The sequence below is a fragment of the Gopherus evgoodei genome, chromosome 11 (assembly GCF_007399415.2).
Source record: "Gopherus evgoodei ecotype Sinaloan lineage chromosome 11, rGopEvg1_v1.p, whole genome shotgun sequence".
NCBI classification, from domain to species: Eukaryota; Metazoa; Chordata; order Testudines; family Testudinidae; genus Gopherus; species Gopherus evgoodei.
Genome location: NC_044332.1, coordinates 466,148 through 610,326, shown reverse-complemented (window position 1 = coordinate 610,326; position 144,179 = coordinate 466,148). Strand labels below are relative to the sequence as shown.

General features: G+C 45.4%; 1 protein-coding gene and 1 long non-coding RNA gene across 3 annotated transcripts; one reads left to right on the top strand and one right to left on the bottom strand.

The window, feature by feature from the left end:
- Positions 1 to 65,905: 65,905 nt before the first annotated feature.
- On the bottom strand, positions 65,906 to 131,144 carry NDUFA10 (NADH:ubiquinone oxidoreductase subunit A10). 2 transcript variants are annotated; one of them, XM_030579664.1, is made up of 10 exons: positions 131,042 to 131,144; positions 127,181 to 127,349; positions 126,314 to 126,529; positions 124,238 to 124,324; positions 116,416 to 116,537; positions 112,874 to 112,953; positions 106,906 to 106,960; positions 89,611 to 89,696; positions 81,525 to 81,633; positions 65,906 to 66,350 (listed from the first exon to the last, which is right to left on the bottom strand). In XM_030579664.1, the coding sequence occupies exons 1-10, from the start codon at positions 131,120 to 131,122 to the stop codon at positions 66,282 to 66,284; spliced, it is 1,074 nt and encodes a 357-aa protein (XP_030435524.1). In that variant the 5' UTR covers positions 131,123 to 131,144; the 3' UTR covers positions 65,906 to 66,281. The 2 variants fall into 2 exon arrangements, with proteins under 2 accessions (XP_030435524.1, XP_030435525.1); XM_030579665.1 differs by lacking the exon at positions 89,611 to 89,696 and having other exon boundaries at positions 66,263 to 66,350.
- A 33-nt stretch (positions 131,145 to 131,177) lies between these two features.
- LOC115659488 lies at positions 131,178 to 143,677 on the top strand. Its single transcript, XR_004002566.1, has 3 exons — positions 131,178 to 131,283; positions 142,924 to 143,040; positions 143,166 to 143,677. It is a non-coding gene; the product is annotated as an uncharacterized LOC115659488 (long non-coding RNA).
- The last annotated feature ends 502 nt before the right edge of the window (positions 143,678 to 144,179 follow it).

The following is a 144,179-nucleotide window of genomic DNA, read 5'->3' as shown; positions in this document are numbered from 1 at the left end:
TGAAGATAAGACTCGGAAAAACAGTGAGACGTGTATCCTGGCTGATGTTGCAAACAGCAGCTTTGAAAAAAGGATGCCTCTCAGAAACATGTCATTGCTGGACTAGGGCTGAGCGAATGAGACTAGTGGAATTCAAGCTGCAGCCAAGGCAGTAGTGCTTATATCTCCTGACCTGAAGAGCAACATCAGGTGGGTTCTGCCGTCCTTTTGGACAAATGCAGCATCCCTGTGCTATGACATTGCATTAGAAGATCACTACAATGTTTATCACCTGGATTGCTGGCCAAGAAGAATTCTGCTTTCTCAGAGTCCCCCTTGGGCATGTGGAGAGCTGGAAAGAGATATAGCTATATGATGAAGTCACCAACTTGGGAGTTGGCTATGCTGTGGCAAGAGCTCATCTTTGGAGCACAGAGGGCACAATGAGGGGGTTGGTTTTGGCAGAATGTGAACCCACATTTGCGGGTTTCCCCCACCAACCCTTCTTGCTGCTCCAGAAGGGGATGGACTTAAGGCTAGAAAACACCACCTGATGTAATTTGACATAATGCCATTGACTTCCATGGATCTGTGCTGATTTAGGACAGCTGAACCATACATGTTTAGGGGAAAGCTCATTAAGGTAGCCCTAGAGTTAAGCCCCAAAGAAAGGGGTTATAGAATCATAGATTAGGGTTGGAAGGGACCTCAGGAGATCATCTAGTCTAACCCCCTGCTCAAAGCAGGATCAATCCCCATAAAGGCCCCGTTGAGGACTGAACTCACAACCCTGGATTTAGCAGGTCAGTGCTCAAACCACAAGTCCTGCTAGGGATAGCTAAAGGAAGTGCAGCCACCAAAGCATATGCTAATATTGTTAATGCCTTTTTTTGTCTCTATCTCAAGGAGAGTTTATTTTGGCAGCAGCAAAGTGTATTAAAAAAGCATAACTCTGTTGTATAGATGGCATATTTCACTGGCGCTGACCACAGCTTCCAGAATAAGATGGTGTAGATTTTTTTTGAGGACTGACAACAGGACCAGATCCTCAGCTGGTGCAAATAAACACAGTTCTATGGATTTCAGTGGTGCTACGCCAGTTTACCCTAGATGAGGCTCTGGCCCTGGCCTGTTGTTTGTTTGTTTTTTAGCATCTTTTTTGCGCCTCTCATTTTTAATCAGGAAAATGGTGCATTATTGGACGTAAGAAGAATGTGTAGTGTTCTTGGATTGTGGTTTGGCTCAAGAGCCAAGCAGCAAGTAGGTGGACAATTTACACTAATCCTGCCCCTCTACAGCAAAATCCTGTGTTGTCTAGCTAATGCGTAAAGTGTAGAAGGTGCCACACAAAAATATCTGCATGGTTTGAATGTCAGCCAGGTCAAGTTGGAAAGCAGGAGATCTTTATTTCCAAATGAGCTTTATGAACAGCCATTGTGCATGTGTGTGGGCACACACGTCTGTTTGTCTGTCTATGTTCTTTTATCATTAAAAGGCTCTACCTAGGATGGCTGATCTGAAAATCCTTACCAAGCTAGTTGGTCTAATTTTTGGAGTCCACACCATGCTGCCCCTCTATTCGGCCTATCTGAAGCATTCTGGTACGCCAAGAGCTCGTTTGCTGTGTGTGTCCTCATGCCAAGAATGGAGCAGTCAGGTTGAATGAAGGTTTTGTTCTCAGCACGTGCATTTGAGTCAGATCCCCAGGTCTGTGCTAGGCCCAACTGGTCAGAATGAGTCCCCAAGCCAGCCCCCAGTGTTAGTTGGGGCTTCTCTAAATTAAGAAGGGTAAGCCAGTTGTCTAGGAACTGTGCTGCCAGTGAGGTTCAGCAGAGGGCATAGCCTTATGTGCCTAAATACTGAGGTTTTTTGGATGTCACTGACCTGCTGCTTCTTGGTGTATGGGCAACGAGCTTCAGGTGGCATGTGACCAGAATTTGGTCTGCTAGTTGGATCATTAGCTTCCCTGGGCCGGGGACTGATGCAGAGCACAATGTGAATGCTGATCCATGCCCCCTGCCAATCTACTGATTGATCCAATATAGAATTTATATTCTATGACTTAAACATATACCATACATCACTCTGCTGTATCACTCTTATGCTAGCATAACTCACATTTGGGTTGTGTCTCCCTTTGTGCCTGATCTGCAGAGGCAATGGGTCTGCTCCAGCCCCGACAGGGAGCTCTAGCAATTCATGTTTTTATCTCTGGAGGTCGCTGGTTCAGTACCGCATGTATTGGGCCAAGCTGGTGGCTGTCACGTAAGTGGGTGCTCCTCTGGGATTTGAATTGCTGTAGGCCTTAGACACTCGGAATGAGCTTCCTCTGTCCAGAGGAAGTACGTAACCCACTGGTGAGTCTGTGGCACAGGTTCCCCCTCTGTGCCTGATCCACAGAGTATATAGGAGTCTACTACAGTCCAATCAACAGAGCCTGGCTCTTTAGCTCAATCTGTAGCACCTCATGTTTTTAGCTCTGGAAGTCTCTAGTATATCTCCTAGTGTGCTGGACAAGATGGCAGCCAGCACTTTATTGACGGTATAATGTCAGATTAGGACTAGATAGTCCTGATGTGTGAGTGCAACAGGCTATACGGGAGCCTTCCACACACACCATGGCCCCAGCACATGAGCCAGATTCAGCCATAGTACACGAGGCCCTGGGGCATTCCAATGAGTGTGCTAAAGGAGTGTGCCTTTGGCACCATTGTACTGCCTAGTACACCCCATCTGTGGCCCCACAAAATCATGGGACATTCTCATCAGCTTCTTCCTGGCGCTAGAAAGTGGTGCTAAAGGAGGGGGCACCTGCAGCATCTGGACTCCCTGGGGGAAGTACAGAGCCAAACCTGCACTCTGTAGTGACTAACTAACTGATCCCCAAGTAAAATGCTTACGATCTCTGCTAGCTAGCATCTGCAGCGGCGGGGCTCACGCTACCCTCCTGCCATTTCTAGAACTGAAAAGTTGCTCAGGTAGCTCACTGCCTGATGCTGAATCCTGACCGATCACACAAAGTCAAGCTTCCAATCCGAGGTATTATTTGAACCAGAGGCTTCTTCTGAGGCCCAACTAACCAAACAAAATGCAAAAGATAACTGAGGAGAAAAAACCAAACCAACCCTACAACTGAGTCTCCAGTAAATCATCAGAACTCTGTTAGTGGTGCCTGATCAGTGCTGTGCCCAGGAAATGAGTTTTAAAGGGGCAGACCAGTCTCTGGCTAGGAAGAAATGTTTCAGATAGCGTCGCTGCAGGGCTCCAGGTGCGGGGAACACAGCGCTCGAAATCTTTGCGGTAGAGAGCAGCCTATGTGCATTGGAAAGTGGACAGAAGTAATGTCTTGCTGCCCAATTCCCCAGCCAGCTGCCAGTTCCCTGCCTAACCCATCTCCCACCTTCCTGCTGTTCCCACCCCAGCCCAGCACAATTCCTAGCTACAGAAATAACTCCAACAAAACTAGGGATGGGTGACCCAGTTCAGACAAAGTGAGAGCTTCCAGGAGCCCTGCTCAGGACTCAAAATGGACCAGGCCTACCTTGAGCTTTGAAGAAGTCTGGTTATTTTTTTTTATGTGCTTCAGTATATTCACACTGGAAGGTCGCTCTCCTCTAGATTTTTGACCAGGAGCAGATGGGCTGAATTACCATGAGAAACACTGTTACTCTCAGTACAACTGGGAGCAATACCAGAAGGCAGAGGGTCAGGAGCCCAACTCCAATGGAAAGTGCATGGCATCTGGATGGCGAACTTTCTTGGGCTCCTTTGGAAATTCCAGCCCAAACCTTTTGATCTGACCTCACCCTAATGTAATGAAGTCATGAATCCAGTAAATCAACTGAATGAAGAGCAGTCCCTCTAGGTTTACACTGCTGTAACTTAGAGACCAGATTCACTCTAAAGTCCTGGGCTGGCCCAAACCATCACAGGATGGCTGGCTGACTGCATTGCACAAGCCACTACTCAGCTGCGCAGATCCTAGTGGGAGGAAAAAAATAATTCACAGAAGAGACCGAGTCAATGAGATTTACAAGCTAATTTGGCAGACTCAAGAGGTGTGGCTACTCCAGAGAAGCACGCAAACATAAACGAGCTTCTCCAAGCCTTTTTAGGTTTGCCTCTCCCTGGTTCTCATGCGGGCACACAGGGCATATGTTTACTTTGCTGGTTTTATTAATGAAAATTTCTACCCTGAGCTTTCAGCTTAAAACACTTTGCCATTTGCTTTCCCGCCTTGAAAGCAGCAAAGGGGCTGAAATTATATCCATCGCCGTTGCTGTTGGTTGACTGACTTCTGCTGCCTTCCCCCCAGCCTGTTCCACATTTTTCAAATTTCTGGAGATTGTTTTTCGCCTCCTGATGTTCTCTGGAGCTTGCCCAAGAGAAGCAAACACAGCCTGCCCCTGGCTGGTGGGGCAAGGGGTGGGAGGTTATGCTCTGAGTAAATTTAGCCTCTTACTGACAGATTTATCTCCCTTAATCAGAATTGTGTGGGGATTGTTTTTGTAGACTTAACTTCCCCAAATGCAGCCCCCGATTGCATAAATGCTTTTAGTTAAGAGCTAATTTCCTGGAGCGTGTGCCAGCGCTCTCTCCATGCAAACAAAACAAAGAGGGTGAATACAAAATGTTTCACAACTACAAGGAATTTTGAGCCCATAAATGTCCAGGAATGAGAAGGTGTTAGTGCACCCTTTCTCCACTTTCCCAACACCATTCACATGTGTTACAGTGATGCTTCCAGTTAGCACTGTCCCCTTACACCTGGCCCTTCCGTGGGGACCGGGAGACCCTGACACACATCTATGGAGGGTGTGTCAGGTTGCAGTCCCTTGTCCAGCTCTTCCAGAACCTCTTGGAATCATAAAACTGGAAGGGACTTCAAGAGGTCTAGTCCAGTCCCCTGGACTAAGTATCATCTCTGACAGGTGTTTGTCTAACCTGCTTTTAAAAATCTCCAGTGATGGAGATTCCACAACCTCCCTAGGCCATTTATTCCAGTGCTTAACCACCCTGACAGTTGTGAAGCTTTTCCTAATGTCCAACCTAAACCTCCCGGGCTGCAATTTAAGCCCGTTGCTTCTTATCCTATCCTCAGAGGTTAAGAAGAACAATTTTTCGTCCTTCTCCTTGTAACAACCTTTTATCTACTTGAAACTGTATCATGTCCCCTCTCGGTCTTCTCTTTTCCAGATTAAACAAACCCAATTTTTTTCAATCTTCCCTCACGGGTCATGTTTTCTAGACATTTAATCATTTTTGTTGCTCTTCTCTGGACTTTCTCCAGTTTGTTCACATCTTTCCTGAAATGTAGCGCCCAGAAGCAGACACAATACTCCAGTTGAGGCCTAATCAGCGCAGAGTAGAGAGGAAGAATTACTTCTCATGTCTTGCTTACAACACTCCTGCTAATACATCCTAGAATGAGGTTCGCTTTTTTTGCAACAGTGTTACACTGTTGACTCTTATTTAGCTTGTGGTCCACTATGACCCCCAGACCCTTTTCTGTAGTACTCCTTCCTAGGCAGTCATTTCCCATTTTGTATGTGTACAACTGATTGTTCCTTCCTAAGTGGAGTGCTTTGCATTTGTTCTTATTGAATTTCATCCTGTTCACTTCAGACCATTTCTCCAGTTTGTTCAGATCATTTTCAATTTTAATTCTATCCTACAAAGCACTTGCAACCCCTTCCAGCTTGGTATCATCCACAAACTTTCTAAATGTGCTCTCTATGCCATTATCTAAATAGCTGATGAAGATATTGAACAGAACAGAACCCAGAACCGATCCCTGCAGGATCCCACTCATTATGCCCTTCCAGCCTGACTGTGAACCACTGATAACTACTCTCTGGGAGTGGTTTTCCAACCAGTTTTGCACCCACCTTATAGTAGCTCCATCTAGGTTGTATTTCCCTAGTTTGTTTATGAGACAGTCATGCGAGACAGTATCAAAGTTTTACTAAAGTCAAGATATAGCCTCTTACTGAAGTTCTGGCTGCACTTTTCCTTTCATCGCCTGACGCAAGCACCAGGGTTGATTTAATCTTTTGTGGGTCCCAGTGCCCAGACTGTGGCCCCACTCATCTGGCCTTTTCTCGCCCCCGAATCCCCACCTGTTGCTCACACGGGGGGGGGGGGGGAGAAGGGGGAGGGAAGTGAGTAGAGGATGAGGGGGCAGAGGCCAAGTGGCAGGTGGGACCTCACAGGGGAGTGGGGCCATGGTCTGGGTCCCGGGGTTCCTTCTTAGTGTGGGCCCGGCACCACGGCGCCTTTGGCACCATTGTACTGCCTAGTACACCCCATCTGTGGCCCCACAAAATCATGGGACAGTCTCGTCAGCTTCTTCCTGGCACTGGCCATAACGACCACCCATCACCATGAAAGGATGAAGCCAGTGACTGTGATGCTTATTTCCGATCCCTTGTTGTTTACAACTTCAGGCAGAGTTCCCCTGGGCAGTGTCCATTGAATCCTTAGACTACTTTGAGGAGGAGCGTGGGCTGCCGAGGGTTCTCTGCTTAGTGTCCTCCTCTGGATCCCTGATTTTTAACCTTCACTCCCATCCCAGAATTTTCATTTATTTTCCCAGTATGCAGGCATGGCTTGGCTCCTTTCCCTTGGTTGAGGGGGCGGGCCTTTAGCTTTTGGGCAGGCTTCGCCCCACCATCACCATAAAGGATTCCACTTAGTACTGATGCAGGGAGTCCCTCACGGTGGGCCTTCACTAGAAAATTAGGTTGTTTTGGGACATGACCTTGAGGAAATGTGTTAACTAATGCAACCAGAGAATGACATCATGTCAACTGGCCATGGGAGAATTTGGCTGGTAACATACATTTAAATATGACCAGTTGGTGCCATGTTAAACATGAGTTGGCCCTGGCTACAGAGTCATGTTAGTTAACACAACCTAGGTTTCTAATGAAGACTGGCCCAAAGTTATCTACCACAGCTGAGTCCTCCCAAGGACCTCACAACTTGTGTTTTCTCAAATGATATCTTACACAGTTAAGTCTGGAACTATTCTTTGTTATTAACTAAAACGTCCATCTTTAAACTTTCATGAACTATTCCCAAATTTACAAATTATCCTGACGAAAAAAGCCATGGCAGCGAATGCGCCTGATAACTATCCCATAGCTGAGAGAAATGGACATGTTAAAATGGGAGGCTATTGGAATAAAGGATATGGGCTTGCTGGCTGGACATTCTGTGTGAGAAACCCATGGCTTTGGAATTCACATGATCCCACTTCGTCCAACATAGCCTGAAACTGACGGCATTCTCTTCCCTGCTACATGTGGCTGGGCCCTATGTAGTGCATGTTGAGCCTGCTATAGGAATGAATCTTTTTCACTCAGGCAGTAGAGGCTTATGCCTTTAGAATGCAAGGTGTCGAGTTCAATCCCTGCTGCTGATAACTCACCGAGGGACACAGTGAAATTCAAGTCCTTCCCTCCACAATGCTGGGTTCTGTGCAAGGAACCAGAGGCAGCGGATTTGTATAATTTTTGGTGGTGCCCAGATCGGGTCCAAGTCCCACCCCCCCAGACACACTTGCCTATGGGAGTTTGGGTGGGATGAAGTTTGGGCACAAGGTATGGGCTCTGGGCTGGGGCAGAGGGTTGGGGTGCGGGGGAGGGTGAGGGGTGTGGCCCTTACCTCAGGCAGCTCCTGAAAGCAAACTGCACACTGCTCCGGCAGCGGCTCCTAGGCGGACGGTCTGGGGGCAATGTCTCTGGGCACTGCTGCCTGCAGGCACCGCCCTCTCAGCTCCCACTGGTTGCAGTTCCTGGCCAATGGGAACTACAGAGTCGGTGCTCGGGGTGGGGGCAGCATGTGGAGACAACCTCCCCCTGGGGCTGTAGGGCCATTCCAGCCTCTTCAGGAAGTGGAGCGCAGCAAGGCTGTGCAGGAAGCTACCTTAGCCCCACTGCGCTGCCAGTGGTGGTGGCAGTGACTGGGGCCCCCTGGGCCATTTTAAATTGGCACGAGGGGCGGCAGGCAGGGCCAGGAGATGCTCTGGGGGAGGCGTGTGGGGGTGGCAGGAAGGACAAGGGGATGCTCTGGGGGAGGTGGGGCCAGGGGAGAACATTGGTGGAGCCGGGCCGTCAGGCCCTGAATATTCCTGGAGCATGGGCACCACAGGTCCATATAACTCACTGCCCCTGCAAGGAACAACCCCGGGTGTGAGGGAAGAGTCCATTTCTCCCAGCCCATAGATCAAGCACAGGACTGCAGCACAGCACCTATCCAAGAATAGTGGCCACAGTCCCACAATGCACCTCTGTGAGAGCAGGGGTTTTGGGACACTGGACCTGCCTAAGTACAGATCCCATGGCCTCCTCTGCACTGGTCTATTTAGGGTCAAAACGGACCCCCCACTCCTCTCTGTACCACCTGAGGAGCAACTCTATCCTCATCCATCCCTACAGGGAGCTACCCTGGGAGTCTGACACTCTCCATATTGGGTGAGTAAAGTCTGAGGCCTTTTTCTGCAGCCATATTAGGAAAGCAGTCGCCATGAGCCAAGAAGCAGGAAGTCACATCCTTACATTCCATCTAAATTACACTAAAACAATGTACTGCCTGGCTGCTAAGAAGACGATCCCGTCCTGACAGTACCCACCATCGCCAGGTAAAGAAACAGATCTTGAGCTGCTTAAAGAAAATTTTCTTTGACATTATTCTGTCTGGCAAGGAATCACTTATCAACAGCTGTGGGTGCGAAATCTCAACAAATAGAGGTTATGGATATTACTGTTTCAGGCTCTTTCACTGGCAAAAGACCCTACAAACCTGCAGAGTGTAGGGTTAAGCCCTGAGCCCATGGAAGGGTAAGGATGGGTGCCCTAGACTGTGGAGTTATGCCCTGAGAACTAGGAACAAAGTAAAGGTGGCTGCCCCCCGAGTGTGTGGGGAACAGGTAGATTTCATCCTTTGTAGCGGTGGAGAGGCTAATTCAGTCAAGCATCCAACAGACCCATCCATTTGACTCAGCAGTGTCTCTCTCTCCCTATCTGCCTTAAGGCTTTTTAACTGCTGTCCATCGCTGCAGCATATGAGCATCTTACACGTAAAATCAATAGCAATAACAGTGTCCCCAGTGGACTGCATGGAGTCTCTGGCCCTGCTGCCTTTTGGTGGGGGTATTTTGTTGGTTGCTTGGTTTGTCGTAGCTTTTTATTTCGTTTTTCATTTTTTTGGCGGGTGGCTTTGGGGTAGATTGGGGGCATGAGTGTCATTCTTGCCATGATGGAAAGTGTTTTTAAAAGGAAATCTATGGAGACATTATTAGCAAGAAATAGATTCTTCTTTCTGCCTTTTGCTAAGGGAAACAAACTCAGCAGCTTATGTGTGATTTAATTTTCCATGGATTTAGAACTTGGTACAAATGAGGGGACACGTTATCTGCTAGTGGGAATTTTTGGTTCCCTTTAATTTCAAGTCTGAACCTACTGCATTTATGAGGGCCAAAATACTCCCTATGAGTTCCTACATGTGCTGTCCAAAGACACCCATTTGCCTTATAGTTCAAAGTTATGGAATCCAAGTCCTGTATGGATGCAATTATTACTATTAAGATAATTCTTCTCTTTCTCACTCTGTGTTTCCAACACTTCATGATCTTAATCATCAAAAAATATTTTGCATTTATGGGCAAATCTTGCTTCCCCTTCCCCTAAGGGTGCTGGCTGGAGCACAACTGGGATGGTTCTACCATGATTAGGAACAGTAATCAGGGGCTGGGTGCTCTGCACATCACAAAGCACAGCTCAGCAAGGACTCCTTTCACCTCAGCTTGCACTGGTGGCTTGGGCTGAGGCCAATGAAGGCTGAACTGGCCATTCACTTCAGAAGCACATCAGCTGTGAGGGCTAGCACAGCAATGGTTGCAGAGTGTCTTGGGAGAAAGATTCCCAGTGGAATCCCTCAGTCAACAGTCCTGTTGGCTGGGTTAAAGATTTAGTCCACAGTAAAAATGCTGAGATAACTATTTGTGGAAGGAGCACAACATACTCCATGGTATAAAGTCTGACTGGCACAGTGTGAGCAGAGGTGATAGAGTGACCAGACAGCAAATGTGAAATATCAGGAGGGGGGTGGGGGGTAATAGGAGCCTATATAAGAAAAAGACCCCAAAATTGGGACTGTCCCTATAAAATCAGGACATCTGGTCACTCTAAGCGGTGACTGCACATAGATCTTGGGAAAGTACTTTGCTTGATCTGTGTAGCTCCTTTTTTCCAAATGTTTCCTTGTTCTCGGGGTGTTGCTATTGCATGAGATCTTGCAGAGTGATCAAAACAACACCTGTGAACTTCCACAGCTCTGGACAAAAAAGCATGTAGTTCAGTGTCTGAAGTCTCTGCTTTATGTTTCAGAAGAACTGGAATTGGATTCTAGGGGCAGTTGTATCTTCATTAAAATTCTATTAAGAATTCAGCTATAATTGTACCGTTGGGGGGAAAAGTTATGTTTTCTTTTACTTTAGAAAAAGTAAGATCTGCCCTGAAGTATTACATATTCACGAGGCAATTTAGGTTGGTAAGGAACAGTTCAGCCATGCAAAGATACGGTGGCTGGAAGCCAAAGTTAGAAAAATTATATGAGGAAAAAATATAAGAAACAAAAAATGCAAATTGAAAAGAAGATGCACATTTTGTTACGGAGAAGATAATTAACCTAGGGGGCAGATTATAAAAGGATAAGCTGGATTCTCCATGCTTTGTTGCCTTTCACACTGTAGTCCTACCACCAATTATTGAGCTTGATAGCATTTTAATAGGCCCTGATTTAGGCAAGCAACTGTGGTTAACTCCAGCCCTATTCAGGAAAGCACTTGAGCTTAACTTCAAGCATGGACTTATCTACTTTATTGACTTCAGTGGGACTTAGACACCAGGCTTAAAGTTAAGCACATACATAAGTGCTTTTCTGAATGAGGACCTGTGATGGGATTCCCCGGGATGCAACCTGGGACTGTGGGACCGCTGTGCCCCCTTAACTCGCTAATCTGGGTTGACTCTCACAATGCCTTACTGGTGACAAGGAGCAAACCCCTCCAGGTGCTGTTATCACTCAGTACAACTGCATGTGTGATGCCCACACTCAGGTAGATTGCATGAATGATCCCAGAGCCACTCATGAATCACACAGAGAAAGGCACCAGCCAGATCTCCCCAGCTTCCAGACATGTACATCAGGAATGTACCATTTTGCATTGCTCAAGCGTCTTTCTTGGGCAATGCAAGTTTATTAATTGGTTCACCACTTCATCAATGGAAAGTGGATATACACCAGCCTTTGTAACCTGAGCAGATTTATCAAACACTTCAGTCAAACTCACTGATAAGGATGAATATTAGAATAAGTCTATTGATAACAAAAGACAGATTTTAAGTGATTTTGTGTGATAGGCAAAAAGTCAGAGTAATTACCAAAAGAAAATAAAAGATAAGCACACAGTCTAAATTCTCAACCTTATTAGATTAAGCAATATCTCACCCCACTGGATACTGCAGGTTGGGTACAATCTTTCATACACAGGCTCTCCCTGTTAGCCTGGGGAACCCATCTCCTCAGCTCCAGCTTTCTCATTGCCTTCAGCATAGGTGGGGAAGAGACAGGACAAAAACTGTGCAGCCTCTGCCCCCCATTTTATATCCTCATTCCATATGCTTGGAGAACACAAGCCCAGTCATATCTGGTGGGCATTGCTGAGCACTTCCATTGGTGTGGCCTTGTCCAAGTGAGTCATTGAATTTTAGCTCCCTTGCTGGACAATGGCTGTTGATGGTTGTTTGACACCCACCCGGGTGTTGGTTAGCTCCCTTGTTGTTGTTTCGGGGGGGGGGGGGGGAGGGGGCTGATATCTGGGTGATTCCCCAGCTGACAGCATATTTTAGTGACAACCACACAACACAATCTCTTAACTTCATATGCACTAATGATACACATATTTAGATAGACAAAAGGCTTTCTGCAGATCATAGCCTTTCCCGTGATACCTTACATAGCGTGTTTTATGAAATATCACAACAGTATACAAATGATGAATATGCGGGTTACAGGGCACTCCCCCAAGGTATAGAGTGTCACAGGACCTAATGGCTCAGACATCAACTGCTTTAAGCACCCACGTAAGGAAGTCAGCATGTTTAAGAAGTTCCCTTACTTGCTTATGTGACATCGCTGGTCTGGGCAGGGCGGTAAGGGGGCAGGTGGGTGGGGAGCGGGCAGGCCAAGGCAAGGAAAAGGCAGTGCCTTGGCTCCATCCCCTAGGACAGCCAGTGCAGCTGATATGGAGCAGGACTTAAACTGTGCCAGGTATAGGGGTGGTGCAGACTACTTTCCCTCCTCCCAGCTGACTACAGGGGCACTGGGACTGCATTGTGGCTCTCTGAGACACACTTTGATCTGCTCTTGGGGAGTCCAGTAATGGCCTATTCTTGGCTCAGGGAACATGGATACTCCATGAGGAATCATTGGGTGAGGTTCTTCGGCTGTGGTATGCAGGTTGGAGTAGAAGCATTGTGCCCCCTTCTGGCTTTAAAGCCCATGATTACCTCCTGGTGGGCAGCCGTCCATCGTGAAGGCAAGTCTACTTCCTGGCTTTCAAAAATTCTCCGGGCTGAAATCCATTCAAGCTGGAGAGCAGCTCAGACACAGCCCAACCCCAGCCAGAAGGGATTGCTCTTGCGCCACCCTGGGATCATTTTCTGTCATCTTGGTGCCTGTGGTCCTGCCTTTTACAGTGCAGATGGTTTCTCTCTGCTGCCTAGGTTAGGGGGTGGGATACATCTATCCCCTTGTTTCAGTATTTTGTGTCCATCCTTTCCCCCATTTTTCCCCATCTGACACACTCCAGCTGCGGGGATCCAGCTGGGCTCTCCTCCTCCTGCCCACTCAAGCTTGACGAGGCAGCAGGGTCCCACTTATATTATAGGACGATGTTTAACTACTTCAGTTTTGCAAGTTAAAAGATGCTGCAGCCAGCTAGGGAGTGAGGGCAGCAACTCCCCTTACACAAATCCCTTGCTATCACTAGGAGTTCGAATCTTACAAAAGGCACCAGGCTGCTGTCTAAAATCCTCCCAATACTTGTATCCTTTAATTGATTATAAGTAAGGCTACATTTTACTCACTGGTATTTTTAGTAAAAATCATGGATAGGTAGGTCACAGATAGTAAACAAAAATTCATGGCCCGTGACCTGTCCATGACTGTTACTATATTCCCCTGACTAAAACTTGATGTGTGTGGGGGGGCACAGCTCAGAAGGGCAGCCCTGAGAGCACTGCGGATGCTAGAGGGGAGAGCCTGGGGGGGGCGCCATGTGTGCTAGGGAGGAGTGTGTGGCCCCGGGGGGCTACCTGGGTGCTGAGGAGGGGGCACAGCCTGGGGAGGGCTCTGCAGGTGCTGGAGAGGGTGATGAGGCCTGGGTACTCAATGGGGTGCACCATGGGTGCTCAAGGGTACATCCCTAGGGGGACTCCGTGAGCGCTCGGGGGGGGGGTGTTACAGCCCAGGGGGGTGCTGTGGGTGCTCAGGGGGATGCAGCCTGGGGGGGAAACCACAGGTACTCGGGGGCTGCAGGTGCTCAGGGGTGGGTGGGTGCAGCTGGGGGGGGGACGCTGTGGGTGCTTGGGGAGGTGTGGGGGGGTTGATGGGGATGGAGCAGGGTCCCTACCCAGTTCCTGGGAAGCAGCAACCTCAGCTCTTAGATCCACCTGCTGCCTCTGCTCCATCCCAAGCCCCGGTTCTGCAGCTGCCATTGGCTGGGAGTCGCAGCCAATGGGAGCTGGAGGGCGGTGTCTGCAGGCAGAGGCAGCACGTGGAGCTAGGAGCTGAGGGAGGGGAGTTGCTGTTGCCTTTTCATGGAGCACCCCCAGGCAAGCACCACCCCCAGCCCTGAGTCCCCCCACCCCCGAGGTGGTGGTAGGAAGGGTCAGGGTGGGGGTGAGACTGCCCCAGCAGCAGCCAGTGTGACTGGCCCAGGGGCTGCCTGAGCTGCTTAGCTGGCTCCCTGCCCAGGTGCACCAGCTGCTGCAGGATCCAGGACTTCTGTGACCTCCGTGACAAACATGGAGTCTTAATTATAGGGCCATTGTGATCATCTACTTAGACCTCCTGCGTAACACTAGGCTTCACTGCAGTATCCTTCAATGGCTGGCAGTATACATTCCCTTCCATAGTACATGCAGCCCAGCCTGCAGCCCATTCCAACATGAGACAGGCGCTGTCTTTAATGGCACAAGCTGGAGCCACCTTAAGGATAAATTTCATTCTAATATCTTTATTAAAAAATAAAACCTCCCTGTAGTTCACATGTAAGGCAGGCATGTGTGGGATCCTTTCAAATTCAGTTTATTTTTATATAGCGTCTTTCAGACATTGCATCTCACATGGCTTTAAAGTGAGAGAGAAAATAAGGAGAGCAAGACACAAAAGATGAGAAGTTCCAAGAGGTTGGGAGGATGGGGATGGAGAGACAGGACTCCCTCAGCAAACAGCTGTGGTTTCTCTTCATGAGTCTTGAGGTGACTTAGGGCTTGTCTACATCAGAAAGTTGCAGCGCTGGTGAGGGAGTTACAGCGCTGCAACTTAGGAGGTGTACACATCTGCAGGGCACCACCAGCGCTGCAACTCCCTGTTTGCAGCGCTGGCCGTACTCCCGTTTTGTCTCGGGTGTAGAGGATCCAGCGCTGGTGATCCAGCGCTGGTAATCCAATGTAGACAGTTACCAGCGCTTTTCTTGACCTCCGTGGAAGGAGGAAGCCTCTGGTAATCAAGCTGGTTTCCTTTCCCGGTTTGCTCTCTCGGTCCCGGAGCCACCCAGCAAACCGCAGGGAAGGAGACCTGCTTGCTCGGGGTTCCGGGACCGAGAGAGCAAACCGGGAAAGGAGACCAGCTTCGCCGCGGTTTGCTCTCGCGTTCCCGGAGCCACCCAGCAAACCGCAGGGAAGGAGACCTGCTTGCTCGGGGTTCCGGGACCGAGAGAGCAAACCGGGAACGCCGCGGTTTGCTCTCTCGGTCCCGGAGCCACCCAGCAAACCGCAGGGAAGGAGACCTGCTTGCTCGGGGTTCCGGGACCGAGAGAGCAAACCGGGAAAGGAAACCAGCTTCGCCGCGGTTTGCTCTCTCGGTCCCGGAACCCCGAGCAAGCAGGTCTCCTTCCCTGCGGTTTGCTGGCTGGCTCCGGGACCGAGAGAGCAAACCGCGGCGTTCCCGGTTTGCTCTCTCGGTCCCGGAACCCCGAGCAAGCAGGTCTCCTTCCCTGCGGTTTGCTGGGTGGCTCCGGGACCGAGAGAGCAAACCGCGGCGTTCCCGGTTTGCTCTCTCGGTCCCGGAACCCCGAGCAAGCAGGTCTCCTTCCCTGCGGTTTGCTGGCTGGCTCCGGGACCGAGAGAGCAAACCGCGGGGAAGCTGGTTTCCTTTCCCGGTTTGCTCTCTCGTCCCGGAACCCCCCTTGAAGCCGCCCAACAGCGCTGCAGTGTGGCCACATCTAACACCACTTGCAGCGCTGGTTGCTGTAAGTGTGGCCACTCTGCAGCGCTGGCCCTATACAGCTGTACTAATACAGCTGTAACAACCAGCGCTGCAAAATTTTAGATGTAGACATGGCCTTAGAGGACGGAGTGGCGGTGAAGAGAATACATTTTCAGTTATTAAGGCACAGGATTCTCAAATGAAGGACTGTCTGTGGGAATATCCACTACAAAACTCAGAAGATGTGGATCCTATTTATACTGGTCTAACTTCAACGGAATTACTCCCAGATAACACCAGTGTATGTTAAATTACAATCAGGGCCAACACATGCATGGGCTTTAGAAGATGCTTTTACATGGGCCATTCCCCTTCCTGTTGTTCTACTGCTGGGGGCTAAGGAGGGGAGAGTCAAGCAGGAGTCACTTAGAAGTCGGAAACTGCCCCTTTTCTGCCTTGGCATCGTTTTCTTTAGTGTAAACAGCTGTGAGAAAGACCAAAGGTGATGAAGATACTGGTAGATGTCCCTGTGCCAGAAACCTGGATCCGAACTCCAGAGCTGGAGTCAAACATTGAGTCTCTGTGGTGGGCAGAACAAAAGCCACAGCTCTGAACAATCCTAACGGAGGTGCTTGGAATTAGGATCAGTCACTAATTTGGGCCTTGGGGTTCAGACTCAACTCCTTATAGAGACGTGGATGAGCTGTGAACTTGGATTAGAACCCAGTAGTTGGGTTTCCATTCAGGAGGTTGGCTCATCTCTAGAATATGTCATAAACCAGAAACAGTGTGGTATTGTAGAAGAAGAAAGATGGAATGGACTAAATTTAATAATCTCCTATAATACTTACAATACAACCAGCTATCACAATGTCAGTGGCTTCCAACATGTCTCCATGAGTTATTATTTGGGCCTGCCTTTCTTTCCTAAGCAAAACAATAGCCTCTGGGTCACTGCAGAAGCTGGGGAACCTACACATTACAAGCCATGCTATTTGCAATGACAGCCAGCAGCATGTTCTCCAGTTACCATGGCAATGCTGCCAAGGTTCAGCTAGTTTTCTTCCACCTGGATTTCTGCTGTTTTCATTTGTTGCTTCATTGGCCATGCCAGCACGCGCCAGGTCTCAGTCCTCGCCCATGAGTAGGCTGCGAAAGGGTTAAGATGCCTTGATGAAAGAAGGTTCCATGAGGCTCACGGTCACATTGCATAAAGTCCTTGCTTAGGAATAATAGCATTAGAACTTCTGTCACAACAGAGGTAAAACTGAAATCAGCCAGCAGATACTAAGAAATCCTCAGCTGTCTCTTCTCATTAGTCGTAATCACAGGAAAAAGCCCAAAAGTCCAAAGCCATTTTTGTCAAGCGAGAGGAAGGGAAAAAAATGAGTGTGTGCAGACAGCAATGTGGAAGGCTCCTCGTTAGCACCGTTATTTCTGGTACAGGCTCTCTAGTTTGGGAAGTCAAATTTTATGTCTTCATCCTCAATCCTCTCTTATAGTATTTTACACTGATCCAAGCACTGCCATGCCTCAGCTACGCTGAGATGGACCCTCCAGCTCAGAGGTCAGAAACATTAGCAGGCCACTGTGCAGAGTCATTTTTTTTAATTTATTTTTTCCAGGCACATCCACCAATCACAGGATAGTCTGTTGTTGTTTCTATGAGGAAGCCGGGACATTGAGATGCAATAAAGTTTGAGCCTAACTGGTCATAGTCACGTCTGCATCTGTGTAAATACACCCATGCCATCTTTGTGCTCCCCATGTACCACCTAGGTTACTGGAAGGGCTAGACTGTGTTACTGTTACTCACGTTGAGTGCTGCCGTGGTCCAGGAGTAGTCCCAGTGGGATGATTTGTGGAGGAAGGTGTGAGTCAATGTTAGAGTAAAGCTGTAAAGAAATGTTCCAGAGGGCCTCTTTCATAGGGGTTTGGAAGTATGGTTGCCACTTAAAGTGCTCCATCTTCAGAGGAACTTTGCACTAATATCTCATTCGGATGTCAGAGGGAGCTGCAGATGCTCTGACGTCTCCGAATCAATCAGAAACTATGAGCTGAAATAATCAGTGAAGACAGAATGTAGTAAACAATCTGAAAAAGGCCAAAGGAATTAGTTGTCAGCTAAGATCTTCTCCAAAGTAACATTCATAATCATTAAATGAGGGGACAGTGGCTATCCTAACCAGAAGTATAAGTGGCTTTAAAAAGGGAGGACCATGTCAATGGTAGACCTGACCACCCTGTAGAAACTGATGGAATGGGTGGAGAGCTATGGCTTCTTGATTCTCCAGCACTTTCTGGCCTCTGCAAGCTGCCTTTGAAGCAGCATTAATCTTAGCCCATCCAGAAGGCTACTTAGGCCTGGTCTACACTACAGAGTTAGGTCAACATAGGGCAGCTTACATTGACCTAACTGTGTAGGCATCTACATTAAAATGAAGCTCCCTCCATGTAACTCGTCCCCTACAGTGACTTAATAACTCCACCTCTGTGAGAGGCATAACACTTAGGTTGACATAATTAGGGCAACGCAGTGTCAGTGTAGACACTGCATGGCTTACATTGCTGTTTGCTGCCATTCAGAAACATCCCACACTGGCAGTTAAATCAGTGCAAGTGCTCCAACCTCTTCCCACCCCCACTCCACCCCACTTGGACACTTGCTCTGGCAGTGGCCACAAGCCCTCAGGCTCTAGCTGGCAGGACCCTTCTTCCCAGCATCAGCCCCCCCGTCAGGGTTACAATCCCCCTGTGTGGCCTGCAGGGCCTCTTGGCTGGGGGCTTCTCTCTGTGCTGGGCCTGCTGCCCAGGGCCCCCTTGCTCTTGCCAGCTGCTCACCACACCCAGCTCCGGACTGCTCCAGCCCCAGCTCCAGCTCCACCGCTCTGCCTCAGCATGGCTGCTGCTGCTGCTCTGCCTCCAGCTCCCTGGGCTGCTTCTCTGGCTTTAGTTGAGCCAGCTCTGCTCCCAGCACTGACCTGCTTCCTGGGTGGCTTCTCTGGCCCCTCTGGTTGGCAGGGCTCTGCTCCCCAGCTCAGCTTGTGCCCCTGCTCTCTCCTTAGCTCGGCTCCACTCTGTCTGACCCAGGCCATTCCAGCTCACACTGAGAATGGGACCCCCCCTGGCCTCCTGACTCCCTCATTAACCTGCCCGCCCTGTCTATCAGGCAGACTGCAGCATTGGCCTCTCCCCATTGTTCCTGGGGACTGTCAGTTTCAGGGTCCTGATTTCCCATTGACCTTTCTTTTGGTATTGGGAGCTAGCCAACCGAAACACCCCACTGACTGTTAGTAAGGGGCCAGCAGTTCTGTTACACATACAAGGGCTGCATAAAGGGGAGTGAGGAGCCCTCCAGCCCTGTGCCCAGCCATCAGTATTACTGCCCATGCCTGAGACTGACACACTGACTGCCAAGAGCAACTTGCCCTAAGGGAGAGTCACCTATGGTGAGTAGGTGGGATCACAGCCCGCTTCCCCTTCCCCATGTGCGTGGCTACTGGGGGAAATATGCAGCACTTATTAAAGGGCTGAAGCAAATTACTCCTTGGCTGAGGGGCTGTGGGAGGCATGGAGTCTTAGTGAGGCTGAACACCTTCAGATGCCCCAGTGCAGCAGGGCAGCCCTACATGTGACCCCACAAGGCTGTGGCTGAACAGCACCAGTTAGCCTTAATAGAGCTTGATTTGTCTCAGCTTGGGCCTTTGGGGTCAATCATCGAAACTCACAAGCCGACAAAGCACCCACAGAATTAGGAATCTTCAGGACAGTCCACGCTCAAGATGGATCAGAACTGGAGCTCTTTTCATGAAATCAGCCCAATCACCCCTGAGGCCCAGCCATTGCTAGCTTGGATGAAATGGAACCTGGCTCTGAACCACTCTCACTCTGCTTTGGCAAAACTCAGGCCTGACTTAAAAAACCCAAAAACCTTGTGCCCAGTGGTGTAGTGGTGACAAAAAAAAAGGAGTAAACTAGCCCAAACGAAACTCCATGTCCCCAAGTGGAAAGTGGGTCAACTCCATTTACTCACCTTTATCCTTGATGACACTACTGCTTGTTTCTTCTCTACAGCAGAATAGCCAGAACACCTACCCACCCTCTAACCTGGTCACTAGATTGCCCTGCCCAAGGGTATTGATCAGATTAATTCTGAGCAACAAGAGCTTCAAAACCTCCCTTTGAAAGATATCTCATAGATGTACTGTTCTCACTATTAGGATATTTTTCCTAAGGTTTAACACAAACTTCCCTTTTTATAATTTCTTCTTATTCCTGATAGTAATTTCTCCTTTAAGAATCCTACACACTTGTTCCTCTGCTGCTAGAGTAGACAGTTATCTCGCCTCTTAGTCATCCCTTTGCCAAGCAATTGTTAAACTATAATAGCTTTGTATGTTGTAAAAAAGGATTAGACAGTGGTGGGTGGGTAGAACTCTGACTGAAGTGTGTGGCTCTGACACAGAGGGTCTGATTTTTTAAGAGCTTCTTGCCCCGACAACCATGTGGGCACAATGGTGTCACACGTATCTACTGGCCTGATTGTGACAAGTCAGGCAGGTCGGTGCGTAAGAGCAAGTGACAGCATTTATCTGTGCTTGCAAAAACACACTGGCAAAATGGGAGACTGTTTCTGAAAGTTAGCCCCCGCGGATTGCTGAGAGCTCTGAATTTGCACATGCGCCTGTTTGCACATCCAGTTACTGGAGCTGTGCACAGACAATCCAGGCCACAACCCAATCTATGTGTGCGCATAAGCGGATTTAAACTGATGACTGACATTTTGCATTTATGTAAACAGGAAACCCTTTAAAAACATGACCAATGATTTTCATTGCCGTTGAAGTACCTTAGTTTGCCTGTATGCCCTACTTAGGGTATGTCTACATCTACAATTTTGCAGCGCTGGTTGTTACAGCTGTATTAGTACAGCTGTATAGGGCCAGCGCTGCAGAGTGGCCACACTTACAGCAACCAGCGCTGCAAGTGGTGTTAGATGTGGCCACACTGCAGCGCTGTTGGGCGGCTTCAAGGGGGGTTCGGGGAACGCGAGAGCAAACTGGGGAAGGAGACCAGCTTCGCCGCGGTTTGCTCTCGCGTTCCCCGAAACCCCCTGCAAACCGCAGGGAAGGAGACCTGCTTGCACGGGGATTCGGGGAACGCGAGAGCAAACCGGGGAAGGAGACCAGCTTCCCCGCGGTTTGCTCTCGCGTTCCCCGAACCCCCCTGCAAACCGCAGGGAAGGAGACCTGCTTGCTCGGGGATTCGGGGAACGCGAGAGCAAACTGCAGGGAAGGAGACCTGCTTGCTCGGGGGTTCGGGGAACGCGAGAGCAAACCGGGGAAGGAGACCTGCTTGATTACCAGAGGGTTCCTCAGGTATGCTGGGATACCTGCTTATTCCACGGAGGTCAAGAAAAGCGCTGGTAAGTGTCTACACTTGATTACCAGCGCTGGATCACCAGCGCTGGATCCTCTACACCCGAGACAAAACGGGAGTACGGCCAGCGCTGCAAACAGGGAGTTGCAGCGCTGGTGATGCCCTGCAGATGTGTACACCTCCTAAGTTGCAGCGCTATAACTCCCTCACCAGCGCTGCAACTTTGTGGTGTAGACAAGGCCTTAGTGTGCAGCCAAGTTTAACTATAACCCAATGTTTACTAGCCTTAGTTAAGACACAATTGGACAGACACTCAAAGGCATCAGAAAGGAAGAGGGTTGCCAGTTTTGGTTGGATGTATTCCTGGAAGTTCCATCACAGGACATAATCTTTAATGAAAGATGAATCTTTAATTCCTGGAGACTGCAGGACAATCCTTGAGGGCTGGCAACCCTAATTTCCCAGAGGGTTGCCAACAGAGGGTTACCACACAATTGTATGCACTGCATGGTGAGGCCGTGGCTTATGCGGGGAGAGAAAGGAGCCTGACTAGGGGGAAGAAGGCCTTCCTATTCTATCCTCTCCTGAGGGTCTCTAGCCTTTCCCCAGGAAAAAGGGTTAACTATTTCCCTGGTGGAGTCTGCGCAGCTTGTCAGGGAAGTATGAGGATTTATAGGCATTTCACGGGAATATTGGAAGCCAAAAAAAAATAAAGTAAAGCGACTAATTAGGAGTCAGTTGTTGGTCTCACATTGTATCACAAGCTGTTAGTGACTGACGAGCTGCTAAATTCTTTTTTTCTCACTGCTAAATGAGATTAACCTCTAGTTACCTATGGATAGGAACCAATTTTGCTGGAGCACCAACAGAAAAAAATTAGTGGGTGCTTAGCGCCTACCAGCAGCCAAGCACCCACCATCCCCAGCCCCCAGCGCCTCTCACTTGCCCTTGGCCTTGCTGATGAGCTCCTCCTCCTCCCTCCTAGCACCTCCTGCCTGCGGTGATCAGCTTTTCCTCACCAGGCAGGAGGCGCTGGGAGGGGCAGGGATGGGGCGCTTGGGGGGGGAGAAGAGGTGGGGAAGAGGTGAGGCGGGGATGGAGCGGGGGAGGGAGGAGGTGGTGGTGGGGCCTTGGGGAAGGGACAGAGCAGAGGAAGGTGTGGAGCAGGTCAGGAAGAGGCAGGGGGGTGGAGCAGGGGCAGGAAGAGGCATGGGGTGGAAGTTTGAGGGAAGGGGTGGAGGGGAGGTTGAGGGGGAATTGAGCACCCCTCAGGTAGAGAGGAAGTCAGTGCCTGTGCTCTCCAGGACACCCAGAGGAGAGCCAATACAACAAACACAACCCAAAGGAGTTGCTGAAACACTAGGAAAAGTCAAAGGCCTAGGCTGGGGCACTCCCTCTGCTCTGCTAATATACTGGTGCTGGAATTACGTTGCCTGAGCTTTTCCACCAATTGTCCTCAATGCCTATAAGAGCCACAACCCAGCAATGCTGAGACAAACAGCGCTCTGATGCGAGGTTGATTCAGTGGAGTATTTGGGCAGGGCTTCCTGGGAGGAGGCAAAAGAGCCAGCTTGAGAGGGTCCCCCAATCGAGTGGCATTGGGACCTGGCACATGGGGTCCACTCAGGTTTGGCCTGGCTGCCATGACAGAAGAGAGGCCAGGCCAGGCTTGAGGGGTGCTACGAGGCCTGGAACTGGGAGCTGGGCCCAGCCCCACAGGATGGGAGCTGTCCCTGCAGGGTGAGTGTGGGGTGAGCCTGCTCTGCAGCTCACTTCCCACCACCCATATTTTCCCTAATTTTTTGGGAAGAGTAAGGGGACCGCTGAACATCTCTGTGTGGCCCTGGATCCAGGATAGATCCAGAGACACTCTTGGGATTGGATGTGACTGGCAGCAAAGCTTTCTGCTCGCGTAGGTATTTGTAATCTCATTCCAGTGGAAACAAGTCAGAATTCAGGACTGGTTTTCAAATGCATCTGATCAAAGGTCAACTGCGCTTTAGGATCTGTCTACACTGCAATCAGGAGATGTGACTGCAGCACAAGTACACACACCCTAACTAGCCTTGATCTAGCCAGCCTGCTAAAACTAGTAGCAAACCTACGGCAGCTTGATCTTAGGAGCTTGTGTGTTCAGGAGCTTAGCAGGAGCATGCAGAAGAGGGAGCAGGAGCATGCCCCCCCCCAATCAGTGGGGGCACAGAACTCCTCTGGGGCTGAGGCAGAGAGAGCGAGCTCCACTGGCCATGGGGACGCAGTGGGGACAACCAGCTCCTTCAGCTGCAGGGGATGGAGGGAGGAGAGCCAGCTCCTTTGGCCATAGGGAGGGGGAAGGAAGGACAGCCAGCTCTTCGGGGCGTGGAGAAGAGCCAGGTCCTCTGGCTGCAGGGAGCACAGAAAGTCCTCCTCCAAAAGTGGCCAAATTTGTATGCCTGTGCATGCCCCTGTTGGTTAGCCCGTGCAGTTGCAGCCACACTGCTATTTTTAGAAAGTTAAATGGATCTAAGCTGGCTCCAGTTTTCCTACACGTGCTGCAATCACACCTCCCGATTGCTCCGCAGACATATCTCAGTCTGCTGGCATGACCTGTGTTTCCTCTCCCCGGAGGTGGGTTGCACATGCCCAGATGCTCCGCTAGTGATTTGCACTCTGAAACTCTCTGGGCTGGAAGGGTCAGAACACAGTGCTTGCATGGAGTGTCCTGCAGAAAAGTTCCGGCTGTGCAGTTCTCCAGCCTTAGCCCCTGCAGTGGAGTGCGTACGCGGTCCTCAAGAACTTGCAAGGAACCAAGGCTAACCACCCAACTCTAAGGGGTCCCTTGGGAGGGGGGGGTAACCCTAGATTTCTGGTAGGCTAAAGCTAACGTTGTATAGCTGCTACACCTGTGCTTGGTTCTGCTGGCCCCATCCCTGCAGTGGCTATTTATCTTATCTTTGTCTCACCATAGCACCTAGGAGCTGTAGACCAGGGCCCTATTTTGCTGGGTGCTATGCAGACACGGAACAAAAATCTGGCCCTGCCCCAAAGAGCTGAGCATTGATGTACGAGGAAAAGACAACAGGTGGTGACAGACAGGCATGGGAGGACAAGGACATGATGAGACAAGCCTGGGCAGCATGATGGGTGGTGGTGTCAGTACTGGATTCTCTCTCAGGAGGCGGAGGCTGCCTGGGAGGAGGCTGCGGCCTCTCCTCAGGCTGATGGATGGCTAAATTAACCATACAGACAGATGTACTCCTACGCCAGGTGGCAGTTGCTCGCTCCACCGCTCATGCACATAGCTAAGCTAAGCACATCCCCTCTGACATATGAATGGGCTACCCACAGTCAGTGTGCAAAGCCGTCAAAGCCACATCTGGCACACAGCAATGTGCTGCTAGCCATTGCACCAGTGGGCTAGCTACCAGAGCTCTTCCTTGCCAGCCAGTTACCCCTCCACTGAGTCCAAGTGCATTCAGGGGAAATAGAGGTCTGTGCTGAACATCTACCCACTAGCACAAGAACACTTGTTTAAATTATCTTCCCCTCCGTGTATATTCCATAGGGGGCTTAATTCCCAATTTAGTCTCGCCATAGACAAAAAGGGACAGTATTACGGGCACCAAAATGAAGGGAGAGCATCTCCCACATGAGAAGAAAATAGAGGCACTATTTTTTTTTCTGAAGACAAATTAAAATGATGTATCCTTCCCGGAGGCACATGTACATGTACAACATTCACAGGAGTGAGGCACATGCATCCTGGGTAAAGCAGCTCTCTATTACGACACCTCACTCCGAGACAAAGGGTTATCCTGAGATGATTCTCAGCAATCAGTGAAGCCCTCCGGGCAGATCTAGGTAAGAATTATAGGTCTATCTTTTCCACAGTTTCATTAAAACACCTCCTGAATACTTCCAGGGCTGCAGTAAATCTCCACACAGAGCATTTGGTTTAAAAAAACCTGTACTGGTATCATTAATTAGTTAATGTTTGTAAAGAACAGAGGATGGACAAGCACTATGAGGTGAGAATTACGGCAAGTAAAGGAGTTTGGCACCCAGCTCCCAGTGAAATTCATCAGAGAAGTCCAAGGCTACAAAAATAAGCGCTAGCTGGGGAGACTGCAGGCATGGCGATCAGAGAGATTTTGGCAGGGGCAGAGATGCTATTGAAGAGAGGAAGCAGCGGTATCACCAACCAAAGCAGCCAAAAATCAGGAGGCGGGCCCAAATCATGACATTTTAAAGAAATACCTTTGGGGTTCTTGTTATTGGCCTCCTGTTAGTCTTTAAGGTGCCACTGGACTCCTTGTTGTTTTTGTGGATACAGACTAACATGTCTACCTCCTGATACTTGACACTCAGGTGATGTTCACAAGCTTTTCTCATGACCATGAGAGCTAGAAACATCTTTTTATAAAAAATGAAAAGGAAGATTCTCCTGTAATCACATGACTGCAGGCGCTGGGGCTTTACCAAATAAAGCAAATATCGCAAGACTTGGGATCAGATCAAATCAAACATAGTGCAATAACCAGAGCTTAAAACTAACCTCGAACAAGTCAGGAAACACTTGTGATTCCTTTGGCATTTTGATCTCAACAGGAGCTGCTGACTCAGCCTCATCCGAATATGCCTAACACCACAACATCCCCCATTGCAAGATTTATCCTTCACAAAACAGGTAAACAGACAGGAAAGCAAGTCATGGAGAGGTCCACTAGGAACAAAAGACCAAGCCCCAAGGCTATGTAGAGGCACCAAAGGGTAAGCATCTCGGTGGCAGACTCCTGGGCAGAGCAATAGCTCTCTGGCTCTGCACTGTGTCCTCTCTCAGACAGGGAAACAATAGACACCTCTGCAAAAATATTCCCCATCAACAGCTGGTAATCCACATCTGACCCTCAACCCACATTCACCCCATTCAAGTTGGGCATCTCCAAGCGTGAAATTCCGTCAGCACCAGCGCTCATTAAACTTGATGTCTGCAATCTCTCACAAATAAGCGGCACCGCTGACTATAATTCAATCACTAAGTCCCGTTAGTCAGCTGCATTGGCTTGCTCTGTAAAGTTTATATATATGGGAATGGGTGAAAAGCTAAGCCTGAACAAACTGCTGGTTTTTGATCCCTTCAAGCCCAACGTGAACACTGTAAGTTCTACCTGTCCAACAGAGCTACTTCTTTTTGGATCCCTCTATATCAGACTCCAAATTGTGACACCACAGGGCAAACCTGATTTTCAGAGGGTGAGCACCCAAAACTCCAGCTGAAAGCACTCAGAGGTGCAGGTGTCAGCTCCTCTGAAAATAAGACCCCATTGCACTGTGCGACTGTGACCCAGGACTCTCAATGCCAACTGGCAAGGGGTTACAGAAATCTCATGAGTCAGCGTGTACATTCTGCTCCATGAAGCAATGTCATGTGAGGTCTCAAATTAAAGCTGGCCTCACATGGGCTATTAATATATGTTTGAAATGTTTGTACAGATACTATATACATATATACATTGAAACTGTTCTTATAGTCTGTGCAAGGTATTAGTTATTATTAAGGCTACATTTTAGTCACGGGTATTTTTAATAAAAGTCACAGGCAGTAAATAAAAATTCACAGCCTGTGACCTGTCCATAACTCTACTATGTACCCCTGACTAAATCTGGCGGCCCGGGGGTGCCACAGGTGCTGGGGAAGGGCAGCCCAAGGGGCGCCGTGGGTGCTGGAGGTGACATGGCCCAGGACCCCTGCGGGTGCTCGGCAGGGGAGGGAAGGAAGTTGGCAAGGCTGGCAGGTTCCCTATCTGGCTCCCACAACTCCCTGGAAGCTGTGACATCCCCCCACTCAGCTCCTAGGTGCAGGCATGGCCAGGAAGCTCTGCACGCTGCCTCCGCCCCAAGTGCTGGCTCCGCAGCTCCCATTGGTCGCGGTAACTGCAGGTGAAGGCAGTGTGCAGAGCTGCCTGGCCACTGCCTCTGCGCACTGCCTTCACCTGCAGTTACCGCGACCAATGGGAGCTGTGGAGCCAGCACTTGGGGCGAGGCAGCGTGCAGAGTTTCCTGGCCATGCCTGCACCTAGGAGCTGAACGAAGGAAATATCACTGCTTCTGGGGAGCCCCCCAAGGTAAACGCTGCCTGGAACCCACCTCACCCCAACCCCCTGCTCCCTCCCACACCCAAACTCCTACTGATGCTGGGGAGAGTGGGGGATGCAGTGGACCAAGACTGCCCCAGCAATGGCCAGTGCCACTGGCCCAGGGGCTGCCTGAGCTGCTCAGATGGTCCCCGGGCCAGGTGCACCAGCCACAGCAGAAGTCACAGAGGTTATGGAAAGTCACGGTGACCTCCATGACAAACTTACAGCCTTAGTTATCATCAGCAGAGGTGAAAAACAGGTTTTTGGTCAGACAAGAGATGTTCATTCACCTATCTCTGTCGGATAGGTTCATTCACCTAGCTCTGTTGAGATGTAAATTATGCATTGTAAGCTTACACAATGGATACCCATTTACATATGAGATCAGTAATGAGATGTGAAGTCAACAGGGACATAACACACAGGAAAAAACAAGCCACAGGCGGTTGTCCTGGCTGTGTGCGAAGACAATTAACTTTAGGAGGGTGTATTTAGGAAGCAAAGGAGACACTCCAGCACCCTGCACCTAGGAAGTAAACCATGTGTTAACATTCATGAAAACAGGATCTCAGCCAACCTGGGTTGAAAATGCAGCAGAGGGCTTTTGGTGACATAAACTTCTTCCTTCAACTGTTAGTTAAGTTTAGTCTCTAGAAAAGGGCATTATGATTTGGTGTCATCTATAACCCTTTGTTTCCAGTATCCTTACTCACTATCACGTGAATCTTTGATAATAAATATATTCTTGTTTTCACTATAAATACATCTAAGTGCTGATACATTAAGCAAAGTGCTGATCCTGAGTTGAATCATAGAAGCTGGTATGTATGGGGTTCCTTTGGGAATAGCAGTCATGGCAATTCTGTGAGAAGCCAGTGTCGGGCTGGATATTCTGGGGAATGCTTCAAAGGGGCTCAGGGACTGAGGTGCACTTATTATTATGCTGCAAGGTGTTGACAAGGCTGGCACAGCCCAGGGAAGAGTGCCTGAGTGGCTAACAGGCTGGTGGTGTTAGCGAGCTAACACCCAGCCAGGCTCAAGCAAGACTCCCTTATGCTGGAGGCAGAGGGTAACAAGTCGACTCAGATTCTGGGTTCCCTGAGAACTCTCATAGCTACATGAGCAAGGGCCTGCTAGCTGATTGCCTGTGACAGGACCAGTCTCTAGAGCTGCATCCCTGGAGTACAGGCTGGTGGAAGTGTTGGGGTTTGGGTTCAAGTTAGCCAGAGGGGAAGGGATAGCTCAGTGGTTTGAGCATTGGTCTGCTAAACCCAGGGTTGTGAGTTCAATCCTTGAGGGGGCCACTTAGGGATCTGGGGCAAAAATTGGTCCTGCTGGTGAAGGCAGGGGACTGGACTCAATGACCTTTCAAGGTCCCTTCCAGTTCTAGGAGATTGGTATATCTCCAATTATTACCAGACATTGTGGTCCAAACTAGAATATCAGTCTGAAACCAAACAAATCCTAATTAAGTCACACTCATATACATCATCAATTTAGGGACTGATCACTCATAAGCTGAAGAGTAATTCACTCTTCAAGCAGACCTGGCCTACATGTGGAGAACTGCATTATTAGGGCAGAAGCCACCAGATGATGCTGTTACAAACAGTCTTACAAGTTCTTTTCCTTCATATGAGAACAGCGGGAAGTCTTGGAAGAAATGCTGTATTGTTGTTAGTTTTGTGATGTTTGGGGAAAGTGGTTGCAAACAGCAAGAATTTCTGCTTTAATCTCTCTAACAAGAGTTGATTCTTAGCACAGAGTTGTTCACTGGGGATGGGACTCTGGTGTTTGACTGAGATTCCTGAATGAGGAGTTTCCCTGCATGCCATTGGTGACCAGCTCTGTTCCAGGACTGGTGTACATACTATAAATAAACTAGAGATACTAAGGATATAACCTAAGCTATCTTAGGTGTCTGTGTACAAATTCAAAGAGCCTGGGAAACAAGTAGGAAGAATTGGAAGTTCTGGCACCAGGAGTGGCGCCAGGGTTTCTGGTGCCGTAGGCAGAATTCAGGGGGCAGCATTTTGTGCGCTCCCCAGAGGGCACGTGGCAGTTCCAGTTCCACTCCCATCACGCCGCCGAAGAAGGACTCTTCACTGAAATGCCTCAGGCGACAGCGGCAGTCATTGAGCTGCTCAGTTGCCTGCCACTGGTTACCACAGCACGTCGGCAGAAGATCCTTCTTCGGCAGCACAACGGGAGCGGAACCGGAAGCTCCTGTGTGCCCCATGAGGAACACACAAAATGCTGCCCCCTGAATCCTGGCGCTTAGGCGACCACCTAGGGTCACCTAATGGAAGCGCCAACCCTGCCTGGCACAGTCAAGGAACTATGATGTGATTGGAATAAAAGAGACTTGGTGATGTAACTCACATGACTGGAGCACTGTCATGGATGGGAATAAATTGTTCAGGAAAGACAGGCAAGGGAGAAAAGGTGGTGGAGCTGCACTGTATGTAAGAAAGCAGTATGATTGCTCAGAGCTCCACTATGAAACTGGAGAAAAGCCTGTAGAGAGTCTTTGGGTTAAGGTTAGAGGTGTCTCCTATAAACCACCAGACCAGGAGGATGAGGTGGACGAGGCTTTTGTCAGACAACTAACAGAAGTTTCCAGATCACAGGCCCTGGTTCTGATGGAGCACTTCAATCAATACCGCAGTGCACAGACAATCCAGGAAATTTTGGGGAAGTGTTGGGGACAACTTCCTGGAGCAAGTGTTGAAGGAACCAATTAGGGGCCATGCTACTCTTGACCTGCTCCTCACAAACAGGGAAGAATTGGTAGGGGAAGCAGAAGTGGGTGGCAACCTGGACAGCAGTGACCATGAGTTGATCGAGTTCAGGATCCTGACAAAAGGAAAAAAAGAAAAGCAGCAGAATATGGATCCTGAACTTCAGAAAAGCAGATATTGACTGCCTCAGGGAACCGATGGGCAGGATTTCCTGGGAGCCTAATATGATGGGGAAAGAAGTCCAGGAGAGCTGGCTGTATTTTAAAGAAGCCTTATTGAGGGCTCAGGAACAAATCATCCCGATGTGCAAAAAGAATAACAAATATGGCAGGCTACCAGATTGGCTTAACAGTGAAATCTTCAGTGAGCTTAAAGAGAAAAAGGAAGCTTACAAGATGTGGAAACTTGGCAGGAGAGAGATCACTTGATTATTGCCTGTTAGGTTCGCTCCCTCTGGGACACCTGGCACTGGCCACTGTATGCAGACAGGATGCTGGGCTGGATGGACCCTTGGTCTGACCCAGTATGGCCACTATTATGTTCTTATGTTCTTATGACTTGGGAGAAGTATAAAAATATTGCTCAAGCATGCGGAGGTGTAATCAGGAAGGCCAAAGGACAACTGGAGTTCCAGTTAGTGAGGGATGTGAAAGATAACAAGAAGGGTTTCTACAGGTATGTTATCAACAAGAAGAAGGTCAGGGAAAGTGTGGGACCTCTACTGAACTAGGGAGGCAACCTAGTGACATGATGTGGAAAAAGCTGAAGTACTCAATGCTTTTTTTGCCTCTGTCTTCACAGACAAGGTTAGCTCCTAGACTGCTGAACTGGGCAGCACAGTATGGCGAAGGGGTGAGCAGCCCGCTATGGTGAAAGAACAGGTTAAGGACTGTTTAGAAAAGCTGGACATGCACAAGTCCATGGGGCCGGATGCAATGCATCTGAGGGTCCTGAGGGAGTGGCTAATGTGACTGCAGAGCCATTAGCCATTATCTTTGAAAACTTGTGATTGGGGGAGGTCCCAGATGATTGAAAAAAGGCAAATGTAGTGCCCATCTTTAAAAAAGGGAAGAAGGAGAACCTGGGGAACTACAGACCTGTCAGCCTCACCTCTGTCCCTGGAAAAATCATGGAGCAGATCCTCAAGGAATCAATTTTGAAGCACTTGGAGGAGAGGAAGGTGATCAGAAAAAGTCAACATGGATTCACCAAGAGCAAGTCATACCTGACCAACTTGATTGCCTTCTATGATGAGATAACTGGCTCTGTGGATGAAGGGAAAGCAGTGGACGTGATGTACCTTGACTTTAGCAAAGTTTTTGATACAGTGTCCCACAGTATTCTTTCCAGTAAGTTAAAGAAGTATGGATTGGATGAATGGACTATAAGGTGGATAGAAAGCTGATTAGATTGTTGGGCTCAATGGGTAGTGATCAACGGCTCAATGTCTAGTTGGCAGCCGGTATCATGCAAAGTGCCCCAGGGGTCGGAACCAGGGGTCGGTCCTGGGGTTGGTTTTGTTCAACATCTTCGTTAATGATCTGAAGAAAAGGACCTGGGGATTACAAGTGAACAAGAAGCTGGACATTAGTCAACAGTGTGCCATTGTTGTCAAGAAGGCTAATGGCATATTGGGCTGCATTAGTAGGAGCGTTGCCAGCAGATCGAGGGAAGTGATTATTCCCCTCTATTCAGAACTGGCGAGGCCACATCTGGAGTATTGCGTCCAGTTTTGGAGGCTCCACTACAGAAAGGATGTGGACAAATTGGGGAGAGTCCAGCAGAGGGCAACAAAAATGATTAGGGGGCTGGGGCACATGACTTATGAGGAGAGGCTGAGGGAACTGGGCTTATTAAGTCTGCAGAAGAGAAGAGTGAGGGGGGATTTGATAGCAGCCTTCAACTACCTGAAGAGAAGTTCCAAAGAGGATGGAGTTCGGCTGTTCTCAGTAGTGGCAGATGACAGAACAAGGAGTAATGGTCTCAAGTTGCAATGTGGGAGGTCTAGGTTGGATATTAGGAAAAACTATTTCACCAGGAGAGTTGTGAAGCACTGGAATGGGTAACCATCTTTAGAGGTTTTTAAGGTCTGGCTTGACAAAGCCCTGGCTGGGATGATTTAGTTGGATTGGTCCTGCTTTGAGCAGGGGGTTGAACTAGATGACCTCCTGAGGTCTCTTCCAACCCTAATTGTCTATGATCTATGATATACCCATATTTCTCCTCCAGTGGGAACCTGACATGCAAGTTCCCAACATTTGCTCCTGCTTGGCAAAGAGATGACAGCATTACTCAGCATCAGCACAGATCATAGAATCTAGCACTTAGTAATTTGGGACAGTCTGGTACTATTTGAAATTACTAGTTATTTAACCGTAGCTGGCTTAGCAATGACCTCAGGAAGAAGCCAGACAGTTGGGGTGATCCAAGATAGCACAGAGTTGGATATTTAGATTTTGGTACCCAGTCTGAAGCTGGCAGGCCCTGCATTGTAGTTTGCTCTTTCCGATTTCAAGAGTGGTACTTTGGCAATTATGCTGAAGAATTGGAAGGCACTGAGTAGTTGCTGGAACATTGTTCCAGGAAGCACAATTCATTTATCAAAGTGCTTGCAGCTCTGGTTCAAGGCAGGTGAAGTAATAATAAATATAGAGAGCAAAGAAAGTAAATCTTAATCCAGAGCAGTTTAATAAATAAAAGGCTATTAAAAAATTAGTGCAGATCTTTGGCTTGTGCCAGCTCCTACTTCTTCAGAAGCAGCTTTAGGTGCTGGTAGTGAGCATTCAGATCTCCCCGGAACACCCTGAACAGCTCAGATTACCAGATGGAACCTTTGTAATTTACACTGCAAAATCAAAACCTTGCAAATTTCAAACTGTGATCCAATTTCAGAACAGTTTTTCTAGGCAATATTTCTCCTGACATCACAAATTCTCCAGAACGTTTGTGCTTCTTGCAGTTGTTTTGTTCAAGTTTTAAAATTTCATCTGTGATAAACACTCATGACTTTGCCCTCCAAAATGTCATTTCAGAGCTGCCTGTATTTCTACTTGCGTATATGGACCTATCACAATATACTTATCAGAGATTTTGTTCCCCAGTCTGCACATAGGGTTTAATGCCAATATGGAGCAAAAACTCAGAGATAGAAAAGCTCCCTGAGGCCATTCCTTGTAGCACCCTCTGGCATTCCATGCCCTACCTGCAGATATTCTTCTTCTCAAACTAATTTTTACTTAAAAAACAATATAAAGCAAAAATCAAACAAACAAAAAAATCCTGCATGCACATTTGTATTTGCTGTTTTGATGGCGGTACTGACAGCTCTGACAATGGACAGAATAAGCATAGCAAAGGAAACAGCAGCATAAACATCTCCAAGCAGGTCGTGGAGGGATAAGGTATAGCAGTGAGCAGTTTGATAGTTCAGGTCCCATGCCCACTCATCACTTGCCTCCTCAGCTGAAACTCTAATGGTGCTGCCTGAAGCCGTGAGTTCTGTATGGTGGACATTTGGCCACTAAGAGATTGATAGGGACTCATTTAACATAGGCCACTGAACAGCCATCAGTAGCTAACCATATGGGGACATTCCCAAGCCGGGCTGCATTCGTACTGACTGTGATGGGGTGTACCACCCCCACAGTGGGCCTGAAGGGGATAATGAGAGCCTGTGGTTGCAATCAGCCCTGCACTGCTACACCTCAGTCAGTGTCCAGGTTGGGGTTGACTAGAAAGGACAGCAGATGGATGGCTGTCATGCAGCAGGAGAAGGCTGGCCTGCCTGCTGAATCCTCGGAGCCTTGTGACCAACTGGGGAGAAGGGGCCAGCTGATGGAGAAGCTGGCTATTCTCTACAACAGGCCTACGCTACACTCCAAGGAGAAGAGCTGGATGACTCCTGCTTGAGAAGAAAACCAGAAGGACTGTTTGGAATACAGCCCTGCTGCTGCTACAGGGAGCGACTCGGAGGGAGCGCCTCAGTCACTACCTAGGAAGCAGCCCCAAGGAGCCACCAATCCACAGTGGCATTCACTGGTCTGTGGGAGGGGATGACAAGCTGGAAAGGACAGGAGCCACCCAGGGAAGTGCTGGGGGGTTGAAGGAAGAGTCCATACCCCTCTAACCAGGGTCCCTGGGCTGGACACAGAAGAGGGTGGGCCTGGGTTTAATTATCTACTCCAGCCCCAGAGCAGAAGTACAGGCCTCAAGACTGAGATGGGCCAAGAACAGTGGGTCCCAGATTGGGGCAGAGGGACTGGCATAGAGTCCATGAGACTCTGAGTTTGCCTGGTTTATTGGACTATTGGAAGGGTGGGACTATAGGGGACTCCCCACTAAATGCCGAGTTGAAAGAAGCAGCAGAGCATTGCAGGGGGCATTAAAGGAAGAGAGCCTGTTATGGCTTGCCTGGCCACCAGGAGGTGCTCTGGCCAGGAGTCACACGCTTACATGGACCGTCTAGAGGTTAAAACTTCCATGCAATTTTCATATGTGTGCAGCATAAATAAATACAGTCCTGTTGTAAAATTAGTGCTGACACAAAGAACCCACCTGGTTGTTTATTAAAATGCACTGGAAGATAATTGCATCGCAGCCTTTTGATTCTCCAGGGTTTGTGCTGGGATGCAGGAATGCAACATCGAAAGATAGGAAATAAAAGGGTGTGGGACACTAAAAACATCTTTGAAGATCAGGCAACAGATGACACACTCTCAACTATAGCAAAACGCTCAATGCCAAAAACATCCATAGAAAGGCTAATATCCCCTAGAGACAACCAACAGAGAAACAGTCAGTGCTGTTTGTATTCCTATGGAGAACAAACACCTCCAAACCTATCAGTCCTCTAGATTATTCCATGTATAACCAGAACCCTCTCCTAAGACAATTGTCTCATTCACATACAGCAAGGGTCCTTGAAATAGAGGGTAGGGGACACCGCTGCGTAGTTGTTAAACACATCTCTGTGTAATGAGTGTAAACAGATGCAATACATTATAGAATTATGTAATATGAGGGTTGGAAGGGACTACAAGAGGTCATCTAGTCCAACCCCCTGCTCAAGCAGCACCACTCCCCAGACAGATTTTTACCCCAGTTGGCCCCGTCAAGGATTGGGCTCACAACCCTGGGTTTAGCAGGCCAGTGCTCAAGCCTCCCTTCCTCAGGAACAGGCAGTGACATTCTTGCACAGGTTAAGGACCACTGGGGATGCCCAGACATAAAGACTTTCCTTAAATGCCTTCATTAAAAGGAAGATGGATTTGAAGACAGCTTTTCTGATTGGGAGGGAAGCTGCAAGAGAGAGGTCCAAGGAGCAAGGATCAGTTTAAAAGCAGAATCTTCCCAAAGTTCAGAAGGGTTTGGCTCATTAGTGAGATAAGGACCAGCCCCCAAAATTGGGCTCTGATTCCAGCTCATCTTTAGTCACTATTGACTCTCAAGAGGCCAACATTCACCTGCAGATGTACAGTGAGAAAGGAGAGTGACTGGGTCAGCCCACCAGCAGTGAGCTTCCAGACATGAATGCCAAAGATCAAGTGTTTTCTACACTTCCTTGCATCGGTTCACGTCCAGAATGGATCCACTGAAGAGTTCTTCAACACCTGGTTCCCAATGCTAGACCCTGTGATACTCCTCATGTGACGGAAAGGAACACTTGCTCCCAACCCCACTGAAAACAGGGGGCCTGCAACTGGTGTGCAGTACAGTTTAAGGGGGAGGGATAGCTCAGTGGTTTGAGCACTGGCCTGCTAAACCCATGAGTTCAATCCTTGAGGGGGCCACTTAGGGATCTGGGGCAAAAATTGGTCCTGCTAGCGAAGGCAGGGGGCTGGACTTGATGACCTTTCAAGGTCCCTTCCAGTTCTAGGAGACTGGTATATCTCCAATTATTATTATTTTATTTATTATTTACTACAGTGAGAATCGTGGCTGCAACCAGCCCTGTGACACGCAGGGCCTGGCAGAGCTTGTCCTCCCCTACCCCACAAACGGTTCCACCGCCGTTTGTACTTTTTGTAAGCAGTCAGACTTGGTGCAGGGACTTATGGAAGATGGAATTCAGCCTCCAACCCCTGGAAAGGGTGCAAGGTGCTCCTCTATGGCTACTCAGCATCCCTTTTAGGGAGGTTTGGCTCAATGAAGCCGAGTAAGAGAAGACCCCATTGAGCACCATTCCCCAGCCCATCTCCAACCGCCCCCATGGATTGGCCTGGAGAACCTCCCTTACAGTGCACAGTAGGTGCAGCTACTGTTCTGGGTGATTGTTCCCCTGACAGCACTTCCTCTGTGCAGTTCTATGGCTGGGGTAAGTGGTACATTCATTCAACCCTGTTTAGATGTTTTGCATGTTGCCAACAGTGAATATAGCACCCTGGGCATTTGCACACTTGATTACTGCTGTATTTGCACAGCTTATTACTGCCCTAGTCATACAGTAAATCACCACTGTTTTGTTGCTATCTTAACGTGTGAATTTAAAATATTTATCACACACACACACACACACACACACACTGATGTTACACAAATGTTTGGGACCATTTTAAGCTATCTGCCTTTATTTCATTTGGTCCATTTAGAAAATGACTTTATTTAGTAACTAGAAGCAACATGAAAAATACAGAACACCACCCGCACTACGCCGACAGGTCAGCAACCCTAAAGTAAGGGTCTTGTGTAGGGCTTGCTTGCTTGAGATCAGATATTGTCTGCAGTGTAGTGGGGGAGATGCCCCATTTTTTAAAAAAGAAGCTCAGAATTGGAGAATAAGAAACACCTAATTGCCTCATTATCTGGTTGCACACAAACTGGTTCCCACGAGCTGTGTAGGTTTGGGAAGCTGCATCATAGAACGGTACTTACATGACATATTGTATCCACCTGAAAACTGATATTGCAGCCTTTGGTGGGTGGAACAATATGTGAATTCCAAGGGGAAGGTGTGTTGGAAAGGAAGAAATGGGGCTGCTCCTGCATTTAGGAAGAGCAGGATTTTCTAAATGGGATAGCACCTGTGGTTTGCATTTCTCAGGTCTGTCTGAGACTATAGTATTCCGAATCCAACTGCATATCTTCTTCTTATTAGAAGAAGGTCTGCCTTGCAAATTGTCAAATGTGGGTGCCTATAGTTTGACTCCAAAATCCAGATGTAAGCATCGAAATAGAAAGAGGCCTGGCTGCTGAGTAGAGTTGCCAACTTTCTAATCGACAAAACCGAACACCATAGCCTGGCCCCTTCACCCAAGGCCCCGCCCCCACTCACTACATTCCCTCTCCCTCCATGGCTCGCTCTCCCTCACCCTCACTCACTGAGCTGGGGCAGGAGGGTGGGGTGCAGGAGGGGGTAAGGGCTCTAGCTGGGGGTGCAGACTCTGGGGTGGGGCCAGGGATGAGGGGTTTGGAGTGCAGGAGGTGTCTCCAGGCTGGGGGCTGGAGACAAGGGATTCTGTGTGCGGGAAGGAGCTGCAGGTTGAGACAGGAAATTAAGGTGTGTGAGGGGGTATGGGTTCTGGGCTAGGGGGGTAGGCTCTGGGCTGGGGCCCAAGATGAGGGGTTCAGGAGGGGCCTCTGGGCTGGGGCAGGAGGTTGGGGTTCAGGATGGGTGAGGGCTCCAGCCAAGGATGCAGCCTCTGGGCTGGGACCAGGGATGCGAGGTTTAGGGTGCAGGATGGAACTCCGGGTCTGGGAGGGCTCAGAGCTGAAGCACGGGCTTACCTCGGGTATCTCCCAGTAGTGGCACAGGGGGCTAAGGCAGGCTCCTGCCTGTCTTGGTTCTGCACTGCACCCTGGAGATGGCCAGCAGGTCCAACTCCTAGGTGGTGGGGTGAGGAGGCTCCGTGCGCTGCTCCCGCTCTCAGGCACCACTCCACCAGCTCCCAATGGCTGTGATTCCTGGCCAATGGGAGTGCAGAGCCAGTGCTCAGGGTGGGGTCTGGGCATGGAGACCCATGGACCCTCTGCTTAGGGGCGAGGTGCGGTGCCAGGAGAGGCAGGGACTAACCTGCCTTAGACCCGTAGCACCACCAACCGGACTTTTAACAGCCCAGTTGGCGGTGCTGGCTGGAGCCACCAAAGTCCCTTTTCTGGCTGAAAACAGGACACCTGGCAACTCTATTGCTGAGCACCTGCAGGGCCAGTGCAGCTAGTGCAGGAGCTAAGCACCTCTGAAAATCAGACCACGTTTATTTAGGAACCTAAACATTGATATAGGCACATTTTATTTACTGCTGTAAACTGTCTCTGAACATCATTGGGACCAGGAAGAGCCTCCATGCTGCACCCAACCTACAGTTCCCATGGTGCCTTGGGGAAGAGAAAGACTTCTGCAGGAGGAGCTGCGGTGGGCTCCCTCTTGGTGGGGAGCTGAGATCCTGGCCAGAGGAGTGGAGATTGCTGTGTGGAGCTCTGTCCAAGCCAGCAGCTGGGTCTGAGAAACTGCTGGGGCTTTAAGCAAGCAGGGAGCCCCGGAGGCTATTGCTGGCCTTCACGGGAGCCAGGGCAGAGACTGATGCGGTGCCCAGAACTGGCTGAGGTGGGCTTGCATGAAGGCAGTGAGAGTCACTACCCCCTTGTTTGTTTGACAAAGTGCATGCGGGGAAGGGGGACAGCAAGAGGTGTCCTTGAGCCTGGGCGGAGAGGGAGTGCTCTTATCATCTAACCAGAACCCAGGGTTACTGACCTCTGCTGATAACGACTCCCATCTCCAGCATGGAATGACCCCATGGGAGAATCGCTCTCCCCTTGTTGCATTGGCTGGACTGCTTTACTGGACCCACAGCGTGCTGTCCTAGGCTTCAAAATCTTCACAAGCGCCAACGCAAGTGTCTAGAACTCTGGCAGTCAGAGGAGCGCACACTCTGGGGTGGGGTAACTGGCATGAGGGGGCAGTTGGTTACATTTTATTTACTGCTGTAAACTGCCTTTTATTAATCGATTTACTGAAATGCCCCCTGCTGATTTACAGGGGTTGTGACATTTTAATTAAGCTCAGTCTGTTACCTCATGGTTTTCTAGGTGGATAAGTAAAAGTGTATCTAAGGTAGTCTAAGAGGATATTGGTTGTCTGTTGGTTATAACTGATACTTCTGAGCTAGACCCATTGCATCGATCAGCTCAGGTTTACTCCTGGAGGATCCTTTAGGATCAGTTTCCTTTACAAGTAAAAGGACTGCAGCAGAGGGGTGGACAGAGGATTCCCACCTACCCAGCATCACCACTGGGATACTCAGGATCTCCTTTACTGTTAGGGTGACCAGATGTCCCGTTTTTATAGCGACAGTCTCATTTGTGGGGATTTTTTCTTATATAGGTGCTTATTACCTCCCACCCCCATCCTGTTTTTTCACAGTTGCTATCTGGTCACCCTATTTACTGTTGAAGGGAGTGTTGCCTACTCCCAAGTAACCCAGGGAGGCAACGGTGGGAGGGAGCTTACACGGAGTTACGAGCTGAAATTTAGGTGCCTGGGTTTGATCATTTTGATCAGAATTTTTCACTGTCTAACCTACATTAATTTAGGAATAAACTAGCCCCACTTAATTCCTCTTTCACAGCCCTGCTAATAAAACTTGGTTCACTGATATAAATACCCCAAATCTTACAGTAGTTTTGGATTTTCATATTTGTTTGCTTTATTTTGCTTCATTGTTGGGCTTTTTTATTATTATTTATTTGTTTATTAATTTGTAAGTTAGGAATTGCAGAAGCTAAGGTTTCATCTCCACTATTAAGCTCAACACATCACATATGTGGGGGTCTCTTTTCCTTTTATTTTCCTGGTTAAATGTGTACTTAGTTTACTGTTTTTATCATCAAACATACACTACGTGGGTGGTATATGTCTGCATACCCAGGCCTAACCCAGTAGCTCTGTGCCCCCCGTGGCTAGTCCATATGTAGCAGCTGATGAGCCTGCTACTGGATTTGAGTTACGGTGTCTGGTTCTGTCGTTCAGGCAGTTAAAGCCTTAAGCATTTCAATCTGGGGACATGGACTCACTTCAAATACCAGAAGGCAAATAAAAAAGAATCCAAAGTGTGTGTCTCTCTCAGAATGGTGGGGGTGGAGTCCGACTCATGTTTCTTGGATGCCTGCGGTTGGCCACACCGAATTGGGGAACTGTTAGAAGCATAAGAAAGTAACATCCCACAACGCACAAATTTATACATGGGAACCAGGTCTAGGCCCAAAGCAAACCCCTGGATAATTCCCCTGCCCCCTGGCCTCTAGAGAAATGCAGCTAGGCCAGAGTTGCCATGTTTGGGTCCCAATCTCAGCACTTCCTTTTTGGGCCTCACATTGGAAACCGGTTTTAGATCTTTGTTGGAGGGCTGAGAGAGTCAAAGGGCACCTGGGCATTGGAGCTGGAGGTGTTACTGGACATACCAAAGGCCATGGTGGATTCTCCATCGCTGAAAATTTGTAAATCAAGAGTGGATGTTTCTCTGAAAGATGTGCCCTAGGAATTATTGTCGGGCAGATCTCTGGCCTGTGTTATACAGAAGGTCAGAATAGATTATCACAATGGTCCCTTCTGGCCTTGGAATCTACGAATATCTGCACTAGTTCTAGGGGAGAAAGCATGCTAAAAATAAAAGAGTAACTATGGTGGCATAAGTGGTAAACCCTAGTGTATCTCTAGGGTTTCAGAGAGGAGTGTATTCAGGGTGGCTGCCCATCCAGCCTCCTGTGCAGCCATGGCTATGCTTTTGTTTTTTGCTGACTAGCTCAGTCAGCTGCAAATTATACCTCCAACTCCAGCGTAGATGGACCCAAACACCCTGGCGTCTAGCTTTGCCTCTAGTGCTACGAACGACATTTATCACAGCCATTTTGGCAAAAGGCCTGTTTGACTCATCAGTTGAGATTGAGCCATTATCCTTTTTCCTTTAGAAGTGGAATTGCAATAGCGAGAAATATATGAATTCCATTATGTCTATGAATTTTCTAGCACTTTGGGGAGCTACAGGTGAAACAAAAAACAAAAATCTCCACAACTCTCAATCCCTGAAGGCTAAATGTAGTGAATTAAACATAAGGTTTTTACCTGGGTGCTTCTGAGAAAAAAATATACCCATGAGCAAATATATTCCTACACAAGGCAAATATCCCAGAGTGCACTGGCTACATCAGAATACTCTTAAAGCGTTTTTAGGAGCGGTTTTCAAAACAAGGGTTTATTCATAAAGAAGGAACCTGTATTGAGTTTTTCTTAAGGGGCTCCAGCATCCCAGGGGCCTCCTTAAGCATAAATAAGAACATGTGCTGCTATATGATAATGGGAAGGTGTCACAGATTATAGCATGCTTTCTTCTAACACTGAAGGAAAACAGTACAATTTCCAAGCTGTTTCTTTTTCTCTGCTTCGCTGTAGAGCTGCTGCCTAGATCCTTCCCAATCCCCACTTTGCATGGCTTTCTGTAGATGTAAAGAAACAGTACACATATTTTCGGACATGCTGAGAGAACATCTGTAAGGCAGTCTATGCTTTCAGCTCCGCTGGTCGGTGCCGTAAGCGAAAGGTCTCAGGTTCAACCCTCCTGAAAGTCATGTGGGAGAACCCAGCATGGGGCCTTCAGATCTCTGAGTTCTGAGGCAATCGGTGGGATCTGCAACCAATGTTATGATCATAGCTACAGACTTGACTCACACTGGGGCAACTCTTGAATTTCATAGTCAGCTTTATACGCAGGCAAAACGTTCAGCACACTTCGCTCAGATTTTTGGCTTAAAAGAGAAAAAACACTTCATTCCTGAAATATGTCGTTCGCACGGAACTCCAAGAGTTCTGATTTGGATGGGACAGCAAAATTCCGAGAACCCAGCAGGCCACAGTAACTTCTTTAACAGCGATTGGAAGGGGTACAAACCGAAACAGTGTTTTTAGAGATTGCAAGTATCCCATTATGGGCCAAACCCCCAACTGGTGTAAATCCATGCAGCTCTACTAGAGCCAATCGTATCCATTGGGACTGCTCCATTGAAGTCGAAAGGTGAGCTCTCCAGCTGCTGTAAAACAGCATAGGTACCCTGAAACCCATGGAGCTATGCTCATTTACACCAGCCAAGTATCTGGCTGCATGTTATCGCATACCAACAGGGTCTTTGGGAGAGGCTATAACCAGAAAGTCGCATCCAGGAGTTGCAGCTGTTGTGCAACTGATCTCGGCTCCCCTAAGACTCTCAGAATTGCCTGTCCTGAGCTGCAACAAGTCTTAGCCAGATAGGAACGGGCCTTTTCTCCTGGCGTAGTCCGGAGGAATGAAAGCAAGCAGGACAGGCAATCAGCAAATGCTCTGCTTTCATTCAGACTCCATCACTAGTTCACTGAGGGTACTTCTACACTGCAGAAAACACGGCAGCGAGTCTCAGAACTCAGGACAACTGACTCAGGCTTGCAGGGTTCATGCTCAGGGGCTAAAAATAGCAGTGTCAGGTCCCCCTCGGCTCACAGAATCACTGCTACAGGGACTTTTTATTTTTAAAGTGTAGGCATACTTTTAGTGGCCAGGAGTTACTTCATCTTCTACCTCAGTTTCCCCATCTATAAAACCTGTCTGACAGGTGTGAGGACTAGCTAATGTCTATACCACATGTGGACAACTTCGGTGCTAAATATTATGGCCAAAATCTTCAGAGTGAAAGCCCACAGTGAGGCATCAAAATCTATGTGTAGGCGCCTACAGAAGTGGCCTTCTTGTCAGAGGTGAGCCGACAGCTGCAGCGGGGAATACACGCACAAGTAAGGACAACTTGCCTGGGGAAAGGCTTGCAGGACCCAGGCCCCGGTTTGAGGAGAAAGCAAGCAAACCTGTGAGGTCCATGTACATTTTTCCAAGAGGCCTCACATTCGAGCTTCACAGACCTTCCATGAGCGTTTAGGCAAACCTGGGGTGGATTTCAAGTTTGTAACCAAACTAGATGAGGTAAGTCAGTATATTTGCTTTAATCCCTAGTTTACAGATAGAAAAACCAAGGCGCAGAGAGACTAAAAGACATGAAGACCCAGACGAATTAAGGTATAAACACATCTGAGGATCTGGCCCAAGTGACTTGGCTACCGTCACACAAGTGGTCTGCAGCCAAGCTGAGAATACTGTAGGCTGCAAGGCTCCAGACTTGCTGCTTGCAGCCCAAGAAAGACCATCCATCTTTCCAGAGTTGCCTTTTCCTCGGATTTCACTGCAAATATTTCACACAGCTCCACCATATTCCCAGTTCATCGATGTTTTGCCTGTCGTTTTTATTCACTAAAATGTCTTTAAAATGTAAAGTAAACCAAAGCCTTTCGGATCCTGTTCCCAATTAGGCCCAAATATTCCCCCAAACATGGGGAAATTCTCTCTGTAGAGTACTTTTAAGATTCTCGGTATAGTATCTGAGCACCTCCCAGTCTTCAGTGAATTTATACTCCCAACACCCCTGTGACGAAGGGCCGCACTATGGTCCCCATGTCAGAGGGAGAACTGAGATACAGAGGCAAATCCTTTGAGGAGCCAGTCCTGAGTGGCTCACTCCAGGTCACTCGGAAAGTCTGTAGTGGACGAAGGAACTGAATTCTGGGCTCCTAAGTCACAGGCTAGTGCCCCCAATGCTGCTGAGACCCCAGCCACTCCAACCTTCTACTCATGCCACCAGCATCCTGCAGAAGATGGGGCAAGCCTGTCCTATGTCAGACACTCAGGTGCAGTGGAACAATGAATTTTATATGTGGCCAAAATGGCTGTACAATGGCCATTCCTGCAAACATCTACCTAGGGGAGAGATACAGTTCTACTGTGGCCTTAAGAATAGAGGATTTTTAAGCAGGGGCAATTTTTAAAGTGACTCTATACTAATTGCTGAGTTCTGTTCCCAACATGCAGCACAGACCCTTACCGTGGACAGACCCGAAGGGGACTTCAAGGGAACTGGGCATTGGATCACTGGGCTGGGTAGCTGGCATGGGCTGTTTTGATGCATCCTGCTGCCCTCAATCATTTGAAGAGCACGTCTAGGCAGACCACATCAGACACGATCAATTCCTTCTATTTTCCATGGCAAAAACCTGGTGACTGCTGGGCTTCCCATCCCATTCACTAGCCTGGATAAACTAGAGAGCAAGAATCTACGGGTATATTCCACACTCCCCATGGCCCGAGGAGAGGAGGGCTGCAGAATGTCATGCAGCAGGAATTTGCTCCCAGTCCACATCACACCTGCCCGCAGGCCTGATGGAATCTCATGCACTGCACGGTGTTGATGTAATTGAGCAGTTTACCCCTCAGTGAGTCCTCCTGGGGCGCCGGCCACAAGGGCAGGGAGACTGTACTCACCATTTTAGTCACCCTTGGGCTGGGGGAACGGCCTCTTACACAGGTTGGGTAAAGAAGGAAAGTTCCGTTTGTATATGGATTGTTCAGTTAAGTGAACCATTCCAGACCCAGCCTTTTGGGTGCTGTGCATAGTTATGTTGCCACAGCTGACAGGCATCAGTTATGTTGGGGGCTTGCGTACGTCATTTCATAGACCAAACACTAAGGCTAGTTGTAGCGCAAGTTGATCCCTGCCTGGCCCTCCTAGGGGACATCAGGATTAGAGGTTTCATTCCTTTCTGGTTCAAGGCATCCCACAGAGGGAAGTGGTGAATTTTGGCTGGGTTTTAGGTTGTCACTGCAACAAATTTCCAAGAAGATTCCCTGGAATAAAACCACCCAATTCGCTTTGGCCCTTCTCATGATGAATTCCTACAAATATTCTAGGGAAGTAGTTGGCTGGCAGAGATGTTCACCAAACAGGGAAATCAACGTGAACGCTAAAGAATAATTATGGAAAGCAAATCTGAAGTTTAGAAATAGGAATATTCACAGTCAGGCTTCTGGTGTCAGAGTTACACATGCAACCATTTCTACCAGGTCTTGTCAGCAGCAAAAAGGGCCATTCAGTTCTGTAGGGGTTCCTTCTAAAGCCAAACAACACCAGCTCAAGCCCCCAGCCAGAAATCTGGGAAATATATATATACCATCTTATGTGCCCTTGGTAGGCAATACTTCCCCCCTCATAAGCATTGAGTGCAGGGGTTTAAAACCAAGAGAACTTTACTAGGTGGGAGGGAGAGGGAAAAGCACACAGACAACAGAATGAATTTGGGAAAACAAGCAATTAATAAATGAACAGTTTTAGGTAAGACTCCCCCGGCCACCTTGGCTGTCTCGGCAACAGTCCCAACAACCTCACTCCTCCTCTGATAGTTGTAAGTGGCTGGTGCATTCTACCATATCCCTGCTCCCCACTCATTGTTTGTTGTCCTAGAGTGGTAGAGTCCAAGGATTCTAGCAGGTCAGTGGCATCTGGGATGCCATGGGGGCTCTCTCATGTAACCCAGCTGAGGTGATTTCAGCTTTAATTGCTGGGAAGGGAAGCTTAAACCAGAATCTCATAGGTAGGCTCATCGGTCAGGTAAGCTCTTTACCATTCACTATTTTGCTGCATTCGCTACTTAACTCTTTAGAGAGAAATAAGTGGTATATAGGATCCTTAACAGAGTACTCACTCACAAAGAGTCCCATGGGAGCAGAACCAGAGCCTTCTGTTGCCGAGATCCCTTACCCAATCATGCCCAATTACAGTTTCAGTCAGGGTGACTCCTCATCCCCGGCACATTTGGTGCAGTTCTCTCTCCCCTTCATTTCCCATCAGGGGCAACAGCATTTTATTGCCCTCAGGCTCAAAACTTAAGTGTATGTTAACCAAAAATGCATCAAATTGTCACATAGGTGCGGCCCCCTCAGTCATTTCCCCTTGTTCCCCAACAGATGGCAGCAGAGAGCTCCCTGCCCTGTGTAGTCTCCCTTCATCTGGCGTTCCCAAGCAGCTTTGAGCCATTCTTCTCCCTGTATGTTAGGGTGACCAGACAGCAAGTGTGAAAAATCGGGACAGAGGGTGGGGGGTAATTGGTGCCTATATAAGAAAAAGCTCCAAATATTGGGACCGTCCCTATAAAATCGGGACATGTGGTCACCCTACTGTATGTCAACAGGTGTCAGTAGAGAGCTCTCTACTCTTGAAGGCTTCAGGCTACAGGACATTACATATGTCATACCAATGCCATGGTTAGGTCACCAACAGTGGGAATTAAACCCAGGACATCTGGTTCTCAATGCCTGAGTCTCTCCTGTCTGAGCTAAAAACACTTGTGTCTGTTAGCCAAGCTGGGAGCAGACACATCAATCTCTAGGTGGCCTAGATACCACCAGAGAGAGGAAGAATGCTACACCAACTGGGCACGGTTTTTGTGCATGAATATAACATGTGAACAGAAGCCAGACCACATGACCTGTATCAAATCAAACCAACACAGCTCAAATTTCACTCAAAAAGAACAGCTCACCAGCAGTCCAGGGAGCAAAACGGATTCATGAACATTATTTGGTGAATAGCTATGGAGGAATTAGTATTTAAATTAGATCAGCCCCAAGCAAGGCCCCACCGAACTAGGCGCTACGCAAACCTGAAGGAAAGACACAATTCCTGACACAGAAAGCTTAAATCTGATCGGAAAAATGGAGTCAGTGACTTGCTAAGAACGATTTACTGTCCCATAATAAATCATGGTTTTAATTTTCCTCTTCTGCTTTTGCAATCTCAAACCGAAGCTTAGCGACTTCTTAGCCACTGCTCCTTGCCTTTCTACTAATGGTGAGCTCAGACCAAGCTGGCTCAAGAGAGCTGGCTGTATTCCCCTCACCTGAGAAGGGAGCAGGAAAGAGGCAGGAAGGGGAAGTTTATGCGGAAATGGTTGAATCATTAGTGGGCTGTGGTTTACTCTAAGGTGCCCAAACCCCACTGACCAGCAGGGGGAATTGGGATCAGATTTTCAACAGCACGTAAGTGACTTCGCGGGCACTTTGAAAATCCCAACCCATGGAGATAATCTTCACAGGAACTAATATTCATAATCACACATATATATAACTGGCATCAACACTTTTCCATGCATCTACAATTTACATCAGCTGGATTACTGTAAAGCTCACCTACAATTCTTTACTGGCATTTTGCCTAACCATTGTTGTGACTCCTTCCACTAGGTCACTGGTTACTCAGTAGTATTTCCAAAGAGTTTTTGGGGGCAGCCTTATTATCTTGAGCATCCTACACAGCAATGACTTTAGAAAGGGAAGAACTAGCTGAGGTCATATAAGCCAGCCCTAAATCACTACAGGGTTGTTTTTTTTAAAGCTGGTCAAATAAAATGTTTTGAAAAAGCATATTAAATCCCTGGCTGGTTTCTCCAGAGAGCGATCAAGATAATTTTCCTTGGCCAGAGCGTGGTAGCAGGGTCAGGCTGTCAGCTTCTATTAAGATTCAGATTTGCGTCATTGCATGCAAAGTGCTTGGCTGTATTGCTTCTCATTAGATTGCTGTAGGATAAATCTAATCATTAACTTACTACACTTGGCTGATTTTAAGGTTAGAAACCTAGCTCTCCAGCTGCCCCAGCGGGGCTGTAACTACACCGAGTTCCCATTAGGAATGACAGCTTTACAGGAACATTACCTGTATTTCTCTGTAATGGCAAACAAGCTGACGTCTGACAAGATCAACCTTGCAAAGGAGCTGCCGTGGTTTGCCACCACAGGAGCCAGTGGGGTCCGTCTTCACTGCACACTTAACACAGACTCTTACCCATGGTTTAGCCCAATCTCCCCTAATAGCCACACACAAGCACTTTTACCTGGCTCAGTATGGCATTGAAACTGGGCTTGCTTGCTCAGATGGGGGTGTAAGTTTGGAGCTCAGGATACAGCGGAAGCCTGGGTCACAGAGCTCAGGCTGTGATAGTCCTCCAAGGCCTTCCCACCATTTCCCCAGGACTGTAGTTCCTGCCTTTCCACCTCCTCACTTCCTGTGCAACTCTCCAGTTCAAATACACCTGGTTGGTGGTCATGCCCCTCAGTCTGCACAGCCTGTCCCATTCCCTCACAGCTCGCTTGTCCCGTGATGCTGCCCAGGAGCTCCTCATCCCAGGAGGCTGCCAGTTGGCCAGAGGAGCACACCCAGGGACCGCTGCAGTGGGTCCAGTCATCGCCACGCTTGCAGGAGATGCACCCAAGAATCAGCTGCTCTACAACCACATTGCTGAGAGGCTGGAGGAGGAGAAGACGAAGATGTCTGCACCTCTGTGCCCAGAGAGAAATGAAAGACTGCTAGGGCATATGTTGCAAGGCAAAGGACCCCAGTGACAAATCTGGATTCCCCCATTCACCTGCCCCTACTAAGAGTAATTGGACCAGGTGCTCAGTCCTGCCCCAAGCCCGGTGCCCAGTGCCTGGCTTGATGGGCTTTTAAAGTGAATCAATCTGATTTTTAGACTGGGAGAGAAGGACCAGCAGAGCCAGAGGAGACCTGAGCAACTGAGGGAGCAGGAACAGCCCCCAGACCAGACCATGCAGCCAGGAGGATGCCCTCCAGCCCATAGACCTGTCTGGGGAAGGGCTTGGGGAACAGAACAGAGAGGAAGCAGCTTCAGAGGCAGAGTCACAGCTGGGTAAGAAGCCCCCACCAATTCTGTTATAGCCTGGCGGGGAGGTCCAGCAGAAGTCGGAGCATCTTGCCTGTTTATGACCAATGGAATTATTGTCATGGAGGATAGTAAGTGTGATGGAGTGGACTTTGCTTCAGTTGAGCGCAGAAGTCACGCCCTTCCCATGGCCCCCTTTCTCCCCCCTATAATGTGTGATCGAAGATGGATTCCAAGTGGGGGGGGGGAAATTACGTGCACCCAGTGATTTACTCTAGCTGGGGTTGACCTGTTGACTGCTAAATGAAGACATTTCTGTACAAGGAGCCAGTGCATGGCCCAGTAGGGTGTAAATCTACAGCACTCGGGTGTGCTGCAAGCTAAGTGTCCATGCAGACCCTGCTGCTCTGCACCGAAAGTTCCCCAGTGTGCTTTGACTGACTCCTGTTTGAAGCAGCAGTATGCAAAAAAGGTGCAGGTGTCTGGGCTGGGGGTATGGAGAGCCGATGTCCAGATTTCATAGGCAAAGTCCTGATTTTGGGGTCTTTGTCTTATATAGGCTCCTATTATCCCCCACTCCTATCCGATTTTTCACATTTGCAGTCTGGTCACCCTAGGCGTGGAGACCCTGCGGCTGGGCTCTGGGAGGGAAGGGTTCAGGTGTCTGGGCTGGGGGGCACCCCGTGAATGGGCTCTGGGGTGGGGAGGGGGCAGAGAAACAGGAACTGGGTTGTCTTAGTGGTTTCTTTAACTCTCAACTCTTGGGGGGATTTTTATTTGTGTCTATATTGTTACAGACATACTGACTGACTGGTATTTTGAAATAAATTACCAAAATAATTGAAACTGGCACAATTATATTGTGTTATTTTGACAAATAAAATATGCAGAGTTTTGCAGTATTATAAAATATTGTGCACAGAATTTTTAATTTTGAATGGGCAGAATTCCCCCAGGAGTAAGATTACATATCTTTTTACATGTCACTAAAATCCAACCCATCAGTTTGTCCCAGTCCTTAACTTGTTGGTCTTTTCCTGTCCTTATCTTTGTCTTTGGTACTAGCATTTCAGGTACGGGGCTGTGAAGTCACCTCTGAGGTTTGTACTAGGGTATATCCTGTCCTTTTTTGGGGAACACGCCAGTACTGGCCTATTAGCGTGACACTTCACCTGAGTGCTATGGTAAAAAAAAACCTCTTATGTCCTGAGTCTGATGGTTTTCCTATTTATTGCAGGTAAAACTTACTTCAGCTAATGCAGGGTATTATGGGATACAGAATTATAAAAGATATAGGCTAATTTGCGCTATATCATTGTTTTTAATATTATATGTTTAATGCATACTAATATAGATGGTGCAAATACTACATATAATTATGCGCTAGTCAGCATATATTGGGCAACAGATGCAGCAGATTCTGAACGGGCAACTATGCAGAGTTAAATAAAAGTCTACCGCGAAGATAAAAATATCAATGTGTGGCCTTGCTGTGACGCAGAATGTTTAAAAAGGAGAAACTTTTCTGTCTTTCCATGGACATAAAAAACCCCACACTTGGCCGTGGCAGGGCCTTCCACCTCTGTTGGTCTGAGGCAACCACCGAAGACCCCAAATTACGGGAGGAAAGGAAAGGAAAAGGATGAGGGATGACCTGCTCTAGGAAATGCAGAATTTCAGCTATAGGCTGGACCAGCCCATGAATTCCAGAAGCACCAGCTGGCTTGGGAGAAGGAGTGGTAGGAGACGGACCAACAGCGCACTCCTAGTTCAGTTTCAGAGTGGCTTATTTTGGTTTAATTTAAGCGGATTCCTAAACAGTTCAAGATAAACTGAAATAAGCCTGGTTTAAGCTGAAATCAGGGCTGCCACGCTGCCTTTTGCCTCGCTTTCACTAAACCAGTTTAAAAGTCACACCTTAAGTTAAACCAGTGCCTCTTTCTGTATCGATCAGGCCTTAGGCACTGGTTTAAGCTAAACCAAAACAAGCCACTTTTAAAGCAAAATCAGAGTGTTCAAACAGGGGTGTGCATCAGTTTAACTAGATGGGTTTTCAAAACAATGTCATCGACACCCGGTGCAACATCTGGGAGTAAACAAGTCCATAGGCTCCCTACAGAACTTTGGAAGGGAAAGGTAGATCCTCACACTCATCCACTAAGCCCCAGGCAGAAGGGGAAGCCAAGTACATACGTCACAGTCACAGGTTGCCGCAATGGCACTCGGAAATGAAATTTCACACTTGGGTTTCTGCTTGATGACATTTACAGAAAACCAGGCCACATGCTCCCCTGTGAAGCAGCTCTGACAGACCCAGGTGAGCTGCTCTGAGCTGGGGGCTTGATGGCAAGAGTGGAGGGCTGTATTTTGTGGCAGGGATACAGCAGACATTGCACAATACAGCGTTGTATTTCCTATGCTGTAAGTATTTCTGACAACGGGTTCCTGACACTAGAACTTCAGTCTTCAGGCCTGCTCCAAAGCCCATTGAAAATCTTCCCCCATGATTGTTACATTCACTTACGTGCATTGATATAGATGTAGCATTATGAATATCTTCCTGTTAGCAGCTGGCTATTCCCCTGGTCTTTAAAGAAACACACACATACTACACACCCTAGAAATTAACTGAACAAACATTTCAAGCCGGGACAATCAGGTTAGTGCTTGAAATGCTGATGCTTTCCGAGGTATTAGTCTGTCTGGCCTGATCGCTTTCATGGAAGGTTTAAAAATAAGTGCTTACTTCTGTCAGATCCATTATACAAACCTAGTTATTTACTGCTTCCCCAGCTGAAGCACAGTAATCCTCTGTTCCTAACTGCCTGCTGAATAAATGGCCTTCGTTTTTACATAAGTACCAGGCAGATATCCTTCCCACGACAGCAGATTTACTACCACAAATCTCTGATCATTAACAGCTCACAGGTTCTGAGCCTTCCAGAAATTCTCAGCAGCATGGAAAGTAGGTCCATACGCAGACACTCTTGGGAATGTAGCAGCAAGAATTGCCACTCTGCATTCTCCAGTCTTATAGAACTGATGCTTGTCCTACTTTCACACACCACTTCCTGAACCAGTCCCAGGTTTGGCTCAGGTTAAATACAAAGCTTAGGGCCTGATCCTCTGCCAGTATAAATCTGCATAGCTCCTGGAGCTATGTGATTTTATGCCAGCTAAGGGTCTGTCCCCTGGTCTCTAGTTTTTAAATCAAAGAACTGGTGTTCAAGACATCTGAAGTTTATTCCCAGCTCTGTCACAGATCTCTTGTGTGATGTTGCCCACTGGCATCCTTCTCCATTAGATGGACATAACATGCTTACCTGCAACAGATGATATGAGACTAACAATTGAGCTTTGCCAAGTGTACCAAGTGTCTGATAAAAGACAGTCTTGAACAAACTGTGCACTCGGCCCGTGGTGAAATATGACGCGTTGCAGCCTCAGGAAGTTCTTTCTGATGTGTTTTAATGTATCTACTTTATGAGTGAGCCCACCGCAACCACCACCTTCTTCTGCATCTCCTCGTCTCTTCCTCTAGCAACAGATATACATTTAAAAACAGTGGGCCAGATTCTCAGATGGTGTAAATTGGTGTTGGCGTTAATGGAGATACTGTGATGTATACCAGCTGGGGATCTGACCCATTGGCTCCAATGGAAGAACAGCAATTTACACTAGCCTGGGATGTAGACATTGCATTTTTCCTCAGGGGAGCTTTGAGCAATTAACAAAGAGTAGTTCTCCCAACCCCCTCTGACATGAGGAAATAGTCGTACTCCCCTTGTACAGATGGGAAAACAGACATTAACCAGTTAAATGGCCTTGCCAATTTCACGCAGCAAATTGACTGCACAGCCAGGCATAGAACCCAGATGACTTCCAGCCCTTTACTTCCCCCCATAGATTCTATCTGAGGTCTCAAGCACTTGGAGTGTTGGGAAAAAGCCCAACAATGACCCGGCAAAAGGCGATGTTACATTCTCAGCACCTTTCTATTGCATTTACCGATCAGTAGACTTGGTCCTGCTGACATTAATTTAAACCTGTTTAGCTGAACTCAAAATGGGTCTGGGCCTGGATTTTCAGTACAATTTTTTCCCATATTTTTTCTCTTTAAAGATCTCCTGCATTTAACAAATATACTTGAACAGACTTTTGTTCCAACACCAAAGGACAGTGACTGGGATTCTCCTGCTCTTCAGTGTTGATAGGCCATTCTTGAGTTCATGCTATAAAATAGCATTTAGCAATTACTCTGTCATTTTTCCCTTGGGAGACAATGGGCCACAAGAAGACCTTAGGCATTTTATTGTTTTTAAAACCTTCAATATTATGCAAGGTCAAAAAAAATCCACCAACATTTTTTTAAAGGAAAATGCCCTTTTGATTAAAAAAACCCAAAACTTTTTAATGAAAAGTTTTTGTTTTTCAACCAAAAATTTCCGAATTTTGTGATGTTTTTAAAAATTGTTTCAGTGCAGGGGGGGGGGAATCACTTTCTTGCTTTATTACTCCTGTTTTAGGGGTATGAAAAGTTTCAAAAAAGGAAAGAGAGAGAGAGAGAGAGAGAGTCTTTTTTCTCTTGCAAAGTAAAACAATTTGTAATGGTATAATCCTTCTGCCAGGAGGTGTTAGCAGCAACAAAGACAGGATACAATATCTAGGGGGTCCCTTTCAGCATTACAGAACAGAACTGGCTCACGATCTCATGCAGGAACCCGGAGAACCTAAACAACCACCCACTAGGTGCCTTGAAGAATCGATGCTTCTCCACTTGCAAGTTTTGAGTCGATGTGTAAAAAAAATCTTGTAGTAAGGGGAGAGGAAACACAACATTAGGCTGGGAAAATACTGCAACAATGACTTAGAAAGTATGCTAAATGAAGTAAGGGGGCCCACCCCACCATACCTGGGGGAGTTTTGCTTCAGTTTCCCACCTTATGATGTGAAAGTTGAGTGGACAACTCCCCCTTTCCTCTTGCTGCTACCTCCTGTCCAGACCCATAGCACAATGACCACCTAGCCTGGTGATAAATTATCACAGTGCTGGGGCTGTTGGGTAGAGGGTGCCTGCAGCCAATACACTGCCTTCTGTTGTGAGGCTGTGTCCTGAGCCTCCACCACCTAGCCCTGTCCACAGTGATTTCAACAGGCAGTGCAGAACTTCATTCCTGCTGCCTCCTCCACATTCTCTCACTGCAGCACCATCTGCACAGATCTGCTCACAGAATCATAGAATATCAGGGGTGGAAGGGACCTCAGGAGGTCATCTAGTCCAACCCCTGCTCAAAGCAGAGCCAATCCCCAGACAGATTTTTACTCCAGTTCCCTAAATGGCCCCCTCAAGGATTGAACTCACAACCCTGGGTTTAGCAGGCCAATGCTCAAACCACTGAGCTATCCCTACCCCCCAGTGGGCAATTGGATTTGTTCTTGTAAGGTCACAGTCGCCTGAGGGAAGTGTGTTCCTCTCCACCATTGCTACTCTCCTACCCCCAGACCTGCAGGGTGTCTACTGCATAGTGGCAACATGGAGACTCTTTTCCAGGCAGGGATGTGCACCCACCTGCCTCCCCACTTCTGCACATTTTAGGCCTTCGGGCAGGGCTGAGCCATCACAGCTACTGGAGGGAGAGTTCAGAGGTGACTTGGTCACAATCTTTAAATACCTACCTGGGGAGAAGATTGCTGGTAGGAGAGCTCTCGTTACTCTATTGCACAAAGGCATAATACGATACAATGGCTGGAACAAATTCAGATTAGAAATAAGGCACAATTTTAACAATGCGGGAGTTAATCACCAGAGCCACTTATGTAGGGATGTGGTAAATTGTCCGTCACTTGGAGACTTGAAATCCAGATTGGGTTCCTTGCTAAGAGAGAGGCTGGAGTAGTTCACCCCCTACTGCTAGGGCTTGTGATTGGAGGAGCCGCTTGGTGACATTCTCCGGCCTGCATTACGGAGAAAAGCAGACGACATGATCACAGTCATTCCTTCTGGCTTGAAAAATCCATGGAGCACAGGGAAGCAGTTGGAGCACAATATGTTTGATGATTCACAGCCTGGCAGTAAATTATTTGAAAAAGTGCAGTTACTATGAATATTTTGCAAAACACTTTCAAATCCTCAGGAGGACGGTGTCAGCGTCGTATGTGCAAAGAGGAATTAATTAAGCCTTTCCGTACCACCATCTTATAGGTCAGCAGCCTAGAGATGGGGAAACAGACCTTGGTACTTCTGCACGGTGATAAAAACCCCACAGCAACAAGTCTCTGAATCCAGGGCCGCTCAGGCTGCGGGGCTAAAATTGTAGCGTAGCTATTTGGGTTTGGGCTGGAGCCTGGGCTCTGAGACCACCTCTACTCCCTGTCCCTGGGGTCCCAGAGCCAGGGCTCCAGTCTGAGTGCAAACGTCCACACTGCAGTTTTACAGCTCCACAGTGTGAGCCCTGTGAGTCCGAGTCAGCTGAACTGGGCCTGCTGCGGGGCTTTTATCGCTGTACAGCCCCACAGATGTCTAGGGCAGCATTTTCAAGTGTCTGTTATTTCTGGTGCCCAGCCTGAGTTTGTCAGAGTTGTGACCCAACAACTGAATTACTGGAGCATTAGACCCTGGGTATTTCATAGGTCCCAAAGCCAGAAGGGACCATCATGATCATTTAGCCTGACTTCCTGTATAACCCAGGCCACGGAATTCCACCAAGTGATGCCTGCGGTGGAAAGAATTGTTCTTCCCACTATCAAGGCAATAACCTGGAAGTGCACGACAACAGCATGGCTTGACAGAGCCATCCAAACATGAATTGGACAGGGAAAGCGATGGGGCATCCCCCATTAGCGGCTGTTAATCTGTGCCAGTGGTTAATTACCCTCACCGCTAACACTCGGTGGTGTATCTATTCGTATTTCAGGTTGGGCACCCAGGGTGGCCTTAGTGGGCACTTCGGGCCTTAATGACTCACACTTTACCAGAGCTGCATAAAACACATAGGCAGCCTGACTCCCCTAGCCCTGTTCTAAGCACCAAACCCCACTCCCTCCTCATAAACCAAAAGGATTTATATTGCAGGAGACTATGCTGTCATTCAGTTCAAAGTGCTCTCCAGTTTAAACTCTTTCTTTAAGGGTAATTTGTTTCAGTTCTGAAGCAGCTGCTGCTAATTATGCCGCTAGGAAATATTATGCATTAACATTACTCAACTCCCTTTGGCCAGGTTGCCATGAAATGCTATTCCATTCGAAAGATCCAGCCTCAAATGTTTTCTGATCTCCAGATAAAATCCTACGTAAACAAGGGAGAGGCAGTGTCATGGCATGCACTATGGTGAAAGGGGTGACATCACAGGGCTGGCTCAGCTCACTGACTGTTCGACAGAACAAACACCACACCCCAAAAGACCCACGGACTGTTAAACCTTCACAGTGGTTAGACAGTTGGCATGCTCTGATCACTGTCTGTCATGCTGACCAACGTGGTCTCATGATTTCCTTGTTCTCTCCATTTTGTCTGTCTGTCTCCATCTGTTGTCTCTTGTCGTATCCTATGTACAGCACCTAGCACAACAGGGTCCTACTCTATGGCTGGGGCTCCTGGGCACCACAGTTATACAAATAAATAAATAAATAAATAAATAATGCCATTCCACGAGTGAGCTTAAAAATCTGAAGACAGGCATCTTCCTTCCTTAACCAAAACAGGCTACGATCCCTGGTGCTGAAAATTCAGGCACGCCCTCACCCTGAAAACAAGAAATATTTTTAGTGGAAAACATTAACTCTTCATTATGCACTTAGCAAAGTCGGAGTCATGAAGTGAAGCACTTGTTAAGTGCTTGGCTGGATTGGGGCCCTATTTACTTGTTCATCAGCACCTCAGTGAACAGGTGTAACTCACTGAATCATGGATCAGTGTGTGTCACATGTCACCCTCCGAGGTTGTGAGCCTGTTACAGCCCTCAGCAACAGATCCTGCCTCTTTAACTTAATCTCTTCGCGCAGGCCAGCCCAGTTCAATCCCCAGTGTCATTCAATATGGCGGCTGGAGAGGAAAGTCTTTAACGTTCTTGAATAAGAGGACTTTTCCCTACAGTTTAGGAGACGGTCATGTGCATGTATATTCTGCTCAAGGAGGTGACGCTACCCATGCTTATGGGCAGGAACATGGTTTCTACCACATGGAACAAGGAGCTGGTGAAAGGGATATGAAAACTTTGGCCTCAAACCAGCAAGTGAGTCACCACAGGCTGACCCCTCTGGCCATACAGAGCTCAGGAGAGGTTTGCCTGCTTGGAGCAGCTTGCAGGACAGGGGCTGTAGCTTTCTCATGTGGCCTTCAGAGCCCCCCTGTCCTTTGGTGCCACCAGTCCTCTCACTGAGCTAGATTGGCATAATATAGCACAGACACAACTGCGACATACCAGGCTTCAATCCAGATCAATGAGTAGCTGTGTCACCCCTGCCCTGTAACCTGGCCTGCCTTTTACACTGCTTTGCTGCTGTAGCCTCCAGCCTGGGCTGCTCACAAACAGCCTCCAGCACGTCAGTCAGTCTCGGCTGCATCTGTGTGTGTGCTGCAGCCAGCCAGCCACACCTCGGCTCTTACCAGCCTTGGTTATACTGCAGGGTGACCCCAAGTCACTCCCCATCCCAGATTTCCCCCCAGAACTGTATGTCCTATACTGCCCAGCCCTCTCCTGGACAATACAAGTTTATATAAAATCCGTTATTTCTTTAATAGAAATAACATGCACACAACTTGCCACCCAAACAGAGTTTCCCAGAGTTTTCAATTAAAAAGACTGGATTAGATAAAACAGTGAAACAAGTTTGTTAACTACAGATAAGAGAGATTTCAGAGAGTGCAAGTAATGAGGCAGAAAAGTCAGCAACAAAAAAAGAAAGATAAAATGCAACTGGTGCCTAACAAACTATGTTAAAGGTTTTCTCACTACATGCTCTCAGCAGTCTTACTGACCAAGCTTCTTAGGTCAGGACCCCTTCTCCCAGACTTCAACATATGCTGCCTTTGTTGCTTCTCATGCCATGAATGCAATAGGCAGCAAGGGGTATCTTGGTGTGTTTGCACCTCCTTTATATAGTTTCAGTCCCTCTTTTGAAAAACATTCTCAGTTGGGGACCAAGAGACAAAAGATCTATATGGAAGGATGTTCCCTGATGCTTTTTTCTCACCTGTTTGAGCCTCCTTTTTCTCCCCTTTCTGCCTATTTACTGCATACATGCAAATTAAGCAGAGCACACGCTCCTTTGTTTGAGACATCTGTTTGCCAACCTCAGTTTGGCACCTGTGATAATAACTCCACACAGTGGAATCTTATAACTCCCCATACAATGTTGCCACACATTTTATTAGGACAATATTGACCAGCAAATGATGAGTTTTCAAATGATACCTCACAAGGCATACTTTGTAGAATGATTATCACAACAGTGGGTAGGGTGTGGACACGGGGGTACATTCTGTCACAGTCATCTGTCGTTTGGTGCCACCTGTCTTCCCGTGGATTACACGGATACAACACAACACAGACACTATACATCTCATATTATAATAGAGCTTACAGGCTCCATTGTGCTAGGTGATCTATAGATACGTGCGTAATAGGCCTGGCCACCAAGAGCTTACAGTCTAAACCGACAAGAGTGGGAAGGGAAACAGAAGGGGAGTGACTTACATGTGGTCAACGGCAGAGCCAGGAATAGAACCCAGGTCTTCTAGCCCAGGGCCTACCCACTGGACCACACTGCCTCTTTTCCTGCAGTTCTTATAATTATCTGGGAAGTAGATTTCAATGCATCATATTCAGAGAGGGAAAAAAATAGTATAAGAAATGGACACTGTCTCTGGAGGCAGGAAACACAGAGCTGCTGGAGATGCTGGCTGAGGGCAGATGGAGGTAGGGGGATGTGCATTTGGGGAGTTTTCCCGATTTGTTTTGTATGAAGCATTTGCACAGACTCAGCTCCAGCATCCGTCCAGGTGACATCCTAGCCCCCAAAGGGGTGTATAAAGAGAATTCTTTGGCAAATCCAGGGAACAAACACGTGAAGTAGATGTTACGAAGTGTTCCTGGGTGGGCTATTTGGCACCTGCCAAATCTGAGCACAGGCACGGGGACTTCCTCTCTATCTGGGGGGAAGTTTGACACCACCCCCGCCGGCCGCAGGCCCTGCCCCCACTCCACCACTTCCCACAAGCCTCCAACCCTGCTCTGACTCTTCCCATTACACTCCCTACCCCGCGTGTGCCCTGTCCCCTGCTTCTCCCCTTGCCTCCCAGCACCTCCTGCATGCCATGGAACAGCTGATTGCGGCAGTGGGAGAGAGGGGTCGGAGTTGATCAGCTAGGCTACCAGTGGGCAAGAGGCGCTGGGGGAAGGGGGGAACATGGCTGCCGGTGGGTGCTAAGCACCCGCTAATTCTTTTCCGTGGGTGCTCCAGGGTTGGAGTCTGCGCCTATGTCACTACAGCCAGAGGAGAAGCAAATTCCTTGGATGAGCCCTGTGTCACACCAAGCGAAGACAACTGAAAATCCGTGCTCCAAGAGCTGCAAAAGCCTCACGTGTGGTTACAGAGCAGGGAAGGGAACTGGCACTGGGATTGGGCTACAGCACCATTAGCTGTTCGGTTGCTGGTTCAAATCCAAGCAACGGCAGGAGGTGCCGGAAGCTGTTCGGAGCTGACAGCTGGTCAGCGGCCTATGGAAAGCATGCTGGGCTGTGTTCCTAATGGACTTAACAATAGGCCATCTCAGCAGTAAGAACCACCTCGGCACCAAACTCCACAGGGCTCTTACAAATGAGAGTGGCAGAGCTGGGAGCCGACACTGCTAGCACCCAGTGTGGATCGGGTTTGAGGACTTCAGCTGCCCATGCTATAAAACTCAGTATTGAATTCACTGGGAAATCCAAAGGCAGAGAAACACGGCCCAGCCTGACAATCCTATCCCAGCACCACCCTCCTCTAGAAAAACAGGACTGCAGTGACACCTAGTGGGTGCTGGGGAAGAGCCACATTTACTCCTGGAAGACAATGGTAAGAGCTGCCCCGACACAGGTTTGCTTTCAGTCATGAATACTGACCAGGACAAAGGCCCTGCTCTCTCATCTTCTGTCAGATCAAGGTAGGTGAGTTGCGGGGAAAAGGGCGGGTGCTTTGCAACTGTGAGCACTAAAAGCAGGAACATCCATCCAGCATGGAGGCAAACATGTTGCTGGGCACTGTGCCACTAAATCCACAGCCAATGGAGATATACCTGTCTCCTAGAACTGGAAGGGACCCCAAAGGGTCATCAAGTCCAACCCCCTGCCTTCACTAGCAGAACCAAGTACTGATTTTGCCCCAGATCCCTAAGTAGCCCCCTCAAGAATTGAACTTACAAGCCTGGGTTTAGCAGGCCAATGTGCAAACCACTGAGCTGTCTGACCCAGCAGCAGCAAACATGGGCATGAAGGAAAGAATTCAGCTTTCAGGCACATTGACCAAAGGACACAGGCCTTAGCTCCTTCCCAGATGTGTTGTCTGGGATTCTCTCTCCAGGGCAGTGCTGTGTACCAAATGCACCAGCATTCGCAGGAGAGAGGCAGGGGTTTGTGTCTTTCCTTTAGGGAGCCTTGCTATCTCTGGCCGTGCTCTGGACACACTAAGCTAGTGGTCCCCAAATCTTTTTCGTCTGGCACGGGCCATGGTGGCAGATGAGCATCTGCCAAAATGCCGCCAAATTTTGGTGTCATCCAGAGGCATCACTGCCGAAATGCTGCTGAATTTTGCTAATAGAGATGGCGTCGTCTTGTGCACCCCCAGAGTGTGGGTATTGGCTGACCCCTGACATCGTGTTAAGGTGGAGGGTGGCAGAGATGCACAAAGAAAGAAGCCCACCAGCGACAGAACCAGCAGGAGATCTAGGCACTGGGAGGTTAAGTACAGGCTACAGCCTGTTGTGATCTTGCTGTGAATAGGCTTTTGGAAAACAAAAAAATTTCAGCTGGCAGCTCAGCGAAGCAGAACCTGCCCATGTTGTGCTCCCCAGGTGCCTCTCGAGCAAACACCACGATGCTATCTGCCTAATAACTAGGGGCGGAACCTGCCGTCTTATCAGGGTTAAAAGGGTCAGATCAAACTAAGTGGTTCTTGCTGACTGCTTGTGAGGGGGAAATGGTTTCCCTTTTCTCAGAAGAGCTCCCTAGCGTGTGGCACCTGGGCTCATTTTGCTAGTACGACAGCCATCTCCAGCCTGTGAAGCAATAACTGCAGCTCTGCACCCTGCCAAGCAGCTGCTGGAGGGGCAGGGTGGGGTCCTACATGCAATATTTAAAGCTAGGATTCAGGTAGTAGCCGTGTTAGTCTGTAGCCGCAAAAAGAACAGGAGGACTTGTGGCACCTTAGAGACTAACACATTTATTTGAGCATAAGCTTTCGTGGGCTACAGCCCACTTCATCAGATGCATAGAATGGAATATACAGAGAACATGAAAAGGTGGAAATTGCCATACCAACTCTAAGAGGCTAATTAATTAAGATGAACAATTATCAGCAGGAGGCAAAAAAAACTTCCTGGCAATGCCCTCACAGTGCTCCCAGCTGGAGGGAACCTACTCTGCAGATAAGGATACTCTCATCTTCCACAGACCAGACAGGTCTTAGCCCCCAGAAGATTTGTTCAGGTCAATCAGGCTGAGGATGTATGTGACTGGGAGACCCTGCCACCACCTGGAATTCTGCAGGCCCTTACAAAGACACTTGTGTACTTCTTTTAAAGCTAAGTATTTTATTGCATAGGGTCTTGTTACACTAAAAGACCTTGCAGTGCTCCTTTGGAAAGCTGTGCTCATGGAACAGATTGGTACCACTGAAGGATATTGGTAATTTCCTCTGTATTCCCATAGCACATATTATCCCAATGCTTTAGACCAGTGGCCCCCAAACTTTTTACGTTACTCCTCCACCCTCCTTGCCTGTAATGTGATCTGTCCACTGGCCCTGGGAATGGTGGTGGGAGCCTGGGCCAGGAGCAGGGCCGTGGTTGGGGGCTGAGGCAGAGCCCGGAGTTGCGGCTGGGCTGGGAGCCAGGGGCTGAACCAGGGCTGTGGCTGTTAGTGTGGGCCAAGCCAAGGCCGGGCCATGGCTGAGTGGTGCTCCCTCCTCACCCCCTATGGGGGCTAGCCCAGGCCCTGTTGCACCCCCCTGTGATGAGGTGTGGGTACTGCATCTAGTGCAGGGTGGGGGCTCCCCATCCTCCTTGCATGCAAGGGGGTGTTCCCAAGCCACAAAATAAGTTCATTGCACTGTTTTAGGTCCCAGAGTTACAAGGCCTAAGAACCAGCATTCATAGGATTGCCCTTATCCGTAGGGTGATCAGGCCTAATAGCTAGAGTCCACTGGCTTGCCCTTATCTGCAGGGCAGTAAGACCTAGTGGCCAGACTCAAGGACAATGAGCCTCACCTAGGGGTGTGTGGCAGCCAGAAAAGGGGGACCTGAGCCCCCTATACTTCATTGGGTCCCAGCCCAGGGCCTGGTCAGTGTCAAGGGAATCCGCCACAGAGTCAATGGGGATCCAATTGCAACACGTGGACAGTTGTCAGCCCTGCGGGCTGGTGTCCCCCATGGGCTACTTCCTACTCTGTCCCTTGTAGTCGTGGTCCAGACCTCTTGAGACTCATCGGTACAGATGGCTCCCAGCGATCCTGGGTTCTCCTGGATGTCTGCATCTCCGCCTGGGTCTCGGCGTTCCTGGCTCCCGCTGTCGGTGCTTCCTGGGCTGGAGCCTGTACTACGCAAACGTCCTTGTCCTTCAGCTGTCTGTCCAGACTGAGCTGAGCTGAGCTGCTCCTCTTTATACTACTGCTGCACTTGGAGCATGCTCAGTATGGCTTGGTGCGCGTGGCTTCCTCAGCCCACAATCTTGATCTCTCTCAGTCTAGTGCAGGTGAGTACACCCCACCATCCCCCAAATATTCTTCCTTGCCCCCCTAGGGGGGTGCACCCCACTGTTTGGGGCTCACTGCTTTAGACAGTAGTTTTACCACCTTTCATATATGGGGAAATCCAACAGAGAATAAAGGCCTGATTTTCAGAACTGCAGAGCACCCATAAGTCCAGCTGAGATCAATGAGAGCTGTGGAGGCTTAACAGCTCTGAAAATCAGGTCCAAAATTATCTGCCCAAGATCCCACATAACCCAAAGAAAAGAACAGAAAAAGAAGGAAGCCCTGATTCCACATGGTTTTGTTAAGTAATTTCTATGTCTTAAAACCAGGTCTCATGTAGCTAGGCTGTATGCAATCGTCTCCCATGAAGTGTAATCACAGCACATTAATCCTGAGCGTAAAAGACTCTCCTAATGACAGATGGCCAAAAAATGGTGTGGTTCTCCCAACAGGAGGAGTTGAGACCTCTGACCTCAGTACACTTGTGGTTTTACACCCCAAGGCTTGAACTGAGAGCTCCCTATTTACCACTCCCCTACTTAGCCTCTGCTACACTTGTTTCTATCAACCCATGCACAAACAGTGTTTTGCCAGTTCCTTTGTAAAGAACATCCCTAGCCCACTAGGATGTGTTGTGGGTCTAAATTACATTCTCTCCGGGCAGGTCTACACTACCGCTGTAACTTACGTTGCTCAGCGCAGTGAAAAAGACATGTCCCCGAGCGACGCAAGTTACACCGACTGAAGCGCTGTCCACACCATCGCTCTGTCTGCAGGAGATGCTCTCCCATCCGCACAGAGCATCTTCACCAGACATGCTACGGCAGAGCAGCTTCTCTTGTAGACCTGCCCCCGAGCAAGCCTTTCTGCAGAGAGGCATGGTTTGAATTCGGTCTGTGGTTGGGGTACCGCAGGTTTGTTTTCTGTTCTATTTCAGCAGAGGAGAGTTTATCACTGCATTTGCTCTCACCAAAAAAGCTGTGTGGTTAACATCAAAACCATCTCATCAGAAAACATCAGGAGGCACCTTAAGACAGGGAGCAGAGTAACTCATTGGATCCCATAGCCATGGCCCTAAGCCAAGTGTCATTGCTCATTCTCTAAAAGGGAAACAGTTTTTTAGAAAGGAGGGAAGATGTGGAATTCAAACGTCAAGCTGAAACACAGCGTTTGCTCTATGGTTCAATGCCGCAAGATTTCAACTCTCCATCAGCTGACACGGAAACTACTAATGGACAATTCAAGTGTGAAAACACAAGCCAGTTGTCAACTGCAGGGCTGGTTGGAGTGGGAGGGTTTACTGGGAACCCAGAACTCCATAAACCCATGTGAATTAAGGTCATGTCTACACTACCACTTACTTTGGTATAATTTATGTTGCTCAGGGGTGTGAATAAGCCAACCACCGAGCAAAGTATGTTACACTGACCTAAGCACCAGTGTGGACAGTGCTATGTTGGCAATATAGTGTCTCCTGCCGACATAATTACTCCACCCCCGAGTACTGGGAGAGGTCTCTGATGGGAGTTGCACTGCTATAAGCTCTCTAGTGTAGCCATAGCCTTTGTTTTAAAATTGGACAGGGATTGGCATCAACTCAGATTTTTAAACAGACAGAAAGGCCCATTGCGATCATCTAGTCTGAACTCCTGGAGAACACAGGTTAGGGAACTTCACTCAGCGATTGGTTCGGTTCATATCTGTAGCATTTTGGAGACCTTAAACTCCAATGGGATTTGCACTCTGCGACTGGCAAGAGGTCTTGGTGACAGCGCAGACTAAAGCTGATATTGCACAGACGCTGGATAATACACAACAAACTAACAGATGGTGTCTTGATGGCTGTAGATACTTAACCTTTTCAAATCTACTAAAAGGCAGGACAGAGTTGGCTGGGGATCTGTAAGTTGATGTTGGCATGACACTGAATGCTTATCCATGGAATTAAAATCTAAATACCTTTTTCAGTGTTGGTTCAGAGGGAATTCTTTTCCCAGTAAGGAAAAAGTAACAGCAAACAGAGAGACGTCAGAATCAGGAGGAGGAACATTGCTTTTCTTATATATTTAGTTTACAGTCCTTGAAGCTCCAGTGAAATCTGGAGAGGTTTGTGTCATAATGTGAGCTGTGTGTGCATTTTTTTCTGACTGGAATTACGTTCTATCTAAAGCAGGGCTTAGGGGATATGCACTTCTTCAAACAAGACTCTTGGAATTTTAGGGGAAGATTTGTTTCTTTGCTTCTGACTGCTCCACACCACAGAGCACCCACCCTGGAAAATTAAACAAAGCACCTTTTCCAGCATTCCAAATACCAGAACTTCACATTCCAGCTGAGGAGCTTATACCACACTTGCACACGCAATGCCAAATGAGTTACCCACGTCCACAGAACACTGAGGACTAGCTTATGGAAACAGTGTTGGACCACTCAAAAAAGGACTTGTAAGGTCATAGAAAGCCCAGCAGACGTCATCTCTCCTCCACCCCTCCTTAATGATTGCTTGTAGGGTGGCACTCAAAGCCCGGAAGGAAAAGCTAGTAAAATATATCCCTAGCACACTCACTGCTCAGCTTGCATCTCATCTGCAAGGCTAATACAAGGTCCAGGTGGCAAGAGGGGCCTCAAAACTGGCCCATGCTGACGTGAGAGCTGGCACACAGCCATCTGGATAGGTGTGAGGACTAAGGAAGTGTGTGACTGTGTTGCCAATTCCTGCTGCACTCTTTGGCCACTACACCTGCCTATCTCCTGCGGCAGTCAAGTTTCTGAGTGGTACCTGCATATGCACGTTTCCAGAGGGGGAAATGCCAAGCTCCAGCCTTGAGGTTGGAGGATCTGTTGAGGCCCACAGCCTGAGAGCTCTGCAGTGCTCCAGGCCGGTCTGGAACAGGGAACTGTGGCCCAGGTGGTTGGGCACATGCATTTGTCACTAAGGACTTTCCTGCTTTACTTGCACATCTGACATTATGCTGGAACTGCAGAAGCTGATCTGAAAGCCACAGCGTGAACGGGGCATTAGCAATACACTACCAAATGGAGCAAAACAGCTGATTTTTGATCAGCCCAAGGAAATAGGCCGGAAGGGGGCTTGCCTATCTCAACATCTAACTGGGCCCCCAAGGCCATTTTTAAAGAAGCCTTTTCACAGTAGGGTTGGTGCAGGAAAAGGGCCAGACGTGGTTGCTTAGACAAAAGCATTGCTCTAAATGTTGGAGTGCCTGGCAGCACTTTCATTCAATGATTAAAGTACTTGGCCCCTAGCTGGAAATGCAGAATTACAACAGCCTGAATCTGGACAGCGCTGCTAGAGCTAATGCCAAGAAGCCTAATTTTTATGATTGGTAACTAAAGCCAAATGAATCATTTATTTAAAAGAACTCTAGAACTTAGATTTTTAGAGACATGTAAAATAATGATGACTTTTACTTTGCCTTTTACACTCCAACATTTTGATTTATGGTTTTATATTAGAGAAAGAAATTCATACTCAGCCGCTGGCAATTATGATGAAATCTTTACAACTGTAAGTGCAACGAATACTTTGTTTAAATGTGACTGCTACTCATTTCCCCTCACTCTTGGTGGCTTTTTTTTTTTTTTTTAATGTATATATACTTGTTTGCTTTGATGTCAATACCTATGAAAGACCAATTTACAGAAATACAGCTGCAGCAGAATGGTGTGTCTAACAGAACTGTGTGCGACGGAGATGGAAATATAAATTGGAAAAATCATAAGGATACGGGTTTTATTTCTTTTCAGTCAAACAATCACAATCCTGTATAATACAAAGCCCCAGTTTTGATGGTGATTCCATGTTGATCTTAGAAAGGCTACCACTGCAATGTCAGATTATTACAATTATTGGGGATCATTCTAAAACAAAAATGAGCTGAATCCACAAGGAGGCAAGAAGTTTCCTTGAATTAAATATTACGGGGGGTTGTCTTACTTTGAGGCCATTCTCTTACACTCTGTTTTCCGAATCATTTACACGGTGTCCTTTGTGCTCCATATACAGTAAATGGTGAGCAAAGAGATTGAAAGCAGCTTCTTCATCATTCAAGTTCTATGGTCATTTGGTGTTAGGGCTTCAAAGTGCAGCGGGTTTCATTTCAGCCAGATCCACTTGTCCCCCACCTCGGAGTTGTAACCTTTGTCAAAATTGCGACCAGGAAGCTAGAAAAAACAAACAAGCTCAGTCAGGGCTAGGCCATTTATGATGATAAACCGTTTTTTCTTCTTCTTCTGCACTTCACCCCCCAACACCTTTGGCCATGTTTTCAATTTAAAAAAAGACTAGTGATTTTTGGGTGCCCAATTTTCAGCACTTTCTAAAAAACAGGCCTCTTTAAAGTAACTTCAATTTCAACTTCAACTTCTCCACAATGAGAAGTTGCTTTAAAAACCAGTGGCCAATATGTCTCTTGGTTGACAGCTTCAGAAACCTGGACACCTTCCTATGATAGCCTAACGAGTAGTTGTAATGAGAGGGGATCCTAAACGTTTAAAGGGTTCATTGTCATTTGTCTCACAGAAATGGAGTAGAGTGTAGCTACTAATCCCAAAATAAACGAAAATGAAAATACAAAGATGGCCCAGTCAATTATTAAAGGAAAACTAATCCATTTAAAACACATTAATATTCAGCCTTTTTATGCAGATCTAACTTGAATTCATTAAAACAGAAAACTTTTTCAAGGGGTCAGTATTTTCACTGCATTTAACAGACAGCTGTTTCCTAATTTTCATGGCAGCTAAAGTTCCTCATACCATTTATTCAGGTCTCAACGACTTCATCTGAAAATAAAGCGAAGACAACCTTCGATTGGGACACAACACAATCTTATTACCATATGCTACTTATACACAGTGTAATGCATTCCCAAATAGAATTATGTATTACTTAACACACCATCTCTTTAAATGGAAACCAGTCTTCTGGATAGATTTTAGACAGCTTTCCCCTTAACATTCTAGAAAGTTCAGTTCTGCCCAAGCAGATCATGTCCCCTTCACGTGAGATCCCAATGGACTCTCCAGCTGGCATCATCCAACTTTTTAGGTAGTTCTGGTGAGAGACTCATCTAAAAACAGCTCTGGCTGACAATTTCTGTGGTATAGCCCAGGTCCAACCCTCTGGGATGTGTCAGCCTAACACCGTAAGGGAAAGGGAAGCTGATCAGACTTGAAGTTGACAGGTAAGAGGAATGAGTGGAGAGAACCATGTGAAAAACAAGCAACAGGTGGGATGTGCAGAGAAAAGGGGAGAGGCCAAGACTGCTAGGAAAGGGAAGCAACTGTGGAATCCATGTCTGAGGTGGACAGGGGATTAGCAGACCTTCTGAGTGTGAGAAAGCGCATGGAAAATTCAAGTGCAATATTAAAAAAGACAATCCCTTGATGGACAGTCTCATGCAATTTCTCAGTACACACACAACTCTTCTACTTCAAGAACTACTTCCTGCATGGCGGTGGAAGGAAAGAAGCGCAGGCAGCCTTGCTGAGCAATGCCAGGACAGCACAGTCCTGCGTCCTGTTCATGTGCACAGGCAGGGAACCAAAGCATTACCCAGCCTACATTTTCAGTATCCAGGAACAGCACAAAACCACCCCACGGGACACTGTGAGAAATCCCACTGCAATACAGAATTCAATTTCAAGCTACTAAGATTTTGGGGGGAGGCAGTGGGTTGTTTCTTTTGAGTATCAGCATTTTTAAAGGATTACAAATCACAGTGTCTAATGCCAAGCCTACACTGGGAAAGGTTATCCTGCCAACTGGCAAAAAGGTGTCTGGCTGTCAAAACTTATTTCAGTTCCCCGATGAAAGATGGTACATCAACAAATGCACTTTTATGCCGCTATAACTGCGGCTATCTTAGGCCTATGGTCTGTATAGAAACATAAGAAAAGTTACACCCCTATCCAATATTAATAAACTAGCGGAAGTTTTAATGTAGACCCAGTGTAAACTATCAGAGGGGTCACCATGTTAGTCTGGATCTGTAAAAGCAGCCAAGAGTCCTGTGGCACCTTATAGACTAACAGACGTTTTGGAGCATGAGCTTTCGTGGGTGAATACCCACTTCCTCACATGCATGTAGTGGAAATTTCCAGGGGCAGGTATATATATGCAAACAAGCTAGAGATAATGAAGTTAGTTCAATCAGGGAGGATGAGGCCCTGTTCTAGCAGTTGAGGTGTGAAAACCAAGGGAGGAGAAACTGGTTTTGTAGTTGACTAGCCATTCACAGTCTTTGTTTAATCCTGAGCTGATGGTGTCAAATTTGCAGATGAACTGAAGCTCAGCAGTTTCTCTTTGAAGTCTGGTGCTGAAGTTTTTTTGCTGCAGGATGGCAACCTTAAGGTCTGCTATAGTGTGGCCAGGGAGGTTGAAGTGTTCTCCTACAGGTTTTTGTATATTGCCATTCCTAATATCTGATTTGTGTCCACTTATCCTTTTCCGCAGAGACTGTCCAGTTTGGCCGATGTACATAGCAGAGGGGCATTGCTGGCATATGATGGCATAGATTACATTGGTGGACGTGCAGGTGAATGAACCGGTGATAGTGTGGCTGATCTGGTTAGGTCCTGTGATGGTGTCGCTGGTGTAGATATGTGGGCAGATCTGGCATTGAGGTTTGTTGCATGGATTGGTTCCTGAGCTAGAGTTACTATGGTGCAGTGTGCAGTTACTGGTGAGAATATGTTTCAGGTTGGCAGGCTGTCTATGGGCGAGTGTAAACTGACCCACCCAGTAGAGAGACAAGGTGGGTGAGGTAAAATCTGATTGGACCAGCTTCTGTTGGTGATAGAGAGATAAGCTTTCAAAAAACTTACACAGGAGCTCTTCTTCAGGTCTTGGGACCAACACATCTAGAATACTGCATGTATTCAGTAGACACATACTGAGGCCTGAGTTTACAAGCTGATCCATATGAGTGAAACCAGACATAAAATAACTACTTTGGCAACAAATTCCCCAAATTCAGTGAGTCAAACAGAGGGAAATACATTTCAGCCTTTTTTAAACTCTGAGCTGTTAACAATTTCTCTGAAGGAGGCACGGGCAATGGTCTAAGAATGCCAGAAGTTCTCAGGGTCCTCTTTGCAGGATCCATCAGATAACAAAAGCCATCTCTCTCTCTAAAGAGTTGGTACATAACTAACATCAAATATACAAAGCACATCACAGGTCCGTAAGATGATGCTCAGCACGTGAAGAAAACGAAACATTGTAAAAATCTACTGTGACCTCAATGATTTTTTAAAAAATGCCAAACATTGATCTGTGATGTACAAACTCTTCCCTGCCTCGTTTCCCCACACAGACAGTGGTGATACAGCAAGAACCACAGGCTTATCGTTTTTCTTGTTTAAAGAACAAATGAAGTCTGAAGAAAGAACTATTTAAAGTAAGTGCACCTGTTCATAGCATGGGAAGAGGGGTGCAATTAGGTATTGATGTGGTCGATAGATAAATATTCTGTGGCGTAGCAAACTATTTAACAAAAATGGCCTCGTCCTGGATTAAGGTCAGAAAGCAAGCAACATTTGTTACGACAGAGATCAAGTGAGTCACAAAATGTTTCCGTGTCTTGAACACAAACACACCCACCCACCCCACCTAGTAGAAACTATTACAAGTCACCCTTGATCAGATTCTCTAAGGTTTTTAATTTAAAAGTTGCCTTTTAATGTCTCGTCTAAATATCAGATGCAATCACGTAGTCCTGTTAACAGCAACTCCTGCTGACTGAAGAGTAGATCTGTGATAGCATAAGTCATTTGTTTCCATCTCTGCAACACAAATTTACAGTGGAAAGCTGGAGAAAAAAAAATCTATTAAGGCATCAGGCATGCTGTGTCCAGCCTGCATCTATTAATTCTAGCATAAAAATTGCTCTCCTCAGCTTTGTTAAGGTAGATTTAAAGAAATTCCCAGATGATGATAATCAGATTATTAAAGCAATGGGGGAAGAGGGGAGAGGCGGGAAGGGGGGGCATCATCTCTGGGGGGAGAAAACATGAATTTTATTATTTCATTTCTCAGTAAATATCCACTCTAAAAAACCCCATACTGTATCTCCACCACAATTCAAATTACCCAGTACAAAGATGCCATGTGTTTTTTGTTAGAGATATAAAGTACATGAAAGCCATTGTTATAATACAGGGGTCGGCAACCTTTCAGAAGTGGTGTGCCGAGTCTTCATTTATTCACTCTAATTTAAGGTTTTGTGTGCCAGTAACTCATTTTAACGTTTTTAGAAGGTCTCTTTCTATAAGTCTATAATATATAACTAAACTATTGTCGTATGTAAAGTAAATAAGGTTTTTAAAATGTTTAAGAAGCTTCATTTAAAAGTAAATTAAAATGCAGAGTCCCCCAGATCGGTGGCCAGGACCCGGGCAGCGTGAGTCCACTGAAAATCAGCTCGCATGCCGCTTTCAGCACCCGTGCCATAGGTTGCCTACCCCTGTTATAATGTATTCATTGAAGGAGGGTTATTCAGTCAGACTTTTGGCAAAGACATTTGTTAAAATACAGAGCCAAGATTATATAAATTTGGGGACATATTACTAAACAGGCTCTTAAATTGCTAACAACTCAAAGGGAAACGAATAGTTAAATGAAGCCACATATGTAGTAAGCCATGCCATGTAGCAACAGCTCTGAAAACAAACCTGCAGCAACGAAGTGGATGCAAGGGGACTTATCTGAAAAAGTGATGTAACTCCAAAATTATTATAAAAATATATATGGTTTGTTATGAGCACACTTCACAGAGGATGCCACCTTCCTCTGAATGCAGAATGATCGAGAAAATCTTTTCCAGTGATTCTAGTGAAGTCCTTTTAGGTCATTTAAACATGCATTTAAAAATAACTGGTGGGTAAGTACAGTTTAGTCAAAAGTCAACTTTTTCTCTTTATGTAAAAGGCAGAAGCAGAGCAGGATTTGTACTTGAAACACACTGCATCTCAGTCCCATTATCCCCTCCCCCCAAACTGGGCTCCTAGGAGGGGGTTGCACCTTACCTACCCACACCTTTTTGGTCAGAGGTGGGGGAGGATCACCCTGACTACCCGCTACATCCTCTTTTGTTAGGAGTTAGAAAAGTTTTAAGTCTCATGGAGAACAAGCAGAGTTTCTCAGAGAGTAGTAATGAAAATCAGTTAATCCACACCGTTAATGAGAGTGGCTGGCCTTTTCATGGTACTGCTCTGTGCTTGAGAAAACTGGTCAATTTCACTAAGGCTTGAATTAGACTAAAGGGAAGATGCAGCTGACTGGCAAGGTAAAAATCAGAGCAGGCATCTCCTCATACAAATAAGAGGGAAACATTTAGGGCCAGGATCCTGTCCCAGTTAAATCTGTTTTGTGATGACATGAATGGCCAACCAAAGAATCCCCGGTTTAGAGGATTTCTCCAGTGGGGCAGGAGCTGAACCTATGGTGTGTGGCCAGGGAAAGGGGCGTAGCTGGAACACTGCTATCTCTGCCTATCCCCAACTATTTAAATTACTCCTGGGAACAAAGGCAACCTGAAGTGCCATGATTAGGAAGGGAGGAGAGGTATGAAACATAGAAAAAGCCACCTGTGTCCCTTTAATTCCTCCTGGGCCTTGCACTGCACACAGCATGGCCAGATCTGTGGACTGTGTCATTACTAAGGTTCCCAAGTAGAAAAGGATTGTGGGGTGCAGTTTATCTTCATATACAAATCCCAGAACCCACCTTCTGATAAAGTAAACAAAACCAAGTTATCTGTAGTACTGCAACAACATCTAGAGGGCTTGGCCAGATGCTGTGCCAACACAGAAAACAAGCGTCTGCCTTAAAGGGCTTCCAGTCAAACACAAGATGGGATGACAGACACACATGACCAATGGAAACACACAACGGATCATTCTAATACATCTCCCTTGCGAAGCAGAAATGTGCCTTCCAGCACAGTCACTGCTGAGTAATGCAAAACAGAAGAACAGTGAGACTGGGTCAGACTAATGGTCCATCTAGCCCAGTATCCTGTCTTCCGACAGTAGCCAGTGCCAGGTGCCCCAGAGGGAATGAATAGAACAGGTAATCACCAAGTGATCCATCCCCAACAAAGCCTTTTCTACTATCCTGGCAGAGAGAAGTACGACACCAGGAATCAAGCCTGGATCTCCTATGTAACTCTGCACTGAATTAATCAAACTTGACCACAGGGCCCATCTTAACAAGAGTATGTGACACATCAACTCCTCAAACTGAATTGCTGCTCCGAAGACAGAAGTGACTCATACAAAGGAATTAATTTGCTCAGATTTTTAAAAAGCAAATTACATAAAAAATAAAAGATCACTTTACTAATTAACTTAAAAACTATATCACAGAAGTGTGTGTCAAGACCATGAATATGATGAAATGCCTCTTTAAAATGGTATATGTTATAGAATAACGAACAGCTTCAATGAGGTGTTTACTGTACACTACAGTTGCATTACACAGATCCTCCAAAAAACTGAAAATCAGAAAAGCGTAGCCAGAGCTGCCTGAGAGTTTAAACAATCTGGAAATATCTAAATCCATCATGGAGTTTGGAGCCTGTCTTATTCTCCGGAATTTCTGGACCAAGGAGAAGAACTACTCTCCTTCCCCCAACTCCTTGGCTGCTTTCATTAACTGCTGTGCTTAACAGCTAGGACAGGTCCATAAATATCAGGTTTTGAACACTGTTGATCAAAGAGTATTTAAAAACACAAGACATCACTCTGCAAAGCACGGAGGCTTTTACCAATCTCCAAGCCTTTTCATTTGCTGACCATTTATAGTAAGTACCATAGCAGCACCTGTCATTGCTGCTATTAGTTAAGGTCTAGTGCTGTTTCCATTAGAAGCCTGGTTTTCAGAGGTTTATAGCTAAGGTGGTTTATTTTAGCTGGCTGTAAATTAAAGTGCAAGCTTTTCACTTCAGATACCGTTTCTTCTTAGAACTCTTTAAACATTGGTTGTGCTGGACTTTTTGGGGTAGGCTTGGTATTACTTGCTCCAGTGCAAAATTATCTAACAGAAAATAAAAAATCTGTGAGCTAGATACATACGCTTCAGAAGAATAGCACACTAATTAGGATGCTAATTTTTAAGGCGTTGCTACAGTTCCTGATTTTGGCAGAACTCCCAACGAAGTCAAGGGTTTTTTTAGCCTGAATAATGAGTACTGACCTAATATTAAAGTAACCTATTCTTCACTGAAGTAAAAAAAAAGTTACAATATGAACAGATGAGCAACTGTCCTGCTAAGCTGACAGGCTCATTATTAGAATAGTTATTAATGATCTCTGGTTTCCTCTAGGTTCTTAATGCATAAAATGTGTCAAGATTCTCATCAGTGATTTGATTTTGGGGGCCCAACTCAACAACATCTTAAAGGGCCCTGATTTTCAGTCACCTCTATTGCTAGCTTCGTATGCTTGGCCTAATACATGTGTACATAGGCATGAAAAGGGTGATCTAAGCTGCAGTTATGATGCCAATATAAGCAAGAGTAATGTCAGGGCAATCCAAACATTTTCTATATTTTTGCTAAAAAATAAAGAAAATGAAATGCATACAATTTTTTTTTTAAGTAACACGGATGTTCGCCACACTTTTTTTGCTGACATGTTCTGAAATTTTACATAGATACATGTATGTAACTGCATATAAACTGAGCTGTACTGTAAAGATTTTGGTCATCAACTGGAAATTATGAGACTTCTCTGCTGGCATATCCAGAATGCTGAAAAACAACATATATGGTACCAGCAGCATAAGAGTACAATGCCAGGTGAAATATTTTCCATCCAATGCTCATATTGGGTCAACTGTCAGAAAACTACTTGAGGCCCTTTAAGGGTGCTGAGAAGAGTCATTAACAATGACATCTCTGGGACTCCTTGTTTGTTTTCTTTCACCAATTAACTTACCAAACGTGCTCAAATTAATAGTTGATTTCTCCAACTATCAGCACTATAGACAACTTAGAGCAGAGCTGTGTTCTTGCTTTTACAACATTGCAATCATAAAGATTCAGGCAGCAGATTTTAGATAATTAAGAGAGAGATTAGTAACAAAATTATATACTTCTGTAACGGCAAATCTCTACACCATCTATTCAAGGCACTCACATGCAAGGCAGAACAGAATCCACCCTGCTCTCTCTTTGTAGAATAGTGTTAATAGTAAACATTGATTTTAGGTCAGTAAGACAATACCTAGCTCTTACTCAGCTCTTACCAGTAGATCTCAAAGCACTTTACAATGGAGGGCAGTATCATTATCCCCATTTTACAGGTGGAAACTGACGCACAGGGAAGTGCAGTGTCTTGCTGCAGGTCGCCCATCAGGACAGTGGCAGAGTGGGGAGCAGACCCAGATCCCCACATGACGCCACAGGAAGACGCTATAGAGCCAAATGACTAGTGCCGGGCTGAATAAAGTATAACTGGGTATTTATTTTTCTGATCAGTCGGTACTAAAATGCATCTGAAGCCTCTTACCTTTAGGCTTACTTATGGTTAGTGTCACATTAACGTATTTTAGCAAGGTAGCAGCAGGCTTTAGAAATGCCAGTTTTAACCCCAGAAAGTTAGCTCTATACATAATTCAGTTTGTGTGTTGTCGGAAGTGCTTCTTGTCAGTGAGAGCTCCAAAACAATGTTCCCCACAAACCAAGGAATTCAGAAATTAGAACTGACCCTTCAGTTTTAGGCGGTGCAAAACCCAGCATACAAACTGTGCAATATTTTAAATTCCTGGAGAGCCCTGCAGAATCCAGCCTTACAGAGCAAGTCAAGAATAACCAAAGGGAAAATAACGGGGCCAGTGTCCTTTGGACAGTAAAGAATCTAAAAAAAGGCAGCCTGAAGTCTTTCCCCATTCCAAGAGCTAGAGTCCTGTCTAAGAGATACTAGGATCATAACCAAATCTTGTCCTCCCCGATTCTGCTGAAGGCCTCCTGGGTGGCCCAAAGGAGGGGCGTGGGAGCTCTCTGACCCCAGAAGTGAAATAGCCAAGGTTTTAATCTTTAACAAAACTTTCTTCACAGCTATTTGTTTGGAGTTAAATAGGCATATCTAAGGAATCACCTTTCCCCTCACCATACTGCCACAGCAGTGGTCAGTAGAAACACTCAAGCTGTATCTCCTTTGTTATAAAGAGGCACTCTGTGAGAGCTACAGAATTCTGAAACTTGCTTGGTCCAATATAGCCTGAATTTGGTGACTTTACAGGTATGTTGCAAAAGACATCCGCTCACCAGTGTTGTTGGAGGGGGCTGACTGCACGCTTCTTGCAACGATGAAGAGAGATTGGTTTTTTTTTTAGGTTTCTTGCTGACCGGGTTCCTGTTCGAAATGATTATTTTAATGGTGCTGGCATTTTATTGTATTAGTAATGATGTCCCAAAAAAGTTCTGAAGCAGTCTGCCAAGCCTTCAAACTCATCATTTACACTGGTTTCACTTCCTTTGTACTCTACTTTATAATCCTACTATTTCTTTAGCTGTCTAAAGATTCTTCCAGGGAAAACAGGGCAGGTAAGATTTAAACTTCTAAAGCAAAAAGCAACACAGAACAAACAAAAATCTTTTATGTTCCATTTTACAAGTAGTGAAAGAAAAGCACAGAACACCCATTTTCTCGCTCTGCAGGTCAGCTTTAAAGATAGTTTGGTAGTTCATTGGAAATCTACTAGTTTTTGTTTGTTAGACTCTTAAGGATATTTTATCAGACAACAGTCTTTTCACATAATATGCACAAACATTAAATTTGATGTCAAGAACAATTTTATTTACTGGAATCTGCTAAAAAATAATTTTGAAGACAAATATTTCACAAAGCAGAACACTTAGAAATCAGAGCCTTTTTCTTGTTTATTGCACGTCTGTCTTTATTAAACTTTTCTTCTCAGCTCTGAGAACAGACAGTGCTCTGTATTAAAGCTGTCAAATATCTCCATTAAAATAAAAAATGGAAAGGGAGACCTTGATCCAGAAAAATGAAAACAACTTAAGATGGCAAAGGAAAAAATAGCAGGGGAGAGAAAACAGAAGATGGTGTTGCCATAGCAGCTGTCTTTGATAAAGTCATACATAAGGAGGGAGGGAGTTACCCTAACAATAATTAGCCTTCTTAATTTTGGAAAAACAGAGAGAGGCTAAACTGAAATACAATTTACAATGTAATTACTTACATTAAAGACAGAGCTGCAGTGTTCTGAAAACATGACAATGTCTGGCTTGGAAAGAATTTTTTCTTTTCAATGTTCTGAGGACATTTTCTGTGTAGGTAACATGCTGTTTGTCTCAATCACCATATCTAAAATCTGAGACCAATGGCCAAAATGTTTATTACTCCACAGTACAATTATTTTGGTGTTAACCCTACATTTATTATTCTGCCACAATCTCCTTGTTGCACACCCTGACTCTGGAATCCCCAGCATCTAAAGTATTTTCTCTGTGGTGTCCTTGTATTTATTGTAAAGGGAGGATTAGTATGGAAGCCCTGAGCCTCTGTACTAATGAAGAAGGATGGGAAGATTGGAGGCCTGCCTGGGTGTTTATTTCCACTCTAGGCATCATCCCCATCCCAACCAGAGCTGCCAGCAAGTGTCCAAGTAGCACTTCACACACAGTGAGGGCCCATGCTGTATCTTCTTTTAGTTAACTCACTTATTGGGTTAGTATCATTATTATACAATAAAAATACATCTCTTTATAGAAGTCTTATCTGTGGGGTTTGGGTTTTTTTTCTGGGGAGGGAGGAGTAGGCATTCAGTGAAACTGAAAGGCGGGAAATTCAAAACTGATCAAAAGAAATACTTGTTCACCCATGCAATTAGACTGTGGAACTCATTGCCACAGGATGTAATTGAACAAGATCCTAAGAGGGAACGGTCATTTGTATGGATGACAAGAATATCCACAGTTATGTCAGTTAATACTTAAATAAATGGGAAGGGATATTAAACTGCACGTTTCAGGGCTTAAGCCAGATCTCTAATAGGGATCAAGACAAGAGTTACAGGGAGACAAGTTATCCTACATTCATCTGCTAACTGGTTTCTCAGACCCTCCTCTAAAGGAGCTAGTTTAAGTACTGTAGGAGACAGGACACTGGACTAGACAGACCACAGGTCTGATCTTCTAATGCAATAGCTATGTTTTCTTCTTGTTCATAGACGAATGAGAAGGGAGACGTCCATCTATTGTAATTATAACATACATTCCAGAAAAGAGACAAATTGCTAGGCTGCATGGTTATTAATTCAGAGCTGCACTTCCAGAGAAATCCCAAGTGAACTTGACACACTGAAAATGATTTTCCATGCTGTTTACAGCCCTGAACAATGTACAAGGAGCAGTGGACTTCAGTACCAGCCTCAGACTCAAGGATGACTAGTGATAATTAGCCCCCACTAATTTTATTTGGCTCTCAATTAACAACAATATCAAAGGTTTTCTAAGAGTGTGTGTAGGGGAAACACTGACTAGTCTTCCTTTGATCTGCAGTGAGAAGAGAAGAATTATCCAGCTCTGGTTTCTGAGGTACAAATGCTGCTTGCATTAACGTTTCCCTTCAAATAATCATCTGCCTAATTTTGGGAGAAGAGAGAGGACACGTCTGGAGGGATGAGAAAAGAAGTCCCTAGAAGGTTCCAGCAGGACTCTCTGATTCAGTTTGGGAGCGTGAACTGTAGTGTTATTTGATTTCTTCCCCTCTGTGGATACCTCTACGTAATCTAGCATTACCCCCAGGAAGGCTGAGGACTTTGGCGTATTCTCTGTCAGAAGCTGTCTATCACTGGAAAGAGAGAAGGGGCACTTGTTAAAGAATTCTCAAGTCTTCTGCTGCTTCCTGTCAGAATTAACATGCTAATCTTCCAGTGATCTACATGGCTTGACACAAAGTTATTTTTTTTACTAAGTTATTTTCCTTTTACCTCCCAACACACGTTTAAATTTAAATTTTATAAAAAGCTGCTGAACCAAGCCAGATACTTACTTAAAAGTAAAAGAAAGATGCAGCAAGTCTTGTTTCAGAGAGATCATTTAACAACAACAAAAAAGAAAAAAAAATTGAAGGAAGGAAGTTATATATAAGGGTAGAATCCCAATCAATGGAGGTTTTTAAGATCCGGTTGGACAAAACACCAATCGGGGTGGTCTAGGTTTATTTGGTCCTGCCTTAGTGCAGGGGGCTGGACTTGATGACTTCTCAAGCTCCCGTCCAGACCTATATTTCTATGACCGTTTGAAGGTAAAAACAAAAATCTTATGCAGCTGCCTCACTACCTTAAAAAAACAGGGTAGCTATGCCTTAAACCTTGTTCTTAGGAAGGTGTTTTTACAGGTCCTCAAACCTAATGAGAATTTGAACGAAAAATAATTTGTCTATAATTTAAGAAACCTTGAAACTGCCATTATTAAACAGCAAAACAACATGCACGCGCTGGTCTGGAAAGCCTAGAGGTTAGTGATCTATTTGTAAGCTTTGGGTTGTGATTTTGCCTGAACCCTTGAGGATGGGGAAGAGAAGCACTGGGGGAAAAAAAACCAGCCACATGTGAAAGATTTATGAAACATAGGACACATACTGTGCAACTCCCTTTGTAAGTGTATTATTTCCACTAACTGACTAGGCCTACAAGCTCAGACTTTCTGCAGCACTGTGCTCTGTTATGCCCCCTCCATGACACTGGCTCTAGGCTTCCCTAGCCACTCATGGCTCTTGTGTGGCCCCCTAACCCCAGGGGTGTTTCCTAGCGTAGGAGCAGCTGGTTGGCTGGAGGAGGAGATGCTTCTAATGCTGCACCTCTGCAGGAACAGGCCTGTGAGGGAAGGAGGGACGCTACCCAGGAGCAGACAGGTTTCAGATGGGAGTGGGAGGAGGAAGGAGGCAGCTGCTAGGTCACATTTGCAGGAGGGAAGTGGGGAGGGAGGAAAAAAAGAGCTCAGCGGTTGAAGGCTAGATTGTGGGCAGATACATCATTTGGGTAGGAATCCTTCTTTAGAGAGGCCACGTGAGAGAACAGAAGGGTTATGACTATCATTTAAACACACTGGCCAAGCAAAAAGAAAAGACGAAGAGAAAGAGCAGTAGGATATGGCCTTAGTACAGGAAAGTACTTAAGCACAGTCTCAGCTGGAGGGTTTTGGTCCTTAGACTATCATGCCTTCCTTGATTGGCATCATGGAGAAATGGTGTGACTTGAGCTTCCTGTCTTCCTTTCCGGAAGGCTTGCACGGTTCTTCCTCCCAAAAATCCTTCCATCATATCTGGGAAGTGGATCTCACTATTTGAAAGCCAATTTCCAACTCAGACAGGGCACTCTTGCCTTGTTGCCAAACATAAGATTGTCAGCTACACAAGTTAGGAAAAAAGCGTATCTAGAACTAGCATCCCTAGTTCCCAATATGCTGCACTGCGGTCAGCTACTGAGGCAGCTCAACGCACACCTACTATTCTGAACTCCATTACAATGTGATCCTTTAGCAAGGAAAGCCTGTTTTCTTAGGCAGAACAGGCCCAGTAGGTACAGATGGATACTGCACTGATGAGAGCGCACATACCGGAGCAACACCCTTAAATATGCAACGATGCACACAAAGGTTTCTGTTTCATGTTGAAACACAAGAATCCTAATAATTCTTCGAACAAATATACTTAGTCATCAAGTCCAAAGTTTCAGATTCATGCTGGAAATGATGCCAAAAGCTACCATAAAAGGTATTTAATTCTGGAAATATTTTTTCCTCAAACTTATTAGGGAGTATTCAAAGCCACAAATTGACTTGAACTTCTGCTATTCTAACTCAATTTACAAGCTGTAGAGAATGCTTTCTAACAGAGATCTCAGAAGATGTGGAATTGTATGAACCCAGAGCACCTCCCTCTACAGCCAGGTATGTACAGACTGAGTAAGAGCAGAGAAGGGGTAATATTTATTGGAAATTCTAAACCTAATGCACAGATTCCCCTTCCCCCCCACCAATAGTTTGCACTCTCCAAATGGGTCTCAAAGACCAGAATTTTACATTAATTATCCATACCACAAGTGATTTTTCTAACCCTGCTAGTGCACTAATTAAACTTTTTTGACTCTGCAGATCATAGTTTACTACAACTTCCAAATACACTTTCCTTGGACTTTTACCTGCCCTAGTTTCCCCAAGCAGTCAGCAGAGAAAAAGTTTCCATGCAATTTAAAAAGATAGAGACACCACCATCAGCTGGCTGTTCAATTTGTACAAACTAAGAATTTACAGAACCAAGTCCTACAGAAATTCTGCAGAGTACCTTGAAGAGCAGGTGATGTTAATTTTCGCTAAGTCCCACAAGACTCAATGCGGATCATACCACAGACTGACTGCATAAAAGGTAGGAAGCCAATTACAAGCCATTATCTCCAAAACCTGCATGGCAAGCAGCTAATTTGTTTGGGAGTCTCTGGGTATGTCTACACTGAAATTAGATGCAAGCCGTCCGACTCAGGCTAAGAGACTCTGTCTAAGGGGACCCTTGCAGGGTCCTAGAGCCCAAGTTCCAGCCTGAGCTCAAATGTTTACACCTCAGTTAAAGGGCCCCTTAGAGCTGAGCCCGAGTCAGCTGCCACAGGCCAGCCATAGGTTTTTAGCTGCTGTATAGCCATATCGTGTGTGGGCTGCAGGAAGGGGTGCAGCATATTGCATGTTTATAGGAACATGTTTATTTAAAGCAACAACATTTCACTGAACCGATGAAACATTCACATCCTCAGCATCTACTTTTCGAAAGCAACAAGTACTTCATAGTTGTATCAAAAAAGGTGTTTCAACAGAGATTCAATTTTCTCTTTGGACTTTGAGTATTTTAGATTTATCAGAGGGCAGAAAGGTGAATATAAAAAGGATTTATCTTTTAGTCCAAATTTAGAGAAAAAAGAGTCAGCTTATAGCCCTAATAATTTGCTTCATTATTTCCCCTAAATAGGGGCTAGATTTTAAGAAAAGTTGGGTTCTATACAAAGCTAGTACATATGATAAGAGGCCCCTCTCCTGGAAAAACATCAGCGTATTATGCATAAAATTGACATAACTGAGTTATGCAGTGTGGCTGCAGTGGTGCTTATCCTGGGATAGTAGGAAGACAAGGTGGGTGAGGTAACAGCATTTATGGGATCAACTTCTGTTGGTGAGAAAGAAGCTTTTGAGCTACACAAAGCACTTTATACGTGGGCTCACACCTTTACAGGGTTGGGGCCAAATTCTGGAATATCTTCTCCATTCCCCAAACTTTTCCTGTCCACAACATTTTCAACCCCCTACAGACATTGCTTACCGATCTGTATTGGTAATATAGTTTATCAAATTCATTGCCTCCAATTGTGATTTCTGGGATGTAGCGAGGGATAGTTGTAGGGTTCACCACTTTGTGTTTGTCCTCCATACTAAAGAAAGAAAGAAAGAAAGAAAAAAAACAGTTATGTCTATCCTTCTTGGAAATAAATCAATCAACTTTGCAATTCAGAGACATACATTAATGCAAAACAGAAATGCATTAATAATCTGGATGCAAAGGACAATAAAGAAGTCATTACTTCAGGAAAAGCAAATGCAAAAAAATTGATTTTTTAAAATATTTTAACTATATTTCTGCAGATGCAAGGTTCTCTTTTGGCTATATTGTATGCATGAACAGACTGCCTGCTGCACTCTTCCCTACCCCATTTCAGTATAGCCCTTTTCCCATTTGGCCTTTATTTGAAAGAAAGGCTTAACTCTTCTAATGGTAGCTCTGCAGTTGCTGGAAGCCTGGTGTGTCAGAAAGCTGCAGCTACTTGCTTCTATGAAACATTTCAATGTTGTAACTCAGTAACAGATATAAATAAAACAGATGGATTTTTTGTACTCTGTTAATGTTTTGCAAACACCGTCCATGCTCTGGCATTTCATTTTCAGTGGAAGGATGCTTTTCTCATCAATATTAATCTATATTTCCATCTTTAGTGAAATGGACAAATCACACATCTATGGCTCTGTCCCAGACACAATTTGAGCTTAACAGAACAGCTTCATATTGTTTTTTTTTATCCAGTTTGCTTAAATTGTGTAAATTAAGTTTAGCCCAGCTCATGAAACTAACAGAGATCTTACTCACACTTTCTTGAGAATGTTATTAAATGATTTTGAATGCATTTAATACATTCTCATTTCTTAAGGGCTCAAGAACAAGTGAAGGAATAGGTCTCTTCTTCCATTACAAGGCTATAAATATTCTTCTATTACTTTTTCAGTAACAGTTTGTATGAAAATGTTTTTAAATGGACCTGGCAACATACCAGGTGATACATGTGCACAACAACAAGAACACAACACAACAAGAACTGGCCCAATGGTAGCTTTTGACATGGTCACATACAACACCCGCTTCAATTACTGGCAATCTCCCAACCGGTGGGATCTGAGGCTAGAGTAGAGGAAATATGCTCAATGTGTAGAGGGAATGCTACCATTCTTCACAGCAAAACTCTGTTTTACTGCTGTGTGGAGCTACAGTGTTCCTTAGGTTGGCTCAGATGATGTTTGTCAATCCTTCTCTAGCCTCTCTCAACAAGATGTCATGGCAAGCGGTCATGGGAAAGAAAACAACAAGAGGGGAGACTAGAAAGACAAGTGCCAATGACAGCAATATGTTTGAGCTATCCACAATTGCCCAATTGTGATGGAATGCACCCCATATTCGCAACCTATACACCATTGTAATAATCTTTGTGCAAAATATGCCTTGTGAGGTATCACTTGAAAAGTAGTCACTCTCTGGTCAATAACATCATGATGAAACGTGTGTAGCAACATTATATATAAAGTTATGAACTCTTCCTGAATGATGTTGGTAGCATATATTCAAACCCATGTAGCCCCAGTTAGGCTAGACTGGTCAAGCAGGTCTTAAAGAAACGTGTGTTTACCTCAATTTACATGTAAGTTGTAAACAGAATCCTCAGATAGTGAGAGGGAGAAGACAGGAGACACGGAAAATCTGCATTTCAGCACAGGTGAGAAGAAACTGCGTGCAACCTCTTTCACCACCAGACACCACGTTGCCTTCTTTACTGTTTGAATGAACTTTAACTAGGGGTAATCCTCAGTACAATGTATTTCAAAGGGTGACTGAACTATGAAAGTGAGGGGCAAAACACCCCAAGTTCTCTCTCCCTCTCCATCTCTCTGTCTCCACCTCAGATGACAAAAGAAACAAGTGCTGGACTTTGGGAGAATTTGGTCAACAATGTTAGTGGGAATGGACTTCACCTTGACCCAAGTCTAGTTTGTTGTTAAGTTTAGAAAACATTTTATCTTTATTTCTCTTGTAACCATTTCTCACTTTAATGCCTTATACAGATGTTCACTTAAGCTCTCTCTTTACAGTTAAACAAACTTGTTTTATTCTTTAATTAAAACAAATCCAGTGTTGTCTTTAAACAGAATTGTGTAGGTAATGCCATTTAGAGTAGCAAACTGCTGTATATAGATCCACTCAGAGAGGCACTGGATCTAATATATCTGGATTGTCCAAGAGAGGGACACATGTTTTATGGGGGAAACCCAGGACTGGCAGCATGTTGGGGTCATCTTGCAGGCAGCAACCAAGGCTGCTAGAAGCCAGAGTGCAGCTGGTGAGTTGCGGGGGGGGGGGGGGGGGCACAGAATTGCTGGACTGGGACTGTGGCTCTATAGACACTCGGTGTTATAAGCATGCTGTCTGCGAGTGGCCCAGGTGGGAGCTACAGCAGCAAAGCACTGTGAAGCACCCAAGTTGCAGGGCAGGTGATGATACAGCCCCTCACTGGTCAGGATTGCACCCCAGAATGTCATACTAATGAACTCCTAACAGTCCTCTTTCCCATATGAGGAGAAGGATAGGGCTGGAGGAAAGATTAGGTACTAATTGGACAAGACACTCAGAAGAAGACAGAAGCAAGAGAAGTTACTGACTTTTGTAGAAGTGGCCCGGTTTTTGGAACTGCATATCTCAAAAAATCGCTATGCCCATAAACTGGATAGTGCATCCTGGGGATATAGATAACACTGTTCTGAGTAGCATAATCCTGCATTTCCATACTTTAATAGCTGCTCCAGGTGTTTTGAAAGTTTTGAAGTTGAAACAGTTTTAAAATATATATTGCATTAAATTTACTCTCTTGCTATATTCCTACATCAAGTTTATCACTTTGTCATGTTTCATCATAAGATTCATATAAAAAATTGCCAAGTAGACAAGTGAACCTAAACAGAAAAAAAATATTAGATTCATGCCCATCTCCCCAAAAGTCCTATCTGAAATGTTTTAGTTAATTAACCCTCAATGTTACATGCAACAAGCAGTAACGGAATTTCAACTGGAAACATGATTTTGATGTCAGTAGTGTCCCTTTACCAGACTAGGAATTGCTGTGCTATTAGGATTTTGCTGCAGTTCACCTCTGACTACCACAGATATAAGCAGCAATCCACCACAAAAGGGATACTCTGTGGCAACACTAAGCATATTCAAAAACCTAACATTGACTTGAAGAGCTTAAGAAACTGCTAGAAAAGCACAACTATTTAGATGAAGAAACGATATACAGAGGAACAGTGCCATCTATATAAAGTCTGAGGAAATCACACCAATCATGGCATTGCAATTGACAATGAATTCAAGAACAGAGGTACACAAACACAGCTGTGCTTTTGGTTTTCAGGGATTGTCATTTCTTTAGAAACATTTACACCAGCATGCAAAGGAGTAAACACGGTGCAGAAAAGGGTAACTCAATTAAAATTACTACGGTTAATCATTTGTATTATAGTAGTGCTCGAAGAGTTCAAATCAGGACCTCGCTGTGCTCAATGCTGTTTAGAACATAGGAGAACACAGTCTCTGCTTACTTAGCTACCTAATTCACAACTGAATATAAACCCAAATGGTTTGTGAGTTAAGATATAAATCTACATGCCACTCTATTACAGATAGATAATGTAAAAAGAACTCTGAAACTGACAACCTGAATATTATTCCAAGATCAAAAAATGAATTAAAAAATGCTCATTTTTCAAAGTTAGGATGAAATAATGTCAAATAAATTCTCCTACAATTGAAAAAACTGTTCATACTACTTGCTATAAAACTGTGGTTTCCCCTTAATCAGAGATCAATTTTTTCCCTTCCAATTTAGTATATTGGGGCAGGAGAGGACTGGTACTTTGTTTTTTGGGATTTTTTTTTTAGAACAGGTTTGGGGGTTTAAAACCCTATCTGCAAAATAACATTTACAAGGAAAACAAGAGGAATACTAGGTGTAACAAGGAAGATAGGTTTCCAAAGCCAGCACCATCCACAAGTTACAGGACAGGAAGATGGGCCCTCCAGCCAAGACAAATATGGGTCTATTAGGAGCCACGCTGCCAATGACTCTCCCCACACCTGCACCTTCATCTACCCCAAGAGAAGCAGAAACTGAAGACAGAGTAAGTTCTGCCTGGAAGAACAGTATAAAAATTGCATGTGATTCCCACTGTGAATTCCACTGGCTCAGCAAAGAGCATTTCTGTCCTTGCCATATGTTAAATCTGGTCCATATAGGTTCTGTAGAACAGCAACAAGCCATTAAAGTGGAATTAACTTAGCCTCCTCCCATGGAGAAGGGATCTCTCCAAGTAGTGATTCTTTTCACATCTATGCCCAGCCCCTCTTAAGGGAAGTCTGCCAGCTCTATAGAATGTAAACTCTCTGAGGCAGGGGCCATCTTTTTGGTCTGCATTTGTACAGAACTTACCAAAATTAGGTCTCTGAGACCCATGATTAGGTCTCTGAAGCACTTGTTTACAAGACATCAAACCATGGCTATTGACATCAATAGGACTTTGCACATGGTTAGCATTAGGCATGGTGCTTAAGTACCTTTCTGCCCTGGGGCCTAAAAGCTCTGGCTTTATATCATCCTCCAATTTATCAACAGCAGTGTCTCATTCTAACAGCAGCACTAACCCTCTGCCAAACCACAGCAGACATCCTGGGCTTTGCAGGTTAGCTTCCCAGGGGGAGCAACACTCAGTCTGGGAATATTTCAGCTGTAATTTATTTACATACGAGTCCAGCAACAGAGGATACTCCTTTGTCTGCCCCAGAGTGGGCTATCGCAATGGGCTCTACAAGGGACTAGGCATTAACTCCAGTCAGAAGCTAAAGCTAGAGTGGAATCCAACGGCCCACATGTTAAGTAAGTAGGTCACTGGGAGCCCATGACACCAATGCTCATAAGATGCACTTCAAACCCATTGGTTTCAGGAGTTTAAAGGTGTTAGTGCTGCCCTAAATGGCATGGGATCTACCCACTTGACGGAGAACCTCTCTCTGTTTCAGGCAGCAATCACACTCGGGCTTCCCTTTGGGTGTGATTCAAAGCCTGTTGAAGTCAATGGGAGTCTTGGAATATAGGAATGGGAGATACTGGTAAAGCATTCTCTGAGAGGGCTCTTGACTTCTGATCCCCTTTCCCCACCCACACTGAAATAGTCAGTATCTTTTACCTTCAGGCTATGGTGCAGAGGCCCGTCATTCCCACCCCCAACAAGAGTTTGGGATGGAAAGAGGACAGGGAGGTAAGATTTTATTACACAGGGTTTGTTCTGTGTGGAAATGGTCCGCCCTTTTGATTAGCTTATTTATTATTTGCATATTATTTGTTGGGAATCATTAAGAACGAGATAGATGATAAAACCGAAAATATCGTATTGCTGCTATATAAATCCCTGGTATGCCCACATCTTGAATACTGTGTGCACATGTGGTCGCACCATCTCAAAAAATATACATTGGAATTGGAAAAGATACAGAAAAGTGCAACAAAAATGACTAAGGGTATGGAACAGCTGCCGTATGAGGAGAGATTAATAAGACTGGGACTTTTCAGCTTGGAAAAGAAATGACTAAGGCGGGATATGTTTGAGGTCTATAAAATCATGACTGGTGTGGACAAAGTAAATCAGGAAGTGTTATTTCCTCCTCCTCATAACACAAGAACTAGGTTCCACCAAACGAAATTAATAGGCAGCAGGTTTAAAACAAATAAAAGAAAGCATCTTTTCACACAATGCACAGTCAACCTGTGGAAATCCTTGCCAGAAGATATTTGTGAAGGCCAAGACTATACCAGGGTTCAAAAAATAACTTGATAAATTCATGGAGGATGGGCTATTAGCCAGGATGGGCAGATAGTGTCCCTAGCCTATGGTTGCCAGAAGCTGGGAATGGGCAACTGGGGATGGATCACTTGATGATTCCCTGTTCTGTTCATTCCCTCTGGATACTGGGCTGGATGGACCTTTGGTCTCACCCAGGATGGCTGTTTTTATTCATAATAGCCGTGTTGTGCTGGCCTTTGCACAAACTCAGTTAAAGACAGTCCCTTATCCAAAGAGCTTGCAATCTAAGAATTCAAGTCAGATAAAGGTGAGAGGGGAAATGGAGGCACAGAGGTGGGAAGTGACTTGCTCAAGATCTCCCTTCAGGCCACTACCAGAGCTGGGAATAGAACCCAGGTCTCGTTTCCCAGTCCTGTGCCCTAGCCACCAGCTCTGCGTCCATGTATTTTAGTAAATGACAGGGAGCCTAGAACAGACTTCCTTCATATTAAATTAAACTAAAGAGACTAGTGTTGCTCTATACAAGCTGGAAGGAATTTGGTGCGAATTATTGTGATGTAAAATTATAAAATGCGTTGTGCTGTATTTGAGAATTAACTTTATGGACAGGACTATATGATGGTGTTGTCTGCAATAGCAGGGGACTGGACTTGGTGATCCAAGAAGTCACTTTGAGACCTATAACCTATGTAACTCCACCACAGAATGAGGCTTTAACTTAATAGCTTATCCCTTTTAATGTCCACACGGGGGCAGCATGTGCACGAACATGGACAGCAGCTCACCCAGCACAGGAGAAATATATAAGTAGATTCTTCCATAACAAATAAAAGCTTTTAACACTTGGCAAGTCCCACATAAGTAGAGCTTGTGCAACCAGGGCAGGCTCCTTGAGTTCTGCTGAGGGGAAAAACTCCATAGTTTTTTAACTCTGGGAATTCAAGAAAGGAGCATGCTGTAGATTACAGGATGTAACGGATTTATTGATATCATTGGTGTCTAGAGCTATATAAACAGCTGTATTATTAACTGGTTTATTATATACATTATATTTTAAATGTTGATCATACTTTAGTTATTGCCAATTTTAAATGCTCAGAGTATGCATGGACACATCGGGATGAGCGCAGGGTCGGCTTTAGGAACTGCAGGGCCCAATTCAAATACCCAGGGCTTCAGTGGCACTTCAGTGGTGGGGGGTGCACTCCGGGTCTTCGGCGGCACTGAGGGACCGCCCCCCACCACTGAAGACCCGGAGCGGACCCCATGCCGCTTGAGATTATTTCAGAAAAGTCTTCTCTCTTCTGATTCTATCTCTATTGATCCAATTAAACAGAAGCCTTTTAAAAAATGTCCTGAAAGAGCAATATTCTAAAATCTTGGAATAATTGAGCATGAATGACACCAAACCTGCAATACTCTAAAACATAGATTAGGATTAATTAAGGCTCTTTATCTAGGATTATTTACTGGAAAAACAGTATTGATTAATGGTGTTCCTGTCAACCATCCAAGTTGGCATAAGCTGCATTTCTTTTCCTACATTCCTTTTAGATTCCTTGCTGGTTGCTCTCCCTGAATAGCAGAGATCTGAAAACGGAACTGGAAGTGCAGCACACAAGGGCTTAACAGGGCTCCCCCCTGACCTCCAAACCTTTAAGATTGGGTCCATTATAATTTAACAGCAACATATCTCAGCAAGCTTTAGTATATCATCACCACCCAACAAAAGGCGACAGTGAAAGATACAGGGTAGCTAACTGCACATTGCAGCACTTGTTTTTTAAGTTTTCAGGCTCTCATCTTGGCATGGTTACTATTTAGGGACAAGAGTACTTGCACATTAAACACAATTTCCCAAAGCTCAAAAAGCCACAGTTCATGGCAAAGCTCTTATATTATGAAATAAGCATAGGATTCTGTGGTTTAGGGATTGATTAATGGGGTATGGTGCCTTCATCTGTGGGTCTCTGGCTGAATCTAGTTCAAGTTGATAGTAACCAAAAAGCCACCACCATCCGATGTCTGGCTTACTAAAGTTGGTGGTCCCCAGACCAGACTAGTGGCAACCATTCTCTCATAAAAGGCTACCTATACCATGGAATTCTACTATCATTGTTTACCTCTGACAAAGTATAAAACTAAGTCTTGGTGCAAATATGCATTTTATTTTTAAATGCAAAGACAATAAAAGTTTCCCCTCAGCGGCAAAACTGAATAGGATTAGGTTTACTTACTAAAGCCTCAAGTGATGGAAACTAACATCATCTTGTTCCAGCCAAGGTCCCTTATCAAACTTCAGATATTCAATATCTTCAATTACCTGAAATAGGGGCATACGTTACAATTACAAGAGTTTATTAAAATTTATATCCTCAGTCAAGAAAAATAAAAGTCAGTCAAGCAAACAATACATACAACTAAACAACAAAGCCATCCCAATATGTGATTTGCTATCACCTTCCAACAGTAATGCAAAATGTTAGTAACAATCACACGTTCAAAACACCCCAAAGGCAGTGACAGGAGTCCTTGAGGAGCTCTTGCTGAGTTCACTTACTGATGCTTTACGTCCCTAAGGAGGACTAGGTGGGGAATACTTAGAGTGGTGTTAGGGGCTTTGTTTGTGCTGCTCTCAAAACACTCCACGATGACTGACTATGATGTTGACTAGATGCACACGTAGTCCAGACTGCAGCTGTTACAGAGACATCCCTTAAGACAGGATCTATTAATGGATATTTTCTATGTCTTTGTAAGGAGGAGAGGATGGAAGATGATAAAATACTGGTAGGATCTGATGAGAAACACTCAAATGAAAAAGAGGCCCATTCAATTACATTATGTAATGCAGGGGTGGCCAACCTGAGCCTGAGAAGGAGCCAGAATTTACTAATGTACATTGCCAAAGAACCACAGTAATACATCAGCTCCCCACCAGCTCTTCCCCCACCCCCCAGCGCCTCCCCCTCCATCCCCACACAGCTGTTCCATGGCGTGCAGGAGGCTCTGGGGGAGAGCAGGGAGGAGCGAGGGCATGGCAGGCTCAGCGGAGGGGGTTGAATGGGGGCAGGGCCTGGGGCAGATCCAGGGGTTGAGCAGTGAGCACCCCCAATATATTGGAAAGTTGGTGCCTGTAGCTCCAGCCCCCGAGTCAGTGCCTATAGAAGGATCCGCATATTAAACATCTGAAGAGCCGCATGTGGTTCTGGAGCCACAGGTTGGCCACCCCTGATGTAACGGCGGACAGCTAAAAAAAGTGACAAATTTTTAAAGTGCTTATATACCAATGCCAGAAGTCTAAATAATAAGATGAGAGCACTAGAGTACCTCGTATTAAATGAGACATTGATATAATAGACATCACAGAAACTTGGTGGAATGAGAATAATCAATGAGATACAGTAATATCAGTGCATAAAATATACCAGCAGGACAAAACAGGTCATGCTAGTGGGGGAGTGGCACTATATGTGGGAAAAAGCATAGAATCAAATGAAGTCAAAATCTTAAATGAACCAAACTGTACCATAGAATCTCTACAGATAGTAATTCCGTGCTCGAAGAAGAAGAATATAGCAGCAGAGATATATTACTGACCATCTGACCAGGATGGTGATAGTGACAGCGAAATGCTCAGGAAGATTAGAGAGGCTATACAAACAAAAAAAATCAGTAATAATGGGGGATTTAAACTATCCCCACATACACGGGGTACATGTCACCTCAGAATGGGATGCAGAGATAAAGTTTCTGACACTTTAAATGACTGCTTCCTGGAGCAGCTAGTCCTGGAACTCGCAAGCGGAAAGGCAGTTACTGATTTAGTCTTAAGTGGAGCACAGGATTTGGTCCAAGAGGTGCATATAGCTGGACTGCTTGGTAATAATGATCATAATATAATCAAATTTAACATCCCTGTAGAGGGAAACCACCACAGCAGTCCAACACTGTAGCATTTAATTTCAAAAAGGAGGACTACACAAAAATGTGGAAGTTAGTCAAACAAGGGACATTGTGAAGACCAAGACTATAACAGGATTCAAAAAGGAACTACATAAATTCATGGAGGATAGGCCCATCAGTGGCTATTAGTCACAGGATGGGCAGGGATGGCGTCCCTAGCCTCTGTTTGTCTGAAGCTGGGAATGGGTAACTGAGGATGGATCACATGATGATTACCTATTCTATTCATTCCGTCTTGGGCACCTAGCAGCGGCTGCTGTTGGCAGACAGGATACTGGGCTAGATGGACCTTTAATCTGACCCAGTATGGCTGTTCTTATGAGGTGGGGATTAACAGCTGGGGAAAATTTGGGAGGATGCAGTGAAGAGGGTTGTTCCTAAAAGGCCTTCCAGGAAGACCCTTTAGATAAGTGGCTTTCAACCTTTCCAGACTACTGTACCCCTTTCAGGAATCTGATTTGTCTTGTATAACCCCAAGTTTCATCTCACTTAAAGACTACTTGCTTACAAAATCAGACATAAAAATACAAACATGTCACAGTATACAATTATTGAAAAATGGTTTGCTCTCTCATTTTTACCATATAATTATAAAATAAATCAATTGGAATATAAATATTATACTTAAAAATTTCAGTGTATAGTATATGGCAGCGGTAGGCAAACTATGGCTCGGCTGCCGAAGGCGGCACATGAGCTGATTTTCAGTGGCTCTCACACTGCCCGGTCCTGGCCATCTGTACGGGCGACTCTGCATTTTAATTTAATTTTAAATGAAGCGTCTTAAACATTTTAAAAGCCTTATTTACTTTACATACAACAACAGTTTAGTTCTATATTATAGACTTATAGAAAGAGACCTTCTAAAAACGTTAAAATGTATTAGTGGCACGTAAAACCTTAAATTAGAGTGACTAAATGAAGATTCGGCACAGCACTTCTGAAAGTTTGCCGACCCCTGGTATATAGAGAAGTATAAACAGGTCATTGTCTGTATGAAATTTTAGTTTGTACTGACTTTGCTAGTGCTTTTTGTGTAGCCTGTTATAAAACTAGGCAAATATCTAGATGAGTTGATGTATCAACTGGTAGACCTCTGTGTCCCCCCAAGGGTACATGCACCCTTGACTGAGAACCATTGCTTTAGATGAAACAGTTAGCAATACATCTACAAGGCCAGAACCTGAGCGGGTATAATTGTTATAGCTCCACTGACTTGAAGGGATCGATAATCTACAGCAGCAGAGTTTCCAGCCCCCTCGTCCAGACTAACCCGCGGCATCGGCGGGTTAAAATCGATTGCTCGGGGATCGATATATCGCGTCTAGTCTGGACGCGGTGTATCGATCCCCGAGCGCGCTTACATCGATTCCGGAACTCCATCAATCCGAACGGAGTTCCAGAATCGACACGGAGACCCGCGGACATCGATGCAGCGCCGTCCAGACTGGTGAGTACCTCGATTTTAGAAATTCGACTTCAGCTACGTTATTCTCGTAGCTGAAGTTGCGTATCTAAAATCGATTTTAATTCCTAGTCTGGACGTGGCCTTACTTACACAACAGACAGTTCTATTCTATGCTACATAGTATGACACACTATGTCCATATGAGCTGTATGGTAATCACTTCCCTGTATCTCACAGAGCATCAAATGCTTCTTGGCATTTAAACAGAAAGGGCTGGCACAGATATCCATTGTTTATATTACAAAAGGCTGTTTATTACCTAAACAATTCTGCTTTGTTCCTCACGTTAAGTAGGAACAAGAGTTAATTTACACAGGTCTGACTAACTGAATGATCATCATTTGACTGAGCACTGTAGTGTACATTTCTCTTAAGACCATCTAGTTGATGTAAACTTATAAACAGCTGGTTGATGTGCAATAATAGTCTCAAAACCTGACAGAATCTAAAGAAAACCCTGAATCCTCTATGCCCACTGTTGATCTGTTACTAACTGCAATACTGGCAAGAAAAGGGGCTAAATTAACTGCGCCAAAAAGTCTATAATGTCTATGATTTATAAAGCATGTACCTTAGCATTATATAATATCCTATATTTCACTGCCTTTCATTTCACTAAATATTTCTTGGGGAATGGTATAGCAAGTTAGTTTAAGTGCCCCTTCCTTATTCTTAATGTTAGATTCCAAATACTCAATTAGATACCATATGTTTCACTTGACAAATGTGAAAGCAATTATTTTTCACGCCGAGGTAACCCTTTAATCACTGTCATTTAATGGCTGGTGAAAGCGCCCTCACATTAATTTTTAAAAACATCATGAATCAGCATGTGTGAAATCAATCAGTATTCTAATCAGCTGCATTTACTCAAGTGACTTTAGGAAAGAGCATCTTTTCAGCAGCTTCTTAGCCATATCACATCATTGTATTACTGTGGGTGGGTGACAGTGCGCATGTGCATGTATTTTTGTCTACAGAATCTATAGACTACAAAGGATTTTGTCAGTCTTCCACCATCTTTTAAGGAACATTTCACTTTGATAGGAAACAACCTCAAAAAGGGAAAATATAGCATAAGTTCCTTCTAAGCAGAATTAATACCCATGTTTGTGGTTCCCACTTGGCATCTAACTTGCAAAATTGTATGCTATTCTTGCAGTCCGTGACTGCAAATAATAAATTCCTACTCTACTCCAGAACTGCTCAAATCCAGAATAAAATAGGCGTGACATGGGTCATCAACACACTCCCTTGCCATGTACTGTGATGACATAATACCACTGGCCTGGAGGAATATCTGCTTGAGCAAGAGCTTTAGACTACTTTAAACCCCGATTTACAGGATTAAAACAAAACTGTCAGCAATGGGATTTGCTAAAAGTTACGAGGAAGGAATAGAAGGGAAATAATTTTTTTCTCCTAAAACCTCTCCACTTCCCTATCGAGCCTGTGACTACCTCCACAGCCATACAACCTGGGATCATCTTTTGATTCCTCCCACCCCTCCCACACAAACGGGTCCTGTCAAATCTTGCTGCATCTTCCTCTGCAACATACTGAAAATCCAACTGTTTCTTTCATCAACACCCTGATTATTTCCTCTTGTTTATTACAGCCTCCACCTCCCTTGCATATCTGCATATCTTTCCTTAGTGTGCTCAAAACTACTGAACATGTTATACCTTGCCTGTTGATCTGACCACATCACAATCCTTCTTGAATCCCTTCGCTTACACCACATTGTCCAACACCTCAGATTTAAGACCTTTTTCTTTTGCGTTTACGGGTCATCTGACCTCCTCTTATATTCTCCAGCCCCACCTCCATCAATGACATCTACCTTGTTACCCTATTAATCTCAATGCTACCTTTTTTATTCTGCTCTGTGGGTGCTCTACCCATTGTGGCTCACTAAGGGTTTGTCTACACTGGCATTTCGTTGTCAAAACTTTTGTTGTTCAGGGGTATTTAAGAAAAAACATCCCCAAACAAGAGAAGTTTTACTGACAAAAAGAACCGGTGTGAAAAGCACTTTGTGGGCAGTTCTAAGCAAGCTTTCAATGACAGCTATTACTCATCTTTATCTCTACAATAATTATTTTGACAGTCATTTAATAACCACCATCATGAGATGCAAATCATTGCTTAGAAATGTGTGTTCTGGGGAAATGGTTAACACACTCCATTATCATACGCACACTGAAACAACCAGCCTTGTTTGTGATTTTGAAATCAAGCTGCCTGACAAGCCCCTCAATCAACCACTTAAATCAGATTTTCTTAAACAGCCTTTGCTTATTCAGTGTTAGGGAATCTGGTTACAACACAGTAGTACCCAACACACATCTGTATTACCAACATAAAATGGACTAAAATGTGCAGCAAAGTGTAGTAACAGGGATAATGAAGCCCAAGGCTTTCACACAACTCAATACCACAGTTGAACAGTTCAGACCCCTCTACACCAGCAGTTCTCAATTAGCATACAGTTGCAGCCCAGCTGTGTGCTAAAAAAATTCAAAATTTGCTGCTCTGACCTAAAGGGGGCGGGGCTGGCTGAGGGGCACACAGCGTCTACCAACCTGCTGGAGTGCTCCTGACACGAGGGGGCAGGAGAGTGTGTCTCTGGGCAGGTTTGGGGGAGAGAGGTGTTCTGGACAGTGAGGGGGTGGGAGGTGCTGAGAACTAGGGGTTTGTGGTGGTGCTGTAGCATCCCAAGGTTTTAGGCTGCCCAGCCCCACAGCTCCGCTCTTGGCTCCTTTATGGAGGAGTCTCTGGGCTGGGGGTGGGGAGGTGGGGGGGAAGAGGGGGACGCACTGGACATAGGGGAGTGGGGGGGGGGGGGGGCTTTGAGAGGGGCACTGCGGTTCTCAACCTGCGGCCCACAATGATAAACAGGTTGAGAACCACTGCTCTACACCTAACTGTGTTGAGCATGACCATGAGGTAACTAGCTTCCCCAACCCAAGATTTTAATAGAGTTGACAGGACATGAATAATGCCAGTTTGCTCATCCCACCAAAACTAATCAATAAGAGAGGGGAGATTGGACCAAATTATTAGACTTTACCATCTGGATTAAACAGTTAAACATGCATCACCTGGGGTGAGGTTTCATTTGACACTTTTTTCCATGAGATGCAGCTAAAACCCTAGGCTGCAATACCTGTGAATCAGATACATCTACCAATTGGAGGTAGGTATTACATCATATGCCTCCCATTCTCTGCCTTGTACTGCTCCTGGTCAAAACACAAACTCATGTCATTCCGCAATTCAGAAAGTGGAATTTATACACATATTAGCTAACATGAATTAATAGGAATTACAGAGATGATTCAAACAGAAATTGGGTGGCACAAAAATTTTCCTGCTGCCTGACAGAGTCTATTCAGCTACAGTTCACAATTAGTTTTCTCTGGAGACTTCAAAGGAAATTGATTTCAGGATTTCCATGGTTCATTTGTACCCTGATGCTGCATTATGTCATTATCAATGAGCGAGGCACAGTGACAGCAGGAGACTTTAAACAAAGGTTTTAAAGCCGTTTAATGCTAAAAGGCAAAAATCCTAGTATAAAAACTTCACAAAGGTTGCAACATGGTAGCTAGGTCAGGAGCCTCTTTTGCTATTAACTGCCGATCTACATTTAAATATGTTCAGTTAAGCGTCTCGTTGCAGACCAGGTGGAGAAGAGGAACTCAAGATCCTTGTATGGGGAAGTAAGAACCGGCAGCATGGTATTAATATACCAACCTGAATGCTATGAAAATCACCCCCAAGGCAAATTTAGGTGTGCTGCTCATCATAGAAAAACACTCTGAAATTACCACCCAGCACTGAAAAACAATGCTTTTATTACATAAGATTGCACAGACTGCAAAGTTGTGCAAAACACTTGTGGATAAGCTATTTTCATAGCTAAAACAAATCAGGTTGGCATCCTCCCAGTTGTACACAGGTGGAAAACAGACATATTGGATTTGAGTGCTGCACTGAATTCAAATGTACATCCCACTACATCCAGGTTCTTATAGCCCACTCCCTTCAAAAATGCACCACTTTTCATTAAAAATAAAATCAGATTAATGAATTGCTCCAACATGAATTCACATTACATTTTTTGTTGATGTTTTCAGCCTTATCAAGAGGCAGAACTCTGAAAATTACGAAGCTACTGTCATAAACAGATAGCTAAGGGTTAATGTCTCTTTCACCTGAAACACCTGACCAGAGAACCAATCAGGAAACGGGATTTTTTCAACTTTGGGTGGAGGGAAGAGTGTCTCTGAGTCTTTTGTCTGTCTGCCTGTTTTCCTCCGAGCTTTGGAGAAGTACTTTCTACTTTCTAGTCTTCTGTTTCTAAGTGTAAGGACAAAGAGATCAGATAGTAAGTTCTATGGTTTCTTTTCTTTGGTATTTGCATGAATATAAGTGCTGAAGTACTTTGATTTGTATTCTTTTTGAATAAGGCTGTTTATTCAATATTCTTTTAAGCAATTGACCCTGTGTTGTATCATCTTAATACAGAGAGAACATTTGTATTTTTTTCTTTTTTTTTTTTATAAAGTTTTCTTTTAAGACCTGTTGGAGTTTTTCTTTACTTCAGGGAAATTAAGTCTGTACTCACCAGGGAATTGGTGGGAGGAAGAAATCAAGGGGAGAGCTGTGTGTTGGATTGCTAGCCTGATTTGGCATTTCCTCTGGGTGAAGAGGAAAGTGCTTTTGTTCCAGGATTGGGAACGGAGAGGGGGAATCACTCTGTGTAGTTTCACAGAGCTTGTGTCTGTGTATCTCTCCAGGAGCACCTGGAGGGGGGAAGGGAAACAGGATTATTTCCCTTTGTTGTGAGACTCAAGGGATTTGGGTCTTGGGGTCCCAGGGAAGGTTTTTCAGTGGGACCAGAGTGCCCCAAAACACTCTAATTTTTTGGGTGGTGGCAGCAGGTACCAGGTCCAAGCTGGTGACTAAGCTTGGAGATTTTTCATGCTAACCCCCATATTTTGGACGCTAAGGTCCAAATCTGGGAATAAGGTTATTAACATGGTGGCAGTAGGTTGGGATATAGACAGAATCCAGAAGCCAGTAGGAATATTATATTTTTCTTTTCTCTGCTAAGGGCTTTTTAGCAGAGAGAAACAGTTTGGTTTTAAAAGGGAACCAGGGATAATTTTTTTTTTCTGCTCTCTCTAGCAGTTGGGGGTTTGCATGTTAAGCGAGAAGACTGTTGAGGGTCTTTTGTCATGCAATAGCCCTCCCATTAGGAGGCAAATACCGGCACTTATATGCATGCAGATAAAGTGGTTTTTCTGGTTTCCCTTAATTGAACATTAGCTAGAGAGAGAAAAGGAAAAAAACACTGTTGCTAGGCAGACTTCAGGAGGCAACAGAGAGCCTGCAGTTCAGAAGATAAACACCGGAGGGCACCCCAACACCAGAAAACAGGAACCATGTCTACTAGGACAAAAATGGAGGCCGAAGACCATTTAAAAGAAGCTGAACACAGGCGACAACTAGAAATAAAACAAAAAGAGATGGAGATAAAAGAAAAGGAAGAAAGCATCAAACTGGCAGCCTTCCAAAGAGAACAGGCAGCCCAAGAGGCAGCACACAAAAGAAAACTAGAAGAAGAAGAGGTGGCCTACCGAAGGAAACAAGCAGAAGATGAGGCAGCCCACCGCCGAGAAATGGAAAAGCACCAAAAAGAAATGGAAAAACAACAAAAACAAATGGAAAAAGAGAATGAAGAGAAGGAAAAACAGAGAAAACATGAACTGGAGATGGCAAAAGCTGGGCTGCATGTGCCAGCCACCCCTAACAACCCGGCGCCAATTATTGCTCCACAGCACAGAAAATTTCCCACCTACAAGGCAGGTGATGACACCGAGGCCTTCTTGGAAAATTTTGAAAGAGCCTGTCTTGGGTACAGCATCCCCGAAGACCAGTACATGGTAGAATTAAGGCCACACCTCAGTGGACCTTTAGCAGAGGTGGCAGCTGAAATGCCTAAGCTGCAAATGAATGACTATAAACTTTTTCAAACCAAGGCCAGATACAGGATGGGGATAACCCCAGATCATGCCCGTCGGCGTTTCAGAACCCAAAAGTGGAAACCAGAGGTGTCATTTCCCAAACACGCCTACTACATTGCAAAAAACTATGAGGCCTGGTTAACAGGAAACAACATTCAAACCTTGGAAGAAGTGAACCTCCTCATACAAATGGAGCAGTTCTTGGATGGTGTTCCTGAAGACATCACACGGTACATACAAGATAGAAATCCCAAAACTATCGCTGAGGCGGGGGAGATTGGAGCCAAATGGATGGAACTGGCAGAAAGCAAAAAAGCTACTGTCAAGGGGAACGATTACCCCAGGGGGCACACAGACCATAAACCCTACAACCGAGGACAGCCAAAGACCCTCCATACCACCCAAGTAAAGCCACAGATACCCTACTCTTCAACCTCACCAGTCTCCAGTAACTCACCTCGGCCCAGTGACCCATCAGATGGAAGATGCTTTAAGTGTAATGAACCGGGACATATCAAGGCCAACTGTCCCAAGAACACCATGCGAGTGCAATTCATTACACCACCATCACACCAAAGATCCCCAGGCCCGGATGCCTCTCAAATACCCTTGGAGCGAAGGGAAAATTTGAGAGTGGGCGGAAAGAAGGTTACTGCGTGGAGAGACACGGGGGCACAAGTGTCAGCTATCCACCAATCCTTCGTTGACCCCAAATTCATCAACCCAAAGGCCAAAGTTACAATTTACCCCTTCATGTCACAAGCTGTAGACTTGCCTACAGCTCAACTGCCTGTCCAGTACAAAGGCTGGTCAGGAATGTGGACTTTTGCAGTCTATGACAATTATCCTATCCCCATGCTACTGGGGGAAGACTTGGCCAACCAGGTGAGGCGGGCCAAGAGAGTGGGAATGGTTACCCGTAGCCAAACCAGGCAAGCTTCCAGACCCATTCCTGTTCCTGAGCCGTCCACAGACGCCCCGTCTGTGTTACCAGAGACCCAGACAGAGGTAGTGGACCCGGATTCCATGCCTACCACTGAAACAGCCACAGCATCTCCAGTCCCAGGCCCGGAACTGGAACAGCAACCAGCACCAGCAAGTGCAACCACATCTTCAAACTCAACGCCCGAGGGCGCCAGCGAGCCAGAACTGGCAGAAGCAACAGACAGCCATACCCAAAAGGCTCAGCCAGAGCCTGAAATACCCTCAGGTGCACCAGCGGAGAGCGGTTCACCAGCAACGGAAACAACCCCATCACCTACATCGCTTCCAGAGGGACCAAGCCCAAGTCCACAGTCTGAGGAAGAACTGGTGACCCCAGCCTCAAGGGAACAGTTCCAGGCTGAGCAGGAAGCAGATGACAGCCTTCAGAAAGCGTGGGCGGCGGCACGGAGCACCCCACCGCCTCTCAGCTCTTCTAATCGATCCCGGTTTGTTATAGACCAAGGACTTTTATACAAGGAAATTCTTTCTGGTGGACACCGGGAAGAATGGCAGCCGCAAAAACAGTTGGTGGTTCCAACTAAGTACCGGGGGAAGCTCTTAAGCTTAGCCCATGATCATCCCAGTGGCCATGCTGGGGTGAACCGAACCAAGGACCGGTTGGGGAAGTCCTTCCACTGGGAGGGGATGGGCAAGGATGTTGCCAAGTATGTCCGGTCTTGTGAGGTATGCCAAAGAGTGGGAAAGCCTCAAGACCAGGTCAAGGCCCCTCTCCAGCCACTCCCTATAATTGAGGTCCCATTTCAGCGAGTAGCTGTGGATATTCTGGGCCCTTTCCCAAAAAAGACGCCCAGAGGAAAGCAGTACGTACTGACTTTAGTGGACTTTGCTACCCGATGGCCAGAAGCAGTAGCTCTAGGCAACACCAGGGCTAACACTGTGTGCCTGGCCCTAACAGACATCTTTGCCAGGGTAGGTTGGCCCTCTGACATCCTTACAGATTCAGGGTCTAATTTCCTGGCAGGGACCATGGAAAAACTGTGGGAAACTCATGGGGTGAATCACTTGGTTGCCACCCCGTACCACCATCAAACCAATGGCCTGGTGGAAAGGTTCAATGGAACTTTGGGGGCCATGATAAGAAAATTCATCAACGAATTCTCCAATAATTGGGACCTAGTGTTGCAGCAGTTGCTGTTTGCCTACAGGGCTGTACCACATCCCAGTTTAGGGTTTTCACCATTTGAACTTGTGTATGGTCACGAGGTTAAGGGGCCATTACAGTTGGTGAAGCAGCAATGGGAGGGGTTTACGCCTTCTCCAGGAACTAACATTCTGGACTTTGTAAGCAACCTACAAAGCACCCTCCGACACTCTTTAGCCCTTGCTAGAGAGAACCTAAAGGATGCTCAAGAAGAGCAAAAGGCCTGGTATGACAAACATGCCAGAGAACGTTCCTTCAAGGTAGGAGACCAGGTTATGGTCTTGAAGGCGCAACAGGCCCATAAGATGGAAGCATCATGGGAAGGGCCATTCACGGTCCAAGAGCGCCTGGGAGCTGTAAACTACCTCGTAGCATTTCCCAATTCCTCACTAAAGCCTAAAGTGTACCATGTTAATTCTCTCAAGCCTTTCTATTCTAGAGACTTACAGGTTTGTCAGTTTACAGTCCAGGGAGATGATGCTGAGTGGCCTGACGGTGTCTACTACGACGGGAAAAAAGACGGTGGCGTGGAAGAGGTGAACCTCTCAACCACCCTGGAACGTCTGCAGCGGCAACAAATCAAGGAGCTGTGCACTAGCTTCGCCCCATTGTTCTCAGCCACCCCAGGACGGACTGAACGGGCATACCACTCCATTGATACAGGTAATGCTCACCCAATCAGAACCCCACCCTACCGGGTGTCTCCTCATGCCCAAGCTGCTATAGAACGGGAGATCCAGAACATGCTACAAATGGGTATAATCCGCCCATCTACCAGTGCATGGGCATCTCCAGTGGTTCTGGTACCCAAACCAGATGGGGAAATACGCTTCTGCGTGGACTACCGTAAGCTAAATGCTGTAACTCGTCCGGACAACTATCCAATGCCACGTACTGATGAGCTATTGGAAAAGTTGGGACGTGCCCAGTTCATCTCTACCATAGACTTAACCAAGGGGTACTGGCAAGTACCGCTAGATGAACCTGCCAAGGAGAGGTCAGCATTCGTCACCCATACGGGGGTGTATGAATTCAATGTCCTTCCTTTCGGCCTTCGAAATGCACCCGCCACCTTCCAGAGGCTGGTAGACGGTCTACTAGCTGGACTGGGAGAATTTGCAGTTGCCTACCTCGATGATGTGGCCATTTTTTCAGACTCCTGGCCCGAACACCTACTCCACCTGGAAAAGGTCTTGGAGCGCATCAGGCAGGCAGGACTAACTGTTAAGGCCAAAAAGTGTCAAATAGGCCAAAACAGAGTGACTTACCTGGGGCACCAGGTGGGTCGAGGAACCATAAACCCCCTACAGGCCAAGGTGGATGCTATCCAAAAGTGGCCTGTCCCAAGGTCAAAGAAACAGGTCCAATCCTTCTTAGGCTTGGCCGGATACTACAGGCGATTTGTACCACACTACAGCCAAATCGCTGCCCCATTGACCGACCTAACCAAAAAGACCCAGCCAAATGCCGTTAAGTGGACTGATGAGTGTCAAAAAGCCTTTACCCAGCTTAAGGCAACGCTCATGTCGGACCCTGTGCTCAGGGCCCCGGACTTTGACAAGCCATTCCTAGTAACCACGGATGCATCTGAGCGTGGTATAGGAGCAGTACTCATGCAGGAAGCAACAGATCACAACTTCCATCCTGTCGTGTTTCTCAGCAAGAAACTGTCTGAGAGGGAAAGTCACTGGTCAGTCAGTGAAAAGGAATGCTATGCCATTGTGTACGCCCTGGAAAAGCTACGCCCATATGTTTGGGGACGGCGGTTCCAACTACAAACTGACCATGCTGCACTAAAGTGGCTTCATACTGCCAAGGGGAACAACAAGAAACTTCTTCGTTGGAGTTTAGCTCTCCAAGATTTTGATTTTCAAATTCAACACATCACAGGAGCTTCTAACAAAGTTGCTGATGCACTCTCCCGTGAGAGTTTCCCAGAGTCCAGTAGTTAAAAAGTGTTCTTAAAATGTAAAAGTCTGTTAGTTATATACTTAGTAGTATATGTAAAGGTGCATGTGTTGTATTAATCTGTTTATTTTCAAGTTCTAGAAGGAAATTGCCGCCAGTGAGCTTCCCCACTGTCTGCAATTTGGGGGCGTGTCATAAACAGATAGCTAAGGGTTAATGTCTCTTTCACCTGAAACACCTGACCAGAGAACCAATCAGGAAACGGGATTTTTTCAACTTTGGGTGGAGGGAAGAGTGTCTCTGAGTCTTTTGTCTGTCTGCCTGTTTTCCTCCGAGCTTTGGAGAAGTACTTTCTACTTTCTAGTCTTCTGTTTCTAAGTGTAAGGACAAAGAGATCAGATAGTAAGTTCTATGGTTTCTTTTCTTTGGTATTTGCATGAATATAAGTGCTGAAGTACTTTGATTTGTATTCTTTTTGAATAAGGCTGTTTATTCAATATTCTTTTAAGCAATTGACCCTGTGTTGTATCATCTTAATACAGAGAGAACATTTGTATTTTTTTCTTTTTTTTTTTATAAAGTTTTCTTTTAAGACCTGTTGGAGTTTTTCTTTACTTCAGGGAAATTAAGTCTGTACTCACCAGGGAATTGGTGGGAGGAAGAAATCAAGGGGAGAGCTGTGTGTTGGATTGCTAGCCTGATTTGGCATTTCCTCTGGGTGAAGAGGAAAGTGCTTTTGTTCCAGGATTGGGAACGGAGAGGGGGAATCACTCTGTGTAGTTTCACAGAGCTTGTGTCTGTGTATCTCTCCAGGAGCACCTGGAGGGGGGAAGGGAAACAGGATTATTTCCCTTTGTTGTGAGACTCAAGGGATTTGGGTCTTGGGGTCCCAGGGAAGGTTTTTCAGTGGGACCAGAGTGCCCCAAAACACTCTAATTTTTTGGGTGGTGGCAGCAGGTACCAGGTCCAAGCTGGTGACTAAGCTTGGAGATTTTTCATGCTAACCCCCATATTTTGGACGCTAAGGTCCAAATCTGGGAATAAGGTTATAACAGCTACAACTTTGCTTTGCTGTCTGATTGCTCAGCAATCACATAAAGCTGAAATTCACATCTCTCTCACATCCTTGAAGTATACTGTCACCACCAGAAAGTCACCCTCATGAGGCTTCATTTTTGATCAGAACAAGACATAGCATAATGGAATATTATGGTTGAACTTGCCCATGTTAATTACTTAACTCTTTTGTTTAACCATTTCCAGACTGGTCCTCAAATGTGTATTTACCCACTGATCACCAAACGGAAGGTGGGCTTTCCACAACAGCAGGAAATTCATTAAAGTTATGAGATGTCTGAATTCTTCTACTTTTAGGGGTGTGTCTATACTGCACCTGGGATGGCATTTCCCAGCATGGGTAGACAGAAATATGCAAGCTCTATTTGAGCTAGAGTGCTAAAAATAGCAACGTGGCCACAGCATCACAAATACGCACGCAGGGAGTCAGGCAGGTTTGTACTTAGGTATTTGGCACAAGCCACTGTGGCCACACGGCTATTCTTAGTGCATTAGTTCAAGCGGAGCTGGTGAGCGTCTGTCTACCCATGCTGGAAAACACAACCTCAGCTGCTGCATAGACATACCCAAAAGGTGAAGGAGCAAGATCCTTTTCACATGATGGCAGAAACTGTTTTATTAACCTGTATGTTTATGGACAGCTGTTGTCAGCAGGGATTTTAGCACATTTTTTAAGACCAATATGCATCCCTATGTCTAATTTTATCATCAAATCTTGATAAAAACCTCCGACTCCACACTTGCCACGGAAACCTGGATAGAACATTCCCCACCCCTGAGGCATCAATAGAGCTGTCCCTGAAACAGTTTCATCAGTAGCGAAGTCTGGGTTTAACTAGGAAGATTATTTTGCTAGTAGATCCTTGAACCAGTTAGGTCCCCATCTCCCTCAGGAGGTCACCGTTCTGTAAATCCTCTCTTCCCAACCCTCCTCTTTCAGAAGTAAGCAACACGCTACCATGTCGGGGTCTGGGTCTCATCTCTCAGGCCCTGGGAAAGATTCTTTGCACCTCTCTCTTTCTCTAGCAGATGAGAGGAGTTGAGTTAGACAGGCTCCTGACGAACACACAAGGAAGGTCACCATAACATCAGGCCTTCAAAGCAACAAGTATGAGGGGAATCAGGTTCAGTTACATTGGGGGAAGGAAAAAAAAAAAAAGATCTCACAAAACTAAGTGATTGGGCAACAAAATGGCAAATGAAATTTAATGTGAATAAATGTAAAGTAATGCACATTGGATAAAACAACCCCAACTATACATACAACGTGATGGGGACTAATTTAGCTACAGCAAGTGAGGAAAAAGATCTTGGAGTCATCGTGGACAGTTCTCTGAAGATGTCCATGCAGTATGCAGAGGTGGTCAAAAAAGCAAACATGATGTTAGGAATCATTAAAAAGGGGATAGAGAATAAGACTGAGAATATATATATTGCCCTTATATAAATCCATGGTATGCCCACATCTTGAATACTGTGTACAGATGTGGTCTCCTCACCTCAAAAAAGATATTCTAGCACTAGTAAAGGTTCAAAAAAGGGCAATTAAAATGATTAGGGGTTTGGAGAGGGTCCCATATGAGGAAAGATTAAAGAGGCTAGGTCTCTTCAGCCTGGAAAAGAGGAGACTAAGGGGGGATATGATAGAGGTATATATAATCATGAGTGATGTTGAGAAAGTGGAAAAAGAAAAGTTATTTACTTATTCTCATAATACAAGAACTAGGGGTCACCAAATGAAATTAATAGACAGCAGGTTTAAAACAAATAAAAGGAAGTTCTTCTTCATACAGCGCACAGTCAACTTGTGGAACTCCTTACCTGAGGAGGTTGTGAAGGCTGGGACTATAACAGTGTTTAAAAGAGAACTGGATAAATTCAGGGTGGTTAAGTCCATAAACAGCTATTAGCCAGGATGGGTAAAGAATGGTGCCCCTAGCCTCTGTTCGTCAGAGGATGGAGATGGATGGCAGGAGAGAGATCACTTGATCATTGCCTGTTAGGTTCACTCTCTGTGGGGCACCTGGCATTGGCCACGGTCGGTAGACAGATACTGGGCTAGATGGACCTTTGGTCTGACCCGATACGGCCGTTCTTATGTTCTTATGGGTAATGTAGATCTTGGGAGATGTGCAGAACCTTATCACTTGTATAAAATTTGATTGTACTTTTAAGGAGTTGTATACTGAAAATGAAAGATGGTCCTTTGATGAGGGATCAAAACTACTACAAACTTTTCCAAAGCTATAGAAGACAGTGAGCAGGCATTAGAAACTAGACACAACTCTAGATACAAATCAACAAACAAGAGGTGAAAGGTCTTAATTATCCCATTATGAATCCTCTACAAATTTCTCTGACTTCTCCCCACACTGTGACCAAGTGGACTTCATTTTTCCAGGATAAAGTTACAGTGAGTCAACCCCAGGTAAATCAAATTGGATACTGTAAACTGGCCTATTATCCTGCAATTTGGTTGATTCTCGCCATGTCCACACTGATCTGCACCAATCCATTTGGAGAGAAAACTGCAATTTGCAGATACCATATGCAACTGTCGATACAGATCAAGTGACTGGCCTTTTAGCAGTCTCAATATTTGTACTTGCATGACTACTTTCCAGCAACTGGCTCTTACAGTTATCACAAACATTTTTCTCAGATCAAAGAATCTGTGGGATGGTAAAAGGAGTCAAACTTTAGATCCACTAGTAGTTGTCTAGCAAAGTAATAAAATATTCCCTTTAATTTTTAAATGAAACTAGTTCCAAGACTAGAGTGGATTATTTTATATTGCTGTTACTCTAAAAGACATGACTAAATTGCAAATCCAAGATTAACTACAAAAGATGGTCAGAACAATGCATTTCAAAAACCAGATTTCCTTAATCAAAGCTTTATGATATCAACTCCATGCAGCAAGCCCTTTTACCTTCTCTACATCCTGCGCCTCGCTCGCTGTGTACTGCAAAACCTCAGAGGTCTCACTGCAAAAGAAAAGAAATAATATTAAAATTACTAGATATAGCTACCTTGCCCCCCAGAAAAAAAAAAAGACCTCAATTATTCATGCTGAAATGAAATTAAGATGTAATACATCAAGATAAATGGAATAATTTCAAATTAAGATTTTTTGGTGGAGGAGTTATTTGGAGAAGCTGTTGCAGTAGAACGCTCCTTGTATTGCTCAATGTTTCTTTCCTGCAATGAAAGCATTTAATATTCCAAATGTCAGAATTAACTGAAAACTATCTTAGTACAGCTGAACGTAGGAGTTTGCTAATACAAGACTTGTCCTAATTATGCACTTCTGCTCCTATTCAGTCCAGACAACCACTCTCCAAATTATTAGCAGCTGTCTGACCCAAAATTCAGTGAAAGTCTTGCATTTTACTATAACCACTACATTTGCAGATTATTTCTGGAGAGGATTAAATTGTTTATCTTTAATTTACCAAGATAAAAGGTAACAAACAATATGACATTAAAGCTGGGTCCATACTTATGGATGGAAAAATGCCCACAACACCAACTGCAAGCACCCTGGCTCAAGGACCATCTTTCTGTGTTTGTACAGAACCTAGCACAATCAGGTCTGGTGCCTAACTGGCACTTCTGGGCACTACCGCAACAGAAGTAACAAACTTGGTTGCATTCGCTCCTGTGATTCACAAACACTTCTTGCAGTGCTCTAACTCCATGCTTGTCCCACTCCGTCCCGTCCCCCCCAGCTTCTCCCAAGTAAACCCCTGTGCATTCAAAAGACACCATTGTGCTTTTTTATGGGAACAAATAGCAATATTGGACCCTTTTATTTTCCTTCTAGGTTCTTTAAAGATGGAAGTTCACAGCCCCGGCAATTTTTAAGTTTGGCATTTTATTTAATTTGCAGCTAAAAGAAGTTCTGAGAAAAATCACCTTTTGCTTAGGAGAACAACCTGCAAGTCCAAAGTGGAAGTAAAACCTGGCAATCTGAAGCTTACCGCTGGCAGCAGTCATGTTACCAGTAAGTGACAATGCAGGACAGCAGCAGCATGGAGGCCAAAATCAGCTTGAAGCCTGAGTTAATAGTGGTCCATCTTGGTTAATAAGAAACATATGCTCTTTATTCCAAAAGGATCCCAAAGCACTTCACTGCACTGATATACAGTCAATTTCTGGCTAGAGAGCCGCTGCCCTGGCTCTTTAATGTTTAAACAGTTTTCTGGTTACAAGAAGGGATTTCATTATTTTGTTCTTTTTACTCATTTTGTACAATAATGATGGTTCTTCAAGACGTGTGGCCTTATGGGTGCTCCACAACCAACCCTCTACCCCTCTACTTCGGAGTTCTTATCAAGGATTCTGTGGTTAAGAAGGAACCAAATGGAGTTCGCCCACACGTGCTGGTTAACTCATGGCGGGGCACAAGGGGAGACAGAGCACATGCAGGCTGAACGGAAACTGATACCAAAGTTCTCCGATCAGCAGTGCAAGGATGCAAGCACACCTACAATGGAGCACCCACAGGGATGCTACTTGAAGAAAAAGCTGTAGAATTCTTGAAATCCTCAATTCCAACGTTCATCTCCCTACAGTCAACTGGCAGAGGAACAAAACTGCCTTGCTTCCCTCCCCCCGCCCCACCCAAAGGGGACTGTTATCACAATGCAGCACAGGTATTTGCATCTTCAGTTTCAAGTTTCACTAAACAAAGGATAGTGAGTTTTTTTGACCAAATACAGAGTTTTAAACTGGCAATTGCATTAGAGAGTGGATCAAGCTACTTGATACTTGGCAGGCTTTCACAAAGAGGAAGCAGCTGCTCAGTGATAGCAGAAATAGATATGAAGATTAAGAACAGATTTGCAATTTTAGGCTTCTGGCCAGGAAAAGACCACCAAAAAGATTGAAGTGGTCTGTTCAACATGATGGAGAGTACCTATCCCCGCATTTACGAGACTATCAGATGATGCATGGAGAGGTTCTGGTATCTCCAGTATGACATCAACCTCCTGTTTTCATCTAACACTTTTAAACTTTTAAACATCATAGGGACAGATGTGTCCTCTTTTGAAACCGAGTACAAACTTCAGTTTGACAGGCTGTTATAAGCCCATATACTGGAGATGCCGAGCAGAGTGATTGCTTAATAAGTGTATTAAACCACATACAGATGAAGAGTTGAAATCACAGCAGGACCAGCTAGACCAGGATTTAACCTGAATGAAATAACGTGGTATGTTTCAGAGGCTCGATTTGATCCAAAGAATATGCAACGTTTTTCTCCTCACTGGTGAATTAAAACAATTCTGCCCGCAGGAATGGGAGTAGTAAGGTTTCCCATCCTCTCTCTTCAGCCTTTAGTTCCAACTTTGTTCTGACAGCTGTGCACTAGCTGCTAATCAGTGGGGGTGAACTCACCAAGGGAGGCAGCTGACCTTAGCTGCATCAACACCACAAGCCCCAGATGACAGTCAGGCTTCAAGACGATGACATGAAATTATTTAGTTCAATTGCTGGCAGCACAATTACCCTCATTTATCTTGGGAGTCACGGCAAGAAAACAAGAGATGGACTATACATCTTAAGGTTTGTTCTGACTTATATCAATGAGACTAGATAACAGGTGTAAATACAAGCCAACCAGTATTCCCTCTAATTTTTCCCACGCATGTGTGGAATGAATTTTGGTATATGTGTCAATATGGAGGTGATGTCTCACACATCACCTCCATATTGATGCATATACCAAAATTCATGTGGTGGGAGTGGGGCCGAGGATTCAGAGTGTAAGAGAGGGACTCAGGGCTGGAGCAGAGGATTAGGGTACGGGAGGTGGGGACTCCGGGTTGGGGCCGGGGATGAGGGGCTCAGGGCTGGGGCAAAGGGTTGGGGTGTGGAGCTGGGGCTCCAGCTGGGGGTGCGGGCTCTGTGGTGGGGCTGGGGATGAGCTGTCTGGGGTCTACAGCAGGGAGAGAGGACTCCCCCCAGGTCTCTCCCCCCACAGCAGCATCTGGGCTAGGGGGGAGAGGCGCTTCTCCCGGCTGTGGCAGGTCCGTGCCAGGGCTGGGGCGCCTCTCCCCCAGCTGAGGCAGGTCCATGCTGCGGGAGACGCCTCCCCATGCTGCAGCCCTCAGCCCTTGCGCAGGGCTTAATAGTTGGCCACGCAGCTTAGAGGGAATTTAGAAGCCAAGCCCCAGCTTGATGATACTTACCTTGTTTTAATTTAAATCCAGGTTAGCTTTGTGACCTTTGAAAGTTACCCTTTCTGACCAGAGTCATCACACCACGACATGCCATGAATGACATGCTCTATACCTAAAAGTTAGACCAATATAGATAGTATGCTCAGGGGTGCGAAAAATTCATCCCCCAGAGCACCACAGTTAAGTCTACCTAAGTAGCTGGGTCTAGGTCAAGAGAAGAATTTTTCTGTCCAACTAGCTACCACTGCTCAGAGACAGATTAGTTATAGTGATGGAAAAACCCCTTCCGTCAATGCAGTAAGCGTCCACACTACAGAGTGGTAACTGCAGCACCATAAGAGCACCTGTAGTGTAGAAATGGCCTATGTTAATTGCCCCAAAGACACCTACTTTCACGCAAATTTAGCCCACAAGATAGTTTTTTGATGGGTCTCTCCTATAAGAACTGGAACAGGAACAAATGGTCTCCACAGTATTGCTCAGAGTTACCATACTGCAATCTCAAATTCAGTTCCTAGATCCTTCCTTCCTTCCTACCAGGACAGAGCTAGGAGTGTTGCAGAGAAGAGCACATCCAATCTAACAGGTTAGGGAGGAGTGAATGTCAATTAAAAGAAGCTCCACAAAAAATCAACTAAAAAGAGTCTTTTCTGGCCACAGAAGACTGCTAAGAAAGTGGTTGACACAGGGGATAGGAGGACAGAGAGTTAAAGGAAGAGATAGATGTGAAAATCCCTCTCTATTTTTTTAATTATCAGTTGTCCAAAAAAATAAAAATTAAAAAAACAGACAACTATAGAGCTACCACATGAGAAGTTTGTTTTGCGTTTTTATTTTTTTGGGGGGGGAGGGGGCAAGTATTCTTTCCCAACAAATCTGGCAGGTGATCGATCATATTAGCACACCTCCGCTCCTCCCCATCTTGCAATGCCCCTTCCCTCACAAACACAGACTACAATAAAGAGCTAAAGCTACTGGACACCACTCTAGGAAACTGCTCTCTTCACCTCTATAGGCTGTCCACAATATCTTGTCAACCCGATAAGCACCCAAGATGCTAATACCCACAGTGTATCACTAGAAGAGAGGCAAGGAACACATCTCTCATAGCTGGAATAAAGAGTACAGCAATCTCCAATCCTGGGATTTATTCCTTGCTTTATCACTGACATACTGCTTGGTTGTGAGCAAACCAGTAACTCTCTGCATTATTGTGCACCCTTCTGTAAAATGCGATAATACTTCCCCACCCAACTGTGGAGTTGTGAGGCTGTTTACAATGTGCTCTGAGATACTGAGATGAAAAGCATCGAATTATGGATTCGATAAATTATGGGTCCATAAATCTTGTAATATATTCAATGCTTCTACCACATAAGGACTTGAGTTCAGTCTTGAAATCCAGTTGAGTTACAATTCAAGTGACCATTAGCAACTACTCTGCCCCCCCCCAAAATAAATTTATGCTTTTAGAAAGCTAGTGGAAACTAAAAGTTCAAATAAAATCTTTCATCTTTCTTAAGCCCACTAAAGCAAGTCTAAGGGGAAAAACAGTTTAAGAGAGAGTTGGCAGTTTTTCAAAGACACATTATTAAGGGCACAAGAGTGAACTATCCCACTGAGTAGGAAAGATCCGAAGTATGGCAAGAGACCATGAGATCTTGAATGATCTGAAACTCAGAAAAAAACAAGAGTCCCACAGAAAGTGGAAACTAGGTCAAATCACAAAGGATATATAAACAAATAGCACAGGTATGAAGGGACAAAATTAGGAAGACCAAGGCACAAAATGAGATTAAACTACCTAGAGCCAAACAGTAACAAGAAAACATTCTACAAATGCAATAGAAGCAAGAGAAAGACCAAGGACAGCCTAGCCCTGTTACTCATTGAGGGGGGGGAAAACAGTAACAGAAAATATGGAAATGGCGAAAGTGCTAAAATGACATATTTGTTTCAGTTTTCACCAAAAAGGTTAGAAGCAATTGAACATCTAACGTAGTGAAACTCGAGATAGTCCAGAGAAGAGCAACAAAAATGATTAAAAGGTCTAGAAAACATGACCTACGTGGGAAGATCGAAAAAATTGGTTTTGTTTAATCTGGAGAAGAGAAGACAGAGAGGGGAAATAACCTTTTATGTACTTGAAAACTGTTGTTGTTACAAGGAGCAGGGGAATTGTTCTCCTTAACCTCTGAGGACAGGACAAGAAGCAATGGCCTTAAATTGCAGCAAGGGCAGTCAGACATTAGGAAAAACTTCTTAACTGTCAGGGTAGTTAAGCACTGGAATAAATTGCCTAGAGAGGTTGTGGAATCTCCATTATTAGAGATTTTTAAGAGCAGGGTCGACAAACACCTGTTGGGGTGATGTAGTTAATATTTAAGCCTGACATGAGTAAAGGGGACTGGACTAGATGACCTATTGAGGTCCCTTCTAGTCCTATGATTCTATGATGTTGGTAGCCAGGGTTCCCTGACATGAAGGGTAACTGCAGTGAATAATTTCAAAGGGTAAATTTCAGCACTAGCATAGGGACCCAACTGTGTAGGTGCATAACTTACTACATCCACAGTTTAATATGGTAACAAAACACAAGGAAAATTTTTACATACAAGCAGTTTGAATCAAGTGTATATGTGGCGATTCTAGCTCTACATGCACAAATAGTTTTGCATAAATGTGTCACACAAAATGGCTTAAGCTGCTAACCTGATCTCTGGCAGGAAAGATTTCTTGTAGATATCTTCAATGCTCTGGAGGTATGCAGGAGACACCTTTTTCTCATGGGGCTAAACAAAGAAAACAAAAGGCTGTGAAATGTGGGTGTTTGTTTTCTTTTTACACTGGTACAGATTCCAGAGATCCCAAGTAGAAGCCATGGCTCCCACACCATCTGTTGAAGCACAGCTCCTGCATTAAACAGCCAAACAGTCATTTACATCCACATGCATTTATGAAGACTTCAAAATTACAAGTAACATACGGAGTATTTGGGATTATAGAATATTGCATTAACATATCGAACGCTACATAGGTGGCAAAGGGAATAAGTTGCAGCTGCTGTAGAATCATAGCTTTTCATTGTACTTTTCTGTATGTTCTCCATACAGCTGAATGTATTTGTTTTGCAATTCCTTTAATAACGATACAGATAAACAGGATTCTCCTGGTACAGGAGAGAGTCTGGAAAGACAGAAAAAGGCAAGCACTGCTGAAGAAGGCACAAAGGGCTGGTCTATATTACGGGGGAAAATCGATCTCAGATACGCAACTTCAGCTACGTGAATAACGTAGCTGAAGTCGAAGTATCTAAGATCAAATTACTCACCATCCTCACGGGGCGGGATCGATGTCCGTGGCTCCCCATGTCGATTCCACAACTCCGTTCGGGTTGCTGGAGTTCCGGAATCGATACAAGCATGCTCGGGGATCGATATATCGTGTCTAGATGAGACGCGATATATCGATCCCCGAGCAATCGATTGCTACCCACCGATACGGTGGGTAGTAAAGATGTAGCCAAAGAGACATTTCTCTAACAGGTTGAGATGAAAGGTGGGAGAATCTCAATTTTTCTAAGCTTACACAAACAGAATTACCTACCAAGAACAGGCTCCAGACAGATTAATTTCCAAATAGATGACTAATCCTACTCACCTACACATTTAAGGAAGTTATGTGTAGTCAGCGGGTTAAAAAAAAAAGAAAAAGAAAAAAGGATTGCCCACATCGATCCTTTTAGCACATTAATCAGAATGGGCCAACTATCCATCATTTCTTCTCTCGAGGATTGATTACATGATTATAGCATGCACCCCAAATATAATTCTCCCTAATTTTTAGGCAAGCAGATAAGCATCAGTGCACGCAATACAAAGCCGAAGAACTTTTTCTTATAAGTTAAGTGGACTGCAAATCTACCGTCAAGTGGTTACCCATCAACAGCAAGCATCAGTTTCTCTATATAGCTCTTTCATCACGATTTCCTGCTTCCCTTAAGAGCAGATCTGTTCTGCTCTTTCCCTACCCGTTTACAACCTGATCCTGCCAGTGAAGTACAGAATGCCCCTACCTGCACATCAGAGATGGAGTGCAGCACCTTGGGGAATCAGGCTCCTCAGTTAGTTGGGCACACAGAGGTACTTCTCTATTCCAAGACTCTAATTACTGTTCAGTCAATGCCAACTACAAGCCATTAACGTAAACAGATAGAAGAGACCCAGGGGCTGCTGCTAACGAACAATGATATATTAATAAATATATTCACCCTTCAAGGCCTCTACCTCTGAGAAAATATTATTGTAGGAGCAGTTTGTGCCAGAATAAAAAGGTCAAGAAGACCACTTCTATTTTCCCCAAGATGAGCAGAGGGAGGTAAAAATTAGAAACTTCTCACGGGGCTTCATAAGGTATTCAAAAAAGCAGCTTAATTTAAACGGAGTACCTCTCCTCTAGTTAAGAAATGGTCCATTACTACTGTTGCATAAAGTAAGATCCTGTTCTTTAAGCAAAAGAGTAATGTCCAGTCATGGTTTGAATATCTGTCGGGCATTTTATTACATTAAAGAAGTGCAAGACTGTGATATACAAAGCAACTCAGGTCAGTGAGAAACCTATCTTAGCAGAATTTTATCACAGTAAAGTTACAAAAAACTGCCTAGTGTCAGAACGGTAGCCGTGTTAGTCTGGATCTGTAAAAGCAGCAAAGAGTCCTGTGGCACCTTACAGACTAACAGACGTTTTGAAGCATGAGCATCCGACGAAGTGGGTATTCACCCACGAAAGCTCATGCTCCAAAACGTCTGTTAGTCTAAAAGGTGCCACAAGACTCTTTGCTGCTTTTATAAAAAACTGCCTGTGTGTGGTTGTTTGTTTTTTTTTCTTCCCACTACATATACACCTTTCCTGAACAATGGTCAACTTTGCTTTGACGCGAGCACAGCAATTTCCAAGCACAAAGCTGTCCTCCCAGATATTCTAACATACACACAAAGGGCTTTGGAAAACAGATGTGGTCAAATGTTTGTAGATATCTGAATAAAAGGCTTTTTTTTTTATTATTATTAGACTTCTCATGGTTGAATTCCTCACTCAAATCCAATTTCCTGTAACCTCTGAACAAGGTGCAGGGTAAACATCATTTTGCTCTTGTATCACACCTGGGAGCAGTTATTGATACATGGCCCAATATCATTGGGAGAGGAGGAAGGGGAGAGGAAAACAAGTTCAGATTACCTGTTAAAGGAGAACACTCCACAGCTCTCCTGCTCTCAGACTGTTACTGACCCAATTTTCTGGAACCATTAGAGGGGTAATTTTAAAACATGTTGCTACAGAATACCAGAAGTCAAAGCATTCAAGAAAACTTTCAGCACCATATGTTAACAAAAGGCAGATTCTCTCTCTTCTCCCAAAAACTATTCTACTTTTAAAAGACTTTGAAAAGAAACGGAGAACATCCTGGAGTTTCACAGAATATCCCAGTTTCAGGAGAGTTCAGGCACCAAAATTTCAGACTAGGAAATGAATCATTTCTATGTTACAGTGAATATGAAATAATAGCCAAGTCTCTGTGTACTCTGCAATGAGCTGGACTTAAGAACCGGCCTCTGGTTTCTGCAGCATGTTGAAACCTCTACTGCAATTTCATTTAAATATTAAAAAAAAGATTTTTACTGAATCACAGATGAAGTTAATAGCAATCAGTACAGTAGCTCCATTCGTTTTACACCGACCATATGCTGACAATATATAACTGCATGCTAAGGGTTGTCAGAAGGGGAGGTTGCAGTTGAGTGGAGAGGCCGCTAAGACTTTTGGGATAAGCCCAGTCAGAGCAGGATGTTTGTACTAAAATGATTAGCAGTGAAGGCCAGGAATTCCAATAGAAGTCAGGCATCTAATTCCCCTGGGCTCCTTGGAAAATTCCAGCCGAAAGAGTTTCCAATGCAGACATTTTAAGTCAGTCAACTTTCTGTGGCAGCAGTAGTTCCCTGTGGAGATAGTCAAGAATAATTCACCTGTCTGAGCTGACATGTCAGGCCAAGCACATGCCCAGGAAGAAAGAACCTCACTGATGGGACTCCGAACATTTCTGAAGGTTTTCTTCACAAGAGGATGAAACACAATTTAAAAAAAAATAAAAAATAAAACTTGAGATTCTGGAGCACAATTCTGCAACAGAGGGTTCATGCACAAGGCCCTGATCACGACATTTTAACACAAAAAAGCAAGTTAACAGCTAGAATTACCTTTCCTTTCTCTTGGATCCTTTTCTGTATTTCAGAGACTGGTACATCAATATAGATCACCAAATGAGGTGGCAGGAATTCACAGATACTGATGCCCTTGACTTCATTATAGTGATTAACACCTGAAAAAAAACAAAACAAGAGCAGGGAATTCCTTAATCGGAGAATACAGACGGTTAAGTATTTCTACGTATGTAATGAAGCTCAAGAACAAACAATAGAAAAGAAACAGTTTAATTTTGATCACCATCATCCCACCCACCAGGTAAATGATCAATACAGCCTCTTGAAAGGATTCTGTCAGCATTTGTAACTGCATTTTATTTTCAGAGAAGTCTGTCTGCTCAGCAGAAGTGTTTATGAAGTCTAATCTTCCTGCAAAGATTTCAGCCGGAATACACAGTTCAGGTTGGGGTTTTCCCCCAGGCAAGGGGATTTAGCAAATTTAAAGTTGAAAGAGCCTTACAGAAATAGAAAATAAGCAACAAATATTAGTCTTTCATATGCCACTATCACATTATAGGGTAGTTTACTTCTGACTTAAATGTTGCCAGAGTCACTGAGGTCATTGTTCTTAACAGGAACAGCCTCAGCCTAACAAGCCGCAAATTCCAGTTCCCTTTAATTATTTTGCATTAGCCCTTTTGCCTCCAACCCTCCCTCCTTTCATGAACTTGCAGAAAAGTGACCCTTCCCCCAACCTGCACAGGTAGGTTCTTATAGAAACAGCAGAGGGCATGGGCAGAGGCAGCTGTGGACACTGCCAGAAGGCAGCAGGCTGCTACTTCCAATAGCCACAGTATGAAGAGAGCTGCACCCACTGAGAACATGGAGGCGGGGCAAAGGGGGTTCTAGAGAGAATCATGGATTCTCAGGAGTCTAGGAAGAAAAGGAGCAATAACCACGTCACGTCACTCCACAAAAAAAACAAACCTATCCAGTCTTAAAGAAATCTGAGGGGAAGCATGAGAGGCACATCTGTTCTCCCACAATACACACACACAAACACACACACCAGCAAGGGATGTCTCGGATGAACGAGAATATTGTTGGTGTTATAACCTTAGTCCCAGATTTGGACCTTAGCGTCCAAAATATGGGGGTTAGCATGAAAACCTCCAAGCTTAGTTACCAGCTTGGACCTGGTACCTGCTGCCACCACCCAAAAAATTAGAGTGTTTTGGGGCACTCTGGTCCCACTGAAAAACCTTCCCTGGGGACCCCAAGACCCAAATCCCTTGAGTCTCACAACAAAGGGAAATAATCCTGTTTCCCTTCCCCCCTCAAGGTGCTCCTGGAGAGATACACAGACACAAGCTCTGTGAAACTACACAGAGTGATTCCCCCTCTCCGTTCCCAATCCTGGAACAAAAGCCCTTTCCTCTTCACCCAGAGGAAATGCAAAATCAGGCTAGCAATCCAACACACCGCTCTCCCCTTGATTTCTTCCTCCCACCAATTCCCTGGTGAGTACAGACTTAATTTCCCTGAAGTAAAGAAAAACTCCAACAGGTCTTAAAAGAAAGCTTTATATAAAAAAGAAAGAAAAAATACAAATGTTCTCTCTGTATTAAGATGATACAACACAGGGTCAATTGCTTAAAAGAATATTGAATAAACAGCCTTATTCAAAAAGAATACAAATCAAAGCACTCCAGCACTTATATTCATGCAAATACCAAAGAAAAGAAACCATAGAACTTACTATCTGATCTCTTTGTCCTTACACTTAGAAACAGAAGACTAGAAAATAGAACTACTTCTCCAAAGCTCAGAGGAAGCAGGCAGACAGACAAAAGACTCAGAGACACAATTCCCTCCACCCAAAGTTGAAAAAAACCAGTTTCCTGATTGGTTCTCTGGTCAGGTGTTTCAGGTGAAAGAGACATTAACCCTTAGCTATCTGTTTATGACAGTTGGGATGCCCAGCATCTGAGTGCACTGATCTGTGAGCTCAGTGTTCCCTCCCACTACAGTCCGTGGAGCCACCAGACACTCTACTACAGTGGTTCTCAACTTATTACGCATTGTTGGCTGCATATGCGTCCCACAATGTGTTACCTGGGCCACAGCACCGGCTGGCTGCCCCGGACCCTGGAGTTTGCGGGGCCAGGCAGCTGCCCAGGCCCCAACCCAACTGTGCTGGGGCAGCCTGGTCCACTCTGCGCCAGGCAGGCGGGAACCTCTCGGACCCCAGCACACAAGCCTGCCTTCATCACACAGCTGAGCTGGTTTGCAGCTTTGAGCTAATCGGGCAGCATGCAGTCCACGGGCTGCTGGGTTGAGAACTGCTGCTCTACTGCTACTTTCCCAACAGCTCTGGGCTCTCTCATAGGGAAAGACGTTAACCTGGGTAATCACCACCAGATCTAGGCACCTGAGCTAGCTTAGTCCAGGTGTAAGCATTCCCACACAGCCATACTGTGCCCTCAGAGTTTCTACACTTCTCCATGCAGCTTTGGGGACATAGCCCAGGGTTCTTTGTGCAAAGAAGCTTTAGGGTTCTTTCCAAGGCAATTGTGGGAGAATTTCTCTGTACCTTGCAAAGAATTGTGGGAAGGCATGGGAGAATTATCTACATTTGAATGATCTTGCCTGCATCCTCACAGCAAAATTGGTGGATTCCAGCCAGAGTTGAAGTGGAACCCAGGCTCTAACACGCAGACTCAGTCAAGTAAATTAGCCTGGGCTTAAAACACCTCCAAACTTGTTTTTCCTGCGTGGATGGTGGGGTGGAGGATGACTAGTTAAAATCCAGATTCAGCTTGCAGTAAAGAAAGACCCCCTGGGTATGTCTCCACTGCAATTAAACACTCCGGCTGGCGTGGGTCAGCTGACTCAGGCTTGTGGAGCTTGGTCTACAGCACTGTTTAACTGCAGTGTAGATATTCAGGCTCGGGCTGGAGTCTGGGACCCTCCCCCTTCACTCAAACCATGACCGAGGTCTTTGGGCACAAGCAGAAATAACCATCCATGAACAGATTTCTATGAAAATCTTTTCTTCTGTAGTAGCTTTTTCAACTGTAGCCTAGAATGCCTCCGTTAAATTCATCTTTAGTGCCTTTCCAATGAAGTCTGTGGAAATTGAGGGTGAATTTGGCTACATATATTTTATTGTGTTCTAATCCAAATAGTTGGAGAGATTTCCAGATTTGCAAGATGATCTTTAGCATCACCGATAAAACACTGTCATTGTCTCTACTGGGATGTCCATATTTATGGTTGGTACAGTGTATGTTGTTTGAGGATATCAGTATTGCTGGGTGTTTTGTAACAGATTAGTTGTTCCCTAAAAAACAAGATTTATGCACAAGGATGTGTTCCTAAACAAGATGTTATTGTTCTAAGGTTCCTGAGCTGTTTGCATGAACAACACAGTGGGCTGTGACTAACTTTCTATTATAAGCCTTATTTTAAAACACACCTTTCTCCACAAAATTCTTCCAAATAAATCCATTCTGCATTAAATTTCTCCTCTGTGGTTGTGACACTAAGCACCCCTGTATTCACACCTTACAAGCTATTGTAATAATAATATGCCTTGTGAGGTATCGCTTCATATCATGTATGCACGTGGTGGGTATAAAGCGATATGGACACATACAGGAATGTTAACTAAAATATTTTTAAGCCAGGTATGTAAAGTAAGTTGTTAAACAGGTCAATCCTAAAATATGGGCTTGGCTACATTTGCAAGTTAGAGCACATTAAAGCAGTCCCGGGAGCCCTAACTCACGACTCGTCCATACTGGCAAGGCACTTAGAGTGCCTGGACTCTGCAGCTGGAGCGCTCCTGGTAATTCACCTCCATGAGAAGCACAACACTTGCTGCACCTCGGCTAAAATGCCCCAGCATCAGTGTGAACAAGGTGTTGTATTACGGCACTGTGATTGGCCTCTGGAAACGTCCCATAATCCCCTTAAGTCAAGTAGCCACTCTTCCCATTATTTTGGAATTGGCTGCAGGAATGCGGATATGCCCTTTCAAAGCTCTGGGACAAAACAACCATTAGTGTGGAATGTTGCTTGCTGTGAGTGTGGGAGAGAGAGGTGGGGGGAGGGAGGTCTGCTGCTGTCTGAACTTACAAGACAGCATGCTGACGTACTCTCAGCCCTCCAAAAACCCACTCTTTCTCCCCCCACATACACACAACACGCTCTTTGTCCACTCCACCTCATCCCCCCCATTTGAAAAACACGTTGCAGCCCCTTGCATGCTAGGATAGCTACCGCAATGCACTGCTCTCCGTGGCACTGCAAGAGCTGCTAATGGCCACTGGTGTGGCCACTTGAATCTGACAGTGTGGACACATGCAGTGCTTTCCCCACTGCACTCTCCGAGGGCTGGTTTAACTCACAGCGTTCTACATCTGCAAGTGTAGCCATGCCCAAAGGAACGTGTGTTTTCCTCAATTTTACACATAAGCAGCAAACAGGAATCAAGCTAATGAGGGATGGAGGCAAACCTCACACTAGCAAGTGGCATCTACACCTACCAGGAGAGAGAAGCTTGGTCTCAAAGAATTCATTTCAAAGGTTTACTGATCTATAAAGATAGGGGGCTGAACCTCAAGTGGTAAGCAACTGAATCAACTAATTATGTTTTAAAGCATGTGGTTGAAGAAAGGAAAGAACAGTTCCCACCCAGACAGGAGGGAATGTCATAGCTATGTAAATTAAGCTAGGTGTGACCAGAAACAATGGAAACTGCATTTACATGGAGATCAGCAAGGGCATAGGACACTCACAGGAAGAGAAAAGCACCCTGAGTATTATCATGCCTCTTGAAACAATTGAACTTTTGGTGATATAAATAAGGGCAGAAGCCATCGTTGGCATCCATCACTAGACAGATACAAGAAAATATAGCTCTTACAAGCTGAGAACGATGGGTCCTTCAACTCTCACTATATATTAAAAACAGTAAGACACTGATTCAAAGAGAGCCATTTAAGTATACAGAGCAATGTTTCTCAAACTTGGGGTCCTGACCAAAAAGGAGATTGCAAGCCTATTGTGGGAGGGTCACAGCATTGCAACCAAGACTCTTGTGCTGCCTTCAGAGGTGGGCGGCCAGAGAGTGGCTGGCCAGGCACTCAGCTCTGAAGGCAGTACTGCCACCAGCAGTAAGGGCAGCATATTGAACAGCTGCCAGGGTCTAAGATGGATGCCCTGTCCCCCTCAAACCTGAAGAGTTACGCACTGCTGTGGGTGAAACATGCACAGTAAGTTTTTCCCCCCCAAAGCTTCTCAGACACACACACGTGCATCAGAATACATTCCGTGCCTCCCCGTTTCAGAGCCTCTGGTCTAGTACACAGTCACTTTGGGGTGTGACCTGCACGCATGGGAACTATGCTAGCAAAACATTGTGAGGCACTCAGTGTTACAGGTAAGAAGTGACAACTCTGCACTGGTCTGGACTGAACCCTATAATGTAACAGTGGTCTCTTGCAACAGGTGATTTTGTTTTTAACTAAATCCAACATGAATCAGACAAGACATCTAAAACATACAAGGTAAGACAGACAAGGGTTTTTCACTTTCTGAAAAATGTTTAACTGTTCCGAAATATCACCTCCGAAATATCACCTCAGAAACAAACTCCAAACGGGCTTATCTACTTGTACTTGACAAAAACCACCATGCAAGAACAACTGATTTTGGGGAAGGTTTTTACGCTTCATTTCAGAGTCATTTCTACAGACTTCTGACTCTTTCAGCAGCTCATGGGCTCCCCCTTGAAGCTTCTAAGGACCATTCTCAGCTGGGATGAAATACTCCTGCATGGCTCAAGAAGCTGCCTCACTTCTCACAGACTCAAACTTTAAAACCAAAAGGGACCATCAAGATCATCCAGTCTGACCACCAGCACATTGCTGGCCATAGAACCTCACCCACCCACTCCTGTAATAGATCCCTAACCTCTGGCTGAGTTACTGAAGTACTCAAATCATGATTTAAAGACTTCAAGTGACAGAGAATCCTCTACTTACATTAGTTTAAACCTCCAAGTGACCCATGCTCCATAGGAAGGTGAAAACCCCTCAGGGTCTCTGCCAATCTGACCCAGGGGAAAATTCCTTCCCGACCCAAAACATGGCAATTGGTTAGACCCTGAGAACGTGGGCAAAACCCACCAGACACACCTCTGTAGCAACTCAGAGTCCTCCCCATCTAATGTCCCATCACCGGGCGCTGGAGATATTTGCTGCTAGCAGTCACAGATTGCCTACAATGAGCACGCACGCAGTCTCATCTTACCATCCCCTCCATAAACTTATCAAGCTCAGTCTTGACACCAGTTAGGTTTTTTTTCCCTCACTGCTCCCCTTGGAAGGCAGTTCCAGAACTTCAATCCTCTGATGGTTAGAAACCATCTAATTTCAAGACTAAACCTGCTGATGTCCAGTTTATAGCCATTTATTCTTGTGTCCACATTGGTGCTTAACTTAAATAACTCCTCCCACTCCCTAGTATTTATCCCTCTGACATATTTACAGAGAGCAATCATATCTCCCCTCAGTCTTCGTTTGGTTAAGCTAAAAAAACCAAGCTCTTTAAATCTCCTCCAATGAGGCAGGTTTTCCAGTCCTCCAATCATCCTAGTAGCTCTTCTCTGCACCTGTTCCAGTTTGAATTCATCTTTTAGACACAATATTCCAGATGAAGTCTCACCAGTGCCTTGTATAATGATGCTAATGCTTCCCTGTCTCTACTGGTACTACTGCACCTGATGCATCCTAACACTGCATTAGCCTTTTTCACAGCTGAATCACATTGGCAGCTCAGTCATCCTGTGATCAATCAATACATTCAAGTCTTTCTCCTCCTCTATCCCTTCCAACTGATAAATCCTCATCTTATAGAAAAAATTCTTGCTGTTAGTTCAACTTCTGAGTTGAAGCATCTCAATAATTCCACTAGGGGCTGGGAAGGCAGGCACCAGATGCAGCATGGTCAAGTCCACCAAGCAGAGAGCTGGGAGCCAGGAACACCTGAGCTTTATTCTCATCTGTGCAACAGTGTGGATTTAATAATATTGTATTGTATCTTTCTCCTGCCTGCTGATCACCAAGTTAGCTCTTCGTCCTAATCTGCCCCATTTTCCCTTGCAGATTTACTCAAAGACTATTTCCATAGCAATAGATTATGATTTAATGAAAGAACAAAAAATTACAGTATCACTGAAATCCAGGCAAGTTTAAGGGGATAACCACAGGAGAACTATACCCTGTATACACTCAGATGTTGTGATAAGAAGTGTGAAAGGAAATGTAGAAGAACACCACACCACAGATTAAGAGGCTTGGGTAATCATTAAAAAAAACTGTAGAAGTAACTTTGTTTGATCTGTTAAGAATACCTTTAAACAGCATCACAAGATGGCTTGCCCTTTAAATGGAATTGGGCCTAGCCCTAAACAGCTGTCTCCTAGTTGACTTTATGTGGCCAGAGATCAGGTAATAGCTTGAAGATCACCTGGTCCTCATTAGAGGTAGCAAGAGACAATTAGGGGGAGAGTTGCAAGGAGCAGGAGTGCTTCTGCAGATATTCCCAAATCAGGGAAAAGAACATAATTGATAGGAGGAATTTGTGTTCAACAACTTTAATGTTAAAGAAATAAAACTGAAGAAAAGGGACTGGAATTCTGCAGCTAGAGAGTTACTTGGTGCACAGGTTAGTAGCATGGCCCACTGGCTAAGTGACACCTTTAGACATTAAGGATTCAGACTTACTGCCTTTCCATCTGTTTACATGGCCACCACATTCCTCAGACAGTGTTACAAATTACGTTTCATTTTTGCAGATAAGGACTTACATCTTTTGTGGATATAGCCTTGTTGAAACATCGCCTCCATGAACACAAAGTCGCTGTAAACAGAGCGTTCCATCACTACGCCTTGTCCTATGATTACAAACAGGTTCTAATCATGAAAGGCTCGATAAAACCATGCTGCAACAACATCTCAAGTCATCTCTATTTGATAATAAGCAACAGTCAGGCTCTTACAGTTACATAATCTTGGAACATACTCTTCTCTGGGCAAGTTAACGTACCAAAAGAGTAAAGATTTCACCCCTCAACACAATATCAGGCATACATTATCAATATCAAACAAACATACATCTCCAGCACTACTGAACGTACCAACTGATCGATTCTATACAGGTTTTTACAGCACACCTATCACCCTGATATCCAAATACCTTCCAGTGATGCAATAAGCAACACATAATGAGGAGAGCCCGTCTGAAATGTAGTTTGTTAATGTGAAGGCAAGGATAAATATGAGTCAACAGTGTGATACTGTTGCAAAAAAAGCAAACGTGATTCTGGAATGCATTAACAGGTGTGCTGTAAACAAGACACGAGAAGTCCTTCTTCCGCTCTACTCTGTGCTGGTTAGGCCTCAACTCAAGTATTGTGTTCAGTTCTGGGCACTGCATTTCAACAAAGATGTGGAGAAATTGGAGAGGGTCCATAGAAGAGCAACAAGAATGATTAAAGGTCTTGAGAACATGACCTATGAAGGAAGGCTGAAAGAATTGGGTTTATTTAGTTTGGAAAAGAGAAGACTGAGAGGGGACATGATAGCAGTTTTCAGGTATCTAAAAGGGTGTCATCAGGAGGAGGGAGAAAACTTGTTCACCTTAGCCTCTAATGATAGAGCAAGAAGCAATGGGCTTAAACTGCAGCAAGGGAAATTTAGGTTGGACGTTAGGAAAAAGTTCCTAACTGTCAGGGTATTTAAACACTGGAATAAATTGCCTAGGGAAGTTGTGAAATCTCCATCTCTGGAGATATTTAAGAGTAGGTTAGATAAATGTCTATCAGGGATGGTCTATCAGTATTTGGTCCTGCCATGAGGGTAGGGGACTGGACTTGATGATCTCTCGAGGTCCCTTCCAGTCCTAGAGTCTATATTATTGTTCCTCTTTATAGGAAAGATACACTCGGATACTACAGTGAGGGCTACCCTAGAAATACATGTAACAAACATAGCAGGTGCAAGATGGCTGAGTTAATGCTGCTGCTGGAACCTTAAAGTATAGTTAGGGTACAAAAGTGGCTATGGAAATAGCAACTTCTTTACCTAACCAATCTGTTCCTCTCATTTGCTTACTTTACACTGATTACAATAAGATTGTTAATTTTTATCTCTGTTAACGAGGCAAATCTGACACAGCTATAGAAGACAGACAGATTTTTTTTCTGGCTTACACATCAGCACAGAATCTGTAATCTTGGTGATGTGTGAGCCAGAAACACCTCTGCTTAACTTTCAGGTTCCGGGTCAAGCTTGCAGGACGGAATGTTAGAAAAATCACTTTCCCGCCCCCTAAGCTTCCAGATCAATTCTGCTTAGACACAGAGTGGCCACAGGTATGGACCCTTACAAGGCAATGTGCATTTTTATCCTGAAAGATGACTGTACAATTTGAGTTACGTATTTTTGGACTTTGATTTTAACTGTGCCACCTTAATGATTATATGCAAAAAGCCACATTAACAGGTCTAAGTGCAGTTCCCTTTAGAAAATTCCGCCAAGCCGACCTGACAGATTACCAACCTGACTCTGCTCTCCTCCTGAAAGAGCTAATGAAGCTCACCATCACAGTGTGATGCCTTTTAGACAGGCATAATACAAAATAGCACCGTTTACATTCAGAATGTTTTCTTAACAACCGAACTGTTACTTCGTTTTTTAATAATTCAGATGGTTTCTTATTTTTCAACACTACTTTATAAAAAGGACTATTCAAAAACTAATGGAATAATGAGATTTTATATTTTAAAATATAGCTATGGGGGGCAGTCAAACTGTTAAAGGCAGTTTAATACTTTTAACTCTAGAATCCAAATTCACCAATTAATTTAGAAACAAAACTTAACCTGTAGACAGGAGGAGCTCCAGTGCATCGGAATACTGTAACACACGGTTACTGTACAACCAGGCTTGTAGGCGATATGAATTTCCATCAGGACATTTAGGATCATTGTAAAATTTCTCTAGACTACAAAGGCCATTAAATTTCTCATCCAATAGCGTTCCATCTCCTGTAACCCTGTCCAAATAATGCACATCTGCTTCTGGGAAATACTGCATACCTGAGACAAAGAGGAATCAAGATCATAAAATAGTTTGCTTTGGTTTAAACTAGACATTTCCCATTTATTTTAGTTATTTTTAAAACTATAGTTTAAAGTGAAGTTATTTTATTTACAGATTTATAACTCATCTCCACAAGCTATAAGCAAAATATTACTACATAATGTTCTCCAATGAATTGCATCATGCCATCATGATTAGAGATGCACAACCAAGTTAAAAATAATGTCTTTCAGTTTCTTCTTCCTTCTTCAAAATGGCCTCTAAACTGTTGTTCTGAGCAGCCGTTTCCCTGTCCACCCTTCTTATAACCCCAATCTATTGCTGAGAGAACATCCTTACTGCAGTGTAACCTAAGACAACCTACTGAGAAAACTCCCACTGACTTCCTTAGGGCCAGGATTTCTTCCACCAACACCCCTACAACTGCTCACATATTTGGAAAATGTGACATCCAGAAATCCCAGTTTGCCATATATTTGGTATTCTCATTGCCAGTCAAACCACTATATTAACTGCAGCAGCGAAGAACTATTCAAGCCACCCCAAACCACTGATACTTGATGAATCAGTGCCTTTGCTTGTACAAGGATTGCAATGTGTTATGTTCCATAAAATATTATAGAGGACAGAAAAAGAGTCAGCCATACCTAGCTTTTCTGCTATTTGTTGTGCAAGTTTGCCCTTCCCAGAAGATAAGTTGCCATCCACAGTAAAGATTTTGCTGTATTTATTGAATTTTTTAGTAGCTCTCTCTCCCAGCATATAAGCCAACCAGCCATACCGCAACTTCTGCTGAGCGCTCACATGAATATTTGCCTGCAAGAAAACATAACAACCAAGCTAATGTATTCAAGTTGTTGATTTTAACATAATATTTATATTAATACAATCAGGCCCCAATCAGGATCAATGCCTATATTAGTGTGTATAGCGCCTAACGCAATTAAATGCATCATTCCCGCCCTGGAGCGTTTAGGACCTAATCTTGTAATCAGAACCATGAGAGTACAACCATCTGCCCTGCAGATATGACTGTAGAATCACGATCTATTAAATGATTAAATTTGTTTAACTGTAGCGTAATCCAGGAAGTGAAGAAAATAGTATCTAATAGAAATCATGAGTGATATAAAGTGAGTGAATATGTTACCACAAAACAGAACTTGGCTAGAAGAAAAGGATTGATATCTCTAATCTAAAAAGTGCCAAAGATCTTTAATGACTTATTTTAAGGGACAATTTATTTACTATTAATTTTATACATATCTACGTCCACTACTCAGGTCAGAAGAGACCATCCTGATCATCTTGTCGAATCTTCTGCTTACCAGACCATAGAACCTCACACAGTAATTTCTGCATCTGTTGAGCATAGCATATATTTCAGAAAGACATACAGATTTGTTTTAAAGATTTCAAGCAATGGAGAAACCACCACATCCTTAGGTAAGCTCTTCTAATGGTCAATTGCCTTCTAATGGTCAATTGCCTTCACTGTTAAACATTTGCTCCCAATTTCTACTCCAAAAATTGTGAAGCTCCAACTTCCAACCATTGGGATCTCCTTATGTGCCTTTTTCTGCTAGGATTAAAGGGCCATCTATTACCAAAAATTGCTTCTCCACGTTGATACCTGCAGACAATGATCAAATCACCTCTTGACCTTTCTTTGGATAAACTAAAGAGACTGAGTTTCTTTAGTCTCTCATTGTAAGGTAGGTTTTCAGATCTCTAATGATTCTTGGAGTTCTTGTCTGAACTCATTCCAATTCCCTTTTGAAGTGTGGACATCAAGACTGGACACAGCATTCTAGTAATGCTCTCATTGGTACTACATACAAAGTCCGTGGGTATCCACTTTTTATCCATGGACCATTTCTGCAGATAGCAGTGCAGATGCGAATACAAGTTTTGTATCCATGCAGGGCTCTGATTGTAAGAGCCGGGCAGGTAGCTCTGAGGAACTGCAGCACAGATCCGACACCTGCCCTGGGCGGGAGTCTGGGGCACAGGGACACTGGGCAGGGGGCTGTTCGGGCTCCTTGCCCAAGGTAGGTGGAGGGTCTGCTGTGGCTCCGTTCAGCTGCCCACCCAGCTCTTATCGTGGCCAGGCTGTGGCTCTGAGCCACCACCCAGGCCAGGTCTGGGAGAACCACACTGGCAGCTTTGGGGAGCCTGGGTCTCTCCACCTGCCCTGGGCGGGAGGCTGGGACACTGCCCGTGGGCTGCTCAGGCTCCCCAGGGCAGGTGGAAGCTTTGCCATGGCTCCCCATAGCTGCCAGCGTGGCTCCCCCAGACCTGGCTCCAGTCAGGGTGGGGGGGGCGGCTGGGAGCCGCAGCCTGGTCATAGTAAGAGCTGGGTGGGCAGCTGTGGGGAGCCTGAGTCTCTCCACCTGCCCTGGGTGGGGGGCCTGAGAAGCCCTCGGGCAATTCCACAGGTCTCCTCCTCCCAGGCCAGCATGAAGCCCAGCCATAGAGCTGTTGTGGACCCTTCACCTGCCCGCGGTGCGGTGGGGAGGGGGGCCTGAGGGCAGTCCCCAGCCGTGACCCTGCCCTCCCAGGCTCCCCACCTGGCTGAGGGCAAGTGGAGGGTCCGTGACTCCGCACTGACTCCCTAGAGCTGCCAGGGGCTCTGACCAACCGGACTCCAGCAAGATGATGCATGGGAGCCTTAGCCCAGCCCCCAGTGTAGAGCCCTGCAAATCCATGGATATTCGTAAATAATTTTCACAGATAGCAGATTGGCTGTGGATACACTTTTGTGTATCCACTCAGAGCTCTAGTAATACCAACTCCATATTCCCACTTACTATTCCCCTGTTTATACATCAAAGGATAATCTTTACCCTGAGCTACAGCACTTCACTGAGAGCTCTTGTTCAATTCGTTATCTACCACGACCATAAGCACTTTTCAGAAACAATGCATTCCAGGATACAGTACCCTTTATCTTGTAAGTGTGACCTACACTTTTTGTTTCCAGAGGTCCAACATTTCATATGGCTGTTCTAAAACATGTATTCTTCAACTGAGCCCTTTTCCAATGAATCTAGATTACTCTGTATAACTGACACAGTCCCCATCATTGTTTACCACTCAACCGATAAAAAGAACATCTGCAAATTTTACCAACGATTTTAAATTTCTCCCAGGCCACTAAAAAGAGGTATTGAACAGAATCAGCAGGACCTGCTAAAAATACTCATATTGGATGATGATTCCCCACATACGATTACTTTGTAATTTGTCAGTTAACCAGTTTCCATCCAGTCCACATAATATGAGCTACATTGCTATGCTAGTGCTACGTAAGTGATCATATTCTATGCAAAACCATGTCCACGTTCAGAAATTTAAAATTAGACTGAAGGGATCAACCCACAGATCTCAGTGTTCTGCGTGTCCCACACCGAGCTTAGTAAAACATCACTAGTTTTCTCATCATCATCAAAAAGATTGTGTATTTAGACTGGTAAAAATGAACAGCATGTTTACATTTAAGAGCTCAGTCTTGCAGAGTTCAGGCTAGTCTCTAAGAATAAAGAAAATAAATAGCGCTTTGCTATTCTATAGAACCTCCACCCAAAGCTTTCTAAGCGCCTTCCAAACATGGGTGAATCAAGCCTCAAGTCTTTGGAATAGTACCGTAGTAATGTATCAGGGGCCCCGTTTTACAGATAAAAAACTGGGTTGGAGTGGTGGAATGACTTGTGAAAAGAAATCAGTGTTAGAGCAAAGAGCAGAATGCTGATTCTCTGACTCCCAGCCTGGTGCCTTAATAACAAAACCATTCTTCCTGTCCAGGTAATCTGCTAATGATTACATGTAACATGTAGCCAAATTCTTAGAAAACACAAGGAATGTCTTCAGATTTGTAATGAATTCCAGGTTAGAATATGAATTAAGTTCACCTAGATGTGTGTGTGCATATTTTATCTATATCTATATAACATGGGTGCCAAACATGAATTTTATAAAGGAGCCTTGTGTCACTTTTTTCACTCTGGTCTGAAGCTTTGCGAAAGGTTGAGTTGCATCACTTCGGTGGTATCCAGTCACTTGTGACAGCAAGATGTGATACCGATCCTGTACCCTTCCCCAGGATTATTACTAAACACAGCGTGAGGTAACATCTGAAGGACACAAGAAATCACAGAATTTAAGGCCAGAGAGAACTAGTCCCACCGCCTGTAGATGACAGATCACCGCCGCTGCACATTAAACCCAGCCACCAAAATGAGACCCAAGTGTTACCGCCTACAAAGGACCAGACTGTGACGTGCCACAGGAGGGGCCAAGCTGCACCAGCGCCCGAGGCCCCCCACAACGGCAGGAACCCGCCAGGGTCAGTGCCCGTGAGCCCTGGGGGAACTCCCCCGCCCCCGCCCGCGCGGGGACCTGTCAGACCCTGAACCCCGGGCTGGGCCCGCCCGCGAGGCGCTGCGGAGCTAACGAGCCCCCCGCCCCGCTCGGGCAGGGGGAGCCAGGCCAGGCCCGCCCCGCCTCACCACTCGCAGGGCGCCGAGCCCCGGGCGGCCCCGAGCGGCCGCAGCCCCCGGGCGGGCGAGTCTCGCCAGGCGCAAGGACATCGCGGACCCAGCACAGCAGCTGGACGACGCTCTTCCGCCGCGACCAAGGCGACGCCAGAAGCGGAAGGACCCACAGCCGGGGACCTAAGCGGCTGCGGCGCGGAGATGACGTAAGAAGACCCGGTGCATAGGTGGCTGCGGCGAGCGCCTGAGTGGAGAGGGTGAGTTGTGGGCGAGGCGCCTGCTCCCAGACCCTCCCCCACCACGGGGAGTGTCCCGTTTGGCCGGGCGTGGGGAGCTCCGGGCCTCGCTGCGCCCCTCCCTGCGGGCTGGAAGGGTGGGCCAGGCCTCAGAAGACCCACGTTCAAGTCCCTGCTCTGCCACAGAGTCCCCCTGAGACCTTGGCCAAAGCACCAGTCTCTCTGTGCCTCAGTTTCCCCAAGTGCCCCATGGGGACAGCGGCACTACTGCGCTGCTTCATGGGGGGGGGGGGTCAAGAGCAGGGCAGGCTCAGCTGCTACACTGATGTGGGGGATAAAGTACCTGTGGGACAGGGTGTAATAATCACCATGCACTCCCTATGGCAGGGGTAGGCAACCTATGGCACGCATGCCAAAGGCAGCATGCAAGCTGATTTTCGGTGGCACTCACGCTGCCTGGGTCCTAGCCACCAGTTCAAGGGGCTCTGCATTTTAATTTAATTTTAAATTAAGCTGCTTAAACATTTTAAAAACCTTATTTACTTTATATGCAACAACAGTTTAGTTATATATTATGGACTTAGAGAAAGAAACCTTTTAAAAACGTTAAAATGTATTACTGGCACACGAAACCTTAAATCAGAGTGAATAAATGAAGACTTGGCACATCACTTCTGGAACGTTGCTGACCCCTGCTCTGTGTCACCCCAGGAGAGATTTGCAGTCCACTCCTCTTGCCAGGGAGGAGTAGTTCAGCTGTAGGGCCACCCATTATTTGTTAGCCCTGAGGACATGTGTGGCTCCGCACAGAGCAAAGGGCAGACAAAGGACCTACCATGTCTTCTGAGAGGTTACTTTCTAAGACCATTGTCCTGCAATCAGCTTCATAGGGGAGTGCCCCTCCCTCCCCCCTGTTCCCACCCAGATTCTGTTTGAAATCAGTGGTGCTCTGCATGAGTACAGGAGTCTGCCTGCCGTAGGGGTCACATGAGGACAGCACAGCTGCTGCGCGTAGGGAGCCCTGTCTGCTCGGTGCGGCCGCTGGTCCCTGCATGTCGCTTGTCACCGTCTCCTCTTTCTCTCACCCTCTGCGCCGTCCAGGCTCGCCGCCCCGCCTCACCGCCACCTCCTCAGCCAGAGCCGCCGCCCTTGATGTGGGTCGGGGCCGGGCAGGGAGAAGATGCCGCCATCCAAGTCCCGCAAGATCGCGATCCTGGGCTACCGGAGCATGGGGAAATCTTCATTGGCTATTCAGATTGTGGAAGGCCAGTTGGTTGATTCATATGATCCAGCCATAGAAAACACTTCTACAAAACTGATCACAGTAAATGGGCAAGAATATCATCTTCAGCTAGTAGACACAGCTGGTCAAGATGAGTACTCCATATTTCCTCAGACATATTCCATAGACAGTAATGGCTACATTCTCGTTTATTCAGTCACATCAATAAAAAGTTTTGAAGTGATTAAAGTTATCCATGGCAAGTTATTGGATATGGTAGGAAAAGTCGAAATACCCATTGCTCTAAGCAGCTGTAACCAATGTTAATTCTCGAACTATTTCCGCTGTTTAACACTTAAAGTGCAGACATGCTACTCCAAACAACACAGACACCTTGTATACAGTATTAAAGAAAAATAAAGCTATGGCAATCACCATAGGTTAATTATTCAAGTCTGACACCATACTTAATACAATTCAACTCACTGGGTTTTGTTTTTTGGTGTGACAACCTACACAAGGATTGCCAGACAGTAAAAAGAAATGGGTCAGGTTATCTGTCAGAGGTAGGTACAGTCAACACAAGACAGAGCTACATGCCCATTTCTTTATCATTACTATCCATTCCTGTTTCGGTGGCAAGTTTCTGTGTAGTGTGATGCCACTTTGTGATTCCACAAACAGTGGAAACTCAGTCAAATTACAAAGGATGAATATAAACAAATAACACAAGTATGTAGGGACAAAATTAGAAAAGCCAAGGCACAAAATGAGATCAAACTACCTAGGGACATAAAAGGAAACAAGAAAACATTCTACAAATACATTAGAAGCAAGAGGAAGACCAAGGACAGAGTAAGCCCGTTACTCAATGAGAGGGGAAAGACAATAACAGAAAATGTGGAAATGGCAGAGGTACTTAATTCTTTGTTTCGGTTTTCAGCAAGAAGGTTGGTGGCAATTGGACATCTAACATAGTGAAAATGAGGTAGGATCAGAGTGGAAATAGGGAAAGAACGAGTCAAAAGTGACTTAGACAAGTTAGATATCTTCAAATCACCAGGACCTGATGAAATGCACCCTAGAATACTCAAGGAGCTGACTGAGGAGCTATCTGAGCCACTAGCAGTTATCTTTGAAAAGTCATGGAAGATGGGAGACATTCCAGAAGACTGGAAAAGGGCAAATATAGTGATCATCTATAAAAAGGGAAATAAGGACAACCCGGGGAATTACAGACCAGCCAGCCTAACTTCTGTACCCGGAAAGATCATGGAGCAATAATTAAGCAATCAATTTGCAAACACCTAGAAGATAATAATGTGATAACAGTTGCCATGGATTTGTCAAGAACAAATCGTGTCAACCCAACCTGATAGCTTTCTTTGACAAGGTAACAAGCCTTGTGGATGGGGGGAAGTGGTAGATGTGGTATATCTTGACTTTAGTAAGGCTTTTGATACGGTCTTGCATGACCTTCTCCTAAACAAACAAGGGAAATGCAACCTAGATGGAGCTACTGTAAGGTGGGTGCATAACTGGTTGGGAGATTGTTCCTGGAGAGTAGTTAGTGGTTCACAGTCAGGCTAGAAGGGCATAAGGAGTGGGGTCCCCCAGGGATCAGTTCTGGGTCCGGTTCTGTTCAATATCTTCATCAATCATTTAGATAATGGCATACAGAGTACACTTAGAAAGTTTGTGGACGATACCAAGCTGGGAGGGGTTGCAAGTGCTTTGGAGGATAGAATTATAATTCAAAATGATCTGGACAAACCGGAGAAATGGTCTGAAGTAAATAGAATGAAATTCAATAAGGACAAATGCAAAGTACTCCTCTTAGGAAGGAACAATCAGTTGTACAGATACAAAATGGGAAATGACTACCTAGGAAGGAGTACTGCGGAAAGGGACCTGGGGGTCATACTGGATCACAAGCTAAATATGAGTCAACAGTGTAACGCTGTTGTAAAAAAAGCAAACATCATTCTCGACTGTATTAGCAGGAGTATTGTAAGCAAGACGCAAGAAGTAATTCTTCTGTTCTACCCCACGCTGATTAGGCCTCAACTGGAGAATTGTGTCCAATTCTGGGTGCCACATTTCAGGAAAGATGTGGACAAATTGGAGAAAGTCCAGAGAAGAGCAGAAAAAATTATTAAAGCTCTAGAAAACATGATCTATGAGGGAAGACTGAAAAAATTGGGTTTGTTTAGTCTAGAGAAGAGAAGACTGAGAGGGAACATGATAAGAGTTTTCAAGTACATAAAAGGTTGTTACAAGGAGGAGGGGGGGAAATTGTTCTTCTTAACCTCTAAGGATAGGACAAGAAGCAATGGGCTTAAATTGCAGCAAGAGCAGTTTACGTTGGACATTAGGAAAAACTTCCTAACTGTCAGGGTGGTTAAACACTGGAATAAATTGCCTAGGGAGGTAGTGGAATCTCCATCATTGGGGATTTTTAAAAGCAGGGTGGACAAACACCTGTCAGGGATGGTCTAGATCAGTGGTCTCCAACCTTTTTGTGGCCAGTAGCACATTCATGTTTTCAGAAGAGTGTGGCGGGCGCCAACGATTTTTCAAGGCTTATTTTGTATTTGTACATTAAATAATACGAAAACCATCATATTTAATATAACATAATATATGAATCCAGAGAGAAGAGAGAAGCTAGAATGAAGCTACGAGGACAAAGAACACCGGCGCCTGCAGCCCCGGAGTTCTCTGTCCCCAGCAGGTGCGGGGCCGCGGCTTGTCTCCCCAGCTGGGCGCTAGGCAGGCCCTGCGCCTGCTGGGAACAGAGAACACTGTGCTCGCAGCCTGAGTTCTCTGTCCCTGACAGGTACCAGGCCACGGCTTCTCTCCCCTGCTGGGCACTAGGCGGGCGCACATAAATGCCCTGGCGGGCACCACGGCGCTCGCGGGCACCACGTTGGGGACCACTGGTCTAGATAATACTTAGTCCTGCCTTGAGTGCAGAGGACTGAACTAGATGACCTTTCAAGGTCTTTTCCAGTCCTATGATTCTATCTTTGCCGTATATCTCCTTTCTCCTAGGATTAGGCCCTTTCTTCTCCCCTCCCCGCCCCCCGCAGCCAGAGGAGCTGGCTTCTCTCCCTTCTCCCACCCCTCCTTGCCCAGAAGAGCTGGCTCGTCCCCCGCAGCAGGAGGACCTGGTTCTCCCCAGACCTAGGAACTGCCATCCCCTGGCCCAGCCCTGGAGGAGCCCGCTCACCCCAGAGGAGTTCTGTGCCCCCCACTGATGGGTGGGGCCTGTGGCCCTGCTTGCCCCACTTGCGCATGCCCTGTCTGCATTCACACTTGCCAGAGTCCTTTTTTGTCTTTAGAGGCATGAACAGCTGTGAACTATCCAGGAAAGGGCTGGACATTACAGAGCACATGGTTTTGGGAAAATTTGAGATTGGGATTGTGTTGGGCTCACCTTGCTGGTTCTAACCAAGGCTGGTGGAAGCCAAAGTGGAGCTGTGGACAGGCTACTGAGGTCAGAGCTGCTGAACCAGAGCTGCTGTCTAAGCCCACAGACACTTCAGGGTGTGACTTGCATGTTTGCAGGCTGGTTGGGAGCATCCCAGGTTGGGAGCTACAGCAGCAAAGCATCATGAGGCACTCGGGTTTGCAGGGCAAGTGGTGACACAATCCTTCACTGGTCTGGATTGTCCTTCAAACCCTGTCACGTGCTCTGAAAGTGAAACTAAATGGGAACTCAGGGGGAGGGGGAGTTTATAAATAAGAGGATTTGGAGCCAGATGACAGGGCTGAGCAGTGTGAGGAGCACAAGGGGCTGTTGTAACTATTGTGGTCCAGTGACTTTGCCCATTTTGTTGGGTTTTGAGTTTCTCCCCAACTTAGAAATACCTATATTTGCAAGTGTTGCTGTCTAATGGAACTTCAGGAGGAGAAGTTATAATGATATAATATTATGTATATGGTACTATCTCGTGGACACCGGGCTTTGCATGAACTGGTCTAGCAGAGATAATGTTTGCAGTGTTGACATAGCCACGTTGGTCCCAGAATATGAGAGAAAAGGTAGTGAGGTAGTATCTTTTACTGGATCAACTTCTGTTGGGCCTCCCCTACCTTGTCTCTATCAGAGATAATGTAACGCTTGGTAATATTATGTACTGTATAATCCTTCTAATTTCCCCATCACTTTAGTATCCAAGAACTGGCTCTACGGACCATTGACTTTAACTGCTTTAGAGTCGTTAGTTTTCTGGAAACTCAGATCTTTCACTGTAGATTAACTGTTTTTCCTGTTTAGTCTTCTGTGATGTGATGTACCCTAACACGGAGCATGTTGTGTCTGTCGTGTCTCTTTACATTAGCCCACATGTGATGAGATGTGAAGGATGCAGTCACTGTGCTGCTGCCGCTTCCCATCACCAGGGATCAGCTGGATGGTCTGGAAAGATCAAAGAAATGTTACGTTAGGGGCTGTGAAAATCGCTATTATCCATGAAAAGATTAGCTAAGAATACCAAGGGACCTTCAGAACAGTTAGGGTCCAGTTCAGACAGTGTACTGCACCAGTGCAGGTGGTGCCAAGATCTCCAAACCTGTTACTTTCCATAAGTTTTTCCAGGGAAGAAAGGCTGAAATTCAACCCTGTCTGTTTTCCAGCTGTTAAAAGCACCTCTTGTAGCCAGGAATTTGCTCCCGCTCCTGGTATAAACTTTTCTCGCCACACACACTGGTCTTCGGGGGGGAAAGATAGCTCAGTGGTTTGAGCATTGCCCAGCATTGTAAGTTCAATCCTTGAGGGGGCCATTTAGGGATCTGGGGCAAAAATCTGCCAGGGATGGTACTTAATCCTGATGTGAAGGCAGAGCACTGGACTCAATAACCTTCCAGTCCTGCACTTCTATGATTCATCATTTTGAGTCATGCTTACCATTAAACAGGTGCAACTTCCATCTGCAGTAGGAATTGTATGAATAGATCTAAGGGCAGTGTGTGATCTCAGTTTTGTAAGCACTGTTTTTTGTGCCTTTTGGTTATTTTCTTTCAGATGAGCTGTAAAACTGAGGTCTTCACCATTTGTGTCCACTAACAATTCCATGTCACTTCCACAAAAGGAGTGATCTGCCCAGATTCCAGTTAGTGTAAATACATTCTTTCTACCTGAACTGCCCTACAGGTATAACAAGATACAATATTATTTTCCAGTTCTAAACTCTTGCATGGGGTTGCTAGGTGTCGGTAAAAAGCTGCCACCTTCCAGCCAGGTGGTGAGGATTCTTTCATTTCTTTAAAAGCAGCAAAGAATCCTGTGGCACCTTATAGACTAACAGACGTTTTGGAGCATGAGCTTTCGTGGGTGAATACCCACTTCCTCAGATGCATGTCATGTCACATGCATGTCATGTCATGTCACATGCGTCTGAGGAAGTGGGTATTCACCCACGAAAGCTCATGCTCCAAAACGTCTGTTAGTCTATAAGGTGCCACAGGATTCTTTGCTGCTTTTACAGATCCAGACTAACACGGCTACCCCTCTGATACTTTCATTTCTTTGTATGTATTGAGCAAAATCTTACCCACCACTTCATGAGTGTATTGGTGAATCGTGCCCCCCACAGCAATAGGCAGGACTAGAAAACACTACTTAAGTGAGCAGTAGTTTTAAATGACCAGTAGGTTGGAGGATGAGACAATGCCCCGGCTGGTGCCCCCCAACCTTCAAGGGACATGTTTTGCTGTCTTGGGATGTAAAGTACTAGCTACGGCTGGGCAGGAAATGGTTTTCCTATCCTGTAAGAATTTGCAAGATTTTGAAAAATGTTCCCATCCTGAATCAGGACTGTAATAGGATGGCTTGCCTGAGGGGCTGGAGAGCCTGGGGCTAAGCCAACCATGATTAAAGGATGAGCCCCACCTGAGAGGTATCTGGTCATTCCTGGAGCCAGGTTTAAGTGCTGGTTTAAGATGAGCAGTGAGGACCGAGGGGGGAGGGGAATGCACCTACTGCAGGATAATATTTAGTTTTTTCATCCATAGATCTGAAAGCCAGGTCATTTTCTCCATTTCACGGGGGGTAGAACTGAGGTGGGAATTGACTTGAGTGACCACCTAGCAGTGTAATAGTAGCACTCAGACTAGACCAGAGGTGGGCAAACTACAGCCTGTGGGCCACATACAGCCTGCGGGACTGTCCTGCCTGGCCCCCAAGCTCCTGGCCCAGGAGGCTAGCCCCCGGCCTCTCCCTTGCTGTCCCCCTTCCCTGCAGCCTCAGCTCGCTTGCTCCGCCACCGGCACAATGCTCTGGGCGATGGGGCTGTGAGCTCTTGGGGCACTGCAGTTGCAGATCTCGGCCTGACCTGGTCTCTTTGCTGCATGGTGGCATCAGTGATGGTGTGGCTGGCTTCATCTGGGCAGGAAAGCTGTAGTGCCACCATCCATCCATGATCCAGGCAGCACGGTAAGGGGGCAGGGAGCAGGGGGTGTTGGATAGAGGGCAGGGGAGTTTGGGGTGGTGGTCAGGGGGCCGGGGTGTGGATAGGGTTGGGGGAAACAGGGATTGAATGGGGGTAGAGTCCCGGGGGGCAGTTAGGAAGGAGGGGGAGGTTGGATGGAGTGGCAGGGGCAGTCACGGGAAGGGGTTCTGGGGGCAGTCAGGGGACAGGGAGAAGGGGTGGTTGGATGGGGCAGGGGTTCCAGGGGGGCCGTCAGGAATGAGAGGAGGAGTTGGATGATGTGGCAGGGGTCTGGGGGCAGTCAGGGGACAGGAGTCCCAGAGGGACTGTCAGAGAAGAGGGGGTTTGGATGGGGCAGGAGTCCGGGGGGGGGGGGGGGAGGCACATAGAAGGTGGGGGCCAGGCCCAGACCCCCTCCCCATACCGGCCCTCCGTACAATTTACAAAACCCGATGTGCTCCTCAGGCCAAAAAGTTTGCCCGCCCCTGTACTAGATCCTTAAAACTTCTTACCTGCTAGTCTATCGCTACAGCCACTCAACCAAACTACCTTAACAGAGCTCACTTTTGTGAGGGACAGAGTTCATCTATGCTTGCAAAGAGCTGCACTTGCTGGGCTTCTCTAACAAAGTTCTCCAGTAAATCTTTTCTGAGTTCAGACTGGGGGATGGTGGGGACAGGGCCAAAAATGTTGTCAGAATAGTTTACAAAAACTGTCTTAGATTGTCTTTACTTAAGACTATAGCCCAAATATGTGTAACAAACAAGCCCTTGCTGTAAAAAAGGGGAAGGAACATGTTAGTCTGATCCCCATGGGGCTTGCTACTCAAACAGTAAAGGCAATAAAACCAAAAAAGCCACCTCCCACACTGGAAGGCTGGGAAGCATGGTGGACTAAAATATGAAATGTGTGGGCTACAGACTCTTTAGATAAAGGAGAAGTGCAGACTTCACTTATAGTATAAGGAGACACCCCTCAGTATATTAAACAGTATCCGATACCTCAGGATGCAAAACAATCACTGAAACAGGTCATAGAAGAACTGGAAAAGTGAAAACTAATCTGGAGATGCTCAGCGCCCAATGCAGCCCCCATTTTGCTTGTAAAAAAGCCAGATGGAACATGGAAATTAACTATCAAGGTTAAATAAAACCACTAAGAGCCCCCCCCCATTCTATCTGCTTATCTTGAGCTGCTGGAGGTAGTGTCCCTCAAAATGAAGTGGTTTACTGTACTTAATGTGGCAAATGTTTTTTGAAGCTTACCTTTAACCTCAGAATCCCAGTATCGAATGGCTTTTGTATTCCAGGGTACTGAATATTGCTGGAATGTTCTGCCTATGGGGTACTGCGATGCCCCCATGATATTCATATTGCTGTAAGGAATATGATGGGAAAGGAAGGATTGTTGCAAATGGATGAAGTAGTTCAGTGTGGCAATAAGACCTTGGTAGTAAGCAAAACAGAAGAGGAGCATGCAGGGTTACTGTGTTGCTGCCAAGCATACACTTGAAACTTAACCCTTCTAAATTCCAGATCAAACAGAGAGAGGTGCAGTATCTCGGAATCAGACTCAGTGCAAGGGGAAGATCAGTAGATAAGGAGAGAGAGAAGTGTATTGTAAACATTCCAGTGCCAGTGGATACTAAATTCTTGCAGTCTCTTTTGGATCTCACTAATTTTTGCTGAGAATTTATGATAGGATATGCAGAAAAAGCAGGACCCTTGTATGAGGTACTTAAAAGACCACACTGGACCTGGACAGAAGAAGCAACTTGTTTATGGGAAAGCTTAAAAAGGGGGTTAATGGAAGCGCCTACTTTGGCTGCCCCTAACAATGAGTTCCCTTCTGTGTTGTATCCTGGTGTTAAAAATTTCTGTATTGTCAGCTTGATCACTCAGGATACTGGTGCTGGGAAAAAAAACAGCACATATTATAGCCAAGCTTTAACAGCTCCAGTAAGCGAACTGGGAATCTGTGAGCAAAACTGCCCTTGCTGCCTACTGGATGCTGCAAAAGGCACAGGCTATTATTGCAGCACGTAAAGTAATTGTTAAAAGTCATCATGCTCTGGAACAATTAGTAAGTCAGGAAAACTTATCTAAGGGGCATGTGAAAGTTCATAAGGCTATACAATGGGTTTTTGCTCCCAACACAAAAAATGCTCAACTGGTTATCCGAAAAGAGCCTGAAATATCTGGGGACTAACTTTAATGGGTCAGATACATCTCTGTAAGCCCTGTCTTTAAGGCAACCCTGGTTGAACAGGTAATTGGGGGAAAAATCTGGTTTGTGAATGGTAGCTCCTATTATAAGGAAGGAAAGCAAAAATAATTATTGGTACTGATTCAGACTATGTTTGCAAAGGCACAACCATTTAGCTTCCATGTTGGGTAGTATAACGGCCCTACCATCAATTAAACGTTAACCCCACCCCTTGGCCTTTAAGAAAATGTATTTTAACTAAAAGAAAACAAAATTAGCTAGAAGCAGCCCAGTTGTACAGACAACCTAATCCCCCAACCCAAGATCACAAAAGGGAATGTTAGGGAAGGGGTACCTAAAACTCTTAAATATCTATCAATTCAGAATTGTGGTGATCGAATCAACCTGCTAACTATAGACTTTTGAAGTCAGTTTGTAACAAAAAATTAGGATGGTATAAAGCCTCTGTTTTTTGGAGACTGTCCTCTTTCAACAGAAATTATGTTGAATTGAATTGCTGTTGGACTGCAAGAGGAGGTAAGCTCCCTGCTTTTAACTCTGAAAATATATATTATATAATGTCACTCTTTGGCCATGCTGTCCTTAGTAAATAATAGTACCTATCTTTATTGCAGTGTGATCTGTTTAGCCTGGAACCAGTAACTTTAAGTTGCATTTCACCACCAGGCTAAGGTAAAAACCAAACCAAAAATAAAAACCAAACCAAAACCAAAAAACATTTTTTAACCACAGTTGTGCTTAATACTGTTAAATTAAAAAAAAAAACCTTCAGGTATTACACAGGTTGCATAGGGATTTGGGGGTAATACTAACTAACATTTTTGCTTGTTCTTTAACCCATAGGCCCAAACACACATGGTGGGGGGAACAGAACAACTACATGCCAGCAACCCTTTATCATGTGGTGGAAACTAACTTTCTGCAATTGTTTTTTAAAGCGTGTGTGTGTGTGTGTGTATGTATTTAATAGCTGTAATGTTTAAATTGTGAGTGAAGGGCTGTTCAAGATATACAGTAGGTTGTTCTTTTTTTTAAAGTATATTGCTATGGTGTTTTATGGCTACAAACTGCTGATAGTATTTTGTTGCAAACTTGGTTATAAACTGCTGGGGTTTTATGGCTGCAAATGGATGGTATGGTGTTTTTTAACCCAACAGAGTGTTTTTCTGTGCAAAATGGTTTCTAAAAGTTGTTTTGTTAAAATCAGTTTGGTTTTTATTCTGCAAAAAAAAGAGATTTTTTTTTAAATGGGGTGGTTTGTCTTCTTAAAAGAGTTGGCTTTAATGTTTAAATTGTTAGTGATTCAGGGGCCTAAGCTAGAGATAAGTGTGTGTTTAAAAATTATTTTGTTGCAAAATGTTGGTTTGGTGTTTTAAACTGCTCTGTGTGTGGGGGAGAGAGAGTGTGTGCAAAACAGATGTTCTTTTTTAAAAGTATATTGCTGCTTTTTTTTTCAAGTATGTTGCTGCAAACTATTGGTTTGGTGTGTTTCAAACTAAAGAGGGTTTCGGTGCAAAATGTGTTTTAAAATGGATTTTAAAAGCTGGTTTTTAAAGCAGTTTGGTTTTTATTCTGAAAAATGAGATGTGTTTTTCAAAATGTTTGCGGGAGTTTTTTTATTTAGTTTTTTAAAGTGGTAGAAATGAAGCAGAACCTGTGTTTGTTGTACAACCTGAAATGGATTAACTTTTTAAATAGAATAACAGGCTAATGAGTATTTTATTTTTAAGTTTACAAGATTGTTTTATGTGTTTTAAAATAATGTTGTCTGCTCCACAGTACGGTCACAACATGAGGGACCTTTAGATGAGAGGAAAAACACGCTCAAAAGAAATGGAAAGACTGCTGAAAAGGAATACTCACCAGCATCAGTGACTGATGGCTGGATGAAGCCCAGTAAATATATTTTGCTTATTGGTTTGGTTGTTTTATGGGGTTGTGTATTTTAAGTAAATACATAGGTGTGGGGGAGAAAGATAGTAAAGTTAAGTTTTGTAAAATGTTTTTGTCCCCCTAAACAGGCACGGGCAGCTATCCTGCAATGCTGTAGTCGGAGCTACAGGGACACTTCCACCAGAACTGCCAAAGAACCAGGAATCTGCTTTGAGACCTTTAACAACGCCGACACAAAACAGCACAAGAGTGCAGATGAAGCACCAGGGCAGTCCAAACTTCATATACGTCAAACCCAAGGACAAAACAAAAGATTCCGGTAAAAACCAACCACGCAAACACAACTCCGGTTCCTCAGTGGCCACCTCCACACCAAGCCCTGAGAAAACTGTGAGCGAAAATGCCCACGTTCACAAACCTGGAGCACGTGCTCTAGGGGTTGTGAATAAAAAACCAAGGACTGAGAAACTATTCTCCCAACACCATGAGCTCGTCACAGCTCCCCCATATTCTAGTATTTGGGGAAAGTATGATGCTTCATTCAGAAACTGATGGATGCTGCATGCAGGGGGTTCTAAAACAGTAGTTCTCAAACTTTTATACTGGTGACCCCTTTCACATAGCAAACCTCTGAATGCGACCTCCCCCTTATAAATTAAAAACACTTTTAGATATATTTAACACCATTATAAATGCTGATACAAAGAGGGGCTTGGGGTGGAGGCTGACAGCTCGCGACCCCCCCCGTGTAATAACCTCCTGACCCCATGAGGGGTCTCAACCCCCATTTTGAGAACCCCCGTTCTAAAAGAACGGTGTTCTAAAAGGATTTGGGCAAAATATGATGCTTTGTTCAGAATATTGATGGATGCTGTATCCTCCGGGGTTCTAAAAGAAAGGAGGGCTGGAAACTACATCAAAAATGCTAAAGCTCTTGTGGGTGACTTTTTGAAAAATACTGCAGTTTTTCCAAAGGTTGGCTCTGAGCAGACATGACTATTCGTGGAAGGGCCTGGGTAAAAGGGGCACCCTCAAGGGTACACATCAGGTAAGGCGTAAACAAAAGGGGAGACAGCGCTTGGGGGATAAACAGATGGCCGGTATCGGGACTACAGATTGGAGACTTTGGCTTGCAGAAAGAG

Bases quoted from the DNA above. Each gene is read 5' to 3' on its own strand.
- NDUFA10 (XM_030579664.1), bottom strand. From the start codon at position 131,122: ATGTCCTTGCGCCTGGCGAGACTCGCCCGCCCGGGGGCTGCGGCCGCT. The intron at 116,538-124,237 runs GTAAGTCCTTAT...GTTTTTTTTCAG, and splicing joins AGGCTATATCCACAAAAGAT to GTGTTAATCACTATAATGAA. The intron at 81,634-89,610 runs GTAAGTAAACCT...TTCTTTCTTTAG, and splicing joins TTCCATCACTTGAGGCTTTA to TATGGAGGACAAACACAAAG.